The sequence below is a fragment of the Furipterus horrens genome, unplaced genomic scaffold (genome assembly GCF_987537825.1).
Source record: "Furipterus horrens unplaced genomic scaffold, mFurHor1.1.pri manual_scaffold_6, whole genome shotgun sequence".
Taxonomy (NCBI): domain Eukaryota; kingdom Metazoa; phylum Chordata; class Mammalia; order Chiroptera; family Furipteridae; genus Furipterus; species Furipterus horrens.
The window spans coordinates 47,536,542-47,680,720 of NW_028327176.1; positions in this window are offsets into that span (position 1 = coordinate 47,536,542).

Here is a 144,179-nt window from a genome sequence, read left to right on the forward strand (position 1 = left end):
GTCCATCTGTGTTGTCTCAAAAGGTAAGATTTTCTTCCTTTTTATGGCTGAATAATATTCTATTATACAAATGCACTATAGCTTTTTTGTCTATTCATCTACTGATGGGTACTTGGACTGCTTCCAAATCTTGATTATTGTAAATAACACTGCAGTGAACATAAGAGTGTACATATTCTTCAAATTAGTGTTTTTGGTTTCATATTACAGTTTGAAGAGCCATGAGAGTGTGGCTATTTGTAAGGCTTATCTGCAATTGTCTGGATGTGGCTGGTAGAGTATTCTAAAGCAAATTCTGGCAACTAAAGTAGAACCTTCCCTCCCAGTAAATTGGTTGTCAAGAGGAATGCTTTGATTTGAATACTAGAAAAACAACTTTAGCATCACAGGGAAGTGCCTAAAATTAAGGCACTCCACTAAATTGAGAATGTGTGAATTTATATGTGATCAAAGATCAAGGAACTCTTTTCTAAAATTTGACTTTGAAGGCCCAGAATCTAAATTGGTAGGGCTCTTGACTACCAAAAGATGCTAGTGTAATTAATTCTATTTGCATAGTAGTTTTATTGATTTCTATAGCAGGTGACAAAATATCCATTAAGATGGATCAGGCTATTGACAATCATGATAGGAAGTGGTCAAGGTCACTTAGAATACACGTGGTGAAGGGCTGTAGTTGCCATGTCCTGAGAACCAGTGCAGGGCCTCTTACTATCTCCCCACAGATAACCAAACCTCAACTGTGTTGCTCAGAGAATCTGACATTCTAGATAATTCAAATTTCCATTTAAACTCCCAAATCATGTGGTTTTATTGTTTACTGTTGAAACTTTTTTTCTAAATGATCAGTTTCTTATATGTCAGTTTTCTTGTTTGGGATGACAAGTCTACTGATAGTACTGAAACTTTGACGATCAAACTGATGAAACAGCAAGTTGTGCTGTGGATGAGGTACAAAACTGAGTTGAAAAACACACTGAACCCAGTAGCTTAGATTCTAAGATTCCTAAGTTCTTTGCTCCATGAGAGAGAGGACTGGATTTGTCTTGTTCACTCTCCTCTCCTGGGTGACTACCAGATGTAACAAGAAGGAACCTCTCAATGAATGTTGGTTAAGTTAAAAAACAAAACAAAACTAATACTGTATACATGATCTTCAGAGTACATTTCCTTGTTATTGAGGTCTTTCTCAAGAAAGTCAAATAAAAGGTAAAATAAAGGAACAAAGAGAGGAAGGAAGGGAGAGGAGAAAGAAGGCAAGAGGGAGGAAAAGGAGGGCTAAAAAGAGAGGGAAGAAAGGAAAATGAAAAGAAGAAATAAGGAAGGAAGGAAAAACATAAGGAAGAAGAAGAAAGGATGCAGGAAATTAAAAGATATTCTGTAGTTTCAAGTGTTGTTTTGACTCAGAAAATCTAAAATTCATCATCTGTTGAAGTTTAAAATTATATTAATTGCCTTTCTTGTTCCTGATTGTACGTCTGTCTCCTTGGAGAACAGAGTAAGAGATTTCCATTTTGCACCTCTTGGTGAATGAAGCTGCTAGAATCTGCTCCAAGGAGATTCACCAATGTCACAGCTGTGGGCTCCGTGCAGTGATGGCTGTGGACAGACCTCCAGGATGAGTTCTTTCTTTGTATTTTCTTTCCTGACCATCTAAGTGGTTTCTGACTGGTTTGGCATGTTGCTAGTTAAAATTCATTCTTCTAAAGCCCAGTATCCACTTAGCTCCTCTCCTCTGAACTTTCTTCATTCATTATTAACAATGAAAGCCAAAGTGCATGAAACAAGTTCAGCCCTATCTGTTTCTGGCATGAAAGTGATGTCTTGGCATATTAGTGGGACACGGCTCTATCTTACATGAAATGATGCCTGGGCCCACAACAAAGGCACCATCTCTCAGCGCCTAATAGGATCACCTACTTCAAATGTGAAACTTCCTTCTTTGAAATATTTGTTGAGAGTTCATAAACCTATGAAGATTCTCAAACTCAAAACCTTCTAGGCTTCAGTGCAAGCTCCGACTCTAAAGAGCTTTCTATTCTATAAACCTGTTATTGGATCTAAATCCCAAGCCTGGGCAGATGGGGGAAGTGTGGGGACACGGGGGAGAAAGAGCTTGCTTTCCACTTTCTCTTTTTTGATACAAAAATAAAAGTCATCTGGTTTTGACTGCAGAAAATAAATCATATTAAGCATTTTAAAAGCACTATTCTTTTTGTGAGACCTAATTTCAGACCGATTAACACTTTAATATGAAACAGAAGCACATCATTTCATTAGAAGACAAAATAAGTCCTCTCAGCTACCATATGTTGTCTCTCACTTTCTTTTTTTGAAAAAAAAAAAAATCTTTTGAAACCTTAGGTTGTAGATTGAGCTACAAGAGGAAATGCAAATTTGGGACCACCACCCACCCTAGGTGAGCAGACTTTATTTTGAAGAACCGCACAATCATAGATTTATTTTTTATTTTTTATTTTTGGAAATGCTCATATTCACTCTATTCAGTAATAGAGGACCTGGCCATTGCCCTGGAAAACTGACAGGGAAATATTCTTTTGTGAAGATAAAAATCAAAAGGTTCTTTCAGTATGTTTTTAAGAATGTCTATGCTGACACAAAGAGCAAAAAGACACTTTCTACCACTGATTTCACAGATTACTTATTTATTAAATAGATGAAACAAAATTATAGCTGTCCATTTTCAATATTTAAATTTTTTTAATGATAATGCCTTTAAAATGCACAGAACATGAATGCAGGAGCTGGTGTGATAGAAGAGAGCCTTATTGCACATAATTAACAGACACATAATGTCTGGTAACTAGTAATTTCCTTCTAGCTGAGTAAGGAAATAATTTAATCATGTTGATCAAATGAATCCCAGGAGCCCAGTGTAACATTATGCCAAAAAAAAAAAAAAAAAAATCTGCATTAACTGATAAAAGACTACTTGGTTAAAAAAAAATTGCATGGTTTCCAACCTTGTTTAGGTATCCTTAATGGTACTTAAAATGCAAGCCTGATTTTAGTAATTGGCTTAATCTGACATTTCAGGAACAGTATTTTTCAGCATTGGCAAAGGCTGCAAATATTGACATGGTACACTTTCCTAGAACCCACTAAAACCTAACTGTTGCAAGATGTATATTTCCCTCACCAATGAACACAGCTCCCTCACCCTTGCTTAGAGAAGTACGCAGGGGGTATAAGGAGGGGGTGCATGGCAAGGGAGCGGTTAGACTACACATTTATTTTCTTGTTTTAAGAATCTCTTTCCTAGAATAGCATCTTATATTCAACAACCAGATATAAAGCCTCCATTGCTCTTTTGTAAATTTCAGCTTAATATTCAAAACAGGCCAGGAGGAGGCTTTTATTTCAAATAATTGCCCCAAACACATTTCTCCTTGGTAGAATATATCCTAGTCTTGATAGACTGGTGTTTCCTTTTGGAATCTTTTGTGGTCCTTCCCATTGTTCTTCTGAACTACTTAGAAAAGGCAGCAAGCCACTTTCCCGCTATCTGAAGTCAGCTCTCTGTAATGAGGTGATATAATTTAACACTTACCGTAATACATTTTATCCATCTATTGTTTGCTAAATAATTCCTGCAATAACACTTTTATTCTTTCCATAATTCTTCAGGGCAATGCTGGAGGAATAATATTTTTACTACAGTGATTGATGACACGGGTCCTGGTGCTATCTAGCCCCCATGAACGGAGGTTATTGATAATCATCAGGAAGATCGGAGGGAATGGAGGGGGCAGGGAAAGCGTCCAGAAGCCCGTGCTGCGTGGAAAGAGCATCAGGGATCAGAGGGTTAATACCATTTTATGAGGTTGTAAAAATCTACCCCAAGATTCTTGTGTTAGCAATATTCTTTGTGTAAGATGTATGTTATTAAAACAAGTAGCAGCATCTGAATTAAAGTGACAGTATGATGGATGACTACTGAAGGGGAATCGGAGCCGTTTGCAGCATTTTGGGCTAGATGTGGGAATTCTGCCTCAGAGGCAAGGAGCTTGGCAGACACATTGATTCCGGGCTGACGTGTGTTCATAAATATGCCCCCAGAGAGGTGTGGCCTAGCAGAATTTACAAAATTATGTTCATGAATTATTTAACATTTATTTATGGATGCTATATTTAAACAGTATTTGCCAAGGCGAATGGACCATAGCTTACAGAGTGATCTTTAGATAATGCAAATTCTGCACAAGGCAGAGGTGGCGGGTGGCTGGACCAGTGATGCTAAGCCTGTCAAAACTATATTAGAGGAAATTAGTCCACCCATGGCTGAGATGCCCTTCAGAGACTTGAGACATTTCCCTGATGTAGCTGAGGTCCAGAAAATTCTTGAGCAAGATGTCTAGGATTTTTCCTCTTTGGGAATTCAGTTACATCAAAACACAGGTTTGTGTTAGTGCTGATTCAAATTTTAACACAATAATGAGTTTCGCTATTTATAGCAATTTTTTTTTTTAAATTGTAGAATGCAACACTATCTGTTTGAGGTTGAGAAGAAGAAAGGACAAGATTTAGAAATTGCTAAGACACAGAGACTCACTAAATGTGTTGAGGGCCAAATTCAAACATCTGAAGAAGTTAAAGTTACGATTGATACATTTATAATTTTAGTGTCACAATTTGGCATGGGTGATACGGCAGAGATCTGAGTGCTCACCAGCCATTCCTTCTGCTTTCCCCATTTTCCATTCTCCTTGCTGTTCAGTGAGGCCTGTGGCTAGTTCTTGCCAATGAAATGGAAATGGAAGTGCCATGTGTCACTTCTGTAGCCAAGTTCTTACAGGGTTTTGCTGTTGTTGATGTCTTCTTCTGTCATGGTAAGTGCAGAGACCATGTATTTCAGAAAGTTCAACTACGGCCAGGAGAGTCACTAAACAGCCCGGTCCCTACTTGTCTTTTTGGAGCTAAGCCCCTTCAACTGGCTTAGGATGAGTAGACGATTGAAAATTATGGTTGGGTTGGGTTAAGCCATTGAGCTATGAGGGTTGTTTGTTGCTGCAGTGTAGATTCAGTGTTGACTCATGCACTAGCTCAGTGCCACTCAAGCCACCATATGATAAAACAAACAAAAACAAAAAACAGAGTTGTCTTTTCCATTTCTGTTCCTCTTATAGCATTATTTTCTTCCTCTAGCAAAATCACTCAATATGTAATAATAGCCTGACCTATGGTATTATCAGAGCCTCCCAGGCTATACAAAGCCAGGAAGCTAGCAATACCAAAAAATAAAATAAAGCAAAGAATTTGATTTTATCAGTTCCAGAAAAGACCCAGTGACAATCAAGAGAGGCAAGGCAAGGAAATTGAGTTCTGTTTTCCAAAAAGGAAAAATAGAAAGAAGTATAAAAAGTAACTGGTTTCTGCTTTTGCCACCATTAAGTAGATATAAAAGCTAAGATTGATCAACAAATTACATGACCTATATGTAGATTCTAAATGTGATGTCTTATTTTTAGTCTTTATCTAATTGTAAATTCTTCAGGGTTGGAATATGAACAAGTATGAACACACACACATACAAACACACCTCTATCTCAATACTTAGGGTAGTTCTAGTGCATGTTAAGAATTTAGCAAATCATTGGTGCATGAGTAAATAAATCTGTGAATCTGTTTGTATTACCCAGAAGGCAACTACTAGAAGCACTAATAAAACTAATAACAGAGGGTTACTTTATGGTCCTCAAGAATGGTACTAGCATCTTTAGATGTAACTCTATGTCTTTAACCAGATCTTTGAACAAATGGTGCATGAAAACCCTAGAGAACTCTGTGGCTTGGTCTAAAGTGTTGAATTTTAATAAACTCTCTTTATAAAACTTTTTAAGATTTTCAGGGTGTGTGTGTGTGGTAAGGAATGCTAGAGAATGGGGGACAGGCAGGAGTATAGACATGTAGAAAAACACATTGTTCTTACCTTAACCTTAGTTCTCTAAAAGCAGAGCCTGTGGCGAGGATTCAGCTGCACCTCCAAATAGCCATGGAAAGAAGAAAAGAAAGGGAACTTACCTCACTCACTCCCTTCCACCTCTATGCCCCCGTGCCCCCCCCCCCCCCCCCGTTGGTTAGTTTACTCCATGGAGAGCTAACTCCCTACATTTCAGCTTCTCGGCAGCTTCACAGGCAGCCAAAACCCAAGCCTTTCAATGTGGTGTTTCATCCAAGTTTAGAAGTGGGGAGGTTTCTCATCACTGACAGGGCTTGGCACGAGGGGTGAAAGGCCATGCTGTCCTGGGACTAGAGCCAGCTCTAGAAGCCCAGAAAAGTCCTCAAGAGCACAGTGGGCCAAGAGACAAGAGCATCTTTGTAAAGAAACAGGCAGTTGAGTCTGAGAAAGCACATAAGATTGTGTTCAGCAGGGTTCTCCAGGGCTTTAAATATATTTTATAGATATAGATTCCAAGGGGCAAATGTTTGCTGGTGATATTTTCCACAGTGACCTCCAGCTCTTCTCCAAGCCTTTTCCCTTCATCCTGCCCTCCCCAAGCCCAGTTCAATGCTACTCCTCTCATATTTATCATTACATCCTGCCCTCTGTGGGCACTAAATGCTCAAAGTTGAGCATGCTCTGTAGCCAGTGATCATTGAATACTCTTTCCCTCTACTCAGGTGTTTAGAAAAAATGTCATCTTTTTCCTAAATCCACCCTCCATTCTCTCCAATCAGATACCTCTGACTTTCCTGTGCTCATATACACTTTATGTCTTTGTTCTGATGTTTGTGACCATCCCATATGTACATAATTATTTATTTACTCCACTTAATTGTTAGCTAATTGAGGACCCAAACTATGAAAGACAACAAAATATAGCAGAATAAGTTTATATTTCAGTGCTCCACAAACCAGAGTTCTCCAGACTTCATTTGCTTCACACTCTTATGATTCATCCTATGATTCATCTTGCTGAGATTTATCTCCTCTTATGTAAAATTGCTTTAGTTGCACCATATTTGGTTCTAGTAAAAACTCAGAAGCAATATAAATGCTGATGTACAATGAGGTACCTGGGACATAGTAAGTGCAAGATAAAGGTCAATACAGTATTCCCTCACTTATCGTGGGTATTACGTTCTAGACCCGCCCCCGCGATAGGTGAAAATCTGCAAAGTAGGAACCTTACATTTATTTTAGTATTTATATATATTTTAAGATTTTATAAACCCTTCCCACACACTTATAAACCATTCGCAGTCTCTTATTAACCTTTCCCACTCCCTTATTAACTTTTTCCACACTTTGACAAACACAACTTATGTTCTTAAACATATTCTACACTCTTAAACCTACATAACTTTATCAACATACATATATAGTACAGCAAAATCCTGCAATATGAAAAATCTGTGATAAATAATTAAATATAATATTTTTTAAAATCCTGTGATGCAATGAGGCCGCGATAAATGAACCATGATATAGAGAGGGACTACTGTATTGTGTCCTTCCTAATTTTTGGTGTCCCTTTCTCTCCCAACAACAATGCAGTGTGTGGTTTGTGCAAGATGTGTTTTCTAGTTTGTGTAATATTAGTGAATGCATATGGTAGTTGCTATATGCCAGACTCTATTCTTAGTATTTTATAAGAGTGTGTTTACCCAATTGTATTCAGTAGGTATGATTTTTATTTAAAAAACACATAGCACTTGTTATGCCAGACACGGCTCTAAGTGTTTAACATATATTACTTATTTTAATTTACATAACAAAGCCATGAGGTTAGTACTGTTGTTAATACTCCCTGTTTTCAGATGAGAAAACTGAGACACAAGGAAGTTAAATATCTTGCCCTCTTTATCTAGTAACATATCTAGTAACATCTGAGATTTAAATACTACCACTCTGGTTCCAACCTGATCTTATATAGCGTGGTGTAGTTTATGATAAAATGTGTTGTAAGTAAATAAATTTCTTATACTTTTAAGAGTTTTCATTACTTTTAGATAAATAATACTTATCTAGAAATTATTCACTAGTGAACTGAGACTTCTTATTGAATAATTGGCTCAATAATGTTAACCTATTGAAACCTAGCAACCTGGTAGATAGGTAGATTCATTTAGAAAAACTAGTACTAATCACTACCAAGAGTGATATGATGTCTGCACAGAGACCAAGGGAAAAGTGAGTTAACACATGTATTCAAAACTATTTTCATTACTGTATCATGTTGTTGTTTACATCTCTATACTTCTTTCTGAAGATTTTTGCTTTCACATACAGTTATTTGTCTCACAAACCCTACCAGAGTGGTCTCTCTGTGTGTGCATGTGTGAATACAGGGAGAGGGAGATAAATAAATATAGCCATGAGAACAATAAAAGTAAGAGAACATTTTTACAATAAAATGCAGTGCTAGCCTTGCAAATAAATTGAGATGGGACCAGTCCCAGGTCACCATGATTTCATTAACCACCAAAGAATGCTCCTACAATGCTGAGCACATTCCAATATCCAGAGAACAAAAGGGAGCACATATTAAAAATCTAAAGAATCAAATTTTTAGTGAAGGACTCAGTGGAATCAGATAAATGTCTCATACCATCTCCCTCTTCCCTTTCTTCCCCTCAGGCAGGCGTGTGAGACCCTGACATAAGCCTAACCTTGTCATCATCTGAAAGGATATACTGTCCTTCCACTTATGCTGTACTTCATACGTTTTTTAGCTGTAAGCAAAAATGGTTCACATTCCAAAGAAATGTTATTTTGGCATTATCAGTGTCCATCAGATACGTGGTTTAGCTCAGGTAGGACCCAAGAATGAGGAGAGCCCTTCCTGACATTAACATTATTCCTTTTGGGTTAGGGCAGATATTAATCATGTCTGACCTCTTACAAATGAAAAGGAAATAATCCCTTATGGCATGGTATGCATTTTTCTACCCTGGGGTAATTTCCCTTAGTTTTGGAATTTATGTATTTAAAAGAGATGCTAGCATGGTTGATGTTAGTTTTAGGAGGTCACATTTCTCCCTTAAACCAAATTCTAGTAAGAAAAAAATAAATAAAAACACAGTTGTCTGATAAGGATACTGCCTTTCATTCCTCTCACCCAGGTCTAATTATCCTTGAATGACATGTTTCAGGTACATTCCCTCATGATGAACTCTCTCTCATTCTTTTTATCTTTTTTTCCTGTTGTGAGTTTCAGCCTTTTTTTCCCAGTAAGTTGTGCCTTTGGCAAAAGTGATGGGCAGACAGGAAGCATGGAGCCAGACCAACCTGTTCCAGAATCTGACTTCAGCCAGTGAAGCAAAAGGCTCATTCTGCAATCGAGGTGCTCTGTGTGGACTCTTAGGCCTCACCCATTATCAGCCATCACCAACTTGGTCTTCCTCTTCCCATTTTTGTGCTTATACGAAGTTCATTACCTTAATGAGACCATCAAGTTATTTGCTTATATGCTTCATTCTGTCCATTCTTTTTTTGTAAGACTAAATTTTGCTTAATAGAGCTGGCATGAAAGGTAGGAATGGAGATAAAAGAGAAACAAGACTCTCAGAACTACCATTCTGTTTTTGAAAAATGCATTTGGGAGGCTTGCAAGAAAGCTGGAAGGCTTGGGCTCACTTGAGACCAGCAATAGTATGTGAGTAAGGAAAGTAACTTGAAGAAGAAAGATGGAGTTAGTCCCATCTTGGTTATCTTCTTTTTGACTCTAAGCAATAAGTTGTAGAAAATCATGATTAGTTTTAAAAAGCACTTAAACTAAAATTTTGAACATAAATGTTTCTTCATTCATTTTAGGGTTATCATCTATAAATTTATCAAATAGAAAATCTTGATAAAACTACATATACACCAACAAATTCAAGTAATATAGATAAACACATAAGCGTGTTTCTGTTTTTATATTTAAATTCATTAGGTATATTACAGATTCTGTCTAAAGGAGGTTGGAAGGTTGGAACACAGAGAAAGCAAGGGCTCAAGTTTGCAAAGGAAAGAGAGGAGTTCTGTACTAGTAGATTTGCAAGTCAGTTGGCTGTGTGCAATGTTTCCCAAGTGTAGGTTGTCAGGGAAAAGGGGAAGGCTGGATAGAAGGCTTAAACTGCGAAGGAACCAGCAACAGGTCTATGCCTCAAATTTGCAGAGCCTGGGGCAAGAGTACAAATTGAGGACCATATATTTTATGACTAAATATTTAAAGGGTCTAAATCAAGTTAATAGACTGTTAAATAAGCCATATTTCCTTCTCAAACCTCTCAAACCTTGACTTATGTTCATTTACAATAATGAAATAGAAAGATATAAAGTTAACATTTTTAAGTCATTGAGCGTTGGCAAAATATAAAAGACTAGTGTACTCAATTATTGCATTATCTGAGTATTCTACTGATGGTCCAATGATGTTGGATGAGTAATAATACTAAGACATGGATAACTTATAGATTATTACATATTTTCCATAAAATATATTTCATATTTTCATTTCAGCAAAATCAATTATGTTGCTTGCTGTAATTAATATTTTGCATAATTTATGTACTACTGACAACAATGCCAAATTTGACAACCTTTCTTACTCATGGCAGTTATTAGAGAGTGTTTTTATTAATTTTAGTTTGGGAAATTTTACTCTGCTGTGGCAGGAGCATCTTGGATTACCAATAAAATTCATAAATCAACACTTAGAAACTAAATAAAAATGTTTTATAGCATGTTTGAATATTTAAACAATTGTTTATGATAAATTATTATAATAAAAAATTATAGCCCTGGCTGTGTGGCTCAGTTGTTTGGAGCTTCATCTCATGTACCAAAAGTTTGCAGGCTTGATCCCCCACCAGGGCACATATCTAGGTTATGGGTTCCATCTCTAGTTGGGGTTCATGTGGAAGAAACTGATCAATATTTCTCTCACATTGATCTTTCTCTCCCTCTTTAAAGTCAATAAACATATCCTTGGGTAAGGAATTAAAAATTACTGTAAATTATTTTAGCCTCTTCTTGTAGATTATTAACACTGATATTGCAATTATCATCATCTCTTAAAACAAATCTAGATTTATACACTAATAGAAGAACTTAGTATTATATTTCTTGCATATTACATGTAGGTGTGCATACGTTCACACACACACACACATTTTTAAAAATTGTGAGTTCTTTAATGCTGAAAAATATTTCCTCTTCCAAAACTATAAGTTGGAGGAATTATAAACTGGAAAACAAATATAAGCATGAAAACGAATATTTGGAAATAATACTTTGTTATGCAAGGATCTATTGCATTCATGTTCTCCGGGAGGAAGGATTTGACAAGTTAATTTGTCAATTTGTCTTCTCACTCACTAAATGCTTTAGTTGCTTAAATAATGCCTGAATTTGATGCCCTGTCTCTGAAGTCAGCAAGGGCAGTACCCACAGACCTTCTAAACATTCAGATGTAGCTGCCTTTGTTTGGAAGACCTCAGGAATGGAAATGGAAAAGCATGTCATTACAACAGTGGATGACTAGGATCATGCTGGGCCAGTCGTGGGCATCAGATCCTGTGTAACAGAATGAAGGCTCCTGGGTTCCTGAACATACTTTATATATGTGTATTTGTGATATGCGAGCCTGTCTTCAGTGTGGAGCTCAGGGTTAGGCCTTTTCCCAAGACCCAGGCACACTGGCTAGGAAGGTTTGGCCCTCCTCACACCCCATTATTCAGCTGTCTCAGTTGCCTTATCTTTCATTCTCTAAATCTTTCTTATTGCTTTTAGTTCTCCACTCACAATATGCTTTCTTTCTTCTCTTCATCCATGTTTCTTTTGTTCTTTTTTCCTCCCTCCCTCTTTCCTCTCTTCCCTTATTTCATTGCAGTTTCTCTTTCTAAAATAAATGTTATCAAGAAACATAAAATGTTGTATGTTTGTGTGGAGGGGTGTTACATAAAAATTCAAAAAGGGAATACAAAAAAGTGAAGGTATTGCCTCCCTTTACACTCCTTCAATATACATCTTTCCTATAGGAAATCACTATTCAGGACTTAGTTATTATATTTTTGTGCCTTTTAGTATACATTTTAAAAGTGTGTAATATTTTAACAAATGTCAGATATATAGTGTTTTACAACTTGTTTTCCACTCAACAATAAATAATGGCTCTCTTTCCATGTCAGTATATAAATGTTTAATTTGTACCTAGTATTTTATATCATGAATTTACCATTTATTTAACCATTTCTAATAGTTGCACACATAGGTTTTCTCTAATTTGATGTATTATTAAAGACACTGCCATAAATATACTTGCACATTAATCTTTATGAACTTGTGTATATAAAGATTATGACTAGATTTGGAGCATGTGATTAAAGAATATTTTAAAATTTGATAGAGCTATGAAATATCCTTCCAGAACTCTTTTATACTCTTACCCCCATGTATGAAACTTTTTCTTTGCACTTCTCCTAACACTAATTATTATCAAATCTCACCTAAATTTTATTTTCATCATGTTTACACATTAAAACTAAGAGAGTCTGTTGTCACGATGTGTATTTTTCTGATTCTCTAGTTAAACTTAGCATTTTTCCTGTTTATCATTTATTTATAAATAACTTCTGAATTATTACAGATTAAACTTGGCTATATATGTAACAAATAGCTGTATTCTTGTGCTTCATCTATTTATATACCATTTATGTTATATATCTATGTTACAGATAATTCTTTCAGTCTATTTTTTATCTTTGTTTATACTGTCTACTTATAGAGATTTTTATTTGCACATGGTCAAATTTGTCAATTTTATGTTTTATGGTTTATGATCATTATATTTTTTGAGAGAAATAAAATTTACCACAATATGAAATTTCCTTATTTTATTCTAGAAATCTTATTATTTTGTACTATATTTATTAGAAATATATCCATAGAATGTATTATAGAGATTGAACATTATTATGTTCTAAAGATATATATGTAATTGAGTCAAAACTTGATTAAATCCTATGCCTCCTGATTTAAAAATGACTACTCTATAATGTATTAAACTTCCCAATTTATAAGAGTCTCTTTCTGGGTCCCCTATTTTGTCCCATTAACCTGTTAGGTTAATCAACAGTATTTTAATTTTTAGTAAGTAGCATTTGATATCACTTATTTTACACTGAGATGTATGAATTTTCAGGTTAGGTTTTATGCATTTCAAGAAAGTGTTATAATATTCTTTATATTACTCTCACCAACTGTCAAATGTATCCCCATGTATATGATAGCCTTTGTTACTATTATAAATTGAATCTCATAGACTTTGTTGTTATTACAACTTGTCTTATAGCTCTATTGCTATTATAAATTGAGTCTTAATGTTCCATTATATTTTCTATTTAGTTTTTCTGGAATATAGGAAAGCTATATTGCTTGGTATATTTATGTTTTGTCTAGTCACCTTTTGAGCTACCTTTTCAGATCCAATCATTTTAGTTGAGTCTCTTCAAACCTTAAAAATATTTTTTTTCAAGATTTTATTGTAACATTTTTGAGCAGATAACGAAGTTAAATTTAACAATTAACATCTATGTATTCACCATCTAATTCTACCATTAACATTGTTTTATACTTCCTTTATCACCTATTTTTTATCTATACATTCCTTTTACCCCTAGCAATATATTATAGATTTTGAAGTATTTCTGTGTAAATTGCAGGCATCCATACATTTTTGCCTATAAACTTCAGAACCATAAAATTAGCTACAGTTCTATATTAATTTACATTTTTCTTTTGAAATTAAATGTACATATAATGAAATGCACAAATCTTCAGTAAATTTTGACAAATGCACAAACCTGGAGACTCAAACTCATCACCGATGAAGTTTCCTCATTTATCTTTCTAGGCAATAAGTGCTATCATTTTCTCAGATGCCACCACTGTTCTGTTAGTGACAGATGGAATGATTATTGTAAAATAAGTGGTGTAGAGTATAGCATGAGATGAGGAAGGAGAGTTAGACATCAGCCAGATCCAGCAAAACTCTGTAGGCCGCAATGTATTATTTAGATTTTACTCTGAGTGTGATCAGAGGCACAATAGAATTTTAAGTAGGGGAGTAACATTGTGTGTGTTACATTAAAATAGGTTATTTTGGATTCTATATGCAGAGTAAGGTTTAAAAAAACATTTAATAGGCTATTAGAAGATTAGAAAAGATATTATGATGGTTTGCATTAGGATCATGGTGAACTGAATTATTGAGTTGGATATGGTAGGAATTAAATACGATTCCTAAGGCTTTGGTTTGAGCCACTGAGTGAATGGTACACTCTTCACAGAGATGGGAAAGACTGAGGACAGAAACACATTTGGGGAAGTAGTTTGTGAGTGTGTATATGAAAGAGCGAGTATGAGTGAAGAAATCAAGATGTCAAGAAGGCAGTTCAATACATGAGAATCGAGGAAGTGATCAGGGCTGTAGACTAAAGTTGAGAGTCAATCATGCATAGGTAAAGTCATAGAGTTGGATCATTTTACATAGAAACTTAAGGTGGAAAAGAAGAGATCAGGGCCAGGATTGATCCTGGGACAGTGAACACCCAGAAGAAAGTAGAAGAGGAGGAGGAGCCAGAAAAGAAGCTTGAAATAAAGCAAACTAATAAATTGAATGGAAACAAGGAGAAAGCAGAGTCAGACCAGACAAAGGAACACATGTTTCCAGAAAGAAGAAATGAACAAATGTGTTGAATGCCTCTCAGCTCTAGACTAGGATGAAAATGGAAAAAGTACCACTATCTTTGGCCACATAAATGAAGTTGATAACCTTGATGGGGGAAATTCAAACCAATGTTGGGTATTGAAAATAAACTTAAAGAATTTGTCCATTGAAGAGGAAGTAAAAATTAGAAATAGCAAGTGCTTTGGGTTTATTTCAATGAAATACACAGAAACAGTTAGACTATTTTTCATGGTAACAAAAGGAAAATTTATTTCTTTCAATAAATTCAGGTTAGGAGACTGAGACAACCTAATCCATTTTCTTTAGTTAACTCTTCAAATCCTGCATCATTTTCTTCTTACAACATTCCCATGTTGATAGAGTAGATTAAATATTAAAGCAAACAAAAAATACAAACCTTGACAACTTTGAGTCACTATGAAAAATATTCCCATGTTTTTCTGGGTCTATCAAAATTACATTGCTTCTATTGTGAAATATTTCACTGTTCATTATTACCCCATTTGGGAAATAGCTCATTGATGCTGAAACTTTCCCACCAGAAATTTTGGATATGATACAGGCCTTCACTCTGGTTCCATTAAGGGTTTATTCTAACACATCTAAACTTCTATCTGAATAAGATGATTTTTACTTCCCCTTATTCTACTTTCTTCTTTAGTATATTGCCAAAAATGAGATTTCTCACACACAATCTCATTAGTAGTAGCAATTGTACCCTATCAAGTGGCTTTTCTGGCAGACAGCAGTAATATTTAAAAATATAATGAAAAAGCTTTTTAAAAAATTTAGAATTAGAATGTCATGAAAGGCTTGATCTAAGTTTTCTGTCTCTTTTTACCAATGATTTCTTGAAAATGTAATAGAAACACTAGATTACTCTATAGTCCTCTCCTTTCTTCATGAAATAAAGACATGTTGAAAATGGTGTCTTCTTACACACTATCTCAATAATCCCAATGTGTGGCTGATATTCACGGAGGAATCTTGAATCTAATCCTTTAGGCATGTTAATTCATGTGTCAGCCCAAAGTCTTGATTCTGTTGAATAGGACTCTAAAGGGTAGCGGAAGAATGTATTCATGTTTTTATTAACTAGAGTTCCTCTGGGAATCTATTAGGAAAGGAAGCTGTTACAAACTATACAAAGTGGACAAACTCATGCTTTTGAAGGAAGTTTTGATAATCTTTGTTAATAAGGACACCAGACACCTAACCACGTCATAATTTTGTGGAGGGCAGTTATCATTATGGTCTTACCTGGATTATCTATAAACTGGGTTTGCCCAAGAGGAACACAGAGATATGTCTGGAGAGACATGCAGTAGAATTATAGAGAAGAGCAGTTGTAGTAGGGAATATTTTTAAGAGCTATAGAGCAGGAAAATGCTATTTGTCCAAATTACCCATGTGATAGCACTGTCATGGCCTAAGTTAAAATAAGCATGAATTTTTCCTTGATTTCAGTAGCTATTATATCTGCAAAAGAATAGGTGCTCTGAACAGTTACTGATATTCTTGGTAATTAGAGCAAAATTTTAAGAATTCTAAGTGCAAAACTGACTTGAACCTTGAAGTGCTTGTAAAAACTAGAACTCTACCAGTATTACATTGGGAAGGATCTTGCTAGATTGAATGTCAGTGGAAATAGATCAGGATTTGTGTGCCCTGCTACCTGATTGAAGATAAAAGTGGTTACTTGTATATAAGTGAGTTAGCAAATGCACTTGAATGAATCAAAAGAATACCTTCTAAAATGTAATCCTGGAGGAACTTCCGGCCAAGGTGGAGGCTTAGACGGACGTGCTAGGTCTCCCTCTACAACTAGAGAGGAATACAACTACTTCAAAACAAAGGATAACTAGAAATTCCAGAAAATAAAACTACACGGAAGCCCAACATATGAAGTTATAAACCAGCGGCGCCCTTTGGGCAGGTAAGGGGAGCGAAAGGGGGCGGTGCTGTTTGCGGTCGCACCTGGGACAGCGGCGGGGAGAACAATCCCGGCTGCAGTCGAACCCCCGGCAGCTCGCGACCCCAACGCTGGGGAAAGCAGCCACCACATCGCCTTGAACAGTGTGGCCCAGGGGGGCGGGAGGACGGATCCCGGTCTCCTAGCTGAACAACTGTGTGAATCTATCTTGGACCCCCGCCCCCAAAGAAAGAAAGCACCACAGGGCTGCGAAATAGGTCGCGGACAGGCACCGGTCGCTGGATTGTGACGACAAAGCACCACGGCACAACAAGAAAGGCTGCCGAACGGGTGGCCGGTCGCTGGGTCATTACGAGTACACAGGCACTGCCCCCTACAGCCGGCCCAAGAAAACAAAACGCATCTGTCAAAATGAGGCAGACAACTATAGAAATCCCGGTGGCACAGCTCACCAGGCAACAGATGAGGAATCTGACAGATGAACAGATAAAAAACCTGTCAGATGCTCAGTTCTGGGCCATTGTTATCAGGTGGCTTACAGAATTCACAAAAGATCTGGAAAAAGATGAGAAAGAAGCAAAAAACACTCATAACGAAAGGAACAAAACCACATACGAGACAGATGGTGAGGAAAAAAAATTCAGAGTTCATTTCAACAAACTGGAATATGGAGAAGGAACAAGCAGTCAACCAATGCAGGGAGAGGAAATGGGAAGCAACGATGAGAGGATCAGAAACCTCTGGGACAGCTATAAAAGGCCCAACATAAGAATCATTGATTTGCCAGAGAGCGAGGAAGATGAACTAGAACTTGAAAAATTGAGTGAAAACATAATAAAGGAGAACTTCCCAGACTTAGGGAAGGAAATAGACTTACAGGTCCAGGAAGCACAGAGAGTTCCAAAAAAACTGGACCCAGGGAGAACCACTCCAAGACACATTATAATCAAAATGTCAAAAATTAAAGATAAAGAGAGAATCTTAAAAGCAGCAAGAGAGAAGAAAAGAATTATGTACAAAGGGGTCCCAATTAGACTATCAGCTGACTACTCAAGGGAGACCCTGCAGGCAAGAAGGGACTGGCAAGAAATATTCAAAGTAATGAAAATCCAAAACCTACAACCACGAATACTCTATCCAGCGAAATTGTCATTCAGAATAGAAGGACAGAGAAAGTGTTTCCAGGACAAAATAAAACTGAAAGAGTTCATTAGATCCAAACCACTGTTATATGAGATGTTAAAGGGACTGGTTTAGAAAAAGGAGGATCAAGACAATGAAATCTAAAATGAAAACTGCATCACAAGAAACAACAGAAGCTAGGGAGTTGAAACAAAGGCAAACTAAACAGGCAACAAGAGTGGAAAAAGAACTATAGGTACGGGGAACATATTGGGGGGAGGTCAACAGGGAGGGGGAATGGGGAGAGGGAGGGAGATGATATAGGAATTAAGGATCATGGTAGGAGGGAATGGAATAGACAGAGAGAGGTTGAGAAGAACTGTATGCACAACTAATGGACATGATCTAAAAGGGGGGACAACTGGAGGGAGGGGGGCCACTGGGTGGAGGGGAGCAGAGGGAAGGGAAATTGGCACAAATGTAATATTATAATCAATAAAACACATTAAAAAAAAATAAAATGTAATCCTGGAATGTGAAACTTGAAGAACCATTGTACCATAAGCTAGGCTGTCAAGTTAGTATATGGTAAAGAAAACCACAAAAAATTGTGTCTGAAATCTTCTTGACATGACTATAGTGGTCAGAAATGTAACTCAGTGAAAATATTTCTTTCTAACTTGGGGTCAACCCTAATATGTTACCAGACTTGATGCCACCTTTTCTCTGGGAGATAATAAGAGGTGGTTGTATTTTCATTTCAGAGCAAGTCCAAAGGGAACTTTGAGTTGCTTATAATGATTGGCCTCAATGAATTAACAGCCTCCTCAGGAAACGGTGTTCAGTCTATGCCAAAAAAATAGAGAACTTTAAGCTTGTAGTTGGAGTATGTCTCATGAATTAAAAAGATGTCAGCAGATACTCAGATCTGCTGGAGGAGAATTGCATAGTCTATGCTTATCTGGGGGCTGATTACCTAAGCTCTTTGTTTAGCTTTTAGTTATTTTTTTTTTTTTCATGTAATAGGGTAACATTTTATTAAGGTTGTACTCTATTCTAGGCTTTGTGCTGATGGTTACTGTGTATTTAATTCACTGAGATAGTTACTATTGATATTCTATTTTATATATAAGAAAATTGGGACTAAAAGGAATTAAAAAATCTTTCCAAATTTACCCAGCTAGCAAGTAGCAGAGTGGGAGTTTGAAGCTTGACAATGTGACTGTAAGTAATATATTCTTAACTATTAAGTTATGCCATCAACTCTAACCTCAGGACTGGCCTGTGACACCAGAAAAAACAAAACAAAACAAAACAAAAATCTTAAATCAATGAAGAGAATGAAGAAATGATCTCAGTTGAAGACTGGCTTAGCGTGTTCATTGAGGCACATTTTTTCCTGCCCTCCATTATCAAAATTAAGAAAATTAGATATGTTCTGATTCTATTTTTTTAGAAAAAACTTGGAAAATATCTGGCTGTTAAGGCAGCCTACTGTAAACTATGCTACAATTGCTCCTTGTGTCTAGAAATCGCAATAGAATTCATGAAAACTTGGATCAATCAGTGCTCAATAGTTATTAGCCCTTTTACTGTAAATTTGACAATTAGAAAAAGCACTAGAGATGAAGGCTTCTCACATAATCTTTATGCATGAATAATTCCCAGAACAGACTCCAAGAAAGATAAAGGAGGATAATAGAATAGAAGGATATGAATAATGTGAAAACCCCAGTATGTAAAAACTGATGAGAGAGTGAAATGTCAGAACATTTTATTCACACTTAAGCTTCTGGAGAAAAATAATCAGTGGGGATCAACTTGTTCAAGGTTATCCAATTGTGTTCCTGGCTGAGCAATTTGGTATTTGAGATTTTATTGTATTTATCAAAACCCTAATACTGTACTTAGAATAGTCTCAATCAGCTTTGCTTCATTCTTTGGGGGTGAGTGTAATTCTACATTGTCGGATAAGTTACTAATAAATATTTTTTTCTTTTTATCAACTAGTCATTTATGAGGAATTTGGTTTTGATTAAACAGAGGGAATTAAACATTTTTCCACTAAGAACTGTTATGGCTGACACTAAAACTCTGTTGAATGACACACAAATCCTTAACTCATTTATTTTTTCACTCTAGTGTTTGAAAAGCTGATAATACCCTGCTCAATTTTTTGGTTTGCTATAAAAAATACGTTCTTCTGCCCAAAGATAGGAATAACTGTCATTCTACAAAAAGGTCATGATGTATTCTCTTTCCCTTTTTTGTATGGGATTATAAACTTAAGAATTAACATTGGGCCATTTGCCTGACAGAATCAGAGAAAGCATTACAATGCATGATGAGTTTTGTAATGCCTTCAAAGTCTATAAGGAGGTATCATTGTCACCAAGAAACTCAAGTGACAGAATATCTCAAATTCCAAGTCACCTAGACACTTACCTTAGACCATTTTAAATTTATTTTTTATATTTAACATAATAATAAACATTATTTCTTTTATATAACTTGCCCTAGGAAAATAATGACCTTCAATTTATCATCCAAACTAGATGGTAGTTTGATGTAATTAATAATTACATCACAGGTGTCAAACACCACTATCCAGATAAATGCTGTCACTAAATGTCAGAGCAATTGCCCTAACCATGAAGCAATTAATTCATAAGTATAAAAATTGAGAAGTGTTAAAATTCAACATGTTTTGAAAAGATTGCTTCTTTTCCTTGAGGACTTCGAGAATACATTAAATAACTGTGGGAATTTATTTCAGGTGTTTTATCTAGATGGCCAAGTTTCAAATTCCGAGCTTGCAAAGACAATTGTATTATTTAGTTCAGTTTATTATAACATGTTGGTTCTTACAAATCCCATGTTTCTTTATAACACTTATCCTACCTCCTCAATTTAAGACCCCATCATTTCCTTCCTGGATTACTGCCTCTTCATCAGAATGGCGAGGCCTACAAAACAACAACTACAAATCACAACAATCTTGTAAGCAAGATTACTAGCTGGTTACCTTCCTGAGAACTACTACAAATTTCCTCTGGGTTTCTTAACACCTCCAAGAAAACTATGAGCAAGGATGCTTCTGGTATTTTGCCTTTCCTTTCATTCTTGAGTCTTTAAACGCTATTTTTCACCTGAAGCATTTTCTGACCACCTCGCTCATCCATTGACACACTATCATATCCTTTTCTGAGCTCTTATATTACTTAATTTCTTTGATGTTCATTAAAAGCACCATTTATTATTGCATTGTATTTGAGCAGTATTTTCTTGTATGCATATCATAACATCTGAGACTGTAAGCTCCTTGATGATAATAACCAAATACTATGTATTTTTTTTTCTCTTCTGACTAACACAAAATACCACCCACATGCTCCATCTTTTCCAGAATAAATGTTACCCTGCCCGTAGCAATGAGGGTATAGGCCACACTCATAGGTGATACAGGAGATTACTCAAGGCTGATTTTCATCACAATGAGCCCGACCCACCCTGGAACAATTATATTCTAATTTCTAGGAGTCTAGACCCAGGAGGATGGTTGGTTCTTATTGAATGTTTGTAATGAATCAATGTGAAAAGAGAGATGGGATGGCCATTTTAGGCTGTGTGGATGGAGAAGTCAGCACAGAGTAAGAGCAAGAAGAATATAACAAGTTTTCTGAAAGAAACATAAGTGAGGGTCTACATTCTCGAAAGATGGATTAAATAACCCAATCTCCTGCTCTTCTGGCCAAAGCAGCTTCCCAGTTACTCTCTTCCATGTGTCCAATTGTATCATCTTCACATGCATTGGAAATTATCTTTTTAACTTATTTGGTCATGTGCATACTTTCTATGTCCTTCTAGAACGTGTGCTCTGTGACAACAGGACTTCAGTGTGCTCGATGCTATTTTTCTGGCACCTGGAATATTGTGTCTACTCTAGCCACACTCAATAATACTTTTGACTGAAGGAATTCATGAATAAGTTCTTAAATTAATTTCTGTTTCTTGGCAGCTAAAAGGGCTGGGATACAGAATGTGTGATGAGGAAAATCTGAACATGGAGCATGACTCTGAGCCAGGGAGTCTTTGTGAGGAGTCCGTCACAAGGCTGAGATCACCCAAGGGTTTCAGAAAGAAGAGGGAAACAGTGACAGGGAGAAGGAGGCCCCAAAGGATATACTGAGGAAATCAGAGGATATGCTCTCCATTTGGCAGTTTTGATGTTTGCTGCTCTTGTGCGTAAACCCAGCCAGAGAAAGCACCCCCAGCAGCCAGCTGCCAGGAGAGCCTGAGAAAACGGGGGCAGAGATAACAGAAGACTCGAGGCCCTTTCCAGCAAGTGCAAACTTTCACACCTGTCAGCAATCAATCAAGAGGTTTATGGGGCTATGATATTTGCACTCCAATTAAAAAATCATAAAGCAGGCACCCTTTCAGGTTGCAGAAAACAAAACTCCAGAGTGTCCACAGCAGCAGCTGTTAATCAGTTACTCCTAACAAGCTGCTGCCCAGAACTAAGATGGGGTGTTTACTCGGCCACAAATGGCAAACAAGACAGCAGGAGAAAGTGGGACTGGCACCAGAGAACAGCCTTCCCAGGTGGCCGTGACTTGGATTCAGTTTATGGTACAGGCTCCATTTGGGGCTTAGGAAAATATTTTTGACAAACCTAATTAGCAATTTAGATTTGTTTTCCCCCATTCCCATGTGAAACTGAAGGCTATTCATCATCATGTAGATACGGAGATGGGATTAGTCACCAAAGTGGAGGGAAAATTACCCGTGAAAACATCAGGCCCACCATGGGCACTCAGAGTTGCACACCTGAGAACTGGACAAAGTTGAAGTTCACCACAATCCTGGTGTCTGCTAACCTTCTGGTGGTTTCCCTCTCTGCCCAGTAGCCAGACCCACCTGTAGCTGCACAGAGTAGCCCAGACTGGTCCTCTTTACTCCCACCTACCACTGTATCTGCACCTTCTTCTCATGCTCCTTCACCTCGTTCCAACTTCAAGGGTCTGCTTTCGTTCCTGGAAAGAACAGAGCCTCTCCTCATCTGGGTCTCCACTCAAGTCCTTTCTCCCCACCTTCACCTGGAAGGTCCCTTTTCATTTGTTAGGTCACCCCCTTAGAGTGGCCTGCTCTAAACTGAAGAAGCCACCTCTGTATTTTATTCTTAAAACACCCTGTCATCATAACTGATAGAGACATAAGCCTTTGTTTACTTATTTAATGTCTGTCTCTTCCATCATGCCATTAGCCCCATAGGGTAAGAAGCACCTCTTTTATTCACCCTGAATACAAAGTACTTAGTGCAGAGTCTGGCATATAGACATTTAATTTACTCTTTTTTAATAAATGAGTGAGTGAATGAACGAATGAATGAATCCCAATAAATCATGCTTTCCAATGTGGTTTTCCAGGATGACAAGCAGGATGAAATATTCAGAAAGAATTTGTCCCTAGGTTCTTTCTCTGTCACTACATAACCTGGGTTATACAATACATAGTTTGTTTTCTTCCCTGTCTAACTGCAAAGGGATGCCAATGATGGGAATTTCAACAGCTGTAGGTAAGAGGATGAAAGCCACATTTTGGCAGGTATTTATTTACCCCACCTGGAAAATACTGCTGGGTCTGGTGGCGAAAGTCCTGGCTGGCCCTGCTTTCGTTGGACCTGAGTTTGAATATTGCCTCTGATACGCATTAGAGTAAGTCATTTTACCTTTATGAGCTTCCATTTCCTTGCTGATTCAATAAGCATGAAATGAGCTACTGTGTGTGTGGAAGTCCTCTACAAATGACAAGAAGGCATGATTATTTCAACTTGCATTCCACTGACTGCAAAGCTGCCCTGCATGGGAAGGTGATGTGGGGTGCTCTGTCCCCGATCTGGGTCCCTAGGTTCACACCTCTCCCACCCTTTTTCACCACCTGGCTGGGTTCTTCTCTACTTGTGTTCTCTGTGGCAGTTCCTCTGTCCTTATATCCAGAATCCCACTTTGTCTTTGGCCCTGGCCCTTTGATTATTTGCACAAGGATGTTCCAGAGACCTCTGGGGATATCACCAGAAGTGCTCACCTTGCTGCCCTCTACCTATATTTATTTTTGTATGTTCTTGTTTCTTGGGCTATATTAGTTTTATCATAAAAATAACACAGGCCCAATGAAATGTGATAGACTTCTACCTCCAAAGAGAATTAGAACCCCATTCATTTGCCAATTCAATACAAATGTGATGGCAAAACAAACAAACAAACAAACACCAGCTTTTATCTGCACATGGTCCCAGCTCAGATCCTGCTGGGGTTGTGCTGCTTTAGCACTTGTGAGAAAAATAAATCCTGGGGAGTCACTGGGTTGCAATAGGCTTCCTGTTAAACACAGGAAAGAAACAGCTGATGTCTGAATTTGCTAATTTTCGCTGATTCAATTAGAGGGTGATGTGCACAGCTAACGAGGGAAACATTCAGGTAGGTGAATTAGGGCTTGGAAACAAAGTGTAAGCTGTAATCAGCACATCCTAAATTAGGTTGGAATCGTTATTTAGTGAGTGTTTCCCAAAGAAATTAGAAAAGAATCCCCATCCTACCCGAGCTTCTGTATTCTTCCTTCTCCTTGAAGCAGTAGAACAACAATACCCATCCCTTTGTCCTCTTTCAATCCTGGAATTTATAAGCAGTGCTCAAGCAACCTTATTCTCTTGAGTGGTAGAAATAAAACCAATATTGTTATCTCCTCTATATTAATGTGGAACTTTGCATAACAGAGAGGCTGTGTGATTTATCAAAGATCACACAGTGAGTCACTGGTTTAGTCACAAGGCAAATGTTCACATTCTTATCTCCTTGGCAGCAAATGTTTGGTTTCCTACAGGGACTATCATCCTCTAACCTCTTATCATATGCCCCTGCCTCCCCTTGCTGGTCTGTTTCCAAGGAAGATAAGGACATGTGGGCGAAATACCCACAGCCACATGCACAATCACCCTCCCATACACACAGGCACATAACCCCTTACATCTTATTCCTAAGAGTTCTATACCCTACCCATGAGTCTTGTTTACCCCTATCCATCTACCTACTCATTCCCTCAACCATAACCCATCCAAGATTTCCAGATTTAACAAATAAAAATATAGCACACTCTGAGATTCAAATTTCAGATAATCACAAATCATTTTTTAGTATTAAGGAATCCCAGGCCACATTTATGATATAGTTTTACTAAGACATAACTTGTTGTTTATCTGATATAGAAATTCACTGGGTGTCCTATATTTTTATCTAGCAAAGCTAATCATATCACAAAAATCTATATATTTTTTGTTTATCCCCTAATTCCATGATTCTTTGATTCTACCTTAACCCTGGTCATTTCAGATTTCTGCTAAACATATCACAACCCATTTCCCCAGGGTTTTCAGACCTGTCTAGAGCCAGAGATGACTGTAGAGACTTCTCTAAAACACTGAATTATGATTTGTAATCTCTCTAAATGTCATTTTCTTCCTATGTAAAATGAGAGTTTCATCAGTTCCTGTCTCATATCCCTGTTGTAAGGACTGAACGACAGGCGCACAAGTCCCAGCACATAGTATGAGCTCATTTTGTGTTACTAAGTGTCAGTGAGTGTTGTTGGGTTTGCTGCATTTCTGTTTATTGTCATCTAATAGATAAGAGCACAAAGGCACAGAGAGTTGAAGTGAATTGCTCACATTTACTTAGTGACAGCACTGCTAAGTTTTAAAGAGAGAGTTTCTGAGAATCTCCTTTAAATATTAAACTCAATGTTTAAATTCAATACTTTCGACCTAAGTTCTTTGAAGGAAGACCAAAGTGGTAGGCACCGTTGGTCACTTACCCAACTGTCATTCCCACTGCCTCATTTCTTCCTTTCTGGAAGACCCCGGTTTTAGGGGTGCCTCTGCCCAGCTACATATGCGTGCAGAAAAATGGTCTCCTCCCTAGACCTGGCATAAGAAAATTCAAAGTGAGGATTGCCTTATTGTGGTCATCTTCTGACTCTGGATGGCATCATTTGTCTGTAGGTTAGAAGTGTTTTCTTGCTTCTTGGCTACACCTTCCAATTTGGCTCAGACCAGTTGCTACTATGCCAAATCAGATTTTATAATGAGCTTCACTGAGGTGCCAAGGGGCCTCCAGGACAGCCGTTCTGCTGACTTACCCTTCTCCAACAAGGGGATGATCAAATTTGGCATAAGAAGAGTGAATACATCTCAGTAAGATCATCTTGTTGGTCTTTTTTTGTGTGTTTCTTCTAGGAAGAGAGTCTCCTCAGTCAAACCTTTTCCAAAAGGATTTTCTGCAAGAGGCCCATTGGTTGGTGAGTTTGAATAGCTGCTATTATTTCTATCACCACTCTCAAAAACCTCAAGGTTTCTTTGATTGGATTCATTCAGACTACCATCTTTTATGGCATTCTCTTTGGCCACTCTATAGAAAATTCTAGGCTTTATGAGTATTGGGCAATTTTTCTCATTGAGTAACTCTTTAGAGTTAAAGACCTTAGAAATGGATCTTTGCCAGGCAGGAGGAATGGTAAACTTCACAGGTTTGGTAGCAAGGGTTGGAATACTCTTAATGAGGTCTTCAGAGCCTTAGCCTTGGCAGGATTTCTTGGGTTTGCTGAGAGACTCTGGGTCTCCTAGTGGAGGCCAGATGCCAGGATTGCCCTCAAACATGCTTTTCTCAGCAGCAGCACTCATGGAAGCTGGAGACCTATTGCTGGTCTTCAGGATTTCTCCAGGCCTGGGAATGGCATCTGGGAGGCAGCTGCTCTTCAGAATTCCTCTACCCTTAAGGACAGATCTCTGACATTGAGGTTTCTGGCTGGTGTTCAGGATTTCTCATGGCCTCAGAAAAGTGTCTTGAGGGCAGCTGCTCCTTGGAACTGCTCTACTTCTTATGAGCACCCTCTGAACCCAAGAAAATGTCTTGCTAGTCTGCAGGCCTCCCCAAGGACTGGAAGGGCAGCTTATAGATAGCAGCTTCTGTGATATCTCTTTATCAGCAGTGTTCTCCAAGCCCGAGAAAACTTGGTGCTTGACTTTAGGCCTCAACAATGATCTGGAAGGATGATGAGGCAGAATCAGCATAAATGCACCTCTCAAGATCAGAGCTTTCTGAACTTCATAAACCTCATGAAAGACTGAAAAGGACCCATGGAGGCAGTGTTTCCATAAATATACACCCTGTGACAGCAGCACTGCCTGGAGCTGAGGTGATTTCCTGGACTTTATTTTACACCAAGGATGAAGCAGGACATCTGAGAGGCAGTTGTGCCCTAGAAATGCACCCCATGATGGCAGCGCTCCCTTTAGAGATCTTAAATCTTCAAAGACTTTCAGAGGCTGGTCGCTCCACTTTAGGCCTCACAAAGGCTGGAAAGAGGATCTGGAAGGCAGAAGCTTCACATCGATGGCTCCCAAAATAGCAGCACCCATGAACCTGAGCAGATTTGTAGGACTGTAGGTTTTGTCAATGACTGGAAAGGTTACTTGGGGCACATGGGCTCTACCGCAATGACCCTCTCGGTAGCAATGTCCATTAAACCTGACATTAGACCTCACCAAGGGCTGGGAATGAAGTCTGGGAGACAACAGATCCATAGAAGTGCCCCATCCAAACAGCACTCTCTGGGCCTGAGCAGACTTGCTGCTCCCCTGCCCATCTCACCAGGGGCTGAGGCTACTCTCTCTGGAAGGCAATCCTCTTTTTAAGCACAGCACTTGCAGTGGCATTCCAGCTTTGCTTTATGTCACACTGTTGGACACTTACAGTTCAGTCAAGGACATAAAAGAGGCTGAGAAGCCGGTGTTTGTCCAGCCATGAAATAGGCCAGTTAAGTGGAGGCCTCGAGAGAGAGGCACTCTCTCTTCCTGGTGAAACACCCAGAGGACAGAATGCATAGGTTATAGTCCTGCTGTTGCAGCTGCTGCTTCCTTCATTCATTTCTACCGTAAGCCCCAGTGCAGGGTACGGACTTGGAATTCTGCTCAGTAGCCCCAGCACTATCCATGATAGGCCTGTTGCAGGTGGAGCAGCATTTTGCTCCTCAAAGCAGCATCCTGACATTAATGTATGTACAGGATATAAACTTAAAGCACAAGTCATTTATATTTGTTAACAACTGATATATATGCATATATATCATGTGGATATGTGTATATCTATATGTATAAAATAATTTACTTACTTATAGACTATGTGTATATATAGCTCTATCTATCTATCTATGGTAGATAGATAGATAGATAGATAGATAGATAGATAGATAGATAGATAGATAAAACAGTTAATTGATTTACCTATAGGTAGTCTGTGTAATGTGTTATAAAAGTAAGCCTACAATAGAAAACTTACTATGGTACCAGTATTCTTTTAAGCACTTTTACCTGAAGGATTGTACCTAATTCTCAAAATAACCCTGTGGCAGACTGTTTTAGCCTTAGCACTACTGATGTTTTAAGCCTGATGATTATTTGTAGTGGGACTGTCCTGTGCACTGTAGGACTTTTAGCAACATTGCTGGTCTCTACCCACTAAATACCACTCACATACCCCACCCCAGTTGTGACTACCAGATAAGTTTCCAGACAGGTCTCCAGACATTGCCAAATGTCCCTTGGAGAACAAAACTGCCTCAGTTGAGAACCACAGTCCTAGGAGAAAGGCACACCTGCCAGTCCCTTTTAATCGATGAGGAAACTGAATATTAAAGGGATTAAGTATTTGCCCAAGTTTAGGCAGCTATCAAGAACAAAACTTGGGATTTAAGTCCTGTCTATAGAGTCTGAACTCTCAACCACCACTCTCTGTGTCACTAAGTGATTATTTCTATTAACATCTGTAGTCCTATCATGTCTCTTAAGATACTTCCAGCATCCTCTTAGTCTCTTGCTGCTCATGGGCATGTAGAAGATTTTGCATTTTCAGGGCCAAGATCACTGGAAGACTTAAAAATCAGTCATGCATGTATATCCCTCATTTTGAGAGGCTAAAAACTAAAATCTCTTTAATGTTGTTTCTACCCAGAATCGGGGAAGGGAGGGGGGTGAGCCTAACTTCATCACACACACAGAACACCTTTCAATAACCTAAGTGAGACCCCCCCTTAAGATAATTTTCCTGTCACTCTGTGCTTAACGAGGTCACTGAACTAAATTTGCCAGCCCTGATTAATGCTTGATGACTCACTCCCTAAGGCATTAAATGCTTTTTATGCTACAGGTGTTGTAAGGATCCAGGAGTTGGTACTTGTCAAGTGCCTGAAGATCTTGAACACATTATTCTTCTACAGGTTTTTCACTCACTTGCTGACCAGAAGGAACATAAAACTAGTAGCTAAAACTCAATCAAAACCAGCATGTACCTGGCTGCTGTGGCTCAGTGGATTGAGCGTCGGCCTGTGAGCCAAGTGTCACTGGTTCGATTCCCAGTCAGGGCACATGACTAGGTTGCATGTCAGGTCCCCAGTTGGGGGCGCAAGTGAGAGGCAACCACACAGTGATGTATCTCTCCCTCTCTTTCTCCTTTCCCCCTCTCTCTAAAAATAAATAAATAATTAATTAAAAAAAAAAAAACCAGCATGTAAAAAGCAAGGTGTTTAGGCTTTAGAAGGTGCTTTCAAATACCACCCTTACTTCTCAACTGTGTGGTGCTCTAGGTACAAGGGGAAAAGTACACACAGGTATTGAATCCAAAATGACAGCAGTCACCTGTTCTTAGTTTAGAACTTTTTGAATTTTATTAGATGGATTTCTGGCTCTTTGGAATTCTGTGCCTCTCGTAACAGACTTTAATTTAGCTTCATTTTAGGGGGGTAATTGCATCAGTGGTATTGTATTTATGCTCCAGAAACATATTCTCTCTAATTCTCATAATCCCAGCTCAGTACACGGGTTGTACTTGTCTCAAATCCATTTTCCCATCAGTTTAGCATTGCCAATGCTTTGTTCGTTTTAGGTTTATTAATTAAATGTGCGCCTTACCTCATCAAACTAGACTTTACCATAAGCTAGCAAGATATGCCACTGCCATTGATAAGCTGGCAAGTAGAGACTTACAAAAACCCTCCAGATCACAGATCTATGCCCTGCATTTGCTTTTAAAATCCTTCTTATCCCACATATAAAGTGACAGCCTCAATAGCAAGGCTAAATGATTTTATTGAATTCCTTCCAGTGAACTAACACTGACCAGTGACTTCTGTTTGAAACATAGTTTGGGTTATTTAATAAGTGTTAACTATTTAGGTTTGAGAATTGGTTTAAATTTTCTGGATATATTTTTAATCAGTTTCATGAATGTGTGGATGATTAATGGTGAGGAATGTGGGGAAAGAAACATAGAAAACAGAGACTAAGCTTGTTTTGGCCTTGACAACCATATTTGTTAACCATCCAGACATTCATCTCTTGACTCCATGAAGTCATCTGGGGCCTGCATGCTACTTACCTTCAGTCCACAGGTGCCTGGTTTTCACAAGAGCCAGGAAAAAGCACATGATAGGCTCAGTGAGTGAAGTGCTCTACTCTGATGACCAGCAGCCTGATGGCACATGTAGGATCCAGCTTCCCACAGTTGGAGTGGGATCTTTATTCTAACTTGATCCAACCAGAACTGCTCCTCTCATTAGTGATTTACAAACCATGGGAAAACTCCAGTGCTTGCTCATTCTATGGATGCTTCAAGGACAGGTCTCAAGAGTTATATATTGCTTTTTATGAAAAAACATGGATGGAATATCAGCAAAGGCCCTCAGTGGAAAGGATTTATAATGAGCTCACAGGAAAATGCAAAGGAATGGTAGTTTGACTCTTGTCTCTGTATATTCTTCTTTGTTCCCATTTTCAGTAGGTAGTTAGACCTTTCTACTTGGCCCACTTGAAGGGATTTGTGTTGCTAGCAGAGAATAGACACTGTTTCAAGAAAACTCCCTTCCCATCTTTGGTTTTCTCTCACACCAGAACTACTTGCAACTATTATGCAGGGGCTAGGGGGAGCTAAAGATCAGAAGAACAAGATGAAGATGATCCTGTCCCTATCTAGGCCAATGTTGTAAGAAGTGGGACTTCTGCTTCATTCTCCAGCAGTGTCACCTATAGGTAGTAAGCCTATAGACTTTCTTCCTTGAGAGAAACTGAAGTGATGAAGGAAATGAAATGCTCTAATGCATACCACAAACCCTGAAACCTGTATGTCTTTGTTAAAATACCAACTCACCTCTTAAAAGCACTGGACCTTCTTCTACTTAGTTCTCTGTGACTTGGTTTACTTATCTGTAAACTAGCAATAGTAATAAAATAGTCTCATAGAATTCATGTGAGGGTTGAATGAGTCAATTCATGGAAACTAGGTAGAACAATGCCTGGTGCATAGTGAGCCCTTCATAAATATTAACTATTATTCATTTCAAAGTCAATGATAGCCCCCATGGACAAGTTTGGCACAAAATTGGCAAAAGCTTTTGCCTTCAGGGGCCCTCATGTGCTTGGACAACAAAAATACTATGACTACCATGTTGGGATGAAAAGAAAACAGCTTTTTCCCCATTTTTCTGGGCCCCATATTAGCTTCCAGGATTCAGGAGAAGCAGCCCCCACCTTACATAATCCTGAGTTAGTATGAATTTGCTAGCAATCTTTCAAATGAGAGTAAATCAGACATTTACTAATTTAAAGGAAAGAAAAATATGTGATGTCTTGAACATTTGAGTATCTTTGTTCTGTTATTCTTTTTTTAAAAAGGAAAAGAAATAGTTTATTTTTTAATTTTTATTCAATTTATTGGGGTGACATTGGTTGATAAAATTATACCAGTTTCAAGTGTACAACTCTATAATATAACATCTGTATATTACATTGTGCATTCATCACCCAAAGTCAAGCCTCCTTCCATCACCATTTATCTACCACTTACCATCTTCTATGTCCCTCCACCCCCCATTCTCTCTCAATTACCGTACTATTGTCTGTGTCTGGTTTTTATTTTTATTTTTGTTTGTATTTTTTGTTGTTGTTTAATCCCTTTACCTTTTTCACCCAGCCCCAGCCCCCCTCTTCCCTGACAGCTGTCAGTCTGTTCTCTGTATCTGTGAATTTGTTTCTATTTTGTTTGTTAGTTCATTTTGAATTTTATTGAAAACTTATTACTAATCCATTAGTAATAGGCCACCTGCTTATTCTCTTTTCATACAAAACAATTCAAAGTGTCACTGATGACATTTATTTGCATTGTCTACCTAATTACAGAGAAAACTGATAATCTGGAGAAATGCAGTTCAGGAGACAATCTTCGGTGCATGACAAAAATAAGGTTTTTGTTTGTTTGATTGATTTTAGTAAAAAGAAGGCCAAGTGGTATGAGGAAATAAGGGTTATTCACAGTGACATTAACATAAGAGTACAACATCTTTTACAAATGGTGTCAGGAAAACTAGATATCCACATGCAAAAGTTGAATCCTTATCTTACACCATCTAAAATATCAACTTAAAAATAATTAAAGACCTAAACATAATACTCAAAACTATAAAACTCCTAGAATAAACCATAGGAGAAAAGCTTTATAGCATTGGATATGGCAATGACTTCAAAAGCACAAACAAAAAAAGCAAAGTTAGATCAATGAAACCACATCAAATTCAAAAAATTCTGGTACCAAAGGACAACATCAACAGAGTAAAAATACAACCTATAGAATGAGAGAACAGAGTTGCAAATTTGATATCTGACTATATGATAAGGAGTTAATATGTAGAATATATAAAGAATTTCTACCACTCAACAAAATAATAATAACTAGATTAAAAGGATTTGAGTAACATTTCTACAAAGAAAATATACAACTAGCCAACAAGCATATGAAAAGAAGCTCAACATCACTAATGATTACAAAAATGTAAATCAAAATTATAAGGTACCAGCTTACACCAATTAGAATGCCTGGGCTATCAAAAAAAAAAAAAATAGTAGTTGATGAGAATGTGGAGAAATTAGAACCTTTGTGCACTGTTGGTGGGATTGTAAAATGATGCAACTCCTTTGAAAAACAGTATGGCTGTTTCCCAAAAAATTAAAAATAGAATTTCCATATAATCCAGCAACTCCACTTCTGGGCATGTATACAAAATAATGAAGTCAGTTTCTGGGAGAGATATTTGCATAGTAGTTTTCATGTCAGCATTACTCACAAAATGTCCATTGATAGATAGATAAACAAATATATGGTATATACATAATATAACCTGGCTGGTTTGGCTCAGTGGATTGAGCGTAGGCCTGCGAGCTAAGTGTCGCTGGTTCGATCTTCCAGTCAGGGCACATCAGAGAAGGAAAACTCTGACTCCAAAAAACCTCCGCTGCCTTGCGGCATACCTCTTCAGGGGAAAGGCTAAGGGAGTAAAAACCCTGACAGAAAATCCGGAGCCGGAGTCCCTAAGGCGGTTTGACGTTGTAGTCAACACCGGCAACTCCTGTGGCGCACCTGAAGCCAAGCTGTATTGACTCCGTCTTTCCCTTGGACCCTTCAGCTGCGAAGAGAGGGGGGTCTGCTGCATGGGCAACAGCAGACCCTCCATATCACCCTGCCCAGGCTCTGTAGCTTCAGCTTCACTGGAGAGGACACTCCAGCGTCATCGCAAGATGTCGATTCAACACGGGAGGAGACAGATACCGTGTCACTCCCGAGTCGGACTGCACAGCCATTCTCGGCGGTGCAGATAGACTCTTAAGAAGCTACACCATCGTCTCTCTAGACGGATGGCTGCCGACGACAACGACAACATAATATAAAACATTATTCAGCCTTATTAGGAAAGAAATTTTGTCACATGTTACAACATGGATGACTGTTGAGGACTTTATTCTAAGTAAAGAAAGCAATCACAAAAAGACAAATATTATATGATTCTACTTACATGATGTACTTAGTCAAATTCATAGAGATGGAAAATGGAATGATGGTTACCAGGAACTGGAAGAAGGAGGGAACAAGGCATTGTTTAATGGTTATAGTTTCAGATTTGCAAGATATGAAATTCTGGAGATCTGTTGAACAATAATGTAAATATAATTAACACTACTAAACTGTACATTTAAAAATTGCATGAGAAGGGGTGGGTTGGGTGGGGGGGAGCAATGGGGGGGAAATGGGACAACTGTAATTCAAAAACCAAAAAATAAAAGGAAGAAAAAAAAAAGAAAATTACAAATTCAAAAATATAAATAAATAAATAAATAAAAATGGTTAAGATGGTTTAAAAAATAGGAGAGACCAATTTCAGGAGTCAAGCTGCCTAAGATTCTATAAGAGAGCAAGATGTCTAGCTGCAGTGATAAAGTCAGTAGAACAGAAGCTACTGACTTTTGCTCTGGCTCATGATGTCTATGAGCTGTGCAGTCTTGTGTACAGAGCTGCATTCAGGAGGCTTTGCAGGTCTGTTCCCTGAAAGCAAACTCTGTGATGATGAAAACTGTACAGGAAGTTTAGTAAGGGTCAAGACGAACTTGGGATCCATAGCCTGCCTTTATATTGCACTCCTTGCCCCCCACCCCCCAGCTATTGAATGAGGGTCCCGCTAGGAAGAGATATGCCTTCACTGGATGGCTCTGATCTTTAGCAAAGACAGTTCCAGAAGATGATTGCCAGTGGAGAACCTGTCAATGGACAACATTCCCAACAGCTGGGAAAGTAACTCCTTCAGTGGAGCACCATCCAGAAATCATGGCAGAATCAATAATCACTTCCTAGACCAAATGTTTGTTGATTACAGCTGAGGTAAAGTAAAGGGAATTGTAGGTATCAGTGGTTCTCTTATAGCAGAGGAGAGGTACTGCAGGACTATATATAAAGACCAGCGGAAGTTGGTCTTCCTCCCCTTCCTTCCTTCCTTCCTTCCTTCCTCCTTTGCTTACTTCCTTTATCCTTTCCTTCCTGCCTTGTCTCTCTCCTTTAATCTTCTCTTTCACAATCTTTGTCTAAACTAAATGACATTCATCCTCAAACTGGTCTTCCTTCCTATACACTATAATAATGGACACAGACTTGTGCCTGGAGTTAAATGCCATATCAAATGAGGTCTAAACATGTGGCATCCCTGACATGGATGGTCAGTCTTGCTGGCACAACATAAATGCTTGATAATTGTTTGTTAACTACTCAATAGAGTCACATGAACCATGGGACAAAATTGAGAAATCACTACTTGTTCTTTCTCTCTAAATTTAGGTAAATACCTTCCAACTAACTGGGGAGTGGATAATTAATAACTCATAATTTACTTAGAATGGGGAAAGTGGTTCTGTATGTATTAGCTGAGCCCTTCCTCCTCTTTCCCCTGAGATAACCCCATTTCTTGACGATATGAATTCAAACAAGCCCATGTTTGCTTTTACTTCACAAAAAGTAAGTTTTGCTCAAGAACTTAAAGGGCGATCTGAAAGGTTTATTCAACCTCTGTGTCTAAAGCCATAAAACAAAAACAATATAAGCTTATGGGCTGCTGGTTAAATAATTGAAAGGAACAGATATCATTATTGCTCATTTATTAACTAACATAACAAATCAAATGTAGAAGCTAGCAAATATCCGAGTAAACCGTAATTTTCATCTCTGTAATAGCACTTCATGCACCGAGGCATACTGTGGACTTGACATTTGGGGCATGGGTACTAATACTTTTCTTTTATTTTAGGGACATAAAAGGAAGATATTTCTAGAACTGGCAATAGGTGACTCTCTATTTTTCATTTTTAAGGATAATCCAGAGCAAAATCCTCTACTGAATTTCTCAGTAAAAAATTGTCAAAATCACCTCTACTACCTCCAAATAGCCTTCTTGATATTCTCCAATTTAGGGAATCTTATTATTAAGTTTAGGTGAGTGGTCAGGCTCTTCTAGTTGATTTTAAATATTTCATTTATGATTAGTTGTAAAACGTAACAGAGTTGGATGTGAATCTTGACTCCACCACTATAAGCTATATGATCTTGGGCAGGTTACCTAATAACCTGTTTATGCATCTGTAAACTTATAATATTGTTCAATTCATAAAGGTGTAATGAGAGTGTAAGTTGCTTAGTACAATGCCTAGCACAGAGTAGGTATAGATTAACATTAATTATTAGTAGTAGCAGTAGCATTCTGGTTATTGTTAAATAAAAGAGTGGGAGTAGGTACTCCTGTAGGTCCCTTTCAGTTTTAAAATGCTATAAATTTATGTTCCCGTTCAAACTGATTTACAATTTTAAAAAATTTAAATAAGATCATCTGTTGGAGGGATTAGCCAACTCCATGCATATTTAACTTACAAAAATCATCTATCATTGACTTTTGGAGATGCATAAAGCAAACTTTCAAGCCATTGTTAACACCAACTTCAAAGATTACCATTAACTGCCACATTACAAGCATGTATCTAGTTAAATAAAATATAGCCCACTTATTAAAAATTGTCTTTAGGCAAATGGCCATGCCTTAAAAAAATTAATCCTATTTCTAAAGTCATGCTTTTCCCTTTGGGGTTTCAACTTGGCTTAATAACAATAGCATAATCTAGTATACTCTTTACTAATGTCCCTAAAACCATGGGCTTTCTTCTAGTACCCTTAAGAACCCAATTGGGAAAATCAACTTGGAACATTCTAGTGAAAGGAAAACTATGAAAGGAAAAGCATACACACACTCACAGACATACACATATTTTAGATGCGTGTATGTCTGTGTGTACCCATGTGTGCATACACACACACACGGTGTTTGGAAGCTACAGTCATAAACAAAGAAGGCCCTTAATTTTCTTCGAACCACAATCAGAGAAAACTTCCAGGTTTCACAAAGTCCACGTGCAATGCTGCTGAGCTTCTGACCACTTGTTTTTGGACTCTAACAAAAGTCTTGGCAACTTGCTGTTGGAGTTTCTCAAAGCCACAGCAGTTCTTTCTTGCTTTTAATGAAATTCCTTTCTATTTCTCCAGGTATGACTCCCCTTGGACCAGCAGGGCATATTTTCTCCTTGAGTTAGGACAGCTTATGACAAATAATGATGAGGAATCAATAGACAGGAGGGAAATATTGGGTGAGAGGCTGAATGAATCTCTGAGATAAATTATTGACCATCGGCATGGCCAGTTCTCCTCTCACTTATATGTTCGTATTCCATCTCACTAACAACCTGAAAGAAAATCAAATATTTTGTTTGGGGGCTTCACTAATATCAGCAACTTTTACTATCTTAATGGCATTTTTATTGATCTCAGCTTTAATGGGAGCTGTATATATTTGATGTTGGTCATTTAAAGTAGAGGTGAGTAATAGACTTCCCCACTGAGGATCATAAAGCAGCTCCTTGTCTGGCAAGCATGGGAAGCAAATAGAAGACAGCATTTAATCTACTGTTCTACTGCAGTTATCAGGGACTGAGATGAAAAAAAAATTAAAATGTAGAGATTGGAACTTCCCCACCCTTTTACTCCCCTCCCCCTCTCCCTCTCCCATTTCCTATCCACCTTCACCCCTCCCCACGCTGACTCCTGGGCACACTGGTCATCAGCCGACTAACAACAAAAGGCCATTGGCGCAATGACCTTGGCTGTGGCATCACGCACTGAAGGAAAGAAATGAAGCCATTAGACTGAGGCAAGAGAACAGGTTATAAATCAAGCCATTTCCAATAAGCTGCCGTAATGGCCATCCATCATTGCCAGCCCAGCACACAGCAGACCATGGAGACACTGGAGCTGCTAAAGCTGAGACATAAACAATAATAATCCGGGCTTGATGTTTCAGCCCTTCAGGAAATTTAGGGACATTTGCTTTTCTTTTGTTTGTCAGAGGTGATATTTAAAGCATACAATGTAATAAATAGAGGATAGGTGACACATTGGTACAGTCTGCAGTCATTGCATTCTGGGTGTGATTAAAGGGAGAATAAAAAGTTGAATTCCAAAAATAGCCACTGCTTCTGGAATAAAAGAGCAGACCCCCCCCCCCCAAAGCAAATAAACAAAGCGTCCCAATTGTCACAAAATGACAGCTGGATGTTTTTGGAATAGGTTGATAGGGCTTATTGCTTTGAATCTTATAGCAGTTTATGTTGAAGTAAAACACAATCCTGGATGGTGATTTTGCTTGTGTAAGAAAGAAAATCGGACCAGTGATTTACATTTGTATTGTAACCAGGTTAGAAGTGGTTAATTAGAATTAGACATGTAAAAGTTGTGCTTCTTAATAATATTATGCTGTTCACTTCCAATGGACAATTCACTGCAGCATATGACCTTATGGCAGATACTTCAAAACAGTGTTGTCAACATTGTAAGTGCACTCAGGATTGTTTACTGTGGCTTTGAGGGGGAAAAAAAAAGCCAGGCAAATAAATAGCTGTTCTAGTATGTCTGAGTTTTTCTGAAGTCTTTAAAATTTCCTCAGGTTATCAGGATTTTACTTTAAAGTTGTGCCCATCAGATATCGCCATCCAGCATGTCTTTCCAGATTTCTTATTTCTGTTCCACAATGCTTGCCCATCTGTATCTTGATTTGATTACATAAAATATACAGTCCATATTCTATGTTACATTATATTCTATACTGCAAATAATAATGCCAGTTCTCAAAAATATATTTCAGATCATGAAAAACAGTTAAAGGAGTTGGATGGTCTTAAAATTCACAAGATGACCCTATGGATTGCGATGCTCTTTTAAATCACTTAGTAATGTATTAAAGTGAACTTGTCTTATACAAAAGCCAAGAGCAATTAAAGTAAGCATAATTGAAAGACATTGTGACAACACAATGTTCCAAAAAGCAATTTTTGGAAATATATGGAGGAACTACAACTTTCCTATCAAATCAGTCATTGCACTTTTAAAGCTCCAAATGTATGCAAGTCTTATGGGTTGTTCATGCAATAGTTACAATGCAAATACATGAAGAAAGTTAAATAAAGTCCAATCAAATAGTGTAGTAATTGAGGGGAAAATAAGTGATGTATGAAAACTGCAATACACTTCAACAAAAATAAATCAGTTAGAGCCATTTAAGGCAACTCAGTCTCATTTACTTTTTTTCCACACTAAACTTAATAGCAATAAAAAAGGAAAATGTACACCTAGATTCTTATACTTTGGTGAATCATCAGCATCAAAATAGAATGTTTTAATTATATTTTCGGAACTGAGTAGGGTAAGGTGATGTACTCTATAACAGATCAATGTAGGCACTAACCATTTTTCTTGTTGATATATAGGACTGCCGATTGCATGTTTGAGAACTGATTAAAATAGCTGAAGAAGCTGAAGATGTTTAATCAGATTCATTTAAACACATATTTTGATTCCACATACACCTGGGACATTTGTTCAGAAGAGTCCATCTTCTTCAATAATTTTTAAGAGAAGTTTTTTCCTAAAAGAAAAGATGCCTTTTGGCTTTCTTGGCATTAAGGCAGACTCTGTCCAGCTGCTAGAAGGGGGAACTGGAGATAGATTTCTTTCCCCCTTGTTTTTGTTTTTCCTATCAAATTTGCCTCTTAAGCTAAATAAGGAAGCCTAACTGGGTTTTCCCAGACTTTTCATGAAGGTTGGCATTGAATTTTTTAATGGTTTGTCTACATATTCTTATAATTAAGCATTGAAGATGTTTTAATGCAAGCATAATAAATTTGTTTTATCATGAGCTGCTATTTAAATAGTCATTTATAATAAATATTTCTAAGTGTTTATAAATAAAATATTAATTGCCTGAAATGATGTTTTAATGTGGTACTAACCATCAGTGAAATGCTGCATAACATGAAGATGCCTCATAAAGTGTTTTGGAAGTTCAAATGCTGTATCAGTACCACCAAGATGGCCTAAGAGTTGTGGGGTTGTTGCTGGGACTGTGGGGATGTTTCTAGTGCTACTTTTGGGCAGAAGCAAAGCCCTTCTAGATGGTAAGATTGTTAGAAAGACCAAGCCATGAACAGCTCAAATGGTCTCCCTTTTTTCCTTTCTACACCAAAACTTTCCCAGAAATGGGAGCATCTAGGATATTACTAATGATTCACATGATGGAAGATTCCATCATCCCCTCTTAGGCACTTGTTCCAAGGCCTCCAGTTTCTCTTGTCTCTGGCCCTGTGGGTGTGAGGACTTTTAGAAGGAAAAGGACAAAGGCTTGACTGATATCCAGGCTGCAAAAAGCTTGTGCAACTAGTTGTCTTATGCCAAGGCCAGATTGGATTACGAAATGGTAGATAAGAAAAGACTGTAAACAGCCTCAGCTAAATTTTGTTCTGGATAAGAAAGACAAAAAATAATGATAGCCTGGTGAAACTTCTTTTTAGACTGACTATCTGTCTATTATTCACCTGCCCAGGAGCAAATGAAACCTCAATGGGCCTCGGAATCTCTGTCTGTGAGCTATGAAAATAAATGTATGCTATTTACATATTTTTTAGGGATGCTAATGAGAGCAACAGTTTAATTTTATTTATTCATTAATTGATTCAATTCATAAACTTCCACCATCTGCTACAAAGATTCAGTTAACTAATCGTTATATCCCAGTATGCAATTTATATTTTAGAAGTACTAAAATGGTGGAGGCAGCAGGGTACATAAGCAGGGTTGTATTTTTGTTGTTGTTTGGGGTTTTTTGTTTTTTTTTAAGAGTATATCACACTTTTGCTTTGCACTTATGTTCAAGCTAATTTGGATTTTCTGATTCTTCTGTGCTATGTAAAAGGAAGTGTACCCGGTAGGCAATGACAGACTTTGGTTACTGCGTTAGTTCTAGCAGGTACCATCTGGTGCCTTGAATAAATTTTCTAGTAGCTTTGAGCCTCAGTTTCCACATTTAGACATAATATGAAGTTGGATTAGATGCAGATCCTGGTAAGAATTTTAATAACACCTTACATTTATTTATTTTTTTATTATTCAAAAATTTCTTTCCATTACAATATTTAACTTGATGGTTTAAAAAGGTTTAGAGAAGGAAAACTCTGACTCCAAAAAACCTCCGCTGCCTTGCGGCATACCTCTTCAGGGGAAAGGCTAAGGGAGTAAACCCCGACAGAAAATCCGGAGCCGGAGTCCCTAAGGCGGTTTGACGTTGTAGTCAACACCGGCAACTCCTGCGGCGCACCTGAACCCAAGCTGTATCGACTCCGTCTTTCCCTTGGACCCTTCAGCTGCGAAGAGAGGGGGGGTCTGCTGCATGGGCAACAGCAGACCCTCCATATTACCCTGCCCAGGCTCTGTAGCTTCAGCGTCATCACAAGATGTCGATTCAACACGGGAGGAGACAGATACCATGTCACTCCCGAGTCGGACTGCACAGCCATTCTCGGCGGTGCAGATAGACTCTTAAGAAGCTACACCATCGTCTCTCGAGACGGACGGCTGCCGCCGCGCCGCCGCTGGTTTTAAAAGGAAATCTAAAAGGTAGGGGTTGAGGATAGGTCTTGTAAATCCAAACTGGACAAATAAGGATAATGAAGCTCAGAAGGGTCAAGATATTTATGTGTATTTGTACTACTAGTGGTGTGTTTTTTAACTTTCAGGAAGCATTGTTTTTCTAATTAAAAAGCATGATCCAAACACATGCTCTTTAAGTAGGTGGTTTCCAAAAACTCCTTCAGCTAAAAACATCCATATTTCTAATTGATCCTTTTGTCCTTTGACCATCTCTGTGGCAGAGTGCTCTGAAAGACTTTCCTGTTCCTGTCATCATTGAAAGACTTTTGTTTTTCACTCTAAACATAGCAGCAGTTATTGTCAAGAATGCAATTCAGCTGATAATATAGGTCCCAGAGAAAGACAACGAAGGAAAGGTAGAAATGTGCTGTGTTTATTTGACATCAATAATATTATAGTTGAGAATGCTGGCATTATGAGTATTTGAAAATCTTTTTGGCTGGTGCTAAACCTCATTATTTACAATTCATTTCTTGTAAGTTGAGTCCCAGTATTCAACGTGCAATCTGCCAATTGCATTGCATCAAGTTTCATAAAAGAAGGCAGTAAACATACATATACCTGTTGCACAGTCCCCTAGAAACCAATCCTCTGTGTAGTGCTCTATGAAATTCTGTTTTGATTAGGTTGTTACATCTGGGACAGAACTGCAAATAGTGTTTGGCAGAGAAAAAATGTGGGCTTGTATAATGCTGAGATTAAAGTCTGTCCAATAATACAAGGATGTCAGCCGGGACGGGTCCTATATTTATAGCGAAAAGGCCACTGAGTGAGGATTCATCACACAGGTTCAAGGGAGGGAGTGTCAATTACTTTGGGACCTTTTGTGATAATACTGGATGGACCACTGAGAAAGCGCCATATTTAATCTATTTCCTGCTTAAGTGGACACAGAACTAGTAAATACAAGTGGAAATAATCGCATTTGGGCAGGAGGCAGAAAAGAAGAAGGTGGGCAAAAAAATGACCTCATGCTACAGATCCTCTGCACTTCTAATTTTTGTGATCCTATGATGTGAGAGTCTAATTAATAGGCTAACTTCTCAGAGTATTTCATGCTCTGTGTCTAACAGAACTCTTTCAGATGGCAAATTACATGGCTTAAAGTGCCATGCAGAAGCAGAAGGTATGAAGTGAGGGAGTGAAAGTAATGGGCTCTTGAATTAATGGGTTTGAGCCAGGGCACATCCTTGGTGGTGGATTGAGCTCTGATGTCTTATGTATGTGTTATTCTACAGCAGGATGATTTCCCAATTAATTAGTTTCTTGATCAAGCACTGTGCAGTTTTGTGTGTATGAGAGAAAGAGAATGAAAAATCATCACTTACTAAGAGGAGATTCACTAAATGTGGTATCCATACACCATGCGTGAGGCTGTTTGTAACAGGTCAGATTATCCCTCAGATTTACAGATCTAATAAGCATAATTGACAGATCCTGCATATGACCACAGGTGGGAACAGCTGGTGGGTACTTGCCCAGAGCAACACATTTAACCAGCTGCCAGTGGAGCTTGCCAAAAAGGGGTCACCATGGAGCAGCTGGTCTTGTGGCTATGAAGCTAAAAATCTGTCGCTAGCATTTTCTGATTGTCACCTGCTAACTAACGTTACAGTAGGTCCTAACTTAACATGAACGAGAGGGGTAAGAAAGTTTACACATCCCTCCTGAGCATTACTATGTCCAGAAATGTCTTTGGCCACTAAGAGGGCTGTTACTTTGACTGTGGAGACACATCTGCATAGTGATCGCCATCAGAATCAATTTGATTTTCTTAGGTACAGTCTCTCTTACAAGGATGTACCATCTAATTTCTAGAGAAACTTTATAGGTGATGCTTTTGTCAAATGAGAAATTTGGGGATCTTCAAAGTGATGTAGCCTTATAGACTGTAATTGTGGTCCTTTAAAAGGAGTTGGATTTTCTAGGTTTAAATAATTAACTTAAATTCTGATGTACAATAATATGGCATAAGTATAAGATCTGTGTTTGCTCCAGGAACACTGAAAGTTATTTTACATACAACACCCATTATATATTTCACATCTCATTCTCCTTACCACCTCTCCTCCTCCTGAGTTTGGCTTTCTCTCCTACAACTTCATAATGCAGTTAGTTATTCCAGCCCAATTTGACCCAACTGATGATTGAAGCAAAACACAGTATTTGTGTACTATAATTAATAAAGTATCTTGCAATCTGTTAATGAGCAATACACATCATGAAACATATCACATAAAGCATTCCGTGTTCCTTTTTGAGTGAGATGGAGCTTCCCTTTATTTCACAGGTATTTACACAAACCATTCTATCTGACCTCTTTTGTGACCACTTACTCTGGTAGAATATAATAAAAGAGCAGAGAGCTGGCAATCTCTCTGTGCCAGTTGTGTTTAAAACATAATCCTGGTTTGGTCTTCAGTGTGAAGATTTCTTAGATGCCACGAAGTTATTGCAGCTGAAGTTTATACAATACTGATCTAATACCAATAGGATGACAGGGCGCCCAAAACTGCGGTTCAAAGACATCTGCAAAAAGGATATGACACAATGCTCCATCAATCTCAACACATGGGAAGTTCAAGCAGACGACCGCCTAGCCTGGAGGCTCGCGGTCAGGCAAGGTACGTCACGCGCAGAGGCTGCGCGCAACGAGGAGGCGGCCCAGAAAAGATCGAGGCGGAAGCAGCGTCAACAGCAGCAACAACAGCCATCTGCCTTCACCTGTACCAAGTGCGGCAGGGATTGTCACTCCGGAATCGGACTGCACAGCCATTCTCGGCGGTGCAGATAGACTCTCAAGAAGCTACGCCATCGTCTCTCGAGACGGACGGCTGCCGATGACGATGATGACCAATAGGTTGTTGTATCTATTTTTAGGTTGTAAATCTATCTTTTCTGCATATGTTTCATGCAGATTACAAACTATGTTTTCCTTACCGTGACATTCTGGGAAACTTCATTTCCTGCTACTACTCCATCTAGTAGTCAAGACTTATACAGGATTATTCAAACAGTGCAGCTGATGCTAGTAATTATTTCTTATTAGACACATTTTCCTCCCTCCTTCCTTAATAAAATCCCTTAAATTTTAGGAGGTTGTGTGGGCATGTGGGCCCTGTTAGAAACTACATCTCCCAGGCTTCCTTGACACTTGATGTTAAATGTAGCAAATGGGATGTGATTTGCACAATTTCTAGTTTAGGTCATGTGAAGAGGAAATTCCTGTGTTCCATATCTCCTTCTCCTTTCCCATGGGCTGGAACAAAGCACTAGTGCTGGCAATTGCTGGCAAATAGCAAACAAAAAAAAGAAGAAATCTGAAACCCTGCTGACCTCATGGAGCAGAGCTGTCTACTGGATCTGGACAGTCCACCTACATCTGGACAGAGAAATAAATACACTGCTATCTTGTTTGAGTCACACTATTATTTCAGTCTCTTTATTACAACAGCCTAGCTTTATACCCTAACTAATATATACCTTCCTCTTTCTGGCCTCCATATCTTTGTTTCTGCCATTCTGTTCCTGGAAGGTCCTTAACTATTTAGTGACCATCTACTTACACATGATTCTCCCTCTGTCTCTTCTATGTGAGTGCAGAATTTTTCACAGCTTCATCTGTTTTCTTATTAAGTTCCTATCACAACTGGTTGTGGAGAGTTTTATGTCATGTCTTTCCAATAAGATAAGATTGTTCAGATTCTCAAGATGAAGGGCGATGTCCTTTTAAACCAGAACCTGGGGCATCAATAAATATTTACTTAAATAATAACAATAATAAAAATATGCTATAGTCATTTTAAATTGTCACTTCCATGGATTTTTATATACTACTTTTAAATAACTTTAATAGTCATTGTGCTTTCCACTTCAGGGTATATGTATAAAAAAAAATAAAATTAGTATCTAAAAAGGATATCTGTATTTCTATGTCTATTATAGCATGATTTACTATAACCAAGATATGAAAACAACCTACGAATACATCAACAGATGAAGAGATAAATAAAACACATACACATTGCAATATTATTCACCCTTAAAAAATAAAGATATGCTGTCATTTGTAATAACATAGATGAGCCTAGAGGACCTTATGCTAAGTAAAATAAGCCAAACACAGAAAGACAAATACTGCATATGGAATCTAAAAATCTGAACTCATAGAAGCAGAGAGTAAATGGTGGTTATCAGGACTTTGGGGGTGTGGGAAATAGAAAGGTGATGCAAAGGGTACAAAATTGTAGTTGTACAGGATGAACAAGTTCTGGAGATGTAATGGACAGCATTGTAACTATAGTTAATATTACCATATTGAAATTTACTGAGAGTAGATCTTCACTGTTCTCACTCAAAATAATGATGACTGTGAGGTGATGAGTTGTTAATTGGCTCAACTGTAGTAATTATTTCACAATGTATATCAGGCACATTGTATATCTTAAACATAAACAACTTTTATTTGTCCCTTATCTCATGAATGAGATTGTGACTGAGGAAGGGAACATGTTCACATAGTGGTGATGGTGTTACTGAAGTGATAAGCAGTGGTGTTCATGGATTCTGGGCTAACTCGTGTTCTGGAAGCAGATGTTGAAGGTGAGGGGTGACATATGAGACACACAAAGATCTGGAAGAACACACTGAAATCTGAATGGACTGAAGTGAACAGTTGGAGTGAGTTACAATGCAGTACAGGTCTCTCTTGCTGGGACATAGAGTCTACTTTGGTACAATGAGTATCTTCCCCTCAGTGTTCTGGAACTTAGACACTGCTGAAAACAGACACCTGTCTGCTGCTCATTCAAGTTCATCTTGGTTAGCTCCAGCTGTTACGTGTCAATGTTCAAATTTTTGAAAAAGAAGATTTCTCAAGTTGGAGCAGAGTTTGCCAGCCTGTTCAGTGTTTCTTCCCTCTGGTTCTGCTGCTGTCTAAAGTATAGACAGATAATGTAGAAGTAGAGATAGTGGAAGTGATAGCCTTTCAAGTGCATGTTCTTCTCATCTGTTGTGCTCTTGACTTCTAATTTTCACTCAGCTACTCCTGGCTGTAGAATGAAGCTTATCTTCTTGGGTGAGTTGGGTTCTGTGAAGCATTGACCCCGAACCTTAACTGTCATCAATTCAAACTTCATTGACTATTTGTAAATGACAAATAATGTCATTAATTTCTGATAGAACCTGGCTCTTGGGGAAGTAGGTACAGAGTTGAGTTGTCCCTGTCAGAATCTCTGTCTAGTGAAATAATGACCCATAGTAGTGTTAGGGATCTTGAGGATATAAGACTGAGTTGGAAGAGGTTTGGAGTAGGCCTGGACCTCAAGGAATAGGATGGTCCAGCCATAGCTTTGAATTTAACATAACTATAAGAAGATCAGTAATTTGTGCTGTGAAACAATAGGTCTTGAGGACTCCAAGTATCCCTGGATAGCTTTAATTATACTGAGGGATAGCTTTAATTATACTGAGGGATTTCCCTTCCAGGTGTCTGGATTCCTTGCCTGTACCTGGAGACTGTGTCTATACAAATCCTCAAATTTCCCCCTCCCGGGTTTCAAACTCAACTCTTTGTTTGACCCATTCAATCTAGGACCTCCTGAACAATGGATGAAGGTGAACACTGAACTGCCAAATAAATTAGGTCACAAAATAGGATAGATGCTTCAGATTAGAGGCCCTCTTTGATTTTATTAGCCAAATGAAGGCAGTAGGAAATTTCATGGCACAAACAATTCTTCATTGCCCAAGACATATTTAGAAGACAGGCTTCCATTTGTCTTTATTTTTAACCAGAATTTGCTTGTATTTAGGCTGACCATTAAGCTTCATGGAAAAAGGAGGCTCTGTGAAGTTGGTCCAGGAGCCTGGGATTCATCGATGGTGAGAAGTCATCCTGAATACTGAGCACACTGGGACCAAGGGACAGCTTCCTGCTCTTCTTCTTCTACAGGGAGAGTTCAGGGATCTTCATAAGAGAGCTGAAGAGCCTGAAAGAACTCTTGGAAAATGATTCCTCAAGCCAAAATGCCTTGGCTTCAGACTCAGACAGCTACTTTCCTGCTTGGCAGGAAAAGGAGAACCCCCAGAAATCAGGCCTGTGGTTATCTGGAAATTAATTGCTAACTTTTTCCATCTACTAAGAAGTATTCTGTGTGTTTTGTATTTATTATTTCATAAAATTCTCACCCATTTTAGTACATGGGTATTATTATTATTGTTAATTGTCATCAATAAAATCTAATTTTGTAGATAAGAAGACTAAAGCACAGCAGATTTAAAAACCTGTCTAGGAGTACATAGTGAGGAGTAGGGAGAGGATTTAAGTGCAGGAAGTTTGACCCTGGAGCATGATCTTGTAACCTCTGCATTGCAGCTGCCTGGGCTCCTTTTCCTTCTCTGGCCTCATAACTGGGTCTGTTGGTATAATGAGGAGATATGCTAGGAGGTAAGCCAGGTCCCAAGGTGTATTTCAAAGATGATGTCCAACTTTATAATTTCCCAGGACCTTGCTGGTCTGGTCCTGGGATTGGTGAAGGAAGGTCATGAAGGCACGTATGGACTGTCGTGTTCTCTGTGAATCATTTGCGGTAACAACTGTTCTCTTTGTTTATTTTCTTATTTTCTTTTAAATATTCTTCTGTCTCATTTCTCTCATTTCAGTCTCATTTCAGGTGAGTCAAATCAACAGGAGCATCACATTCTTAACTAGACCCCGCTCACTCTTCCCTCCCCACCAATCCATTCCTCTCAGTGCTGCCGAGTGACCTCTGTCATCACTATCTAATTAGATCATCCTATTCCTGAAGACACTTTCATGGATTTCATGTCTTTATAATATAGTTCAAATTCCTTCACGTGGCGCACCATACCTTCCATGACTAGAACCTACTTACTTCTCTAGATTCATGTCTCATGGTACCTCCTTCCCTTCTCACCCCATATCCACCTCCATCCCTATATTCTCAGCAAACAAAAGCACTGTCAGCATAGCACAGTGTTTCACATCTCTATGAAGCAGCACATGGCACTCTCTCTGTTTGCAACTTACATGCACATCCTTCTTCCATTCCCACTCCCATCTTTATGAAGCTTTTATTTGTATTTTAATGTCAAATCAAATATTATCTCTTCTCTTGCTTTGAAGCCTTCATGACTTCTCCTCCCTCATGCTCCCATAGCACCCTGTGAAGAGGACAGACATGCTCTGGGATTAGACCACGAGGTTTCACACACAAATTAGGAAATATATATGCATTAATGAACTTGAGCCAAAAAAGTTAGATTCTCTAAGCACCAGCTTATTTGTCTGTAGGATGGAGCTACATACTAAAAAAGATTTTCCACATTGAGTTATTGGGAGGGTATATGTTGTGGAACGTGAAAGGCACTTAGCTCAAATGCCAAGCACGGAGTAAATACCAGGTGAGTGATAGCTGTTATCAGTGTTATAGTCATCATCCTATTCATTTCACTGCTGGGTAATTGTCGACCCACATGCATGTCTTCTTCTCTAGATGTATACTTTTTGAGGATACTGTCTGTGTAATTGGATTTTATATCCTTAGCACCTGGCACAGTGCCTGCCATGTAACAGGTGCTCAATAAACACTTATTGAATGAATTATAACTCAATTATCTGCCATCTGGTTTGTCCAAAGCCACATATTAACAGGATCTAGCCTACTGCTCTCCCATTCCATCATCCCATCTGCCTTTGGGTTTAGGGAAAGGAGAGTTTATCAAGTATCCTCTTGTGGAGTCAGTTCACATAGGACCTGCTACTCTGTTCTCACTGCCTCTTGATGGTCCTTGCCAGGTTGCCTTGGGTTTCAAAGAATTAGATGCTCGGCATCCCCCAGAAAAGCAGGAGTGCTGCGTTCCCTCAAAGTGGTCCTGCCGGCAACTTGCTAGCTTCAAAGCAGGTATGTTACGTAGAAGCCACAATTCCCTTTGCTGTCCCATCTCAACAGTGAGCACTTCACACCCATTATCTCCCCACACTGTCACTAATACAGGCCATTGTAAGAAACAAATTTTCAATAAGAGGTAGGAGATGACAAAGGGAATTTATTTTGTGGCACTAGAGACGACAGCACACATCACTATTTCTGAAGTTAATAAACCGTTTTCCCACAGCTGGCATTCTCTTAGGAACTGCTGCAAAGTTGAGGCTGCTCACATGTCTGATTCACCTCTCCACACTTCCTAAAGACAAGAAGTCCCCACTCCATTTTTCTAGTGCTCTTCAGAGGGAATTTTCCAATTCTTAGTCATTTGTTGTGCATAGTCCATCGTAACTAAAAGGACTATTAATATGCTTTCCTAAATAAAAGAGCAGTCTCTGCTCAAAACCCCACCTTTAGTAACACAAAGAATCAGGAGCATCCTTGAAATTACATTTTTTTCTTTAGGGACCTTCAATATCTTGGAACAAATTTTGAACAATCTCTCTAATGGAAGGGGAAGTAGAAAATGCAATTTATCTATGTGCAAAAAAAATCCTCCAGGGTCAATATTTTCTTTTCCTTTCCTTTCTTTCCCTTCCCTTCCCCTTCTTCTTTTTCTTTTTCTTTTATTTGACATGTCTTCTAAGCTATAGAGTCTACCAGAAGCAGGGTAGAGGTGAAGGAATGAAAATGGTCCCTTGTCTTCAACTGCCCCCCTCCTGCTCCTCACAATACGTAGGTGGCTTCTCTGGCCTTAGGTTGCCCAGGAAACCTCTTGTAGCCAATATTGCTGAAATCAGGATAGAACAACTCTCTTTCCTTTGGACCTCCTCCTCTTCCAGCCATCCTATGCTTCTTTGGTTACCTTACTTAGAGTATTCTTTTTTTCTTTCCTCTTCATTTTATTTTCCAATATCTGTTCTCCTAAGCTGCAGTTATTCCATTTCATTTGGATGGTAGGGGGATACTCTCCAGATCCAGCAACTGGAGTATTCACGAGACAATTCAACACTTTAAACTGACAAATAATTTTATGCTAAAAGAGTGTCTACATAATTTATATAGCTCTCTAAGGACTGATCAAATTCCCTAAGTTTGGTATATTCCATGCCCTGGAAATGGGGCAACACATGGCAGGATAAATCAAATCCTGGATTTTCATCAGGAAAACCAGAGCACTTCTTCCCCTACACCCTTTCATCACCCCCTTGCTAGACCTGGGCCATGCCAAGTGTCTGAGCTGTGCTCCAGGCATATTATCTAACGGAATACAAAGGCTTTGAGAAGAGACTTGAAGGCAAACTTTAATTATTCTTGCTGTTATCATTCCTAGGGCTTCTGTTGAAAGAAGGTGACAACGTGGGAAGAATTTTATTTTGGGCTATTGTATAACTCAACATCTTACAAAAAATAACTCATTGCCTTTTCTCATCTAAAATGTGATTTAAAATATTTAAGATTTTTCAAGTGCTGAAGATGAGATATAGTTAGCTGGGGAGGAGAGTATGACTGAACTGAATTTTGAGAGGGCGCCTCGTGCTGAAGCAAATGCTCTGGAAGATAGCTCTCTCTATGGTAGATTAAGTAAGGTGCAAACTCAGTAATCTGAACATTCTTTATTTGAACTGTCCCTTTATTCAAATGACTCCCTAAAGCCAATTTCCTTTACCTTTTATGTCCATACATGCTAAAATTGAAAATTTTTCTCATTGTTCCTTTTTTTTTTTAAATCTTCAAACTGTATTAGTCAAATTCACCACATGCCTGAACACTTTTGAACTCTGATTTGTTCAGATAATTGATCTTCCAGTATAGTGTTGAGTCTAACTCTCAATGGTAGCCCTGCTCAGGTTTCCCTCAGATGGAAAATAGATGGGAAATGGGATAAGCCCAGCAAGCAGGACTGCATTAGGAGAGGGAGTTTCCACCCCTGCAGTCTCATGGATGATTAGAGTCAATCAGTAAGTCCTCCGTTTATTGCACTTACTCACGTAAGAAACTGCAGTGAAGAGATATAGTTAGTGTTTCTGTGAGGTTAAATCCTAGTGGTACCCCTACTAACTGTATGACCTTAAGCAAGTTCTTTAATCTCCTCAAACTTCAAATTCCTCATTTGTATGTAAAAAATAATAATAACGTCATGCACATCATTAGAAATAAAATGCATGTACTGAGCACAGGGCTGGGAATCTAGTAATTGCTTAAAAAGCATTTGCTATTTTTACTGAATTCAAAGAAGAATTCAAGTAAGTATAAGATCTTCGTACTGCCATCAAGAGACTTGCAAGCTATTTGAAAAGTCACCGTGTAACACATCAAAACAACAAAATACGCACAGACACATTTATACACACATGCATAAAACAGAACACAGGTGTATGATCAATGTATAATAAAGCCAAATAGCCCATGTTCAAATCTTGGCCCAGGCACTTTTAAGTTGTATACACTTGAAAAAGTTACTTAATGTATCAATATCTCATTGCCCTAAGGTATAAAATGGAAGTAATATTATCTGTGTCATAGAGTTTGGGGGCGGGTTAAATAAATTAATATATATGGCATGTAATGAGTGTCTGCATTAATATACTGAGGATCTTAGTGGTCCATAGAGGACATATGTATGGGTACAAGAAAAATAAGAGGTGTTGTATGATCAGAAGTAGGACGTAGTTTTCAGGGTTGATCACATTTGGATGGGAAGCAAAAAGAACATTCTAAAATTGGAGTTGTATAAGATATTTCTCTGTAGGATGTTTAATAACCTCTTATCTTTGCTCCATCACTGAGCAGGACTCCCCCTGCCCCCACTCCACCCCCCCCAAAAAAGCCAGTGCTGTGGCAATGCTATTTCCAATATGAACTCTTTAATAAGTGGTGTTCTCAACCCATTTATAAGTAAATTGAGAAGTCCAGCAACATCTTCACATATGTAAATTAAGCAATTATAGACTAATTCCCTCTTTATCTAACTGCTCTCCGTTTTGAGCCCTGAGGACCTACTCTGTCCTGGTTCTCCTGCCTTACTTTTGACTGTCCCTGCTCAGTCTCCTTCCCTGGCTCCTCAGATTTAATCCATCCTTGAATGTTGTTGGGTCCCAGGGGTCTGTCTTTCTTTCTCCTTTGGCTTTACATGTATGTTTTCCATGCATTCATCTCCATGACTATACATATATATGATCTGAATGACCATAGCACAGCACATAAAGAGACAAATGACCTTGTTTGTTGTGTAAAAAGCACAGGTTGTGAAGTATCCAAAGTATAATACACTTTTTCTGAATTGACTCCTCATTATGTTGGTGTCTACCCTTGCCCTTACCCCTGGCTGGTTTGGCTCAGTGGATTGAGCGTCGGCCTGTGAGCTAAGTGTCGCTGGTTTGATCTTCCAGTCAGGGCACATCAGAGAAGGAAAACTCTGACTCCAAAAAACCTCCGCTGCCTTGCAGCATACCTCTTCAGGGGAAAGGCTAAGGGAGTAAACCCCGACAGAAAATCCGGAGCCGGAGTCCCTAAGGCGGTTTGACGTTGTAGTCAACACCGGCAACTCCTGCGGCGCACCTGAAGCCAAGCTGTACTGACTCCGTCTTTCCCTTGGGCCCTTCAGCTGCGAAGAGAGGGGGGGTCTGCTGCATGGGCAACAGCAGACCCTCCATATCATCCTGCCCAGGCTCTGTAGCTTCAGCTTCACTGGAGAGGACACACCAGCGTCATCGCAAGATGTCGATTCAACACGGGAGGAGACAGATACCGTGTCACTCCCGAGTCGGACTGCACAGCCATTCTCGGCGGTGCAGATAGACTCTTAAGAAGCTACACCATCGTCTCTCGAGACGGACGGCTGCCGCCGACGAACCCTTGCCCTTATATTAGTGGGATTTGCTAGTCCAAAGGTGGAGTATCCTCTATGCAGAACTGTGTTGAGAGGTTCAGTGGAAATCTTAGAACTTTGTCTTCATCTCTGGGCTTTGCTCCATCTGTTTCATTTCAGCCTCAGATGTGTTTTCTCCATGTAGCACCTAGATGGCCACTGGCAGCCTTGATCATGATTCCATGAATACAGAGATTCTTTCTGATTGGCTACTCCTGAGTCACAATCTACCATATTGAAGTTCTAGGCCATGCCTATTCAAATCAAACTGATTCAGCAGTTTTTTTGGTTTTTTTTTTTTGGGGGGGGGGGTTATGCCCAGGTGGGAGGTTGGGGAAAAGAATGGTTTCCCAGTGGATCAGGCAATCTATATATACCCATTGTGCCTCTCAACACACCTATGTCTTTTCATCCATCATAATTAAATATCAGCATGACAAGCTTCCAGTATTTGAGCACCAAAAAAAAAAAAAAAAAAGGGCGGGGGGGCTCATATGAATGGAAAATATTAAACACAAATGTTCCTGATTCAGTGAAGAGAGGTGGCAGAAATTTTTTCCAAGGTGAAATTCTGATAGGAACCTCAACAAAAGGACTGACTACAACTTTGATTCTGAATTTGATTCTGTTCTTTTCTAATTTCAATGTATCTAAATTTTTAGGACCCATAGTCCCAGAACTTCCCATGGATTTAGCAATAACGTGCCCAGATATCTTCAGGCAGTTACGGCTATAAATATTCTGAACTTGTAAGTTCATTAGCATAACATAGAAAACAACTGGGGTTCAGAAAATAAGAGGCCTAGAGATATAGATTTTCTTCTTTGGTTTATATTTAGCTCACTCCAATCTTTAGGGGCTCCAGAAACTCCAGAAACACCAGCCTGTCCCCTACGCTGGAGGCAGAGAGCAGGGATGGTGCTGAGATTATTTGCTATGCAATTGGGAGGGGGGTGGATCTCCCACAGACAAATAGTGAGACCAAGTGATGTTTAACTGAGAGGTAACAAGGGAGGACAAATGATCACTTGTAAAGAGAAAAGGGCTGACTGGTCCCTTTGCCTGGCAAACATAAATACCTGGGAGAATAGAAAAGTGTGGGTGGATGTAGGGCTTGCTTAATGCGAATCCTACATTGGGTATTTGTAAGTGATATGAAACTCTGATGTGCTGTAAAATTTATATCGCTCCCCAAAATGATCTACTGGTAGAACATATAAATTTTGCAGAAACTGTTAAAGCTGTCATAAAACCTCATTGCTATAGATACAGTAGGTGTTTCAGAAATACACACCAAAGCAGAGATTTGTAATCATTTCAGTGTGGTTCATAAAATAGAAGCACATTGTGTTTCAACTTCTGAGAAAGGACAAAGGGTTCCCTTCTTCCAAAGGCCTATTTTATCTTCATTTGCATACTTAAAGAAGAAATGAGCAGAGACAAATAAACAATCTAAATATTTAAAAGCAAGCATTTCCTTACATGCCCAGGTTGTTAGCAAGGTGGGAGCAGATGATTATTTCTTCACCAAGTTCACATAGAGTTGTTGGCTCCGTTTAATAATAGTTGATCCTGTTCAGGCTGAACAAACTGGTCCCTGTGGGGTGAAAGGCAGCAATAAATCAATACCCTAGATGTAATCTTGGTGTCTAGAATGCAGAGAGAGATTTTGGTGCATAATGGTGCTGGTTTGTCTATTGTCATTCAGACATGGGCTTCATCAGAAAAGGGCTTGTGAGAACCCGATAAGAGGTGGTCAAAAGTGGGCCATAAATCACAGGGAGGCCGTATTCTGCTGATTTCATACACAAGCACTTTCTGGGGTGAAAAAAAAAGTGATAGATCTGTAATTTACTGCTTATCACCTCTGCTAGAAGTTTCTTAATATAAAAGCCTGACCTTCAGTGCATAAACACCCTGGCTGACTACCTGCTTCTGTGGAGGAAACACAGCACTCCAGGCTCTAGAGCTAAGAAGCCCTCTGATGGCCCATTTAACAAACCCCTCTTTGATTGTGAGCCAGGCCATGGTGAGTTTTACTCACGAGCATCTCCTCAAACAAGGAGCGGATGGTGCTTGTTGAAAGACACTGGATATTTAACTCTAGGGGAACTAATGGGCTGAAGGGATCATATGGATTCCACACTTGTTCAGCACTTGTTAACTTTCTGCAGATCACTGGACCGCAACATCTTCTCAAATACTAGGGAAAGGGGGAGGAAGAGATAAGGGGAATTGAAGGGGTGAGGAACCATGGAGGCTGCTGCAGCCTAGAGAAGGGAACCCAGCCTTCCCAGGAAAGGACAGAACCACCTGGGGAAGAAGAACAAAAAATTTCCATCCACCATGCTTTAACCCAAGAGTTGGAATATTTCTGTACCATGTTTCTTCCATGGAAAAGTTTGAAAATATTGAACATTTTTGAGCACTTTAAAATTAATTTTTATGTAATCGTAGATTCAATAGAGGATTTTTTTTTTGCAGTTCAAAGTGCATAAGAAAATGCATCTTTATAATTTAATATCTGTAAAGTGAGTCAGTACTCCAAAAGTCTCTGAATTTTCTCCTTGTTCCCTAATTGAGAGAATCTACATTTTCCTTAATATACTCTCCCCTGAGTTAAATGTTTTGAGTGAATCCAAGTTTTAAAAGATGTCAGTTTGTGTTCAAATATTGTTTATTAGCTAAAAGAAGACACCAGAGAATGTCTTTTCAAGCATGAATTTGTCATTTCACACTGAGTTTGTAAAACCACCTCAATTGTTTATGCTTGTACAAGTGAAAAATTCATTTACCCATTCTTTTAACAATTATTGATTGTCAGGTACTCTTGTAGGTGTTGGCAATGAGCAGTGAACTAGAAAATGGAGCCATCTCTGACCTGCGGAGACAACAGTTTAGTGGGGGTGGGTATAGACCATAAGAACAAAATAATGAAAATGCATGTTCAAGATAATAAACTCTATGAAGAAATAAGCAGGGAATAGTTTGGAGTATGCTGGAATGAGTGTGGGAGATGGGAGGGGTGTATATATTATTTAAGTTTTTTTTTTTTTTTTCAGATTTAATGTGTTTTATTGATTAAAATATTACATTTGTGCCACTTTCCCTTCCCTCTGCTCCCCTCCACCCGGTGGCCCCCTCCCTCCAGTTGTCCCCCCCTTTTAGATTATGTCCATTAGTTGTGCTTACAGTTCCTCCCAACCTCTCTCTGTCTATTCCATTCCCTCCTACCATGATCCCCAATTCCTATATCATCTCCCTCCCTCTCCCCACTCCCCCTCCCTGTTGACCTCCCCCCACTATGCTTCCCTTACCCACAGTTCCTTTTCCACTCTCGTTGCCTGTTTCGTTTGCCTTTGTTTCATCTCCCTAGCTTCTGTTTTTTAAACCAGTCCCTTTAACTTCTCATATAACAGTGGTTTGGATCTAATGAACTCTTTCAGTTTTATTTTGTCCTGGAAACACTTTCTCTGTCCTTCTATTCTGAATGACAATTTCGCTGGATAGAGTATTCGTGGTTGTAGGTTTTGGATTTTCATTACTTTGAATATTTCTTGCCAGTCCCTTCTTGCCTGTAGGGTTTCCCTTGAGAAGTCAGCTGATAGTCTAATTGGGACCCCTTTGTACATAATTCTTTTCTTCTCTCTTGCTGCTTTTAAGATTCTCTCTTTATCTTTAATTTTTGACATTTTGATTATAATGTGTCTTGGAGTGGTTCTCCCTGGGTCCAGTCTCTTGGGAACTCTCCTTGCTTCCTGGACCTGCAAGTCTATTCCCTTCCCCAAGTCTGGGAAGTTCTCCTTTATTATATTTTCACTCAATTTTTCAAGTTCTAGTTCATCTTCCTCATTCTCTGGCAAACCAATGATTCTTATGTTGGGCCTTTTATAGCTGTCCCAGAGGTTTCTGATCCTCTCATTGTTGCTTCCCATTTCCTCTCTCTGCATTGTTTGACTGCTTGTTCCTTCTCCATATTCCAGTTTGTTGAAATGAACTCTGGATTTTTTTTCCTCACCATCTGTCTCGTATGTGGTTTTGTTCCTTTCGTTATGAAAGTTTTTCGCTTCTTTCATATCTTTTTCCTGCTCTTTTGTGAATTCTGTAAGCCACCTGATAACAATGGCCCAGAACTGAGCCTCTGACAGGTTTCTTATCTGTTCATCTGTCAGGTTCTCTATCTGCTGTCTGGTGAGCTGCACCACCGGGATCTCTATATTTGTCTGCCACATTTTGACAGATGCGTTTTGTTTTCCTGGGCCGGCTGTCGGGGGCAGGGGGCAGTGCCTGCGTACGCGTCACAAATCAGCGACCGCCGGCGCCTGCCTGTCCGCGACCTATTTCGCAGCCCTGTGGTGCTTTCTGTGGGGGCGGGGGTCCAAGATGGATTCACACAGTTATTCAGCTAGGAGACCGGGATCCGTCCTCCCGCCCCCCTGGGCCTCACTGTTCAAGGCGATGCTGCGGCTGCTCCCCAGCGCCGGAGTCGGGCACGCCAGGGGCTTGATTGGAGTCTCGCACGCCAGGGGCTTGATTGCCTCCGGGATTTTTCGCCGCCCCGCCCCGCCGCTCCGCAAACAGCTTTGCCTTCTTTAACTCTTACCTGCCCAAATGGCACCGCTGGTTTATAACTTCATATGTTGGGCTTCCATGTAGCTTTATTTTCTGGAATTTATAGTTATCCTTTGTTTTGAAGTAGTTGTATTCCTCTATAGTTGTAGAGGGAGACCTAGCGTGTACGTCTAAGCCTCCATCTTGGCCGGAAGTCTATTATTTAAGTTTTAAGTACTTCCCAGTAGCCAATAGTTTTAAATTTCTCCCTCATAATGCAGTAATAACCAGCACTGGATGTAATCCATTTCAATCTCATTCTTTGCTGTGCCCATTTCAACCTGTGCATGGATGGAGCTGCAGAGCAGCTAGCAGGCCGGGTAAAAAGACTATGCTGTTGCATAACCAGCTGAGCCTTTTTCAATACCCATCACAGCACCTCTTAAAGATAAAATTAATAACTGCATGGAAATGAAAATATTATTACTACCATGTACATATCAGTTACTAAGATCTCAAATAATTTAGGACATTCCTACTCTCGTTTCTGTACAAGAGTATCATTATGTTTTGTTTTATTTTTTTCTCTGAACTTCAGGGCAAAAGTAGCAAGATTCAGGTTCTAGTCTGGTCATACAAGGATATGTAAGTGCCTTGACCAAGGATCAAAACCAAAATCAACAACACTCCAACCAACTGAGCCACCCAGCCAGGGCTAGGTTCTGGTCTTGATTCAGTCATTCTGGGCTTGGCTACTGTCGTCCTCTATTTGGGGAAGCATTGGAGAGTGCCTCCTGGTGAAGAGTATTTTGAAAGATTAGGAGTGACTACTTGGCAGGCTCTTCATGACCACATATATTTTTTATTCAGCTCTCTGGGAAAAGATTTTAACAGGTGGTAGCAAGTGTGATGCTTTGGATGAAGTAATAAAAACCAGCTCCTAGTGTCTGAATCATAAAGATTCTCAAGGACTCAGAGAACTGGGACTCCAAAAAAGAGTTGAGAATCAAGTGACATGCCTACCATCATCTCTTTCATTCTCTCAGCTCTGCCTTGCGACCTGTGCTGCTGGTTTTGTCTTGAGGTCTCAAAATGACAGTGGGCACCCAGAGCTAAGAAGGGAGAAAGCAGAGGAGGGGGAAGGATAGGAAGACAGACAGATAGAAAACAGACCAAGAGCATGAGAGAGAGGGAGGGCAGAAGACATGGAGTGAGTGAGAGAGAAAGACTTGGGATTTCTTTTCATAACTCAGAATTTTCTTCCTCAGAAGCTTGTTGAAAACTGATTAATTTGTTTTCCTGGCCAATATTGCCTAATTCAACACATCTCTTTCAATTGCAAGCAAAAACTTTAGATAATTGGCATAGTCCCAACAGAGCCCATCTCTTGATGTCAGAAACTTGTCTTAATCATGTTTTGTAGGTGCCTCAGGCTCAAACACTATGATTTTCCCATGTGAGTACCCAATTATTTATTTGATTCATTTACTTATGATGTATAACAAATGCCTATGCATTTTCAGTTCTCAGCACCAAGGATTTATCAGCGAAAAAAATTTATCAGTGGAAAAATAATATGTTTCTATTCTCATGGAGCTTACCTCCCATAGGGGGAGATGATATACAATAAACAAGTAAATCAAGTGCTAATAAGTGCTTTGTCAAATCTAGTGATCTGAAAACTGTAACTCAATTCACAAGAACTAGCGGTGAGTGGCAGATTCTCAAGTTTCCTCCTAAACCAGAGGCGGATGGAACACCTCTCTTGTACTAAGGCCACAGCTGATATATAAGACACAGACACAAGAGACACAGAATGAACTACAGGATCATGTTCAAATCAAGACACTTCTGCTTTCTTAATCCTGCTTACTTAGACCTGGGTGGCTCTCAACTACACTTACAGGCATAGAGTTTTTATCTCTTGCCTCTTATGAGTCTTCTTAGATAATATGCTGCTCTTTAAACCTTTCTTTGCTTGTGAGGATCCCTCACTCACTGCTGGCTCAACTGGCTGATGATTATGAAGCACTTTCTTATTCTCCCAGTGGTGTTACTATCATATGAGGTGTTCTACTCCTTAATCTGACATACGGTGTTGGATTGTGGGTAGCATTTTAATTGTTTTACAGAAGGGAAAACTGAGCTCCCTGTTATAAGTGACTTGTTCAGTGTTATACAGCTAGAAAGTACCAGGGACATGATTCAAATCCAGGTTCTTCTGAGCAAATCTAATGTGAAATTCTGCCTCTGTTTGTAAATGTTTCTTATCATGTTAAATGTATCTCTTTTAAAACTGTGGAAAGCATGTCACATATCTCTTCTCTCTTCCTCATATTTCTGGTAACTAACATGGTCATGAGAGTGAAGTAAAATCTGTTAATTGATTAAAAAGTATTTTAATTGGTAAATGATTGCTTGCCAAGGACCTCTTTCTCCTGTGAAAACAATAAAATGGCAAGCTTGGACTAATATTTTTTAAAAATAAAAGTTAACAGTTCTAAGTAGATGACAGCAAAAATATTCAAATAATAAATGAATGTACTCTGATGGTTATGCAGATAGATATTAACGTGGCACTGAAGCATTTCCATCAGTTATGTTGGCATGTGTTGGCTCTAACAGTGACATCGTAAAAGCATCAAGGCCTTTAAAAATAGTGATTAGGGAATAACATGGATCGTCATTTTAAAATAACTCTTCTTCATGGCTTAAAGTACAACTGTTACCAACAATCATAACAACTCAAGTTTATGGTCATAGAGTGAGTACACTGAGCAGTTGCTGGACTGGCTGACACTCACGTGGGATACAGACACCATCAATCTGCCTCTGCCATCAGATAACACACACCCACTGCAAATGCCTCTCAGAATTTATACCAGCCATGAACAGTCATTAATTTGGATAGCCAGCACCTTGCTCAACTAAAATTAAAAAACAAAATATTTAATGTATTTCACTATGATTTAGTACATATAAATGTGATGATCATAAATCAAGAAAATTTTGCCAACAGGAAAGGCATAAATTTTCCAAATCCATTTTAGAAATCTAAACAATTCATGCTATGGCCACAAACTGTCATGGGATCATGGAATTGTGGTATTATGGGAAAAGTATATGCACCCATTCCTCTCCTGTTTGGCAAGGCCTCCTCTCAACAAGTCCAGACCCAGGAAATAAATGTTAGAAACCCTCAGAAAAGAGGCTTTTAACAGTCTGTTTGTTTTTTTTAATTATAAAATGCAATTACATATTACATATTACACTCATATATTATCCCATGAAATTGTCTTCCGTGACTAGTAGAGAAGCAGCTGCTAAAATAAACAAAACCTGAAATGTAGAATGGCTAAAATGCACTAGAAGATTCCTTCATGCTCACATAACAGATAAGGCAGGTGTTCTTTGTTCTTGGTGGTGATTTTCCTCCATCTAAGGAACTATGTGGTGATTCAATAACCCAGGCTGACCAAACCATTGTCATTTTTAAGACAAGTTCTCTAAAGTCATCCAGAAGAGCCTGGAAAAGCATGTGTGGAATATTTTCACACCTATGCCTGGAAGTATTTTCTGTCACTTCCACTCACATGGCATTGCCTCAAATTCTGTCCACGGTGAACCTAGCTGCAAGAGAGGCTGGTGCATATGGCTGTGGCTGTGTGTTCAGAAAGAAGAATGTGTATTTTGTTGAATGGTGGCCATCCTAGTTTCAGTGAAACATGTTCTTTGCTTTATAGAAAACTTTTCTGGGGTTATCCTAGACCTTGCTTCTCAGTGCCTCCCAGTGTTCTCCTAATGCTTATCTGTGTATTCATTTTGGCACAAAGTTAAGATTCAGGTGAAGAGAGGAAAGAGCAGAGGAGAAAATGACTGACATACTTCTCTCTCTACTGATGCCTAGAACTGTGCTTCAATCGTTACTGATCCTTAAAACAGATGACTACATTACTTGCATTGAAACAGAAAAGCAACTTCTTCCTGATGAAAGTCCATCATTTCAAAAATGTTATTAAATTGGCCTTCAGGTTTTTCATATCCTCACTGCATGTTAGTTTGACCCAATATTTCCCCACCCCAGCCTAAAACAAATACACTCTCCTTCAGCAAAAATCACCATCATAATAGAGAATATCCACAATATTTTTAGAAATTTACTCATAGTTTGTTAAACTGACACTAAATTTGCTTATAGAAGTCCTCAAAAATTCTCTGCTTTGCTTTGTCTTTTGTCAGTATGGCAGAGGTTAAATTAGGTTCCATGTCTGAGAATAAGGGAGAAGGTATGATAGAGCTCCAAAATAAAGCAATTTATCTGGGTTCCTTCATTTATTCTGTAGAGACCACAGACCCAACCAGAAACTGAGGTGCTCCCTAAGGGGACCTCCTGAGGTTCAGCCAAATTTTCCAAGCTGACAGAGTTGTTATCAGGGCACCATAAAACTATTGATTCCAATTACCCCAGAGGCCATCTAGAGTGCAGCACATTTGACTCACTGGAGATCATCCAGATTTTAAATAATTTTGTGCTATTGTTACTCACATTAGGGAAGAAATTTTCTTCATCTCAGACTTTAAAATTTATTGAAGAAATATGAATAGTATTCCAGGCATTCTGAGGACTTCATTTCATGTCACTATTTCAGAGCACATTAGAAAACATTTTCTGTAAGTTTTCCTACCCTATTCCTAGAACACCTTCCTTCTCTTTCTCTCGACCTGCTGCATGTTTTTCTTCTCAACTCTTTTAATGTATGGAGGCTAGAACTGGTACAGTGAGAAAAAGGGAGGAGAAACCCTGAAGTGTTTCATTCCCATCCCCCACCTCACCTGCTGTCTAAGGCTGCCCAATACCCCTCCCCCATCTTTCCTTTCCTCTTCAGAGAGAAGTGACTTGATGGATCCCACTAGGTAGATTTGATCCCATAATACTAACATCAGCAAGATTTTCACCTATCAGTAAATACGTTAACAAAGGGTTGCTTAGAATTTCTGGAAATTTATTTTAAATAGCACAGGTATTCCTCTGCATTATAGAACAGTTGCCTTTCAAGTTCCTAACATTAAAGAATTCATGAATTAAAACAGGTACTCATGCTGAGAACAGCATGTCCTAAGCTTATAAAATTTATGAATCCCTTTCATCATTATAATTTGATCACCTCATTCTTAAACTGCTAAATATTCTTAAACAGCAGGGTGTAATAGTAGAAGTGAGTGGAATTTGGCATCAGAGAATCTCAAGTTTAAATCTGTACTCTGTCACTTAATACTAGTATAACCTCAAACCTCAGTTTACACATTTATAAGGCAGGGGAATAATTCTTATATTTTAAGAAGTACTGATTACATAACAGATTGTACAAAGTGTGCTAAATATTTTAGAGACACATTTTTTTCCTGGCACTATGAGTATCTTTAAGGCAGATACCTTATATCTGATCTCTGTATCAATGCGTAAATGAATGAATGGATGAGTGAATGAATAAATCCATCGAGTTAGTATTCAAAACTTTTCTAAACTCAAAAAACACCAAGTGATGTGCTAACAGCCCCAAATGAAAAAAAAGAAAGAAAGAAAGAAAACCCACTATCAGCTAAATGAAGCAAATTTTGATTTAAGGCCAGAACAAAATGTACAAACAACCATTGCCCTATAAAAGCCACAGAGTCATTTGCTAAATAACACCTGTTTCTGCTAAGACTGAACAGAACTCCCCAGTGAAACAATAAAAGCAAACTTTGGATATTGCATTTTACACTGTCCTCTTTGTTCCCCTAGTATAAGGATACAGATACAGCTACCTGGATAGATTAACATAAAACTCTTAAGGAAAAAAGTGCACTCCACCTCACCCTCCTGCACCCCCCTCATCAAATTACCTAGAATATAAGTTAGAAATTTTAAAGTAATTGAAACTGGTTAAAACGGAAAACAGACCAACAGCTGTCAGAGGGAAGGAATTAGGGGGCTGGATCAAAAGGTAAAGGGATTAAGCAAAGAAAAAAAAATGTATAGACACAGATAATAGTTGGTGATTACCAGAGGGGAAGCGGGTGAGGGAGGTAGAAGGGGATATAGGAAGATAAATGGTGATGGAAGGAGACTTGATTTGGATGGTGAACACATACAATATACAGATGCTGTATTATAGAAGTGTACACCTGAAACCTATATAACTTTATTAACCAACGTTACCCCCAATAAATTCAATAAAATGTTTAAAAAGTACCCTTAGCCAAATGTTCTGATCAATAGGAATTACTCTCTTAACATTAGTTTAAATGTATAAATCAGGTAGAAACTGATGAGAGTGTTCCCAGAATTTCCTAGCCTCATATTTTTACTTCTTACATTATTATCTGAGTGAAGAATAATTTTACTAGTATCTTTAATAATATTTTCCCAACAGGTACAATTTCTTTCTTTAAGTAAGTGTTTTGAGGACATTTCCCACATTCTGGCCTGTGATTTCATGCTATTCAGGGCCAGCCAGTTTTCCTGTAGACTGAATCTCTGACATTTATAATGGAATTGAACAGTGTAATAGGATTCACTTAAAAAAAATGTTTCTATGACATGAACTTTATGGGACCTTCCACTGAACAAGGGAAGTCCATTTTAACATGGTCTTGATTCTATTTCATAACAGAAATGGAAGCCACAGAAACACAATAGCTGAGTCTCAGTATAAATGAATTCACACCATTTTTCTACAGAGGATACACAGTCAGAAAATGAAGGCAAAATTAAAACATTTCACCTTTTACTCTTTGGTAAAATTCTCCCTGTGCTCATGGAACAGAACAGTTTAATACTCTGCCAAACATGTAAGCAGTTCAGTTGCATCCTCGTTAAATCCTCTCAAAGTCTTTCAGCGTTCTGGAGGTCTCTGGAGCTGTGCTACTGCTTCCAAGTAGCTAATGTACTGTTATTTTACAACACTCTGCCAGTCTTGCTTTTCCTCAAACAAGAATCTTACTAACTTTACTGTTTGGCAGCCAGTAGCATGTTACAAAAACAAAAATGCATAAACCAGATGGTGGAAATACAGAGTAATGTGTTTGGGAAACCCAGGTTAAAAATATGTGCATGTTGGGAAAGGGGCAAAAAGTTGAGATAAAGCAGCTGAGGCAGCTTTCAGACTGTGCTCTGATAGTGACCATTTTTAGACTGGCACACTGACCGATGTCAGTGTCTGTATGTTTATCGTCTGTTGTATTTCCCTCCAATGCTCAAGAAGAACCCAAAGACATTAACTCATTTTCCCACACTAGAAATCAAATTCAATTCTGACTTGGGAGGCTTAGTCAAGACTTTATATGCATGCAAGTACACTCTTTCATTGGGGTGGAGAGGGTGGGAGTGAGGTGTTAAGACTGGGGCACATAACATTGTGACCCAAGCTCCTTCCTCGTTGTTCCTTTTCCAATATGTGTAAGAATTTCTCCTTACCCTAACATAAACTGTCAAGTGTATTAAGGTTAAAGTAAAAGTCTAAGTTAACTTTGGAAAATGAGAGATGATTTACAATCACAGCTTGTGCGTATGTCTGGCAGGAATGAGTGGGCAGGTGGGGAATGCAGTTAAAGGAGGAAGAACTAACCTGTGTGTGTGTGTGTGAGAGAGAGAGAGAGAGAGACAGAGAGAGAGAGAGAGAGAGAGAGAGAGAGACGGAGAGAGACAGAGAAAGACACACACAGAGAGAAAAAATGACTTGTATTAACTAGACCCATTGCATTCATATGTGCAGCAAGACCTTCTTGTGCTTCAGTTGTTGAATCACAACTTCCTCTCTTCTCTTTCTGTTGCCTTCAAAAGTCACAGCCTAACAACCATTGATTCACTCAGACCATCAAAGGGTTATCTTCACTTATCTTTCTGCTGTGTCTAGGTGATGCACTTATTAGGCACCATCTAATGCATAGTTAAACCAATATAGCCTGCCTTGTCGAGACTTGTGCTCCAAAACTAGCACCAACATTGTACTCAGATATACAAAGACCCACGAACAATTACAGACCTCAGATCTCTGCTCTCACCACCTTAAGGAACAAAACTGAAAACTACATAGCATGATAGCAGTAGTTGTGGGCATATAGCCCACTAGGTAAATAGTGAGAATCTCAGCTAAATTAGTTCTTCTCTTTGGTTCCAAGGGTTCCTTGGATCTCTCCTGGATGTTTCTGAGAACCTCTCTGGTGACCCCTTAGGTGCTGCCACTCATTCCTCCTTTCTCTGCCACTGCCTGCCACTGGTGGCTGGGGGTATGTTCTTGTCTTTCTCTCAAAACCTCAGCAACACTGGGATAGTCCCATTGGATTTGCTCCTTCAGCTGCTGCATGGAGGCAAAGAGAAAATCCTCTTCCCACTGGTGTTTCAGCCTTTATTATTGGAGTACAAACAAGATTGCTGTGCATTGTCAGGCCTTCCAGTATTTCTAGAGGCAAGAAACTTGCATAATTTACATCTTTCAGATTTTTGTGTCCTTCCCCTTCTTCATGGGACTAATTACAAATGCCAAAGGGTGGGGTTGAAACAAAATTCAAGGGACATGGCTAGGACTATAGCCATGGCCAATATCACCCTCCCATTGAACCTCCCACCACAGCCTAATGGCCTCCACCTTCCCAACGGAAGGGAGTCCAGACAGTTATTAGCCTTCTGGGATCTTGTCTGGGGATGAGCCATGAGCTCCAAAAGCCTGCCCAGATAATCCTCCACACTCTAACATATCCAATTTTCAAATGATTTTATAGCTGTTACTCTCGCATACTTTCTACCTGAATACTACCTACAAGATTCCATGTTATTGGAATTCACCATGATTAAGAGATATTCAGTCCTGCATATCTTACAGCACAACTTAATCATTTATATCAGTAAATAATAAGTGTTTGTTCACATTCACCAGAGAAATGAGGTATTGTAATTTTAAAGTGTTTATAAAAAATGCACAAAGACAAACAAAAAACCCTCAACCAGCAATCTTCAGTCCTCATGAGAGTCTCTAGAATCCTTTTAACAAATTAAACAAGTACTCAGGACCCATAGTCACTTTGCTCTGGATTATTATCCCTCATGAATTATTTTAGCAAGATGAGTCAAGTTATGGATTGAATTGTGCCCCCCCACCGACTTCATATGTTAAAGCCCTAACCCGCAATTTGGAAATGAGATCATAAGGGTAGGGTCCTGATCTGATAGGATTAGTGCCATTGTAAGAAGATATCCTAGAAAGCTAATTCTCTCTCTCTCTCTCTCCTCCTCCTCCTCCTCCTCCCCCTTTCTTTCCCTCTCCTTTCTCTGTGTGCCACAGAGAAATAGTCATGTGAGGACATACCTGGAAGGCAGCTCTCTGCAGGCCAAGAAGAGAGTTCTCACCAGAAACCAACTCTGTTGGACCTTGATCATGAACTTCAACCTCCATAAGCATGAGAAATAAATTCCTGATGTTCATGCCACCCCATCTATGGTATTTTATTATGGTAGCCCAAGCAAAAAGATATAGGCCCCAACAAAAATGGATCCAGTGTTGGGTTCAACCAGACTTGTTTCCTCCATCAGAGGAACAAAGCCAGAAAATCATCTTCCAATCTGTTTTTATGAAGAGTGAAGGTACAACCTAAGGGTTTGAGAGAGAAAGGTAGCATAGGTGAGGTGATATATAAAAACATTTAATATAATAGTCTAGTCAGAAGCAACATAGAAGAGCAGAGAAAACCAGAAAACCAGATATTCTGGAGTGGAAATAAAAAATAAAAAAAAAGAATAAGAAGAGTGTGATTTATCCAATGCCATGAATTTTAATTTTTGAGCCAAATGCAAGGGTTTTTCTTTTTTTTCCCCTGAGAACTGTTTCTTGTTTACATAATGCAAGTCTGGCCCTATCTTTAAGTTCATTTATAGCTATGGATTTAGAATCTGCAGGACTATCAAGCCAGAGCTTTTCTACTTTTCTTGCAAATACTTCCATCCTGGTTTGAAAGAAGACAGAAGCTTTTTAAGCATTTATCTGTGTAAGAACAGAAGCATCTCTTTGATAAGAAATTAGGTTCTTTATTTTTGGCATTACATCTCCTTTCCTGGCCCCTTTACCATCAAGTTTCATGCCTGGATTCTTCAGACTTTCTCTGTAGTCTCTTTGGTTTTAGCTATAAGGATTTTTTTGGGGTAGAGAGCCTTGTATGCTGTTGGTCATATAACTTTATCTTTCTATATGTAGATAAGTCACAAATTGATATTTTCATCTTTATCTCTCCCATAGGTTCAAGATCCATAAATCCAGTTCTGTCTAGATATTTCTTTTTCTTTTTTTTTTTTTTTACACAATGTAATCTCATTATTTATTTAGAAAGATGTTTATATGTAGATTGTTTCATAGATGTTCTAGCAATTAAAGAATACTACAAACATATTTATTTTCCTTCTAATTTTTAGTGTGCCACTTATTTGTCCTAATTATTCTTTTTTTTTTTTAAAGTATATTTTATTGATTATGTTGTTACAGTAGTTCCAATTTTTTCCCCTTTACTCCCCTCCACCCAGTATCTCCCTCCCCCAGCATCCCCCCCCAAGTCCATACCCATGGTTCGTAAAAAATAACTATCCCTCCCTCTCAGATATTAAGACCCTTTGTAATCTTGTAAAGGACAATGGGCGAAGGTCTCAAGCTCCTCTAGCTGCTTCAAGCTGGACATGGTCGTCGTCCTACCTACCCTTGGGTCCAGAAATCCCTAATAACAGTGGGGGTGTGGAGGGGAGGGTGGCCTTCCCACATGGGGAAGGATTGTGCAGACTCCAGGTCAGTTGGCTGTCTCCGGACAACGGCGTGCTTGGTTTAGCAGGCTGGCATCCTTGTTGTGTTCTGGGGGCAACAGATTTGGCAAAAAGGGTTAAAAAGCATCATTCAATCCATAACTACTAGGTGGCAAAAGGCAGGGATTAATTTTTCAATGTTCCACATTAGGAGAAAAAAAAAAAAAAAAAAAAAAAAAAAGGGCTTCTTTGGAGGAAGGTGTGCTAGGCACATCTCTCCTGTCCAAAACCCTTTTGCCCATTTTATTTAGTTTGGGCTGAGGGAAATAGTTTATGTTTCCCCCCTCTCAGACATCTGGGCCCTTTCTGTCCAAGCCATTAGGATAGAAAAGAGAATTCAGTTTTAAAGTGAAGCCCACAGACCACCCCATTCTTCACCAACTCAGCCATTTAGTTCAGCCAAACTGTTGAGTCTCTGGAGGCAGCGCTGCAGAGAGGATTAAGTGAGGCTTATGCGTACAGACAATCACTCAGGTAATGCGGTCATAGGCTTATGCCCTTTGAAAACAGAAAACACATGTTAATTTATGTAACATAACCAACAAAAAAGTCTCTAAATCTGTAAGACTGTCTTATTGGGAAGACATACAGTTGCAAGGCACTTGACATTCTACTTGCCTGCAAATTGAATCTCTTTGGTGATATCACAGATATGGTTTAATTTTCAAGTGAAACCATTTTTTAAATGAGAAGAAACTTTTAAGACGGTTAGCTGCCCTACTTTACAGTCTGCCACTGATCATTGTGATTTTCCTTGAATACTGATTTTTCTCCCTAAGATTACTCTCCTTGTCTTTAAAGGGACTACATTAAGTCCATTTTTAATTTATCCTGTTCATTTGCATAAGCATAACAAGAGCAGCAAATGATCACTTATGATCTTTAGTTCTGTTTTGCTGGAACTTACCCAAGGAACATTTAGGGTGGCCCTCAGTCTGCTCTTCAGTGCACAGAAGCTGGGCCACATACCTGGCATTCATCCTTGCCTGTACACACCTGTCCTTTCCAAGTCTTTCTGGTTTTTCATTGTGCCTTAAGGTCCCTTCTAGCCATCTTTCAGGAAAACAACCTTCGTTCCTTCCCTGGAGAGATTGCTGTGGACCGCACAACCAACCATGGCAGCAGGCCTTTTATTTCGCGGGCTTTTATTACCTTTGAAAGTCATTCCCAGTTCCTTAGGGCTTTTTGGTAACAACATGAGCCCAAGCATGTCTCCTTTAGGCTTGACATTCCAGTCAAAGGCTTGTTCAGAAAAAGGAACCTCTATTAACAACTGGTCTTATTAGGTCTATGCAAAGAAACTTAAGTCATTACTTACTTGTTTAGAATGCCAAACTCTGGAGAGATCAAATAGGGAGAAAAATATACAACGTGAAGGAAAATCTTTGTCCTAATATTCACTGAACTGGCATTTCCATTCTTCATATTTTCATTTTCCCCCATTAAAAAAAATTTTTTTGTTTGTTTTTCCATTACAGTTGTCTCACTTTTTTTTTTTTCCCCTCTTGCTTCCCTGTATCCTGCCCCTCCCTTCCCCCACATTCAGTCCCCACTCAGTTGCCCATGTCTGTGGGTCATTTATACATGTTCTTTGATTTTACACTTCCCCTTCTTACCCCCTTTTCTCCCTCCCCCCTCCCCCCTTGTTACTGTTAGTCTACTCCTTGTTTACATACCTCTGGTTCAATTTTGCTCATTTGTTTGTGTTGTTCATTAGTTTCCTGTAATAGGTGACAGCATAACGTATTTTTCTTTCGTTGCCTGGCTTATTTCGCTAAGCATAATTCTCTCTAGTTCCATCCATGTTGTTGCAAATGGTAGAAGTTCCTTCTTTCTTTCTGCTACATAGAACTCCATTGTGTAAATGTACCACAGTTTTTTGATCCACTCATCTACAGATGGGCATTTAGGTTGTTTCCAGCACTTGGCTATTGTAAATAGTGCTGCTATGAACATTGCAGTGCATAGGTTCTTTTGGATTGGTGTTTCAGGATTTTTCGGATATAATCCCAGTAATGGAATTGCTGGTTCAAAAGGCAGTTCCATTTTTAGTTTTTTGAGGAAATTCCAAACTGTTTTCCATAGTGGCTGCACCAGTCTGCATTCCCACCAGCAATGCACCAGGGTTCCCGTTTCTCCGCATCCTCTCCAGCACAAGTTGTTTGTTGATTTGTTGATTATGGCCATTCTGACTGGTGTGAGGTGGTATCTCATTGTGGTTTTTATTTGCATCTCTCTGATGGCTAGTGATGTTGAGCATATTTTCATATGTCTATGGGCCCTCTGTATGTCTTCTTTGGAGAAGTGTTTGTTCAGGTCCTTTGCCCATTTTTTAATTGGGTTGTCTGTCTTCTTGGTGTTGAGTCGTATGAGTTCTTTATATATTTTGGAGATCAATCCCTTGTCTGAGATGTCATTGGCGAATATATTTTCCCATATGGTTGGTTTCCTTTTCATCTTGCTGATGTTTTCTTTAGCTGAGCAGAAACTTTTTAGTTTGATGTAGTCCCATTTGTTTATTCTTTCCTTTATTTCCCTTGCCTTAGGAGATATATCAGTGAAAATGTTGCTACGTGGGATATCTGAAATTTTCCTGCCTATTTTTTCCTCTAGGACTTTTATGGTATCACGGCTTATATTTAAGTCTTTGATCCATTTTGAGTTTATTCTGGTGTATGGTGTAAGTTGGTGGTCTAGTTTCATTTTTTTGCATGTCCCTGTCCAGTTCTCCCAACACCATTTGTTGAAGAGGCTCTTTTCACTCCATTTGATGTTCTTTCCCCCTTTGTCAAATATTAGTTGACCATATGAACCTGGGTTTATTTCTGGGCTCTCTATTCTGTTCCATTGATCTATATGTCTGTTTTTATGCCAGTACCAGACTGTTTTGATTACCGTGGCCTTGTAGTATAGTTTGATATCAGGTATTGTGATTCCTCCTACTGTGTTCTTCTTCCTCATAATTGCTGTGGCTATTCGGGCTCTTTTTTGGTTCCATATAAATTTTTGAAGTATTTGTTCTAGGTCTGTGAAATATGTTGCTGGTATTTTAATAGGGATTGCATTGAATCTATAAATTGCTTTGGGTAGTATGGACATTTTAATGATGTTGATTCTTCCCATCCATGAGCATGGTATATGCTTCCATTTATTTGTATCTTCTTTAATTTCTTTCTTCAATGTTATGTAGTTTTCTGAGTACAGGTCTTTTACCTCCTTGGTTAAGTTTATTCCTAGGTATTTTATTTTTCTTGTTGCTATGGTAAATTGAATTTTTCTTTCAGTTTCTATCTCTGAGTTTTTATTGTTGGTGTATAAAAATGCCTTTGATTTCTTAATATTGACTTTGTATCCTGCTATTTTGCCGAATTCACTTATTAGGTTGAGTAGTTTTTTTGTGGAGTCTATAGGGTTTTCTATGTACACTATCATGTCATCTGCAAATAATGACAGTTTTACTTCCTCTTTTCCAATTTGGATGCCTTTTATTTCTCTTTCTTGTCTGATTGCGGTGGCTAGAACTTCCAAGACTATGTTGAATAGGAGTGGGGAGAGTGGATATCCTTGTCTTGTTCCTGATCTCAGGGGGAATGCTCTCAGTTTTTGCCCATTGAGTATGATGTTGACTTCAGGTTTCTCATATATGGCCTTTATTATGTTGAGGTATGCTCCTTCTATTCCCATTTTGCTGAGAGTTTTTATCATAAATGGGTGTTGTACTTTATCAAATGCTTTTTCTGCATCTATTGATATTATCATGTGGTTTTTGTCTTTCATTTTGTTTATGTGGTGTATTACGTTTATTGATTTACGAATGTTAAACCATCCTTGCATCCCTGGGATGAATCCTACTTGATCGTGGTGTATGATCTTTCTAATGTGTTGCTGGATCCGGTTTGCCAATATTTTGTTGAGGATTTTAGCATCTATGTTCATCAGCGATATTGGCCTGTAGTTTTCTTTCTTTGTTGTGTCTTGACCTGGTTTTGGAATTAGGGTTATACTGGCTTCATAGAACGAGTTTGGCAGTCTTCCCTCTTCTTGTATCTTTTGGAATAGTCTGAGAAGGATAGGAGTTAGTTCTTTCCTAAATGTTTTGTAGAATTCACTTGTGAAGCCATCCGGTCCAGGGCTTTTGTGTGCTGGGAGTTTTTTGATTACTGCTTCAATTTCACTAGCTGTTATTGGTCTATTCAGACTTTCTGCTTCTTCTTGATTCAGTTTGGGAAGACTATAGGTTTCCAGGAATCTGTCCATTTCCTCTAGGTTGTCAAATTTCTTGCCATACAGTTGTTCATAATAATTTCTTATAATCCTTTGTATTTCTGTGGTATCAGTTGTGATTTCTCCTCTTTCATTTCTGATTTTATTTATTTGGGTCCTCTCTCTTTTTTTCTTGATGAGCCTGCTTAAAGGCTTGTCAATTTTGTTTATTTTTTCAAAGAACCAGCTCCTACTTTTGTTGATCTTTTGAATTGTTAGTTTAGACTCTATGTCATTTAATTCTGCTCTGATCTTGATGATTTCCTTCCTTCTACTTGATCTGGGCTTTGCTTGTTGTTCTTCCTCTAGATCTTGTAGCTGTAGGGTTAAATTTTTTATTAGATATTCCTCTAGCTTTTTTAGGTAGGCCTGTATTGCTATGAACTTTCCTCTTAGGACTGCTTTCGCTGTATCCCATAGGTTTTGGGTTGTTGTGTGTTCATTATCATTAGTTTCCAGAAACTTTTTGATTTCTTCCTTGATGTCATTGTTAACCCATTCATTATTTAATAGCATGTTATTCATTCTCCATGAGTTTGAATGTTTTTGAGTTTTTTCCTTGAGGTTGATTTCCAATTTTAAGCCATTGTGATCTGAGAAGATGCTTGATATAATTTCAATTTTCTTGAATTTGTTAAGGCTTGTTTTGTGTCCTACCATGTGGTCTATCTTTGAAAATGTTCCATGTGCACTTGAGAAGTATGTATATTTTGCTTCTTTGGGGTGAAAACTTCTATATATATCGACTAAGTCCATTTGATCTAGAGTGTTGTTCAGTGCCTCCATATCTTTGGTGTTTCTTTGCTTCGAAGATCTGTCCATTATTGACAATGGGGTGTTAAAGTCCCCTACTATGAGTGTGTTGTTGTCTATATCTTTCTTGGAGTCTTTCAAAAGTTTCCTTACATATTTGGGTGCTCCTAAGTTGGGTGCATATATATTTATAAGGGTTATATCTTCTTGATGGATTTTTCCCTTAAGTATTATGAAATGCCCTTCTTTGTCTCTTTTTATGGACTTTGCTGTGAAATCTGTTTTGTCTGATATAAGTATTGCTACCCCAGCTTTTTTTTCATGTCCATTTGCTTGGAATACATTTTTCCATCCCTTTACTTTCAGTCTGTGTAGATCTTTTGTTCTAAGGTGGGTCTCTTGTAGACAGCATATATGTGGGTCATTCTTTCTAATCCATTCAGCTACCCTATGTCTTTTAATTGGAGCGTTTAATCCATTTACATTTAAGGTTATTACCGATAAGTACTTATTCATTGTCATTTTTCCCCTTTGTACTCGTGTTCTTCTCTGTCTCTCTCTGTTTCTTTATCTTCTTAGAGCAGACCTTTTAGCATCTCTTGCATTGCTGGTTTGGTGGAGATGTATTCTTTTAGCCTTCTTTTGTCTTGGAAGCTCCTTATTTCACCCTCCATTTTGAATGAGAGCTTTGCTGGGTATAGTATTCTAGGTTGTAGGCCTTTGTTTTTCATTGCTTGGAATACTTTTTGCCATTCCCTTCTGGCTTGTAGTGTTTCTGCTGAGAAATCTGATGATAGCCTTATTGGAGTACCCTTGTATGTTATTAGTTGTTTTTCTCTTGCTGCTTTTAGGATCCTCTCTTTGTCTTTGAATGTTGCCATTTTAATTATGATGTGTCTTGAGGTGGGCCTGTTGGGGTTCATCTTCATTGGGACCCTCTGTGCTTCCTGGACTTGCGTGACTCTTTCTCTCGTCATGTTAGGAAAGTTTTCTGTCATTAGTTTTTCAAAGAGGTTTTCTATCCCTTGCTCTTCTTCTTCTCCTTCTGGAATTCCTATGATACGGATATTATTACGTTTCATGTTGTCCTGCAGCTGTCTTAGAACCTCTTCAGTCTTATTCAGTCTTTTTTCATTTTGTTGCATTGTCTGGGAGTTTTTGTGTAGGTTGTCCTCCAGCTCGCTGATCCGATCTTCTGCTTCCTCTAGCCTGCTTTTAATTCCTTCTACTGTGTTCTTCAATTCAGAGATCGTATTTTTCATTTCCTCCTGGCTCTTATTGATAGCTTCTATGTCCTTTTTCATGCTCACGTAATTTTCTGTGAGTTCCTTGTAGTTTTTCTGGAGTTCTTTGAAGTTTCCGCTGAGCTCATTCAGCTTCTCCATAATCCATGTTTTGAATTCCATATCTGATAGTTCGCTCCCCTCTATTTCATTTAGCACTCTTTCTGGGGATTCTACCTTTCCTTTTGATGGGAGGTTGTTTCTCTGTCTCCCCATTTTTTTGACTCCTATTGTTTGTTGGTGCTTCTTGGAATGATCTGCACTTCCTGGATCTGCCTCTGGTGGCGTCAGATCATGTACCAGTCTGGCCCTAGGCAGCCTGTTGGAGACTTCCAGGGATCTACTGCTGTTGTCTGTCTTCTTTGATTGTTAATCTATTCAATCTGTGATTAGCTGTCAGGCTTAAGGACTGTGGGTGTGGCAGCTTAATTCCTGTAGGCAGGGCTTTTGCTTCCCCTCAGGCTGACGCCACTTGGAGGGGAATGGTCTACCCGCAGTACTGGGGATGAGTCAGCACTGGGACCCAGTCAGCTGCTCCTCCAGTTCTCCCCTCAAAGCCACCGTGCCAAATTCTCCCCAAGTGTCTCCAGTCCTCTCTGCCTTCCCTCTGCTTGAGCCCAGGGTAAGTGGCGGCCAAAATATTTTCGTATGTGATCCACTTAAGAGCTCTTTTTCTCCTGCTGTTTCTCTCCGGCTAGCAAGAAAGCCTGTGGCTTTTCGCTTTTCACAGCTGATACTATTTTACTTTCCACTCTGTCGCTGTAGGCTGGGAAGCCCAGCTGGGGGTTTAGACCCTGCCCTTCTCAGGGGGAATCCCCGGCTGCTGAGCTGTTTCTCAGTCCCTTCAGCAGCCACCCGTGTGAGCCCAGCCAGCCCTTCCGCGTCTCCGCACTCCCTACCGGTCACGTTGTGATGTAGCGGCCTTTTCTGTCTCTCCGTGGTTATAAGACTTCTTTCCAGCTAGTGTTCCGTTGGTTATTCCAGATGATTTCTCCAAAATTAAGTTGTAAATCCAGACTGGTCCTGGGAGGAGGTTAGTGTAGCTTCCACTTACTCCTCCGCCATCTTGGATCTCCTCTAGATATTTCTAATAGAACACACACATCAGCCATCTCACATACCTCCAGGTCACAAATGGAATTTATATATTTCCCCCAAAACTGTCCCATGGCACATATTCAAGACTCTGTTTCATGCCTCATCTATCCCACAACCTCCCAAACTAGACAGAAGCCTCAAAGACACCCTTATTTGTCTCTTTCTTGGGCTCCCTCCAGCCTCATGACTACAATCTAGTCACTTATCAAGTCCTTTTGTTCCTTCCTGAGACATGAACCTCAAAACTCAACAATCCATGCTCTCTTACTATCACTGTCACTGCCTTAGTGCAGGCTTTCTTTGTGCACATTGGTTCACCTCTCAGCCTCAATGCAACTGGAGCTAGTGCTTCCTTCATTCAGACTTTCATTTTGAGTTACCAAGGGTTTTTATAGCAAGTCTCATTCTGAAATTATTTTTACCCAAGTTTCTAATTCAAATCTGATGGATTCTTTTCAGTCATCATCATCACAGCCTTTCCTTGTCACGTGATGTTGTGACTCCTCTTTTCATAGAAGTCTCTCCTCCAGGGTCTTGGACGCATTTTCCCTGATTATTTTCCTATATTCTTATTATGTTTGCCCATCTTCTTTGCTGACTCTTCTTCCTCTGCTCATCCTTTAAACTTGGGTGTGTACAGAGGTCTGCTGTGGCCTTCTGCTCTTTTCATTGATATTTCCCCCGATGATCTCATGGTTTCTTTTGCCACTGTGATGTTTCCTGATCTGAGTAGGCCTTTCCCCTGAGCTGCATACAATATTTTCAACATGCGAATATCTGTAGCTTGATGATGTTTTGCATAAACCTGAAATCACAATGCTCCAAACTAAATTCCTTATCTATTTCCCTCAGTCCTTCTTCCTTAATTATTTCTCAGCAAGTATTTCTGTTACCTACCTAGTTATACAAAGCAGACCTTCACTTACCAAACTTTTAAAAAGATACCATTGTCAGTAACAAGAAAGTTCAAGCGCTTTACTATGAGCAAACTTAGCTTGTGCTGACAACATCCCTTCCCAGAATGTGCCACTCGCCATTGTGCCCCAGTCTTCTTTGAAACTACACACTTGGCCAAGGCAGAGCACAGCCTGATAGTGGGGGTTGGGGGTGGAGCAGAAGTTATGCTCCTAGAGGAAAACCTCGACTAATGGGAGATGGAAGCCAGGGGATAAGTGACCCAGCCTCTTGTCCCTCTAATTTTGGACAATTCTGGAGGCATCCTCTAATCTTCTCAGAGTTCCAGGGCCAAATCACATTTCTGTAGCCTATAGTTGTGACACTGTTAAGCCAACATTCTCTGTCTCATGTTCCTCACTCCCCCATATGAAGTCCTTGTCTCCCATTCTGCTTTTGGAAAAACCCTAAATAAAGAGAGTTGGTTCAGAAGCAGTGGTATAAAGAGTAGGCCCTCAGGTTGGATTTCTGGGACTCAGTGTGCAGATAGAGTCAAGATCCCCATTGCTAATAGCAAGCTCCTGGGTACCGCATCCCAATCTGAAGACTCTCACTGTAGAGGCTTAGGTTGGAACAGGGACAGGGGAAGTATTAGTGTTACAGAACCCCTGGGCTGCTCCAGTTGAAAACAAACCCACGGGCTCTTTAGTTAGGGGCCCGATTGCCCGCTGCCAAAATTATAACTCTCAATACCAGAGTTTGGTGAAAAGAAAAAGAATTGTTTATTTAACAGTTATATAGATTTAGTTATTTGCGGATTTCTGTTGTTAAGTCTTACGCTCTTTAAAATACCCACAAACACATATCCTTGCCTCCCCCCCTTCCAAACCAGGCTAGTTTTAGGAAAGTCAGAGAAACCGTTTCCCTACTTTCCAAACACAGTTCAGCTTTACCAGCAGCTGCCAATCATTCAATCTGATTGGGGAGGTCCTTTCTGTGCTGTGGTGCCCTCCAGCTCTCAATGCAGAACCACCTGGATTCTCAGCCTCCTTGCAAACTGCCTTCTTCCTGCAAACCGCGTGGATCTTCTCTCCTTCTCAAAACTGCATGGCGAGAGCCTCTTAAAGCAGCCTGGAGACCCCTTCTCCAAGCCACATGGAGAAGGCCCCTTCACCAAGCCATGTGGAGGGAGCACACGAGAGAGCGAGAGAGCGAGAGCGAGAGTGAGCGCGCGGGCGCGCCCGAGAGAGAGTCAGAGCGCCAGAGCCAGAGCGCGAGTGAGAACCCGAGTCCGAGAGTGAAAGAGTCAGAGCGCCAGAGCCAGAGCGCGAGCCAGAGAGCGAGAGTCTCAGAGTGAGAGCACGAGCGAGAGCCAGAGAGAGTCTGAGTCTAAAATGTCTGCAGCTGCTTATATATCCCTGACTGCGTCATCTGACGCAGTGGGCGTTGCAAACAGTTCTGACCATTCACAGACCCTTACCTAGGCTCTGTGTGCTTTCCATACCGTCCCCTGGTTCAAGACTCCTCCCATCTGCCTGAGGCTTTGGATGCATTAAAGCCATTTGCATAAGAAAGACAGTAGCCACCAGCCTCAGGCATGTGGAAGCATTTGAAAAGCTGCTTACTTCTCCCCATCCCCCAGCAGCAAACTCTGGGGATTTTTGGACTCCCCTGTTTCTGTAACATTAGGGCAGATAGGATTTCTAGCACTTGGACACTATGGAAAAATTGGTAACTGTAAGAATTATGTTCAAAACTAGGCTTTGTGAACTTCCCTTGAAGTCTTGAAACAAAAGGAAGACAGGAATATGGTTAAGTAAATGATGGTAAACCTGCTACATGGAATATTATGTATCTTTGAAAATAATTTTTGCTAATTTTTAAAAGCAATACCAACAAAAACTTTTGATATACTATTTAGTCTTCAAAAATCAGAATAAAAAAGTAAAATCTTGGGGGAAATGTCTATGCCTAGGAAAACAATGTTAAAGGGAAAATACCTAAATGCTAGCTGTGGCTATCTCAGGATGATAGAATCAAGAATGGCATTTTATTTCTTATCTATTTATTAAATGTTCTTTGGTTGCTATATTATTATGCAAGTAGACAGTTCTAAAAACAATTATTTAAATTTAAAGTAGTTTAGACTTTTAAAACTGGTCTTTGGGACTTCTGGCCAAGATGCAGGCATAGACAGACACGCTGCATCTACCTCCACAACTAAGAAGGAATACAACTACCTCAAAACTAGAATCAACCAGAAGTTCCAGAAAACAAAACTGCATGGAAGTCTAACAAACAAAGATATAAAGAAGAAATTTTCATCCAGACAGATAGGAGGGGCAGAGCCAGGGTGGAGGAGACACGGTGTGGTGGTGGCAGGAGTGGCGGCAGCAGCAGGCCGGCTGAAAGCACAGTTACACATTTTAAAAAGTCAGGAGGGACACCTGAGGAGTGTTCCCAGCTCCTCACCAGACCACACAGCTCATAGCCCCAGCACCAGGGAAAATCAAGCCTCATTGCTTCTGACTGTGCAAACCAGGGGGGTTGGGGTGGAGGCACAAACTGCCAGTCTCTCAGCCAAGTCCACTTATTTAAAGGGCCCACACAGTCCTAAAACATCTGCAGACCCATCCACTCTGGGAACAATGGCCAGGGCAATAGCTAGAGAGGCACCAGTCCCATAAGGAAGTGGGAAAAGTTCCTGGAAAAGGGGTGAGTGCTGAGCAGGTAGCATTGTTCTCTCTCAGACCTCTCCCCCACATATAGCACCACAAAGTGGTGAAACAGGTCACCCTGTACTGACAAATCCCCAAGGCTCTGCCCCTTGCAATGTAACAGGAGTGACAGCTCTACCTAAAACACAGAGGCAAACAAACACAGGGGCCTGTCAAGATGAGGAGACAGAGAAGTATGGTCCAAAAGAAGGAACGAATCAAGGTTCCAGTGGGAGAACTAAGTGACGAGGAAATAGCCAACCTAACAGATGAGGAGATAGCCAACCTAACAGACACAGAATTCCAAAACACTGGTGATAAAGATGCTCACAGGCTTGACATTTATGCTTGAGTACGGCTAATGCATAAGAGAAGAAGTGAAGGCTATGCTAAGTGAAACGAAGGAAAATTCACACAAAACCAATGGTGAAGGGAAGGAAACCGGGTTCAAATTAATGATTTGGAACATAAGGAAGAAAAAACAGTCAACCAGTACAGAATGAAGAAACAATGAGGAAGCAAGAATTGAAAAAAATGAGGAGAGGCTTGGGAACCTGCTGGGACAACTTTAAATATGCTAACATCTGAATCATAGGGGTGCCAGGAAGAGAAGAGGAAGAGCAAGAAATTGAAAACTTATGTGAGAAAATAATGGAGGAAAACTTCCCAAATTTTGCGAAAGAAATAGACATACAACTTCAGGAAACATGGAGAGTCCCAGGTGAGCTGGACCCAGAGGGGATCACACCAAAACATATCATGATTAAAATGCCAAAGGTGAAAGATAAGAGAGAATCCTAAAAGCAGCAAGAGAGAAGTGGAGAGTTGTCTACAAAGGGGTGCCTATAAGACTACCAGCTGGTTTCTGAAAAGAAACTTTGCAGGAAAGAAGGAACTGGCAAGCAGAATTCAATGTGATAAAAAGCAAGGACCTACAACCAAGATTACTCTATCCAGCAAAGCTATCATTTAGAATGGAAGGACAGATGAAGTGCTTCCCAGACAAGGTAAAGCTAAAAGAGTTCATAATCACTAAGCCATTATTATATGAAATATCAAAGGGACTTACTTAAGAAAAAGAGGGTCAAAACTATGAACATTGAAATGACAACAAACTCACAACTAACAACTGAATCTAAAAAATAAAAACAAAATCCAACTAAGCAAACCAAAATAGGAACAGAATCATAGGTATGGGGATCATTTGAAGGGTTATCAGCTGGGAGGGGGAAGGGCGAGAAATGAGGAAATGGTGCAGGGATTAAGAAGCATAATCAGTTGGTACAAAATAGACAGGGGAAGTTAAGAATAATATAGGAAAGCATGAAGCCAAAGAACTTATATGAATGACCCATGGACATGAACTAAGGGAGATGGGATTGCTGGAGGGAAGTGGGGTACTGGGCAGAGGAGCAAAGGGACAAAAAGTTGGAACTACTGTAACAACATAATCAATAAAATATACTTTTTAAAAAGAACTGGTCTTTGATATATAAGTAACATTTCTGGATTTTTTTCTCCATTTTCATAAAAATAATACTTTTTGTAAGTGCTTTGCAAAAATTACCATTTCTGTATTCATATCTGCCAGTGGATAAAGTTGTTGCAGAATTCCTTGGCCCATGAATGAACAAGCTGTCATTCCATGGATGGTCCTTTTGATGTGAGATAAACTAGGTCTGAAAGTTGCTGAGCTGACTCGTCATGTCCACTAATGTAGATTTTTAAAAAACTGTCTCATTTCATAACTGGTTTAGAATGTATTGCATAAGTATCTGATGTTTGTTGTTAACAAAATTAGAAAATTCAAGTAAGGAAAATGGAAAAATCTTTAAAGTCACCTCAAATGTTTTTCTTAATTAAAAAGTTATGAAATAAACCATAAGGTGTCAGGGCAGTGTAAGGCACATTTGCCCAGCTTTGTAGAGTTTGGCCTGCGTTCGCAGAGCCCCATATGCTCCTTCTGACCGCATCAAACTTCCTATACTCAAGAAGCAATCTGCTAAATTTTGTGTTTACATTCATTAACTTCTCTTTATATTTTATCATATACCCACATGTCCCTACGTGATACATTGTTTCATTTTGTCCATTTTAGCTTTCTTTGGATATAGACATTCTGTGCACTCTTTTTTGACTTACCTTTTTTCTGCTGTATGTTAAAACTTTCAGTACCACCACGTATACCACACATTGTGTAGCTAGGCGTTTTTCACTTTTACAGCTGCATGGTGTGTCTTTTTATATGAGCATAACTGCATTTGGCTCTTTTACTGTTGTTGTATATTTCGATCACTTTTCATTTGCGTTATTATGAACAATGCTACTGTAACCTATTAGTTTACACGCCTCTTGATACACGTGTGCAATAATTTATCAGGAGTAAAAATGGACATGCTTAGACCAACAGGGTTTGAGGGTGCCTACAATTTCACATTTTCATGTTAACAGAATATTTTATTTGAATTTTATTTTCCCTGATTAATAAAGCACATTTTTATTTGTTCCCTAATTACCTAATTACTGGGTATCCTTTATTTATTGGTTTTAGGTTTGAGGGGTTTTTTGTGTGTGTGTGTGTGCGAAATATCTGCTCATGACTTTAGACCATTAACTTTTTCCTTGTTATTTCCTACTCCTCTTCCTTCACCTCTTCCTCCTCCTCCCTTTCTTCCTCTTTTTCCTTTCCCTTAGCTCATTTCCTCCCTTCTTGCCTCCCTCCTTGCCTCTCTTTCCCTTCCATACTCCCTCTCCTCCTCCTCCCCTTCTCCTTTGACAAATGTACATATGTATAGTAAATATTTTCTTCCAATTTGTGTTAGCCTTTTACTCCGTAACAAGCAAAAGTCTTACTTTTAATATAGTCAATTTTTTTTATTTTACTGTTTTGCTTTTTTTTTTTTTTTTTGTCTTGTTGAGAAAACCTTCCTCACACTAAGATCTTAAGGACATTTTCCTATACATTTTCTCTAATAGTTTACATTTTAGCTTTTACATTTATGTCTTTAATCCACATAGATTGTTTCTTCATATTGTGTGAATTATTGACCAGTTCTTGCACTCTCCACTCCTCTGCTGTCTCAGCTCTGCCGTGTGTCAAGTTGCTTTATAAAAATGAAGCTGTTTCTTACCTTTCCGTTCTTCTAAAGAAGTCTTGACATTTGGTAACTGAAGCTCTCCTCTCCCTGACCCCGCAGCTTGTTTCACTTCATCCAGTAGTTTCTAAACCACTATTCTTTACACTTAGCTCTAGAATTACCTTGTCATATTACACACACATACTATAGATAACTATTTAGATTTTGGTAAAAATGACATCAAATCTCTACAAGACTTTGCAGAGTTGATATCTTTACAATATTGAATATTTCTGTCCATAAATACAGTATTTTACATCAATTTAATTTTTCTTTGTCATCTTTAATTAAACATTTATAAATTTTATTCACAAAGATCTTGCACTTTTTTTAAAATCATTTTTAAGTTCTTTATTGTTTGTAATTACATATGGTATACATTCTTTAAATTAATTTTTCTAAAAGTGTATGGTTACTATATTGAAATACAATTAAATTATGTATCTTAATTTTAAACTTGGCAACTTTAATATAATCAGTAGTTAATTCTAATAATTTTCCTATAGCTTTTTTTGGATTTTGTATGACAACCTTATTACTTATAAACGATGATTGTTTTCTTTCTTTGCAATCACTATAATTTTGTCTTTTTCTTGTCTTATTGTACTGGCTAAGATTATAACTATACTGATGAACAAAAGTGGTAATAGTAGACATTTTTGCCATGTTTCTGATTTTAAAAGAAATGTTTTTAATTTCTCACCCCTAAAATGATGCTTGTTCTGGGATTTTTTGTATAACAACACTTAATTAGGATGGTATAAGTCCCATCTATTCATAGTTTATCAAAAGTTTTATTTTTTAATCAAGAATCAGTGTTGGAGTTTATCAATCAGTGTTACTGCTTCATATTGAGTTGACTTTATGGTTTTTCTCCTTTAATTTGTTAATGTAATAAATTACAGTATTGATATTTTTAACTTTAAATTCACATTGCATAACTGGGACAAACTAATTAGGTTATTTTTACACATTCTCAGATAATCTTTGCTAATATCTTTATTTAGGATCATATTATCAAACTATAATATGTAATATTATATTAGGATTTTTGCAACTATGCTTATGAGTGAGATAGACCTGTAATTTTGTAATTTGTGTCTTGTTAAAATAGCCTCTTAAAAACAGTTGGGGAGCATTTCCTCATTTTCTGTTTTCTGAAAGAATTTATGTGACATTCACAGTGATCCATTCCTAAAAATAAAATCTAAATCAACCATTTTCATCAGGGGATGGTTTTTAGCTAATGAATCAATTCCTTTAAAGATTAAAAGATCATATAAGTTAATTTTTCCCACTTGAAATAAGTTTAAGATTGATTTTTTTTTTTGGAAATTTGCTAATTTTGACTAAATTTAAAAATTTACTGACATAAAGTTGTTCTTAACATTTCTTTACTATCTTTTGTTATGTTACATATTTTTTCTAATCATTCTTTCCTACAAGTAGTTCAATTTATTATTTTTTAAACATTTAATTTTTTAACCTTTGCTATCTTTGTTTTCTAGTTTACTCATTTCTGCCTGTGTTTTTGGTCATTTTTGTATTTCCTTTGAGTATATTCTGTTTGGTTCTAACTGTTAAAGTTGAATGCTTAGCTCTTATACCCCCAGACTTTCTTCTTTTCTCTTGTATGCATTTAAGGTTACACATTTTCCTCTAAATATTGTTTTAGCTGCATTCTATTGGTTTTATTAAGTAGTATTTTCTTATTAATCAGTTGTGAGTACTCTTGGTTTCCACTGTAATGTTTTCTTTATTCATAAGTTATGTAAGAATATTTTTTCTTAATTTATAACTATATAGATATTCTAATGCGATATTTTTATTGATACATAAATAAATTATATTTTCTGCAGGGAATGTGTTTTCTATGACAACTTGCCCTTTAAAAATTATTTATACTTGCTATAAAGCCAAGAGAGTGATTAATTTTCATAAATGTCACAATGTGCTTAGAATTTATATACTTGTCTAGTCAGGAGCAGTTGTGGGAGAGGTTCTATTTATATCTAATAAGTGTTATATATATTCTGAAAAAGTCTGTATATTTAATGTTTTGTCTCCTTTTTTATCAATTATCAAAATTCATCTGTTATAAACCTTTTACCAGGTTTTGAAGTTTTGTTGTCAAGTTCATTCAAATTGAGAACTGTTTAAGCTTCCTGGGGACGTGGACATGATCTAGATGTAATGACTGTCTCTTTTTTTCTTTAATCTCTAGTGATGCTTTTCCCTTAAAGACTAATTTGCCTGATGTTAATATAACTATATATAATTTATTTTGGTTAGTAGGTCTCTGGCATAACTTTCTTTCATTTTACTTTTATTCTGTGTTGTGATATAGTTGATCTCAGTCTTGTGTGTGTATGTGTATTCACATACATGCTTTGAACAAAGTAGTGGCATACATTACATGTTGTTCATTGCCTATCTTCTCACTCCAAAAATGTCATGAATATTTTATTATAGAAATGTCTTTCCAGAATTATTATTGACAGCTATATAGTATTCCGTAACATAAGTATCTTGCTTTGAGAATATTTTGTTTTCCTCAACTTTTTACTATTATAAATAATCTTGTGATGATCTTTATTATACATCTCTGTAAATTTCTTTGATTGTTTCCTTATATAATTCTTAGAACAGAAATTTATGGATCAAAAGATGCATTCTGCAACTCCCCTTCCTCAGTTAAATCTTGAAATGACCACATGCACAGTCAACCACTAGACTGTAACCTCATGAGAGTGCCTGAACCGGAACCACCCAGCTAAACAGCTCCCATTCCTGACCCACAGAAACTGTGAGAGAATACATGTTTTAAGATTTTATATTTGGGCTAATTTGTCACACAGCAATGTATAAATAATACCAATGGATAACTAATGGATTCTTTGTCACTGAAGTGGCTGAGGGTCTCAGCTGGGTGGTGATCAGAATAATAGATAGACAGAGTTGGAATGAATCTAGAAATATGAGTTTGGGTGACAGTAAAAGAACTGAGAGCTACCCAAGAATAGATTTGGAAGAAGCGAGTAGGGAGAGAGAAGCAGAGCTGGCATGACGGATAAAATAGGTAAAGAGGAATTTAGCATGTTTTGCTGTTGCCATGCCACATAATGGTCCCTTTGCACACTTCTGTGAAACTAAAGGAAAGATTTTAATTGTTTTTCAATGTTTTTGAATACCACCCTTGTGTTCTGCTCAAAGTGGCACTGCTGAGACCTGCCTTGTGGCGGTTCAGCTGTATTTGGATATCAGTGATACCAACAGTAACAGTTGGAAATGTAATAGAGTAATGGGGAGGGGTGAATAGTTCATTTATAATACTAAGTATAAATTATAAAATGTCTAGGAATACAGCAAATGTGCAGGATTTATATGACATGCGTGATAATTTGTTACTATGGGACAATCAAGCAGACCTGAATAAAGGACAGTCATTTATTCATTCACTCCATCGACAAACACTTGTTTGAAAATATCAGTCTTACAGAAAATAAAGGGAAAGTGATTTAAAGGCTATATATGGTTTAAATAATAATATATATTTTAAAATACAATGAACAAAAATTGTAGAAGATATCTCCTTCCAAAAAATTTTTGAAACACACAATGATTTGAGAATATCCCCTCAAGAAAAGAGTTAAGCTAACTCTTTCATCAGAAGTTGAGGAGGGTGACTTTTCCCCCCATACCCTCAGTGACATTAGGAGTTAATAGTCTTTTACCCTTGCTGTTGTGACAAGCAAAAACATACAAAAACAAAAAGTTTCTCATTATTTTGTCTCATATTTTCTGACTTATCTAATCATATCCTTTACTCATTTTCAAAAAATGATTTTTTATATGTAAGAAATCTATGCAATAAAAATGTTAACTCTATACATGTATAATATTTCTTTCTAATTTGTTGTTTGTTTTTGTTAATAGTGTTTTTATAATCAATGTCCATTTTTATATTTCTCAGTAGTAAAATATAATAAGCTTTTTATTTGTAGTTTATCTCTGTGCTATGTTTAGACTAATCTCCCTTCTCCAAAATTATATAAATGTTCAGTTAAATTTTTTCTAGCTCCTTTATAATTTTTTTATAGATTTTTTAGATCTCACTTGTGATATTTAAGTCATCACTATACCTGATATTTCATTTGGTAAATTCCTTCCTTGAATACAATTTATTTTTCAAATAAGTAACTAAGTATTGTTGAAACTTTAAAAAACTGATATATTATTTTCTCACTAGTTTGTAGTTCTGCTTTTACTGTATATTGAATATACAAATATTCTGCACTTGTTTCTGAACTGTTTCACCCAGTTCTTTTTAAACTGTTTCATTGATTGCCTATTTATTCCATGGTCAGTGTCACACTTTTTAAAATATCATTGCTCTATAATTTGCTTTATTATCTCACAGATCAAGTATATATCATTTTTATTTTACAATATTTATTGGATATTTTTGACCTATTATTTCTTCAGATAAACTTTAAAATACTTTTGTGATGAATTTTTCCCTAAATACCCTTGTGGGAACTGGATTAGCTTTATGTCAGTTTTATCAATTAACTCAGGTATTAAACCTCTCAAATATAATGTGACTTTAATTCTTAGTGAAAAAGTACACACAAGCTGTAGCTGATACTGACGGTATGGGGTGTACGTAAATAGCATGAATGTTTTGTAAAACATGCTTTCCTTGTTTTTGTCCTGAACCTCGAAGAAAGGAGGCATGAACAGGGGGGGTTGTTTCAGTGACTTCCCTGCCTTTTCCTCATGTAAAATATTTCACAGCTTGCCTCATTACAGGATTTGTAAAAACGCAGTCTGAAAGCAGTGGTGCATAAATGAATTATTTAACTTTGCGGCAAATCGTCCTGATCTTGCTTGCTGCTTCTTAATGCACTTTAAGTGAGCCCAGGGAGGCGAATCATAGAAGGCACGGGGTGGAATGTAAACCAAGTTTTATTAGCCACAGAAAGCCACACTATAACATTTATTAAGTACCAGAGACAGTGTGTTTAAATAAGTTTGATTTGCTGAATAATCACCGATGTTGCAGCCATCTTCCCTGGATAGGAGCACTCCCTTGTCAAAAACATTTATTTTCTTGTCACTTCTGTTAATATAATGGGCTCTTGGGGTTTTGTGAGAGTTTCTTAGCAAATCGTGATTTTCAACAAATTACTATGTGTCTACCACTGACTACGGCTTTAATAGCTGGGGGGAGGAGAGGAAAACCACACACATCATTGACTGAAAGTATATCATCTTATTATCAGGGCCACATTAGGGGCTTCTGCCCTAGGAAAATGAGGAAGCAGGCATTCTCTCTCAGGTCCTCCCCAGTCCTTCCTCCGTGAGCAGTGTCAATACACTTGATGTTCCCTTAGTCCAACTGGCCTGAGGCTAATTCCTTTTCTCTTTAGGGGTGAATCAGCCCTTAAAACCAAATAATTTATACCACAGTTAACCAACTCTTCCTCTCCTAGCTTTTTCTTTTCCCTGATGCAAAACAAGACAGGTGCTGACTATGCTCCTGCACTTAGGGGCACCTTTCTGCTTTTACATCAATAGGGTGAGTTGAGGACAGGTACTTCTAGGATGCTGTGCTGTACACATCTGCATTATAAATGCTTTTTCTCTTTGGCTAAGGCCACTATTTTAATTCCAGGCAGAAAATAACACCCCAAAAATTAAGTATACCTAAGTACTCCATAGACAGACATTGGCTGGTAAATATGTAATGTAAGTGAGATTCACCTCAGATGCTTGTGAAACTCTGCCTGTATACTTGTCCTACTCCTCTGTGAACATAGGCTGCAAATGGTAATTTGTGAGTGTGTGTGTTTCAACTGTAATTGCATGAAGAAAGGGGGAAAAGATGGAAGGAAGAAAGGGTGGAAGAAGGGAAGAAAGAAGGCAGGCAGGAAGGGACTGAGGGAGGGAGGGAGGGAAGGAGGTGGGAAGGAAGGAGGGAAGAAAGGAAAGAAGGAAGGAAAGGGAAGGGAAGGAGGGAGGGAGGGAGGAAGGAGGAAGAGAAGAAGGAAAGGAAGGAGACAGGGAGGGAGGGAAGAACATAGGGAAGGAGGGAGAAAGGGAGGAAGGAAGGGGACAAAAATGCTCATTCATCCTTTCTCTTCCTTATTGGAAATAGTCCTTCTTACAGGGAGATGTACTGATTATCTTCTCTTTATTGCACACAGACTTGTGCTGTCACATTTCTGGAGATGTGGAGGGAACATCCTAGTACAGGGCTTAGGAGTCATTGAATTGTACTGTTCACACACCTGTCTGGCATCAGTAAATGGAAATTTTCCTCATTAAGGTGCCTATCAAGATTATGGTTGCCAGTGAAAAGGAGATTGTTATTCCTCTAAGTTTCCAACTGCCTGTGACCTTCAGATCCTTTGGTTGGGACATGAGCCTGCTTGGGGATACTGATTTCAACTTGAGGATATGGGGCACTGAGATTTATTCATTCACTCACTCAATTATTCATTCAACAAATAGCAACAAATACTTCCTGAGTGCCTACTATATGCTAAGAGTTCTATTGGGTTTGTGGTTATTCTCTGTTTTCAAGTTGCTCATTATTTATTGAGTGATTCATAGTAAGGAAGAGGAAATTTGTAATACAGGTAATAGTTTATATGACATAGGTAAACAGGGAATTACAGCAGCATATAGATAGTATATTGACCCACTGACCTAGTGTTGACAGAAGTGTGGGGATGCAGTGGGTCTGGCAAAGCTTTTGGAAGACACAAAATCCAAGCTGAGTCCTGAATGTTGAGTAACCTTTAAATAGATGTAGCTGCATTTGCAAAGAGTTAGAGGCAGAAGAGGGTGTTCAGGGTATCAAAAGGGACATAAAGTAGCTCAATGTGGCTGTAACTCAGAAGGATAAAATGTGAGGCTGGACATGAAAGCAGGGGCTGTTCATGGACAGCCTTGGAGCTTCCAGAATTTCACTTACTCTTAAGACAATGGGTTGAGTGAGAGATTTTAAGTAGAGAGTTACATGATCAGATTTTAAATGTAGAAAACTTATCAATTTATTTACTTACTTTATTCATTTATGATAGGCATGAATTCAGAACAAAAGATGACTATAGTATTCTCTATACTGCAAGCAGGACATGACTGGAATTTGAGAGAGAAATTAAATGATCAATTAAAATGAAAGCTAATGATCTGACTATGAACACTGGATCTCATTAGAAAGACACAGAGGTGTGTGTATAAGCATGTACAACTTTTCTAATAAGACTAATGATTTACTAGATTTATCAAAAAAGAGAGGAGAAAAAGTACTCATGGACATAGAAAACAGTATGAAGATTTGGGGAAGGGGATATGAGAAGGGTAAATGGTAATGGAAAAAATACAATATAAAAGGCAATGATTAAAATTTTTTAAAAAAGAGAGAGAGAGGAAAGAGTGATAAGTTAGACCAGAAATTTCCGGCCTGAGTTATAAGATAGGTGTCCGTTCTGAGGGGATTATGACAGAAGGTGCTGGTTTCTGAGGAGGACCTGTGGAGCAACAACCCATAGGGGCCAACCAGGTAAAAATGACTTACAGATAGTGGACATACTGGTCTGGAGATCAGGAAAGAGATTCTAGTTCTCCCTTTCACTGACTTAACTGCTGCATAGTAGAAATTATTAATAATATCATCTATCTTCAAGAGACCATTTGAAACATCTGCATTTTTAAAATGGGGTCAAATGAAATAAAAAGTGTCAGACAATTGTTTTTATGGTTTTTTTTTCTATATCATATCCAATATTGAGATATTAGGAAATCCCTAGGCTTAGTACTCTTTTTAAAAAGTTTTTTCTCTAATGTTTGGCAATATAAATAGGGAATAAATTCTCATTGGGTCTCAGTGGAAATAAACATTACATAATACTGAGAAAAATTCTTCATTTATAGTAATATGAGACACCCTTGCATTATTTACTTAAACAACAGGTTTTTAGCCTTGGACACTAGAGTACCACTAAAAAGGAAGTCATCTTTGTATTTTCCAAAGAATTACAAATGAATTCTTCAGTAGTGTGATTTTAATTGGTGTCTAAGCCTCCTTCATAATATTCAGCATCACCTTCGACCACCAGTGTTCGTAAGTACATGGAGTGACGGTCTGCTCCTCAGACCTCACTCTGAGAGTTTTGGCCCTTTTAGCACCTTTCAGGCAGTGTTGAGTGAGTAAATGATTGTCCTTCATGAAATTTATCATTCACGTCAAACTCTCTGCCTTGGAAAGTCTTAGTTCTGTGTCAGTAGATTTAGCAATTTCTACTGATGTTAATTGTCTTAACTGGGGTATGTCTATTTCTGTTTTGTTAATATAAATCACCTTTCCTTTCAATATTGGATTATAGTTTAATATTTTTAATATATTTAAAGCAATAATTAAATGTTCCCAATACAAAATATCTCAACTGAGGCAACAATGGTATGAACAGGTTACTTCCATGACAATCATGTCACCCTGACTCACTGTTCTGTCTTGAGACTGGCAGGCTTTTGAAAAATTATATTTATGGATAGGTAAAACATGTATGTGTTCAAATAGTGAAAAGTAAGTTTTCTGGTTCCACTTCCTAGTGGCAAGCACTCTTACCAGTTTCTTATGTCTCTTTCATATATATTCTGTCAACCTACATTACATATACATTTTTATACAACATTATGCATCAGTTACACAAATGATAAATATGTTCAATTTTTGTAGCTTGTTTTTTTTTCACTTATTGCTCTATCTAAAATGTCCTTCCATTTCAGTGCATACAGTTGACTCATTTCTTCTTATACTTGAATAGTTTTATATCATTTGAAATTGCTGTAAATTATTTAAATGATAATTTTCTATTATTAAAGATTATGGTTTTTGTATTTTTGTTAATAACAGTGTACCACCAATCATTCTTATACATACAGCATTGTGCATTTTGTGAGTATATCTGCGGCATAAATTCCTAGAAATCAAATTACACGGTAGAAACAAATACTTTAAATTTTGATAGATATTGATAGATTGTCTTCTGTCAATGTTGTTTTAACATATACTTCCACCAACATTGTATTAGAACATCACTTTTACCAAACCAATATAGTGTATAATGATTTTTGTCAACCTTGTCAATGAAAAAAAATGGCATCCTGTGGTTTCAATTTTATGTTTCTTTATTATGAGTGAAGTTTACTGCATATATTTTAAAAGGCATTTGTTTCTCCTTTGTTCAGAACTATCTTTTTATGCACCTTGCCTAGTTTTCTATTGGCTTATTTGTTTCTTATTAAATCATGGGAGCTCTTTATATTGATAAGAATTTATCACATTGTCTATGATACATATTTTAGATACTTTTACCATATTTTTAAATCTTTGATATTTTATATGTGTTACCTTTCTATTTATTTTTATAATAAAATATTTGACCCACTTGGCATGTATATTGGGATATGTTATAACTTAGGATCCAACATTTTCAAATTATTAAATAAATTTATTTAATAATTTTTGACATAAATTATTAAATAAATCCATCTTTTACAATTGTTAATTTAAATTTTTTTCTCCTTCTAGATTACATGAGTAGAGATTCTATTTATTTTGTTTTTTTTCTTGTATGTTTTATTGTTACCATTTTGCTATTGTAATTGCAATCTTTTCTTCCATAATATCTTGTAATTTGTTGCTGTTTCAATATAAGAAGGTCCTGGATTTAGGGTATTTTATACTCATTCACATTTCTGTATTACATTTTTGCTTAGAATATATCATTCAACTGAGTCATAACTTGAAAAATGGTAATTTTACCTTTTATTTTCCAATTTAAATAATTGTTCCTCCCTCATTACAATGACTGTTACTACCAGAACAATGGTAAATAATAGTGGTGATATTTGACATCTTGGTGATGTTCTGGATTTTACTGGTAATGAATATATTAAGTGTTTTTTCATTTGGCAGGACATTGACCTTAGAGTTGCAATACATAGGCATCAATCGTCGGCAGCCGTCCGTCTCGAAAGACGATGGTGTAGCTTCTTAAGAGTCTATCTGCACCACCGAGAATGGTTGTGCAGTCCGACTCGGGAGTGACACGGTATCTGTCTCCTCCCGTGTTGAATCGACATCTTGCGATGACGCTGGAGTGTCCTCTCCAGTGGAGCTGAAGCTACAGAGCCTGGGCAGGGTGATATGGAGGGTCTGCTGTTGCCCATGCAGCAGACCCCCCCTCTCTTCGCAGCTGAAGGGTCCAAGGGAAAGACGGAGTCAATACAGCTTGGCTTCAGGTGCGCCGCAGGAGTTGCCGGTGTTGACTACAACGTCAAACCGCCTTAGGGACTCCGGCTCCGGATTTTCTGTCGGGGTTTACTCCCTTAGCCTTTCCCCTGAAGAGGTATGCCGCAAGGCAGCGGAGGTTTTTTGGAATCAGAGTTTTCCTTCTCTGATGTGCCCTGACTGGAAGATCGAACCAGCGACACTTAGCTCGCAGGCCGACGCTCAATCCACTGAGCCAAACCAGCCAGGGTTATAGGCATCAATAAGGCATTAATATTTCCTATTTTATTTAAAATATTGTGTACAGTATTTCCTTACTTATTGTGGGTATTACGTTCTAGACCCCCCATGATAGGTGAAAATCCGTGAAGTAGGAACCTTACATTTATTTTAGTATTTATATATATTTAAGGCTTTATAAACCCTTCCCACACACTTATAAACCATTCCCAGTTTCTTATTAACCTTTTCCACGCTTTTATAAACACTACTTGTGTTCTTAAACATATTCTACACTCTTAAACCTATGTAACTTTAACAACATATGTATACAGTACTGTAAAATTTTATATGGATACTCACCAGTGAAGTATACTACAGCTTGAATAATGATAATGAATTAGCTGTGCAGTACTGATGATGATGAAGGTGATGAATATGAGATGAATGTACTGCACAGCAAAGAAAAGCATTACAGCTCTTCTAAAGGCACCACTTCATCAGGCGTTTCATCGGGTGGTGCAGTAGTATCTTTGGCCTCATTTGTAACTTCTACTTCCACTCAAGGCATAGGCATAACCAACCTCTTCATTTGAATGATCAACGTAGTTATGGGGAGTTGCTGGCACTGCTTCTTCTTCTGATTGAGAATGTTTTTGTAAACTGACATGGCATTGTCGATTGAATTTGCAACTGCAATGAACGAACCATATGGGAGCTGCATTCTTCAGCCATTCATTGAAGTTCTTTGGCCATTCTGACCATGGTTGCAAGACGATCAAGTGTTAGGCCAACCTCCTCCTCTTCTTCAACCTGCTGCTTGTCTTGTTCCTCATCCTTTTCTTCACTTGCTGACTTAGTCAGCTCCTCCAGATCTTTGTCCATCCATGGTTGAGAGTCCACATAGATTAGGGTATTTACATCTTCAGTAATCATGTCACTGAAGCCCTCTCCTCCCAGTATTTTTGCCAGCTTCACAGCCTTATCCACCACAGAGTGATGGATTTCATCAGGAGAGAATCCCTTGTAATCATGGACCACTTCTGGCCACAATTTTTTCCAGCTGGCATTCAAAGTCTCACTCTTCACCTCCTTTATGGCCTTTTGAATATTTTGGAGACACGATGCAATTGTGTACTCATGCCAAGTATGCCTTTAGCGAGAAGTCTTCATCCGAGTCCATAGCTTCAATGAGGTTTTGCAGGGCGTTTAGGGCATAGAGCACTTTAAAAGCACAAATAATGCCTTGATCCATTGGCTGAATGAGCGGTGTGGTGTTCAGTGGCAAGAAGTCTATCTGGACGCCATCATATGTCAGGTCGACAGCATGGCCTCCAGCATTGGCCATTATCAGAAGCACTTTGAAATCAAGGCCTTTCTCTGCCAGATAAACCTTAACCTCCAGGATGGAACATTGATGAAACCAATCAGTCATGAGGAGTTTTGTGATCCAAGCCTTAGAGTTATGCATCCAGTACACAGGCAACACGTTCTTCTTCTTCTTCTTCTTTTTTTTTTAGGACCATTGGGTTCTTGGACTTATAAATAAGCCCTGGCTTTATCATAAAGCCTGCAGCATTCCCACACATGATTAAAGTTACCCTATCTTTTGGGGCCTTGAAACCAGGAGCTTTTGCTTCTTCCTTCATAACGGAAGTGCGAGATGGCATCTGTTTCCAGAATAAGCCCATTTCATCCATGTTGAAAACTTGTTCAGGCTTATAGCCTCCTTCCTCAATGATGTCTTTGAACGTGTTATTCACGTACTCCTCAGATCTGGCTTTATCCCCAAAAGCAGCCTCTCCATGCAGAGAAATTCTCTTGAGTCCAAAGCATTTCTGAAATTTGTCAAACCAGCCCTTGCTGGCTCTGAATAAGGTTGATCTGGTTGGAGAAGCACTTAAAGGTCCTGCTTCAGCGTCATTGTCATCGTCCTGTTCTTCATTCTCATCACCATCGTGATCATCCCTTTTTGCTGCTAAACGATCATACAGTTGCTTGGCTTTCATCTGGATGGTGTTTGTATCCAGCGAGATACTCTTTTGTCTGCGATCATTTATCCACACAGCTAATGTAGACTCCATCTTCAAAATGATCTTATTATGGGAAGTAACCACCCTCTTTGCTGTTTTGTTGAAAGTCACTGATGCCGTTGACCTGATATTCTTCTTGTCCTTCTGTATATAGCAAACCATAGATTCGTTGATCCCATAATGGTGGCCAACAAACGGATAGCTTCTCCCTTCCTTCAACATGTTGAAAAGTTCCATCTTCTCTTTTATGGTAAGCATCTTCCTTTGGCGCTTGGGTTCACTGCCAGAATCCTTAGAAGATGCAGAACATTCGGGTGGCATCATAGAGCTTGTAATAAATTTAGTCTTTAAGGAAAATTTCACAAAACACAACACCGCAGAACAAAACTACGCAGAGTGATTGGATATAGGAGTGAAGTGGACAAGGTGAGATGCTGAACATTATGTGCACAGTGCAGGATAGCAGACAGACTGATGCTACGGTTACTGAGCCAGTCAGCACCCAGGATACACAAGACAATGCTCTGGTTGGTCGCCTTCCATCAATCAGCCAATCATGTGCCGTGTACAATCTCACATAGGCAAACGAGCTTGAGTGTACATGTTGTTTTCAGCATAATGTATGTGCTCATCAGCAAAAAAAAAGATACATACTGTAAACAGTGTGTAGTATTTTATTTCGATTTAATATTCTTTTAATGTTAGAATCACTTATATATTTTATATATTTTTTGAAAAATTTTAGGCAAAAATTATTAAAATCATAAATACTATGCATATAAATATGTATATAGTACTGCAAAATCCCATGATATAGCAAAAAATCCATGATAAATAATTAAATATAATATTTTTAAAAATTCCGCGATACAGTGAGGCTGCGATAAGTGAACCGCGATAAGTGAACAGAGATAGAGACTACTGTATCTCTTTTTTTTATCCTAGGTTCATTTCTTAATCAAGAGGTAATATAAAATTTTTTCAAATGCCTTGTCAGCAACACTAGAGATGCTTTTTTCCCCTTTATTCTGTTAATATGGAGCAATAGTGTTGCGCCCCTGAAATAAACCCCACTTTGTCAGGGGGGGTGTAGTCTTTTCATAAACTTTTAGTGCCTTTCTAATAATATATTATTTAAGATTAACTTTGATATTCATAAGGGAGATCAATCTGCACTATATTTTTTATGTATGTTAAGACTTCGATGTGATGTATTTGTTTCATACGAACAGTTTGGATGCATTAATTTTGATTCTTCTTAAACGGTGTCCCATAGTCACTTTTTCTTGGGTATTGGAGAAAACTAAAATGGTTTTTTATCTTAGGGCAGTGGTTCTCAACATTCCTAATGCTGCGACCCTTTAATACAGTTCCTCATGTTGTGGTGACCCCCCAACCATAAAATTATTGTCATTGCTACTTCATAAGTGTAATTTTGCTATTGTTATGAATCATAATGTAAATATCTGATATGCAGGATGTATTTTCATTGTTACAAACTGACATAATTAAAGCATAGTGATTAATCACAAAAACAATATGTAATTATATATGTGTTTTCCGATGGTCTTAGGCAACTTCTGTGAAAGGGTCGTTCGACCCCCAAAGGGATTGTGACCCACAGCTTGAGAACCACTGTCTTAGGGCATAGAATTGAGTGTATATAAATTTGATCCATCCCAAACTGTCCCACAAGCTTTTCTATCTAACTTATTGTTACTAAGTTCTTGCTTACTATACTGGAGAATATTTTTGTATATACTTATAAAAGATAAAATTTATATATAAATATATTTTCAAATGGTAGCTTACTATGTAAATTCTTCTGTGCCTTGATTTCTCACTTAATAATAAGCCTTAAAAATCTTATCATTTCAATATTTTTTCTTCAAATTTTTCCTGAATTTTTATGACACCTGCATCATATTCCAGTGTATAAGCACGCTTTATTAAATTGCCCCCTTATAATGAGCTGTGAATTTTTCCTCATCTTTATTTCTTAAAAAATAATGCTGCAATAAATAACTTTTTACATACCTCATGTGTGCAAGTAACTTAAATTTCTAAGGTAATGGCAAGGACAACTGTCCTGGACATTTAAAATTTTGATGAATTCTCATTTTATAAATGTTAATAAGTCTAAAAAACATTAGAATTTCTGATTTGTTGCCACTAACTTTGCAAAATAAAGCCACTGTGATAGGTGATGCCTCAAGGGAAGGAACTCAGAATACATTAAATTAATCAGCATAAAAAGGATACTAAGACTTGAAAAAGAACATCAGAAAAAGAAAAAAGAGCAGATATAGAGAACCTGAAGGGAAAGTAAGACAGAGAGAGAACAGTATGAACAAGAAGGAACTAGAGCAGTGGTATTAGCTGAGATAGGAATTTAAATGCTGCGGGGAAAAGAAGGTAATCAGACAATCTGAGGGTGAAGATAGAGTGTGATACACAATATAAATTTCCTACTCCATTTGTCCACTGGATCTTGTTTTTTAGAATGTATATTATTGGTCATTGACCTTGACTTAATAACAAATTGTTTTCTCTTTTGAGGGAATATCACAGTCTGTTAAGCTTACCAGTTGTCCCTAAGTGAGGGGTCGGCCAATATAAAGAGGACTTGGTGCATTTGGGAGGGAAATATGTTTGTGAATGTGTGGAGGACAGTTTATGAGTGTGCATGTGTATACATACATGCACACACTGTATTCATGTGTTCATATATACACACACAGACATAATAATTATTTTAGATTCTCATATTAAAATTCTCCCTTAAAGTGAATAGTTTTTTTTTACTTAACAGAATCACCACCTTTTGGTCATTTGGTTATAAAGAATATTGGAGACAGCTGCACAACAATATGACTGTACTTAATATCATAAATCTCACACTTAAAAAAGGTTAAAGTAGTAAATTTTGTGTTACGTGCATTTTATCACAATTAAAATATTGGAAAAAATATATCAAAGTGGCTAGTCTGGAAAGTAAAGGAGAATAACAAAAAAATAAATTATTCTATGACAAAATACAAACCATGAGTATTTGGCAGCCGGAGATGGAAAAGGCAGTTAGGGCAAATGGTAAGAAGCCAGAGAAATGTGTAGAGGTGAGAAAAGAAGAGGAACGCAGAAGAAAGGCAGAGGCCACTATCCAAGAAAAGAGTCCACAAGACATTTATTCCAAGTTGAAGATACTGTTGAGAGACATTTAAGAATTTGGAAGCCCAATAATATGTAATTTTGATTTGTTTTGTTGCTGATTGGATATGCTGAACATCTCCCTGAACACATACACCCCTAATGTGTACTGTTAGTAAAAATTTATTTTGAGCTTGAGGTAGGTTATTTTGGGGGGATGTGGAGTAAAAGACTGAGCTTGGAGCAGGGTCTACCAAGATGCAACCTGACAATACAAGGACAGGACACACAGGAGGTGAGGAGAGGCCAGGCAGTAGGCAACATTGCAGTGGAAGCAGGAAAGCTAAGCCAGAGAAGATGAGAAGACATAAGACCCTCCATCTAGAATCTTCAGAGATAGTTCTATTTTTAATTTTTAATTTTTTGTGGAAACTTGAAGCTATTTTCCATACTGACTGTACCAATTTTCAACCCCGCCAACAGTGCCTGAAGTTTCCCTTTTCTTCACATCCTCACCAACACTTGTTGTTTGTTGATTTATGGATGATGGCCATTCTGATAGATGTGGGGTGATATTTCATTGACATTATATAAATGTCTAACCACAAAGATGTACACCTGAAAGTAATATAACATTGAATGTCAACTATACTTTCAAATAAAATAAAAATAAGTAAAAAGTAAAACAATCCTCAGAGATATTAGCAGACCAATGTTAGTCTTACATAAAGTCTAGATGAAGACACAAGAAAATTGTAGCAAAAATGATTTGGACAACTTGATCTACAAAGTCCTTTTTTCTCTTGGTTTTAAACATGTACAATTCTCTGATTTTCTGATATTTTGTTGTCTTTTTCTTCCTGTGTGCAATGCTTTGGTTTACCTTAGTCTTTTTCATTCAATGAGCAGTCAATATTAATCACTAATAATGATGAAGATGGTGGTGTTGGTGGCAGTTGGGTTAGAAATGAGGCTAAAACATCCAATTAAGGAAAAGCATTGCTCTCATTAGAGATAAGGAACACTTACACAGCAAGGATTCCTACTTGGCATATGAAAGCATCCTCTCAGAAGATAAACAAACAAAGAAATAGAAATCATCATCTGCATCTCTTATCTCCAACCAGCCCATCAGGTCTGAAGAAAGAATATTACCTTAATTTACAAGTCATACTTATTTAAGATAGCAGCTTCCTAGTATTCAAGTTCAGATGAAAAGCCAAATGTTTCTATTTCACCCATAAAGAAACTTTACATTCTAATATGTGCATCACTAATGTTCAAATGGGACCTTCTGTGGAAGCATCATATTTGATTTGTGGTTTACACTTTACTTGCATTATAATTATTTTGTTTTTTCACTGTGAATAATAAATATTTCCTTCTTTTAAGGAGATCTATATGTAGCTGAAAAGAGAGGTGGGGAAAAGGAAAGCTGGGAAATTTTTAAATGCCCCAGCACTGCACAGGTTCTTAATCCAGTATTTGTGGGCTCTGGCTAAGAACTCTAAGTTATAATATTATGAAACTAGGCATATGATACTGCATTATTAGTGTTGTGCGTCAAAACCTGTAATTGTTACTATTAACATTCATAGATTTACCTTTAACATATAAAGTCAAAGAGAAACAAAGTCCATAACTAATTCTCTCACATATTTGGCTTAGAATTTCAACATTTCAGAGCATAAAAAGGAAGCTATTGCCAAGTTGTGGCACGGAGAAGGGCATGTGGCTGTGTGTCAACTGGTGTTTTATAGGATCATGTGGTCAAACTGAAAGCCCTTTTCTTAAATCTTAGTGCTGTTGTGTTATGTGGGAGCCAAGTCTTAGGTAGCCAGCCAGTCAGATGGTATTAAAAACACAGACTACATCTAATTTGCCCTATTTCAAGAGTGAACCTGTTTTGAGCAAGTCTGATTTTATTTTTAATTTTTTTGTGCCTGCAAACCTTTTACTGTAATTAGAAAGGAAAGTTCTAGCATAAAAGACATGAGGAGAGGTTGCATTTGGCTGGCATCTGGTGTCTTATACAAAGCTAGCTGAGGGTCCATTACAAAATATGGTCTGTCATCTCAGTTGCTGGCTGGTTCTACCCTTTTTAAGCCAAGGGAGAGTAGAGAGTAGGGCATGGATTTGCTTACTGCTGAGACTCTCAAAAAAATTTTTTTTTTTTTTGTTTGGCTGAGCTCTTTTATAAAAAAATCATACCAAAAGTAATTTCAACTATTATAAAAAAAAAAAAAAAAAGAACAGGCAAATTTTATGGGTATGAATTTTTACTCACAACATTTGTGTCAGAGTTGGGGAAGTTCTGCAAAGACTAGGAGGGTAAGGAAAGTTTTAAGAAAATGTGAAATGTGAGTAGTTTATAATGATAGCTACCAGACTCACTGGTACATTATGTGATTATAATTACTAAGCTGGTTGCCAAATCTTCAGAGAAAGTCAAAGATCAGGCCAGGAGGTCCAAACTTGGTTTGAAAGTTGTAAGATATCAGAGGTGGAAAACTAAATGTACTGGTTAAGAACTTGAACTCTAGAGTCAGATAAATTTGGGTCTATTGCCCAAATATAACACTTACTGGTTCTATAACAACGAGAAAGAACCTGGATTAACCTTTCCAAACCTCAGTTTGCTTCAGTTTCTTTAGCTGTAAAATTGAAATAATAGTATTGATCCCTTTTATTAATTGACATTATATTGAAAAGTGGATCTACTTTTTAATCTATATCAATGTATACTCATGGATTTCTATTTTATACTGATGGTTATGACCCATTACTAAAAATATTTATTTTAATGCTTAAATTACTCCAGATTTGGCCAATGAGAGTGATACTGATAGACAGCCTGTCCAAATCGCTGGAAGCAGGCTGAGGGTGGGGAACAGGAGGGGACTGCTGGTGGAGATAGAGCTAGGCCTTGGGAAGGGGACCTGGCAGCCGCTTGTGCACTGAGTCACACTCCTCACGGGTGGAGGTCAAAGGTTCAAATACTCAAGTGTGCAGCCAATCAATCAGTGCCTTCACAAACCACCCAGGGCCATGGCAAGGACATTGGGTTTTTCTGCCCAGTGACAGGCTGCTCTTTCATGCAACTGTGAGACCCCATTGCCTGAGTAACCCAGCATATACCTTGCCACCCTGGCACCAATGCCCTGCCTCCTGGCTGCCAATGCCCTACCCCTCCTGCAGTGGCTGCCCGCTGCGCTGCCTGGGACACTGTGTAGGCTTTCCAGAGTTCCTTTCTTAGCCAGCGGGCCCCAAGTGCAGGCAATTCACTGAATGCAGGGACGAAGGCATGGCAGGCGCAGAGTCTCTCTCAATGGCCAGGAGGGCGATAAGGAGAGGTTCTTACACTGAGCTTGTGAAAGACTAGCAAGATAATTGGATAAGGAGAAACGCTTTTGCCACCAGCCTTCTGGTACCAGATTGGGGGTGACCAGGGGGAGGCAGGCGTATGCACCATAGAAGTCAAGATGGCAGCAGGCAGGGGTTGCTGGACCTGAGAGGCTTGTTAATCGAGCTTGGGGGAAGAAGGGATTGGTTGGGAGGTGGCCCACCCAAAGTGTGTGAAAGTTTGTGAAGTTGATTGGTCATTTTAAGTAAGCACCTGGTTCATCCCACACCTACAATGGATATAGACCCAGGGAAACAAAGAAATTCTCTCTTGTTCATTGCTCGTTGCTTGGCAACTGCACTAAGACGCTGCACTGGCCTGTCCTCTCCAGGTTTTAGTGGCCACGTGGGCATGACCTCCAGAAGGCCCCACCCCACACCCCCAACCTAGTGAAGCATTCACTGATATGCTCCAGTAACTTTACAGCCTTAGCAGCCACGTAGCCTACACACAGTCTCTGGGAGGGAGCCTGAAACCATACAGCAGCCTGGAACAAGCTAAGCTCCCTGGGTGACTGTTTAGTAGCCACCTACAGACTCCAAAGGATGGTATTTTAAAATTGACCAGAAGCTCCAGGCACTGCCTTTTGTTTTGGTCTTGCTGAGGATGGCTGGGCTTTGTCTGGCTTGCAGAGGAGATGGGGAGTCCCCGCATTCTCCCAGATTATGCAGCATCCGAATAAAACCTTTTTTCCTTTTGCATCAGCACCCGCCTCATGAGTTTGGCTTTCGTGGTGGCAGGCAAACTCCCCTTTTTTGTTCAATAACAAGAGCTACTTGAAGCAAATATCTGAATTCTTTTGACATGATCCTATCATTTTAAGCACTTGCTTACTTTCTGGCACCAAGGGGTATTTCAGATCATCTTATTTTTCCCTACCTAAGTCCTGGAAATAGCCCTTTTTCCAAGGAGCCCTAGTTCCTCTAATGAAGCATGGTAAATAAAAACAGATAACTGGGTAATAAACATGCTTATTGTTATTGGCATTTCACTACTCTTAGTCTGTTTTAGTGAACAGTGCTAAGAAATTATAGATATTATTTAGAGCGCTTATATTCACATCCTCATTTCTAATCTAAAACGACAAGGTTTATCTGAGCTTTCGCCCTTTCCATATTTGTATTTCTTACTTCTGATAGTGAGAACCTTGACTTCTCAACATAATCATTTCTATGGGCAAGTGTCTGTATGTAGCAAACTTTTATTCTACTGAATGCCTTCTTGTTTGAATGCCTTCCTCATGTGGTTCCTGGCTGCCATTTTGCTGCCTTCCCATCTCTGTTGGGCCCACCTAATAGTTTTTTATTAAGAAGGAAGGAAGAAATGAAGGAAGGAAGGAAGGAAGGAAGGAAGGAAGGAAGGAAAAAATAAAAGAAAGAATAGTAAGAGAAAAAAATGTTTTTAATTAGGATTTAGTATGCCTTCACAAATATCCAACCTGGGAAAAGGAGGGTATAGTAACAATTTAGTTCTCACTAGTATAAAATGGCCAAAACTTTACCTTTTAATCAATAATAAAAATGATAAAGACTATAAAAGGTGGAGAGAGAGAAAAACAAAACAGAGAGAGAGAGAGAGAGAGAGAGAGAGAGACAGAAATAAAACAGAAGAAGCTACCCAGGGTCAACATTTTTAGCCTCAGTCTTATTAGAAGTGTATGTGTTGAAAACACAAATAACTAAAGGAAAACCAGAACAAAACCTTTAAAATGCAGAGCCAATAGAGAATGGTTTAGCTAGTCATCTGGAAAAGAACATATTTACATTAAGAGATTATCATACTCTTACAAATAACTATCTTTCATTATTCAATCTATTTCTTTTATTCTCCATTAAAGAAACATAGTTAGAGATCATATTCCTCTCTGTTAAAACTTGAGCATTATATTTCTTATTCTTATATTCTGATTTCAACTAACAATTGAATTCTTGAGATTCAGGTATGCTCTGAAATTTGAGAGGGTCTATGAATCCAGTTTACATAACGTTAAAGAATTTACAAAGGGTGCTGTGAATCATAGATTGTATGCTGTCCACTATATGCCAGTGTTAAGTTAAAATGTAATGAGGTAGATTCACTTAAAAACTTTTAAGAATGACTATTCTTCTTACAATGTCAGACAAAATTGTGAAGCCAATACAATAACTCAGTACATTTTACTTTAACATCATACTGCATCAAAATCGACTATTTCAGAAGTGGTTATTGAATCAAAGAAATATATATGCAACTTTGTAAAAATGAAGCCAAAACAGACCTCATGTTTTAGGGTAAGAATCAAAATAGATGGGGAAAATACAAGTTTTTGTGTTAGACCCATTGGAGCTGTAATTCTGGCTCTGCTACTTAGAAGCTATGTTACCATGACTAAGCACTTAGCCTATCTGAACCTCAGTTTTTTTTATTACAAAATTAATATCACAAAATATTTCACAGGATACTATTATGAAGTTTAAATAAAATCATTTACGTAAGTACTCATCAGAATGAGCCTTGGCGCATATATATATATGAAGTGTAGTTTATCAAAAAATTGTGCATAAACTTTATTCTTGGATTTCTATACTGAGAAAGGCAGGGTAGCAAATTTATGCTAGACCTCATGTAGAATGCAACTGAAATTGGTTGAAAATTTTTCCAGTCCAAAAGGAAATAATAAAACAATGCTCTTAAACACATCAAAGATCTAATAAGATATTGAGGAATTACCAGGTTGAGGTTGTGGAGATAATGAGAACCTAGAGAGATGAGTCTAGAACTTAATGATTTTTTCAAGACTAAAGAGACACAGGAGGCAGAACTGTACTCTTAATGTAATTAAGTCTATCAAAACAGAAGTCACAGGAATGGCCCTGTTAAGCAACATGGTAAGTTTTCCCCTACTTTGGGTTGATATATGGAAAAGATGAACTGTAAATAGAGCAGTATTTGTATAGACTACTATCCTGTTTTTAATCATCTAGATAGTTAAATCCTGAATTTGGATTAAAGTGATTCTGGATTTCTAGGACTCTCAAGTACACGGAAAGAGCCTTTGAAAATCATCATGAGAAGAAAATAACATCATGCTAGTCTTCAGGTTATTTCTAAATATATTTTTACTACAATGCCCAACACAAATTCAAAAATTATAAGATATATATTTATATATACACACATATAATATGACATATAATATATATTTTATATATTTAATGACAACAGACTGAAGTTTTAAAGCTAAAAAAGGCTGTTTAGAAATTATTTTATAAATAATTAGCAGAATCATATAGGTGAAAGAAAATATCAAAAAGGAAATTCAGAGACACAGATAAGTAAAAAATAGGAAATATTAGACAGTATAGAATAAACAGTTAAAAATCAAATATTCATATGATTAAGGTCCCATAAACAGAAAACTATTGAAAATAATATGTTGGAGAATTTTTCAGAACTGATAAAAAAATTAATTCATAAATTTTTTTTCTTTTTTTTTTATTTTATTTTTTGGTTATTCAATTACAGTTGTCCCATTTTTCCCCCATAATTCATAAATTTATGAATCCTAATGGATCTCAAGCAGGACAAATAAAAATATATTTAAAGAACAACAAATCATAATAAAATTGCAAAACACCAGTGACAGAGGGAAAATATTAAACAAAACAGGGGAGAAAATATATCTGCAAATGCTCACCAATCAAATAGACAGCTGATTAATTAATAACAGCAATGGAAGTCACACAACAACAGAATAGTACCTTCAGTGCCTTAAGGCAAAAAATAAACAAACTTGTAGTAGTCTTTGAAAATGAAGGTCAAATACAGACAAATACATATACACACAAACAAGTAATTAAATGTGTTAACTATTGTTGACCTGCAATTTAAAAAAAATCGAACTGATGCTCTTTAAGTTAAAGGAAAATTGTGCTGGGAAAAATAGAGGAAATTTCATAAAGGCAGGAAATATTGAAGAGAAAATTTAAAAAATAAATGTATTTGTGACCTAAATATATTTTGACTTTACCAAACGCTATTTTTTGAAGTACATAGAAATAAATATAAATACATAGCTAGCTACCAAAAAAAGAGAAATTGAGACAGAGAAACAGATAATTAAAATGTATAATCAAATTATCAACTATGTCAAATTAAATTATCCCAAGTTTCTTATCTGGTCTGGCAAAAAAGAAACAGTAAAAGAAGACATAAAATGAAAATAAATAGGAGTAAAGAGAAGATAAAAATTAACCCAAAAGAAAAAATAAAGGAGAAAAATAAATATTGACAACTGGAAAAATATAAAATACAATATGAGATGAATATATGTGTGATTGTGTAATTACATTAAATGTAAAAAAAATACTGAAGTTAAAATATGAAAAATATTAGATTGTACTAAATAGTTCTTTGCTCGTAAAAGAAATGACTTCTAAATCATAAGAAAAACACAAACATTAGAATGCTAGTGTAGCTATATTAATAAAAGGCGAACTAGATTTTAAGATAATAGCATTATTATAAAGAAGTGCACTATTTATGACAAACATTTCAATTCATCAGGAAAGAGGTGATTCTAAATATTCACACACTTAATATCAGCTGGAACTTTTATAATGCACGACCTTACAGAATAGGAAGAAGATACAGAAAAACCTATAATCAGAGTAGGAAATCTTAAAACCCTCTTTCTGGAATGGGCAGAATATGACAAAATATCAGTGAGACCATAGTAGGGATGAATTACACAATGACCACACTAGACTGAATGGGTGCTTAGGACAATGCTATTCAACAAGTGGTCTGTGTATCAGGTGGATGTAGGCCTATAAGCTATTTTTTTCCACAACAAGATGAGTACAAAAGTTGAAGGGAAGCTTTTAGAAACCTTAATAGACATTAATGAGAGAAATTTTATGTTTTTTAAATCTAATAATAAAAATCTGAGTTTGTATTTTATATCCTTTTCCATTTCATTTATCTAATAATTCATTTTTATTGTATTTCACAGAGTTATTGGCTCATAATAGATTGGAAATTTTAAAATCTGGTCCTTTACTGCAGATTGCTTAAGAAGTATTGATATATTTTTAAAATGCTCCTTATAACAACTAAGGAATAAACCATTCTTTTCACACAGACATGAAACATTTACTAAAGTAGACCACAAATTGGATCATAAAGAACCCACAAGAACATCAAAATTACAACTAAACTACAGAACAACCATCATTCATAAATCTAGCTGAATAGAAGTCCTAAAACTAAGGATATAAAAAGAAGCCACATTGAGACTGGTAGTAGAAGCAGAGATATAGAACAAGCTAATTCCACACCCATGTGTGGCAGTTAAAGATTGGGGGGTATATCTGAGCTTTGGGGGTCTCCTCTAAGGAGCAATGTGTCCCAGCCCCATATCAGAACTCTCAGCCCAGGATTCTGGTGTTATGAAAAGAAGTCTCATAACTCTGGGTTTAAAAATCAGCAGTGATTGTAGCTGAATGATACCAGAGGGTCACTGGAGTCCCAGACTTTCCTCTTAAAGGACTCACACCTGGACTTACTTGGGCTCAGTGGCTCTGAGCTCCAGCTCTGGGGCAGCAGCTCAAAAGGTCACAGAGACACAAGGGGATGAACTGAATTTTATGGGTTCAGGGCAAAGGCTAGAGGGGCAGCTTTATCCCAGACAGAAGTGCCTGCAGAGGTCATTGTACCTTTTCTAAGCCCTCCCCCCACAGAGCAGGCAAGTAGACACCATGTTTGAGTCTGCATTGACCTGGTTAACAATGTTCTCCCCACCCTGGTGATTCCCTGAGACTATCTATGCCCCACCCAACTTACAGGCCCACATAGGCCCTTTTCAGTGACTTTTTCATACAAACCACCTCTCTTGGTCCATACTTTGGACTTCCTTACAATCTCCAAACAAGCAACATCTGGCCTTGGCACACCTAATACCTCTTACTAAGTTTGCAGCTTGGTCTCTCCTGGGCAACTCCAAGCCCAGCACAAGTAGTAGCCATCTGCAGATTGCTCTGTAGCTCATGCCAAGTGAGCTACAGCTGGTCCCAGTCAGGGCACAGGTGGTGGCAGAGCTTGCACTTTCTGGGAGGCCCTAGAGCCAGTGCACCAGGTAGGCAGCTTCAGGCCATGCTGATTACAACCTTTTCAGCTTCATGATCAACACACCTTAGCAGCAGACTCAGGGGACACCAAAGCCTGCTCTGTAGAATAGGCTCATGCACAGCAACTCCTCCACTGTAGTTGTAAACAGTCCTTACAGATAATCAACCTGGGGATCAAACCCTCCCAGTAATGTGCCAACAGCAATCAAGGCACAACTACAACAGGACAGTGCACATAGCCCACACAGGGGGCACACCTGAAGACAGCAGCTCAAGGGACTGGGCTGTCTGCTCCACTGGGTTCAAACACAAGGAAGCAGCCAAAATGAGGAGACAAAGGAACAGGTCTCAAATGAAGGAACAGGAGAAATCTTCATAAAAATAACTAAGTGAAATGGAGGCAAGCAAACTACCAGATACAGAGCTCAAACCAATGGTGATAAGGATGCTCAAAACATTTAGTGAGTACTTCAACAACATAAAAAAGGACATGGAAACTACGTCAAAAACTAAGGATACACTAACTGGAATAAAGGATAAATTACAGGTAATCAACAGGATAGTAGATGAGGTAGAGAATCAGATCAGCAATTTGGAATATCAGGAAGTGGAAAACAACCAGAACAACAAAAAGAAAAAAATATTTCCAAAAAATGAGGATAGTGTAAGGCGCCTCTGGGACAACTTCAAGTGTACCAACATTTGCATCATGGGGTAATGGAAGGCAAAGAGAGAAAACAAGAAATTGAAAACCTATTTGAAACAATAATGATGGGAAACGTTCCTTATCTGGTGAAGGAAATAAATATACAAGTCCAAGAAGTGCAAAGAGTCCCAAACAAGATGAACCCAAAGAGGCCCACACATTAACACATTATAATTAAAATGGCAAAGGTTAAAGACAGAAAGAGAATCTTAAAAGCAGCAAGAGAAAAGCAGTTAGTTACCTACAAGGGAGCTTTCATTGACTGTCAGCTGATTTCACAACAGAAACTTTACAGGCTAGAAGGGATTGGCACAAAATATTCAATGTGATGAAAACTAAGGACCTAGAACCAAGATTACTCTACTCTAGAATTGAAGGACAGATAAAGAGCTTACCAGACAAGAAAATGCTAAAGGAATTTATCACCAGAAAACCAGTATTACAAGAAATGTTAGAGTCTTTTTAAGAAGAAGATCAAAAATATAAATAATAAATGTCCGTAAAAAAGAATAAAATCTTACCAGTTGCAATAGCATGGCTGGACCTAGAGAGTATTATGCTAAGTGAAATAACTCAGTTAGAGAAAGACAAATGCCACTTATATATGAAATCTAAAGATCAATATAAATGAACAAACAAAACAGAAATAGACTCATAGGTACAGAGAGCTGACTGATGGTTGGCAGAGGGGAAGGGAGTTGGGGGACTGGGTAAGAAAAGGTGAAGGGATTGAGAAGTACAGATTGATAGTTGCAGAATAGTCATAAGGATGTACGTACAGCATAGGAAATATAATCAACAATATTGCAATAACTATGTATGGTTCCAATTGGGTACTGGAAATATCAAGAGGAGCACTTTGTAAAGTATATGATTGTTTAAACATTTTGCTGTACACCTGAAACTAATACAAGATAATATTGAATGTAAACTATAATTTTTAAAAAACTAAAAATAATAAAATAAAACTATAAAAAAGATACACTAGAAGTCTCTCTCACTAATAAACTACATTTTAGCAAGTTGATTCCACTAATACCTAAAAAGAACAGCATCATGTTTACATGGATTTTATCCCTATAAATGCAAGCTTTTAACATTAAGAAATGCAAAGTAATTTAATGTAACTAATTAAAACCAAAAACTATGTATTCATAGACACTGACACAGCAATTTATAAAATACAATAGGTACCAAAAATAAAAACCCTTAACCAAGTAGAAAAAAAAGAAATCCTAATCTGATAATGATTATCCTTAAAACTACAACAGTTTAAAGGTAAATGTTGGAAGCTGTCCCTTTGATATTGGGAATAAGAAAAGGATAAATTTTATTAGTATTATATGCAGAACTGCACTGGAGGTTCTAACCAATGCTGTAAGACAATCCATACATAGATACTTTTATGCATATATACATAATACACTAAGGATTAAAACAACAAAGAAAACTCATGAAAGCAATAATTTGTACATAAGAAATTCAAAAGAATTTTAAAATAAAAGATAAGATTTGTAAGAAACTTACATATGTTTTCTGGGTATAATATCAATATACAAAAATCAATTTTACTTTTACGTACTATCAATAATTAGGTGACTTCAAATAAGAAAATCCTAATTATAATAACGTCAACAATATAGAGGCCAACATAAATTGTACAAATGTCTACAGAGAAAACTACAAAACTTTATTGAAATTTATAAAAGAAGTCAAGGCAATTGAGATATATACCAGATGTATGAACTAGAAGATTTAATTATATAATGATATCAAGTCTCCTTAAATTGCTTCTATGTAGTTATCAGAATGAAAAATTTTTAAATCTCTAATAACACCAAGGCAAAACTAGTTTTATTGTATAAGTATTTTTACATATGTGTGAAATCTTAATAGTCAGCATACTGGATAACTCAAGGAGAGAAGGAATTGTGGTATATTGGGGACTTCTGGGAGGTCCCCAATGCCATATTTCTTGAACTGAGTGTTTTCAATGGTGTTTGCTTTGCAATAATTTAAGATGAATATCTATGTCCTAAAAACATTTCTTCCTCTCCATTATATTCCACAATAAATTTTTTTAAAAGAATTGCACTCAAACTAAATTATTTGGAAAAAAACTGTCATTATTTTAACTTTGTCAAAATAGGAAAAGCCAGACTGTAAACATCATAAGGGTTATTTCATTATGCACCTGGCATCTTGCCTTCATCACTTTTGGACAAAATTCTAGTAACTATTGGCTGATAAATTTTAGACACATAAACAGTAGTTAAACCTGAGCATATTCAGTATATGCTTCTAAAACTAAATGGTTACATTACTTTTACTATTCATCTTTGGACTATATCACAGTGTTAAGATTCATGGCTTTGTAGATGGTTTCAGAGGACTGGGATTAGCATTAAGTAAATATTAGTGGTGAGAGAATCCTTCTCCATCTAGCATTGTTTTTGCTTAATTTTTCCATAGCAATTACCCCTACATGATATTATACTATATTTATGTATTTTTTCCTTGTTAAATCATAAACTCCAGGGGGGCAATGAATAAATTAATCCATTTTATTTGAAATATTTCTAAATGATTTGGTTATGATTTTGAGAAATGCTCCTCTTTATTTACTGAAAGAGGTCTTGTTTCTTTGTTTTTCCTCTTCAGAGAAATTCTATCTTTGGCCTTAGGAGAACTATTTCCGCTGGTTTATACTCTAGATGTACATTAGCACCATTACCAAAAAATACAGATAGATTTTAAAGTAAATTAGAGAAATCTGGTTATTTGATATCCAAAGATCCCTTGGCAGTAACATCTAACCAATATCCTCATGTTCTTGGATGTCTTTGATTTTCATAAGATATTTGTGGATAACAAAAGACTAATACTAGCACAAGGCAAGCCTGTTAATCTTTGAAGGCAGCTGATAAGGACTCTGGCCCTAACCTGTGACTACAATATGTACTCAGAAATACAAAAGTTTTGAAATTAAAGATACCCATAAGACATTGTACAAATTTTTAAGTTATGTTCATTTTAATTCCAAATAGTGATTAAGCATTGATCATGGTGGTTCCGGGGAACATCCTATTGCTTTACTGGTAACCTTAAAAATCTTTCTATCTGATGTTCCTCTTTTAAAAAAATGATTCCATGAGACATCTTAGTATCCACTTTGTCTTTATTTAGTTATAGATAATCCTTTTAAAGTTGACCTCTATTTTTTCAGAAGAATTATCTGTTCCTTTTGGTAGTTGGAAGAATGATGAGTACACATTGGAATGTCTGTCTACTAGGAGTTCTCTCTCTGTAACTCGGACTTTATTGAGGGTAAAAAAAGAATTTGATCATAACTTTTTTTAGTGTTATTTGATTTGCTTCCCATCCTTTGGTCTGAATTGGGAGAACTGATTATATTAAATTATTTAAGTAGCTTATTGATTTTTTCTATCTATTCAAAGCTGAGAATATAGCTCCCAAATTTTCCATTGGGAAAAACTATTTTCAATAAGAGACATTATTAGAAAATGCATGATATGCAAATAAGCATTTAGTCAACATAAAGCACACTTCTCAGAACCCTGTCTGCATAATAATTCTGCTCAGACTTCAACAAATATTGAGATCCAAGCTACTCCACATACACTGAAAAACTAAGTAAATAATACTATTCCAAGGAGGAATGATTAACATTTAAATAAAGTACTTTTGATAATATAAATCCTTTCCATATTGTTGAATTATTTCAGTTTGTATTTTAATCTTACAAGTTCTCAATGCTGACAATGTATTTTTTTCTCTATCCCCTGTGCTCTCACTTAAAGGCTTTCTCTATATTTTGTTGTGATTGAATACTTTTATATACAGTTTCCTTCTATATATTCTTTAATATTGACATGTCTTCCTATAGCTATTTGAAAGAGTGTGGTAATCAGAATAAGGATTTATTTATTTATTTATTTATTATTAGATTTTAAATATCATTATAAGGAGTTGGCACTGTATATTAATGGGTATGAAAATAAGTTTTGTTATTAGTCACTCAAGAATACACACCTCTCATATATACAAATGGCAATAAACACATAAAAAGATTCCCAACATCATTAGTCATCAAGAATGAGCAAATCAAAATCACAAGGAGTTAACCCTTTACCTTTATTACGGTTACATAAAAATCACCATTCATAAAGAGCCAATTGATCAACTGAAATTCATCAAATTTTAAAATGAGTACTTTTCAAAACACTGCTAGGAGTATGAAGACACAAGCCAAATACTTCAGTACAAGTTTGAACAGCAGTGGTGATAGTGGTAATCCTTAACTTGTTTCCAATTTTAGAGCAAAAGCATTGTCTTTCATCATTACACATGATATTTCCTACAGGTTTTTCTGCAATGTCTTTTTATCAGGTTAAGATTCCCTTTTATATTGTGGAGAGTTTTTATCGAGTGGATACAGGTTTTTTAAAAAAACCTTTTTTATCTATTAAGGTAATTATGTTTTCATTATCCTTTTTTAGTTCAACATGGTGAATTGCATAACTAATGTGTGTGTGTTTTTTCAGGTTTTTAAAATTGTGGTAAAATACACATAACAAAACTTATCATCTTAAACACAATATCAAGTATAGTTCAGTGCCATTAAATACATGCTTAACATTATGTACCTATCACAACTACCTAACCCCATAGCTCTTTTATCTTGTAAAACTGAAACTATATCCATTAAACAATAACTCTCATGCCTTCTCTCTCTAACCTTTGGCAACCACTATTCTACCTTCTATCGCCATGATTTTGACTACCCTAAGCCTCTAAGTGAAGTCACATAATATTTGTCTTTTTATATCTTGCTTTAGTCTAGATTAATGTTCTCAAGGCTCATCCATGTTGTAGCCTATATCAGAATTTCCTTCCTTTTTAAGGTTGAATAATATTCCATTTTTTGTGAATACCACTTTTTGCTCAACTAACCATCCATTGTGGGTACTTGGACTGCTTCAGTGCTTGAGCTATTGTGAATAATGTTACTATGAACACAGGTGTACAAATATCTATTTGAGACCATGTTTTTAATTCTTTTGGGTAATACCCAGAAGTTAAATTGCTGGGTTATATGATAATTCTTCTTCTAAATTTTTGAGAAAATATTATACTGTTTTCCATAATGATTATCATTTTACATGTCCACTTAAAGTGCACAGGGTGTCAATTTCTCCACATTCTCACCAAAACTTATTTTCGTTTTATGGTGTGTTTTTTTTATGCTAGCTATCCTAATAGGTATGGAGTGCTATCAAGTTGTGATTTTGACTGCATTTTTTAAATTATCAGTGACATGCATCTATTCATGTGCTTGCTGACTTTTTGTATGTCTTTGAAGAAATTTCTATTCAAGTTTTTTACTCATTTTGGAATCAAGTTGTTTTTTGTTTTTGTTTTTAATTGTTTTTCTATTGCAGTTGTCCCATTTTTTTCCCCTTTGCTCTCCCCTGCTCTGCCCGCCTCCCCCTCTTCCATAGTCAATCCCCATTTAGTTGTTCATGTCCATGGGTCATTTATATTAGTTTCTTAACTAGACCTTTCCCCTCTTTCCCCCCTTTTCCCCTTCCCCCTCCCCTCTGGTCACTGTCAATCTGTTACTTGTTTACATGCCTCTGGTTCTATTTTGCTCATCTGTTTTTTTTTTTTTTTTTCCAGATTTAATGTGTTTTATTGATTAAAATATTACATTTGTGCCACTTTCCCTTCCCTCTGCTCCCCTCCACCCGGTGGCCCCCTCCCTCCAGTTGTCCCCCCCTTTTAGATTATGTCCATTAGTTGTGCTTACAGTTCCTCCCAACCTCTCTCCGTCTATTCCATTCCCTCCTACCATGATCCCCAATTCCTATATCATCTCCCTCCCTCTCCCCACTCCCCCTCCCTGTTGGCCTCCCCCCACTATGTTTCCCTTACCCACAGTTCCTTTTCCACTCTCGTTGCCTGTTTCGTTTGCCTTTGTTTCATCTCCCTAGCTTCTGTTTTTTAAACCAGTCCCTTTAACTTCTCATATAACAGTGGTTTGGATCTAATGAACTCTTTCAGTTTTATTTTGTCCTGGAAACACTTTCTCTGTCCTTCTATTCTGAATGACAATTTCGCTGGATAGAGTATTCGTGGTTGTAGGTTTTGGATTTTCATTACTTTGAATATTTCTTGCCAGTCCCTTCTTGTCTGTAGGGTTTCCCTTGAGAAGTCAGCTGATAGTCTAATTGGGACCCCTTTGTACATAATTCTTTTCTTCTCTCTTGCTGCTTTTAAGATTCTCTCTTTATCTTTAATTTTTGACATTTTGATTATAATGTGTCTTGGAGTGGTTCTCCCTGGGTCCAGTCTCTTGGGAACTCTCCTTGCTTCCTGGACCTGCAAGTCTATTCCCTTCCCCAAGTCTGGGAAGTTCTCCTTTATTATATTTTCACTCAATTTTTCAAGTTCTAGTTCATCTTCCTCATTCTCTGGCAAACCAATGAGTCTTATGTTGGGCCTTTTATAGCTGTCCCAGAGGTTTCTGATCCTCTCATTGTTGCTTGCCATTTCCTCTCGCTGCATTGGTTGACTGCTTGTTCCTTCTCCATATTCCAGTTTGTTGAAATGGACTCTGGATTCCTCACCATCTGTCTCGTATGTGGTTTTGTTCCTTTCGTTATGAAAGTTTTTCGCTTCTTTCATATCTTTTTCCTGCTCTTTTGTGAATTCTGTAAGCCACCTGATAACAATGGCCCAGAACTGAGCCTCTGACAGGTTTCTTATCTGTTCATCTGTCAGGTTCTCTATCTGCTGTCTGGTGAGCTGCACCACCGGGATCTCTATATTTGTCTGCCACATTTTGACAGATGCGTTTTGTTTTCCTGGGCCGGCTGTCGGGGGCAGGGGGCAGTGCCTGCGTACGCGTCACAAATCAGCGACCGCCGGCGCCTGCCTGTCCGCGACCTATTTCGCAGCCCTGTGGTGCTTTCTGTGGGGGCGGGGGTCCAAGATGGATTCACACAGTTATTCAGCTAGGAGACCGGGATCCGTCCTCCCGCCCCCCTGGGCCTCACTGTTCAAGGCGATGCTGCGGCTGCTCCCCAGCGCCGGAGTCGGGCCCGCCAGGGGCTTGATTGGAGTCGCGCACGCCAGGGGCTTGATTGGAGTCGCGCACGCCAGGGGCTTGATTGCCTCCAGGATTTTTCGCCGCCCCGCCCCGCCGCTCCGCAAACAGCTTTGCCTTCTTTAACTCTTACCTGCCCAAATGGCACCGCTGGTTTATAACTTCATATGTTGGGCTTCCGTGTAGCTTTATTTTCTGGAATTTCTAGTTATCCTTTGTTTTGAAGTAGTCGTATTCCACTATAGTTGTAGAGGGAGACCTAGCGTGTCCGTCTAAGCCTCCATCTTGGCCGGAAGTCCTCATCTGTTTGTTTTGTTAATTCGTTTCCTGTAGGTGAGATCATGTGATATTTGTCTTTCACCGCCTGGCTTATTTCACTAAGCATATTACTCTCAAGTTCCATCCATGCTGTAGCAAAAGGTAGGAGGAGTTCCTTCTTTCTTTCTGCTACATAGTATTCCATTGTGTAAATGTACCACATTTTTTTGATCCACTCATCCAATGATAGGCACTTAGGCTGTTTCCAGCACTTGGCTATTGTAAATAGTACTGCTATGAACATAGGGGTACATAGGATCTTTTGAATTGGTGTTTCAGGGTTCTTTGGGTATAATTCTAGCCACGGAATAGCTGGATCAAAAGGCATTTTCATTTTTAGTTTTTTAAAGAAATTCCATACTATTTTTCATAGTGGCTTCACCAGTCTGCATTCCCAACAGTGCACTAGGGTTCCCTTTTCTCCTCATCCTCACCAGCACTTGTTTGTTGATTTATTTATGATGGCCATTCTGACCAGTGTGAGGTGGTACCTAATTTGCATCTCTCTAATGGCAAGTGATGTTGAACATTCTTTCATGTGCCTATGGCCCTCTGTATGTCCTCTTTGGATAAGTGTTTGTTCAGGTCCTTTGCCCATTTTATAATTGGATTATCTGTCTTCTTGGTATGGAGTCGTATAAGTTCTCTATATATTTTAGAGTTCAAACCCTTGCCTCAGGTATCATTGGCAAATATGTTTTCCCACACAATTAGTTCCCTTTTCATCTTGCTGATGTCTTCTTTTACTGAGCAGAAACTCTTTAGTTTGATGTAGTCCCATTTATTTATTCTTTCCTTTATTTCCTTTGTCTTAGGAGATATATTGGTGAAGATATTGCTACATGAGATATCTGAAATTTTCCTGCCTATGTTTTCCTCTAGGACTTTTATGGTGTCACGGCTTACATTTAAGTCTTTTTTCATTCTTGAGTTTATTCTGGTGTAGGGTGTAAGTCAATGATCTAGTTTTATTGTTGTTTGTTTTGTCGTTGTTGAGTTTTAGAAGGTCTCTGTATATTCTGAACATTGCCTTAATAAATACATAATTTGTAAATACCTTCTCTCAGTCTGTGGGTTTCCATTCTACTCTGTTGATATTGTCTTTTGATTCACAAAATTTTAAATTTTTATGGAGTTCCACTTTTTCTTTTGTTTCCTGTGTTTTTAGTGTTGTATCTAAAAAATCTCTGTTAAATCAAATGTCACAGTTTTGCTTTTTTCCCTTAAGAATTTTATTCTTTTAGGCATTACATTTATGTCTTTGATTCACTTTGAGTTAATTTTTGTATATGGTGTTAGATAGGGGTCCAATTTAATTCTCTGGCATGTGGATATCTAGTTTTGTGAAAGGTCTTGGCAACCTTGTCAAAAATTATTTGACCATATTTGGGAGGGTTGGATTCTGGACTCTATTCTATTTCATTGGTCTATATGTCTGTCTTAATGTCAGAACATATATGTACAGAGAGATCTTGGTTCACTATATCAATTTTGAAGCCAGATAAAGTGTGACAAGGAATTCATAATGTTCAGACATTCATTTAAACAAATTCTCTATTCCATAAACATTTCCTCAGTTTTCAAACATAAATAAGAAAAGATGAACTGTTCACATTTCTCCAGATGTTTTGTGTTTTGAGACTGCATATCACAGCTGGGCTGGTGATCTCTGAATCCTGGGAAAGGAAAAACTCTGTAACTCAACTTTAATAAAGAGAAGGTTCTTTGGCTGTGAGGTGGAAGCAGGTGGACTCCATGTTTCACATTGTTTACTGATAGAGCAAAATTTTTCATCAAGCAGTAAGGGAAAACTTTGCCACAGTTATTTCTTAAATGCACAACAAAATTTCAGAACGTTTAGGTTTTTTATATTATCTTTTTTAATGTCCTGGACTAAATACTGATTAAAAATATACACCAAAACCATGAAACTAACCCTTGGTCTCTAAGATCTAGATGTAGTGACAGCTATTAGCAAGTCTTGCTAAAACTAGCCTGTGAGGTTAAAAATCCAAATATTTCAATTACTCATTAAATTAGAATATATGTTAATTTTATGATTAACAGAAGTTTCAACTTCACATAAGGAGCTAAAATATTTTCTTGGAGAAAAAAGTGCTGCTTAAAGTTCTTGGGACAGTAGCTAAGTTTCCAACCAAGGAAACTCTGGTAACCAAAGATGGTCATGAACCCGCCCTTCATAATAAAATGGTAAATAATTTACTTTTGGGTGTGTGGAAGGATATTTAGTATTCTGTTGGATCCAGAAAGACTGAGCACTTGGAGAAAGGGTAAAAGATGGTAGAAAAGTCCGATTGGGTTATTTGGTAAAGGAGGACTGTAAGCATTCTTTTCCTAATTTGACAATGCATCAAAATCTCTGGGGTGCCTAATCAAAATTATTCAATTTTCTTTCAGACCTACTGGATCAAAATCGTTTCTTAATCATCTTTTTTCAACCAACTTCACAGGTGATTACCATACTTAAAAAAACAACAACAACAACCTTTAGAGCCACTGGAGTCAGGAAAACAGAGATGTCATGTGGGAATTTGGTTAAAATAAATGATACACTGGTACAATGTGAATATATCTTCAATAAAGATGACAAATTATGAAATGCCAGATGGGAAAAAGTTTCTTGTGAAAAAAATCAGGGAAATAACTGAAGTCTGCTAACTAACTTTTATGGTATAAAAAACAGTCAGCCCATGTGGTTGAAAGATAATTGTCATAAAAATTACTGTAAAAAAATATTTTTAACCATGTATTGTTTAAGAAAACTTTTCTCTAATATGAGTCTATTACTTTGTGAGGAAGAACAATCAAGTGAAGATAATCTAATTTTTCTGTACTGATTGAAGATCTTCACTTTTTCAAGGCTGTAATTGTGATCATTATTTTACATTTGCCAGTGATAATAACAGAAGGTATAAATACAACAGGAAATTGGGCTAAATGTATATTGATGTCAATGTTATTCTCAGGGAGAAAATGACTTCAGGAAGGTAAGAGTAGGTACTGAAAGTGTTGAGTGAATTAGAGTCTGTATTTCCACAACCACAAAAGGTGTGAGTGAGGCTGCAACAAGCTTTTTTCAAGATGCCCGAGCCCCAAATCTGTCAAGTCATAAACTAGGTTGTGGAAGAGAATATGAGAACAAAGCCCACTATCGCCGGTAGGCAAATGAACCCAGTTTTGCACGAGTTTGCAATATAAATAGATTTTTCTTCACCTTGTTTGTTGTTTCTAGCAAATATCGAATACTTCTATGCACTATACCAACTAGCAACTATTTGAAAATGACTTAAAAACATGAATTCAACCTTAAGTGTGAGTGCATGCAGTAAGTACAGTACGTGTGTATTGGTCAAATTCTTGATATTTCTTAGAAAATGAACATTTTGGCTAATTGAATGTGCCAATCAATTAATTGGGCTTTGGACTATGCATTTTTCTTCTTTGTTCACATTTTTCTGGCTATTTTTAGAATACCTACTGTAGGACGAAGGATGAGTTCTTTTACTACAGTAAAAAGAAGACTCAAGGATAAATAAAGTATAATAGCAGAAGGTGTTATCATCACTGAACGAAAAGAATGCAAATTTTCAGCAAATCAAATTATTTTTTTATTTTTTAAAATGAAGTATTATTTTTCTTATTACAAAAGCTATTCTTTTTTCAAATTCTCAAAATATTTACTCTTTAAAATTAATAATTTAATAAGCCTTTTAAGCATATCTTGAAAATAAGTATTGTAAACTTTGACAAATACATTTTCAAAGTCTATATGCACACAAGCACTAATATTTAACAGTTGTTTTAGTTTTATTCTTTACACAAATGGGATCATACTTTAGTTTGGTAATAAATAACTGATATTCAACCACTTTTGACTAATAATAAAAGTTTAATATGGTCAATCTACATATTATATTTTTCAATCTGTTTATTTTCCCCTTAAAAATATATTATGATTATTCTGGCTGGGTGGCTTAGTTGGTTGGAGCATCATCCCATGCACCAAAAGGCTGTAGGTTCAATCCCCAGTCAGGTCACATACCTAGGTTGCAGGTTCCATCTCAGGTCAGGGTTTATATTGGAGGTAACCAATGGATGTTTCTCTCTCACAGTGATGTTTTTGTCTCTCACTCTCTCTCTCTTCCTTTCTCTCTCTCTAAAATCAATAAACATATCCTTGGGTAAGGATTAAAAAATTAAATATATATCATGATTATCTTTCCACAATTATAATAATTTCTGCACATTTTCATTACATGGAACTTTATTGACTAATCCTTTGCTATTGGAAATTTAGATTTTAATTATTTTCCTATTAATAATATTTCTACCTCACCCTAACAAGGGATGCATTCTCATAACTAGAATTCCTGGATGAAAAGACATGCACTACAAATACATTCTTTAAGCTTACTGCTTTTCTACAAATGTTCTGTGATGTTGTATTCTTTCTATGGCTGCAACTGCACACAAAAATGAGTCTTGTTATTCACTATTTTTACTAGCTACTAACACAGTAAGTGTAATAATACGATTTTTTAAATATAAACTTTAAAAATTGCTTTTTTTGGCCCTGAATATGTTAATATCATTTTCTTTTTAATCTCTTGGTTCAAAATTATTAACTATGTGATATTTAGAAACTATAAACAAGATCTGTGCTAACCAGATGACACCTTCTCTAATTCTTAAAGTGAATGCCTCAGGTGAAACAGGGATTGAATAAGAAGGATTTAAATAAAATTTCTGGCTTATTTTCCACACTGGGCCTGTAGAAACCTTGTCTATAACTGCCTTCACATTTTTCTAGCATCCATGTTTCAATTACCTATCATAAACATCAACTAAATCTTCAGGACTCTTTCCTCACCTGTCCTTGACTGTTCAGTCAGAAAGCAAAGATAATAAAACTTGCAACATCAATTTTCGTCACAACCAGGAGCCAGACTTTATGTTGAAGGACTATGAAATTATAAAGTATTGTTACCAGCTGTGTTGAAAATAATAATTGAGTAACTGTAGCCATAGATCCTTTAATTGTTCAAGAAAGCTGGGGCAGCAATTATATGACTGATTAAGACTTAAGGTAAATATCAAAGAACACAGTGTCTTCCCAGAAGCTTTGCAAGGTTAGATTGGAACTTATATTACACTCCTGGTAGTGAGTCAGAACTAGGAATGCCTAAGACATCTACTCTAGCAACTCTTTGATCTGCTCTGTAACTTGCTTTGCCATTTCTTCAGGGTTAATGACTTGGTCTCTGATGCCCTAAAGCTTTATACCTATCATGGAATCACTTTCTGTGTGTCTTACCCTGTACACCACAGGAAACACGAGGGTGAGGAGCACAGTGGGTTTATACCTTTCCACGTAGACCAGGGACTGAAACTATAGAGGCCCCAATGAATGTTTGAATAAAGCAAAACTAATTTTTAAAAAATTAAAATTCTTTTTCAATTTTAATCAAAGATTGGGTCAACAACACTAGTCCCTGTGTTCCCAAATTGGGAACCAAAACTTAGGAGTGCTGGAGACTCCAACAGAAAATAAGCCTATAATTTTCTTAATTCAGTCATTTTATATTTAATCATTTAATATTTAAAATAAGCATGGAGGGCAGCACTGAATGGGTGAGAAGGTACCACATTGTGACAAAAGACAAATTATTAGAAGGCAGGGAATTGGGGGAAGGAATGGGGTGGGACAGAATAGAAAGGATTGGAAGAAAAAATATTACCAGGAAGCCAGCTCCCTTTCTTCCCACCATATATTATTGGTCATTTGCCTCTTACTTTTGACTCATAGATTGTATCTTGGAGAAGCTCAGTTTTGACTTTAGCTTTCTTGATAATCAGTTCCTGTGTGAAATTCTGGGAAATAATCAGGAAAGTCCAATTTCCAAGTACCTGGCTCAGCTGGACCATGGCTACTCTGAGAATCAGAGTTAGAAGTCAAAGGGTCCAGGTGGTTCCTTCAAAACACAGGAGTTGCCCACCAAAAGTCTAGAGAGTAATGAAAATGCGAAGATTGTCATCCAGAAGTTTATGCTCATGGTGTAAAAGCACACTGGCTTTTATGTAGTGTTCTCTAATACTCCAATTTCCTGACTCCAGGCCTTCGAACTTACGGTTGCCTCTGGCCACAATGTCTATATGTCCTCATGCACCTAGCTCTTTATTATCATCAGCACAAATGTCACTTTCTCAGAGTGGTCTTCCCCAATCATTTTATCTAATATTCAACTGCTACTCTCCTGAACCTATTTTTCAATGCCCATAGTCTGTTTTATTTTATTTATGGTACTTACCAGTGTATGTTATTTGTATGTGTGTTTAGTACCTGTGACTCCCCAGTAAAATATACGTTATAGGGGAATTGGGACTTTGTCTTGGTCATCATTGATCAAAGGGGATGCTTAATAGATATCTAACACCTAGTTGTTGAATGAATAAATGAAAGAATGTATATAGGATCTCAGGTTAGGTTCTTTTTTTTTTTTTTTTTTTGGTCAAGAAGATCACCCATTACATCAGGCTTGTTTACTCTAAGTATTTTATCACTTAAGTGAATTTTGTTTAAACAAGGTGAGACAGGCTATTTGGAGAAAGCAAACTCTTCTCTTTGGAAATTCAAGAAACAGGAAGTTGCAAAATGGTGACACATTTTGGCCCTGGACACATTTCTTGGATTGGGGTAAAGTTGTTATAGAAGCAAGAGCAAGTGTCCTAACTGGGAATGTAGGTAACACCAATTACATTCCAGGTACAAGAAAGAGAAGCAGTTGAAATGCCAAACATTGTGGATGGAGGATCTACAAGAGTTACAGAAGCAGTACAACAGGAGGAAATAATTCCATCTCGGTTTTACAGGCTTGTAAAGAAAATGTCTAGATAAGAGCTGTTTTCATACAAAAACACAAAGAATTTGTGTTTCCAGAGTCTGAGTAATGTTTTGTTAAAATATGAGTAGTTTCGTGTCAAGAGAGAGAAACACAATGAGATTAATAGCTGAAAATGGTGGGTGGAGAGCCCATCAGAATAGAGCAAGAAGCTGAATCATGTTTAAACAAGGTTAACGGGGACAAGAGGCTTTATGAGCATTCCCAAGGTCATGGATTGACATTCCTCTCAAAAGTTTCTTAGGTTTCTCTCATTTCTCAACATTGCAATTATTAAAAAGAGAAAGCCATGTGAGTGTTATTTTGACTGTCACTCAAACAATTAAATATCCTAATTCCAGACTAGTGTATATTCTGAAATTTGTTCACAGAAAACTCTTTCTAACATCATAAGATATTAGTTGCAGAGGACTGATTAATGAAAGGGAAGCCGTGGCATTGGATGAGAGAGAATGGCACAAATGACCTTTCACTCTTCTGGCTGCAGATTATTTACTTTGGCCGCATTGAGAACAACCTGATATATGACAAGATTTATGAAACTTGAACAAAACTTCCAAAACATACACATGAGCATTGCTGACCAGATGGAATCTCTCAGTATAGTCTGCATGGAAACAAAGCCACATATTTCCATGGTGTAACCAAAGAGTCATGTTGAAATTTTATTTTAAGTACAAGCTTTTCTCATATGAACTCCTTTCTGACATCAGTTTTGTTGACACTTTGTAGTAGCTGTTTACCCTGGATGGTATGACTGTATAGACCAAAACAGTGGTTCTGCATACACACACCCATATAAGTATGCATATATGCATATGTACATATATGTGTGTATATATAATTATGAATGTATGCACACATATATACATAATGTATATGTTATGTATTACATATGTATATGCATTATATATTATATATATTATATATATATAAATATATATATAATATATATATAAAATACCAAGTAAAGTTGGCAAGTAGAAAGTTTGGTCACACCAGACCTTGGTAGTATATAAAAAATCAAATTTTGGTTTTTTAAATTACATTGGCTCTCATACTGAATCCAGAGAGTTGATTCTGTCTTTGAAAACAGAACCATTTTGTACAAGATGTCCTTCAGTGTTTAAATTTTAGTTTCTTTCAATCTACTTTTAAATACATCTAAGTTCTTGCATTATTTGTTGTTACTGTGGCAATTCCTCAATTCCTAGAGATGTACAGTCTCTAAGTCTATGTATAAAGGTATTAGTTCTTTGAAAACAGAAACCATGTTTTATTCTAGAGCACATGTTCTTTTTATAGTTTTTAGTGTAAATATCTTTTAGGAACATGTAGGATACTAGTTAAGTATAGTAGTGACACTTTTCATTTTAAGTGCTTCTATATTTTATTTAAGAATGAAGCAATAGATCACTACTGTTTGTTCCTGTTATTCATGACACATAATGTGAATATTCTGTTCTTATTCTAAATGTAAAGTTATCATTCACTACAATGTCTTGTCCTCATTCATATCAATCAATACTCATTGAAAACAAAAGTTAACCTATTTGTGAGTAATGTTATGTTAATTTTTTAAAACTCAAAATTTTAAAACCAAGTTTAAAAACCCTTAGTTGGAAATTTCTAGTCTGAGTAAAAATTCCAAAATCATTTAAATTCCTTGTTCCATAATGTCTTCTCAGACTGAATAGAGACATCCTTTTAAATTCATAAAACACATCAATTATTTGATGAAATTCTCAGCTCAAATTTTAAACATCACTCTTGTCGGCAACCCTAATGTTTACCCTTAGCATAAAAATACACAGCCTCTCAGTATGTAAATCTAGGTTTAATAATTTTCTCCTTTGTCTGTGTTCTCTCTAACATATGGATTCATTTGAAAGTTATCTGAGGGGAGAGAATTAATATTTACCTAACACCCTTCTTGTGTCAGGGGTTGTTTAAGAAGTTATATACTACCCCTCTCGCTTAGTCCCTATAACAGTTCTTATCATCACCTTTCTACATGATAAAATTGAGGCTTAGAAAAGTTAAATAATTTGCCCAAAGTCATGCACCCAGAAAGTGCCATAACCAGAATTCAAATCTCTAATTAAGACAAAAATCAATTAGCCTTAAAATCTTAGATTGCTAACACCCTGTGAGGGGACTTCTGCAGTTTTCTTTATAATATTGAGAATAATAATAAAATGAATAATTTCTGATAAAGACAGTGATTTTTTACATTACCGCTTTATTTATTTACTGACCTTAGCAATTTTATATTTACTATGAGCTATGTTGAAATTAATCAATGGAGTGTTGAATCAGGCAGGACATCCAGGGCAGAGGAGCTGCTATGAGTCTAAGACATAACATGCTTCGACTGAGATGAGAGCCAGTACAGAAACGCTCCTGTAGTGCAACAGAACCATACCAGCCCCGGACTGTTGGAGGAGGAAGAGGTGGCCTGGGGGGGGGGGGGGAACAGATGTGAAGCCTACAGGGCCACTTCTCTTATGAGAGACCAGCCAATGGTCGCCCCAAAGCTTGGGCTCCATTGAACAGGTTCCTTTGTGGTAGGGAAGCAGTTGCAGATAGTGTTTAGGGACTACGTCTCTGAAGCCAGGCTGCTTGGATCAGAATTTCAATAGGTCACTATGATCGGCACAGAATTTGCAAATAATTTTAATGAGCGCCTCAATTTCCTCATTTATGAAATGGAATTAAAGCAGTGAAATAAAGTAATGTGTATGAAATACGAAGAATGAAGCATAGCATATAAGAAAATCCCATAACTGATAACTATTATTGTTATCGAGAAGTATTTCCATCACCTCTAAAGGCAACACATTTGCTCCTTTTCTGATGGTAAGTTTATCTTTGAAGGACAAAAAGCAAAATCCTCAAAAAAACAAAAACAAAAAAAAAACCTCTCTCTCTTTTTCCAGGGACCTATATCTCAAGATATTTTTCTTACTTAGCCAAGCCTACTACATCTTTAAAAAGAAAGAAGGGGTAGGCCAGTTAGTTTTGCATCAAGACCGAGTCTTAGTAATTGCATCAGTGCATTTATTTTCAATTCTAGCCTCAGCAGTTATGTCAAAAAAGGCCATTCATATACACAATCTTGACAAAACAGAACTTAAATCCTTTATCCAAAAAGCTAAGTAAGTTTCTGACAACCAAAGCAAGATATATTACAATAACCATTCTCATGGAAACTAGAATGAAAATAAAGTAACTCTGAAAGCTCAGCAAATGTACAACACACAGAGAGAGATATTAGGAGACTCTATGACACACTTAACCTAAATTTTTAGAAGAGAATTAAAATATTACTGTTGTTGGCATTTGGGTACTATTGGATGTAGTAAGAAAAAATTCGAGAATTTGGTTTGAAAAATACCCAGCTGTTACTGTGCCAGTTCAGTCTATTGGGCACCGTCATCAATGTGACCTTCACAAAGGTAGCCTGAATGAGTTATCACTGTAGAGCTCTTGGACTAAAAAGCACCATGTCAGTACTCATAGTGGTTTGCATTTTTTATGACTCAAATCTTTTTCAAGAAATGAGCAGCTTCTAAAATTATTAGAGAAGTGGTTTGTAAATAGGAAGTAGCTATAGTTGCAATTCATTGGTTTCTGAAAAGTAAATTGCTACATGAATATTTTTGTAGCAGAATTGTTCGTTAAAACATTCACTAAATACAGAGAAGTGGCAGGCCTATAAATAACATTGCTACTTAAGGAATACAGAGGCTTATTTTTAGGAAATGTGAAGGTATGGCTTTTGTTTCCTTCCTATAGGAACACTAACAACAATTTAAAGAACGAGACAAAACAAAAAACACTTTCAGAATATATTATCATGATTTACAGGATGGCTTTTCAGTGTTGGCCAAGCCAGCACTCACCATTGATGACTCGTCTTGGTGTGGGGCACCCCAACATGGCTGCCATTTTGTGTTTCTTCCTACTACTTAAGAAAAGGCCAGCTGTCTACGTACAGCTGTTTTATCAGCTATGAAAAATAATTTTATTGTATTAACTCCATAAGTTTGATAGAGCTGCAAGACTTGCAAAGCATAATGGCTTAATTTTTCATTCTAATAATAACTGCCTGCCAGCTGAAATGAATAGGATCAAAAACAAACATTTCTGTTCTATAACATGATTCATGACAGATGTACTGCTTAGGAGGTCCTGGGTGGGGAACTCCTGCCCTCTTTCCAGTTCACCCCATGGCAGTAAAAGCCTGAACACCAGGGAAAGGGTTTGATGGTACATAGCGGCTCAAGGGAAAGTGGCCCAGCAGTCCTCTGCACTTAATCCATAACTGGCTGTAGGCCTGATTTTTAGGATAAAGCATGTTTTCACAGTTTTACAGAGTGCTGGGTAGTTGTTTCTTAATCACCATCTTCAGCTTTGTACAACTCCCCAGAAAATTCTCATCTATTTCTTCCCCTCTTTTTCTACCCCTCTCTCACTTTCTACCATTATATGCATAAAGACTGAATAATTTGATTATTCACTTGTTTGCATAGATTTTTCGGTTGACAACTTGAAACTGTGTTTCTTTTTAAATACCAGAACAAATCCTGATACATTTTAAGTAAAAATAAAGTTATGCAAGTTTGTGCCAACAAGCTACTCTGGCTTTATGTAGTTATTGATTTGTCTACTTAATGAAATTGAGTATCAGCAAGTTGTTTTTCATGTTTTATAAGGGAGATCACTTTCTGGAAGAAAAATTTAGTGAATTCAAGTGCAAATTTTCTAGTTTTGGAATGCAGTGGATTAATTTTCATCAATAAATCAACATTTTCATCTCTGATCTTTCCTATATATATCTTTTTCTTTTTGGCAAATGAGTTCAACACTTCACCCAAAAATGGCAAGACACTTTTAATTCTCTTCTTCTTCATGAAATCGTTACTCAATAATTTTTATTTTGTATACTCTACTATTTTCCAGGATTTTTAATTCACTGTCTTAACCACTGAGCCATGACTACAGGTATCAAGTTTTTTAAGAGAGTATCTTTTACTTCTAAAATCAGAGGGACATCTACATATATAGCTTTTTAAAATACATTTCAAATTGCTTCATAATGTAATGCTATGCATATGGAAATTTACAAAAGAAAACTTCGCCATTACTGATAAGTAAACTAGTACAATCCCACAAAAGAGCACTAACACAGGAAAAGAATAAAGAATAATGTTTAGGTCAACTGTTTTAAAACATCCATATCACAGAAGAGGCATTTTTTTAAAGTAATTTGAGAACTTTATACCTCTCTTCATCCAGATATTAACCTCTATTTTGCCATCTCTAATAATACCATAGAAAATGTTGCCTGAATGAGGATCACAAATGCAATTTATTTTCTATGCCATTTAAAAATATTTTTAAAATTATTTTTAAACATTATTTTCAAAATAATTACAAGCATAGAAAAATCATAGGAAAAGTATAAAGATCTGCATATTCTTACCCAGATTCACCAAGTTTTAAAATTTTGTCATATTGCTTTATCATTCTCTCTGTAAATATTTCATACTTTTCGAAACTAATGGGAATAGTTGCATATATCGTGTCAGTTAACCCCAATACATTAATGTTTATGTCCTAAAAACAAGTTTTTGAATCCAGAAAATTTAACACCAATATAATGTTGTCCATTTAATGTACAGTCCATATTTCAATTTCTTCAATTGTTCCAAAATGTCCTTTATACAAAGCTTTTCCAGGATAGCATGTAACCCAGAATCTCTTTAGTATCTTTTAATCTGAACAGTCCATTAGATTTCTCTGTGTTTCATGCTTTTAGCATGAAAAAACATTGAAAAAAAATACAAGTCCATTGTTTTATAGAACAACTAATTATTTGCTTTTTTTCTGATGTTTTCTTATTAGGGTCAGGTTATGTAGTTTAGCTGGAATACTGCATAGGCAATGTCTCCATCTAGATTATTATGTCAGGAGAAATATGATATCCATGTGCCCTTTGTTATTATGTTAATTTTGATTCCTTTGTTATAGTATCCTTGCAACAAACATTCCTATTACAAGAGGTCAAGATTTGTCAATATTTTCTTTTTTCTTTCTTTTTTTCTTTATTTCTTTCTTTTTTTAACCAATAGAGGTATGTAGTCAGAGTACTGTATTCAAAAATCACTTGAATTAGTTATATTAGTTATATTATTATTTATAGTCAATAATTAGATCTTACGGACATGTATTAAGCACTACACCCTGATAGCAGGGAATGAACCCTCTTTTCAAGTGAACATAGAATATTCACAAAAATTGATTATATAACAGTCTACTCAGAAAAATTTATAAATTATAGAACATCTAAATATTAAAGGCAATATTTTCGGATTACAGTGGAAAAATACTAAAAATAAAAAATTAATTTAAAGCTTATTGCACTTGAAAATTTAAAAAACACTTTTACTCTTAACTAAAAGGGGAAATTCCAAATTCAAGTCTTACTTAAAAATAATAATGAAATGTTATATACTTAAATCTATGCTATTATTTAGAATAGCAATCAGAAAACTATTCATACTTTTAAACACCTATATCAATATAAATAAAAGAATAAAAATAAATAAGTTCAATTTCTAACTCAAAAATCTAGAGAATGAAAATCAAAGTAAACAAAAAAGCACAAAGAAAGAATAAAGATAAAAACAACAATTAATGAGCTATAACATAGTAAAGTCAGAGATCAATTTAATAAACCGATGTTGTGTTTCTTTGAAAAAAATCAACAAAACACACAGGCACCATTTAATCAAGAAATAAGAGGAGAAGCACAAATATGTAAAATAAAAAATGACAAGGAACAAGTAATTTGATTCAGGGAAATATTAAAGAGTCATAATAAATTACTTTGCACACCTCCATGAAAATAAATTTCAATAATTAGATGAAGTATATGATTTCCGAGGAAAATAGAGTTTATCAAAATTAGCCCAAAAAGAAAAATATTTTTTAAAGGAGGAACTATTTCACAAAGAAGACTATGCCCAAATATCTCATAATTTTTAAAAGATTTTAGTTATTTACTTTTGGAGAGAGGGGAAGGGAGGGAGAAAGAGAGGAAGAAAAACATCAATGTGTGGTTGCAGCTCATGCACCTCCAACTGGGGGCTTGGCGCACAACCCAATCATGTGCCCTGACTGGGAATTGAACTGACAACCCTCTGGTTTGAAGGCTGGTGCTCAATCCGCTGAACTACACCCGCCACGGCTCATAATTTTTTAAGCCCTTGGTGACTAGCTAGTTCCAATGCTATATAAAATGTTTCAGAGCATACAAAAAATGAAGGAAGACATTGAAAATCCTTTTATGAAGTAAATATATTGATCCTTGGATCTGATATTGATAGGGAAAAAAATCAAAACCAATATCACTTAAAATATTGATGCAAAAACTTAAAATATATTAGCAAATAGAAAATTATCCAAAAAAATATTAAATAATGACCAAATGTTATTTATATTAAGAATGCAAGATTTGATAATAGGAAATTTGTAATATAAGTTATTTCTGTTCACTTTCAAGCCTCTTCTCTGTATGTACTTAATAGTTTGGAGGTATTTTTTGCCTTTTCAAATTATTCTATTTAGGTGTTTGTCAGTGTACAGTTAGGTTTTGCCTTCTGAATCATTATGGATGTGTTTTTCTTTCAATGGGCTAATTTGGCTTATTCTATTTCTTTATAAAACTTTTATGTTTTATTTAAATTTTGTCATAATTTCTGTGAATATTATATTTAGTATAAGGATTTTTTTTCTCTGTATGGTATAACTTCTGCTCTGTTTTTCATTTTTATTTCTTTTTTCTTTAAGAAAGGTTTTCATTTTTGTTCTAATAGTTACCTTTGTATTTCGACCTTTTACATTGCCTTTTACCACCTTTAGAAAAACTTCTTAGTAATTTGTCAGTTTTAGATTGTTTCCTTTCAGGCTCACCTATTTTCCGTATAGTGAAATTAATGACCTTATTGTATTTTCCTCTTTCTCTATCCACTTTTTCACATAAAGTTGTATTTTTTTTATTTTTGAGAGTATATAGCATTTACATGCTATTATTTCACCATGTTTCACTTTTATTTTATACTTACATCTAAAATTATAGATATTAAATATTCATCAATTGTCCTTTTACTAAATTTTTACAGTCGTATCTTGGTCAGATAAAGATCTACCTTTAGCAAATTCTTTAGAGAAAGTTTAAGGATAAGTTATTTCCTGAATTCTTACATGTTTAAAATCTTTTTTTTTTTTTTTTAATACTTGATACTCGAAAGACAGCTTGGTAACATATAAAATACTTGACGTAAATTTTTTGAGTGTCTTAGATGTGCTTTATTGTTGCTGTGCTTTGTATGTTACTTTGAAAATCTAGTATCAGCCTAACTTTGCAACTGTTTATTTTTTTCTTTTTCTTAAAGGCCCTGAGGATTATTATTTTTTTTTGTCTTTAAATTATAACAATTTTACTAGGATATCTCTTGGAGTTTATCATGTAAGATAGGTTTTGCTAGATCCATGAGAGACCCTTGTAATATGCACATGTCTGTTTTCTTATTGCTGGAATATTTGGGTATTATAGTTTAAATAGTTGTGTGCCATTGTTTTGTTTTTCTTCCTCTAGGAGTCGGTATACAAATGTCATTTCTTCTTATATCTTCCATTTGAGAGCTTTTTCTCTGACCTTTTTTGCTTCTTTTTTTTAAATTTCATTTTTATACTGTTCGTTTTCCTGCTATTCTTCAATGGCCCTTACAAAATTTTTATTTGACACTATTTTCCCTTGGTCATCTTGTAATTTATTCTTTATCTTTGAGATTCTGAGATAATTTTGTTCTTTAATTTCTTTCCCGAGTTCTTTCGATTCCCATTACACTTATTGCCATTCCATTTTTGTCAAGTTCTGTTCTTAATATTTGAATTTCTGACAATAGATGTGATACATATGTCTATTAAAAGAAGGTGATATTTGAGAATATTTCACTAAGTTAGGAGTGCTGTGTTACAGCTATGCTGTTTCATTATTGTTAGAATGCAAAACTTTCATCATCTAAGATATTCCACTTCTTATTTTCTGTTTGTCTGCTTAAAGTAGGTTTGTATAAAGTTAGTTCTTATTTCTAGGTACTTAGACATGGGTCCTCATTCAAAAGCCCCCTCTTCTGTTAATATAATAAAATGCAACTTATTAGGGGCTGATTTTGTTGATTGAAAAGTAAGGAAAAGGTTATCATTCTTTAGGTTTTCTGTATTTTCTCCAAGGCCTGTAATTTTTCTTTTACCTCACTCTTTCTCTTCATGGCCACAATTCTAAGGGTCGCATTGTTTCTGTATTCACAAGGTATCTCCCAGAAACAACATGTCCTTGAGTCTTCAACCTCTATTTCTGCTCACTTTCAAGCCTCTTCTCTGTATGTACTTAATGCTGTGACCCACCCAGGCCCAGATCTATCTTCAGCATTTTTCCATTTAGTATTGATCTTTCTCTTTATGAGAATAATTTTGTCAGTGCTTCATCTAAGACAATTACTCCTATCTACTTTTTTTTTTCCAATGGAGTAGCCAAAGACCCCCTTTCTCCCATTCTCTTCAACTATAGACTTGCAGAGGCAGGGGAACTCTGTTGAAATTTGGTATGTATTTCTCTACCTGCAGGCAATATAAAGTTCACAATATTCTCAGTTTTCTAGTATTAATACTGATGGTATGGGTTCTGTGTGGTTTTATTTGCACTGCCATTGATCTAATATGCATTTTAGAAGGATATGTAGAGAGATATAGATTCAGGCAGCCACCACTTTTTCTAAATCAAACTCTTTGGACTTGAATTGAATGCTATGTGTAGAATGTACTTTTAAATATGGTATTTGATGTAAAAAAATAGTAAATTTCCATATTCTTTTGTTCAATTGATTTTTCTAATACTATTCTTCTCTGGCACATATTCAGTTTTGAAAAAAGCTTTATGTTAATTTTTGCATAGTAATTCTGCTCTCCATCCAAATTGAAGTTTTCCTTTTGGAATGGAATTGACATTTCCTGACTCAGTTTGCAAAGAAAAAATTTCTATTGGCTTGTGTAAAGAAGACATATTTCTTCCAAAAAGAAGTATTAAGAAAAATCATATTTTCTTTTAAAAATTTCATCTCCATCTCTCCTGAATAAAATCAGAATGATTATTAGATCTACAAAAAAAATGTGAAAAGCTTGTTCTCATATAAAAATAACACGAATGTAATGTTTACAACCCATTACAAATGATCATTTGGGGTAAATAAATCATTTTCTCATTGTTCACACTGCCAAAAACCTAAGCATAATAACATAAAAATAATCAACAACCATTGGAATAGAAAGAACTAATGAGAGATAAACAAAATAACAGTAGAATAAACTAATGTAAGTTTAAAGCTTACCTTTCTTATGCTGAAAGAGTGTTATCTGTTACTGTTTTTAAAAATACATCCACAGAGGGCCAAAGAATTCAGTTTCAATCTCAAGTGAGTAAAATGAATACGTATTACATTCAGAAAACAAAATTGAAATAACATCACAAGTTGAGTTTATACTGACAAACCTCAGAAAATGTAAAGCCCTTTTGAGTTTTATGTTACCTTTCATATGGCGAACATGTCTGAAACTTTAGTATCTTTGAATAGCAGATAATGGTGTGGACTTAAATATTTAGGAGCACACTTGCACTATTTTGAAGACATTGCTTAAATATGTTACATTTTCCAACTATTTATTGTATAAAAGGTGGTGTTTTTATAAATATTCACTGTGTGCAATCGCTTTGTGATTAAATGGTCAGTTAAGCTGAACATATACTCTAAAATAAAATAAAATACTGAGCTGTTAAATAGGAACCTAAATAAAATACACTATAGTAACAGTAAATGTCTAAAGGACTGTTTGTTAATTTATGTTGTGAAGTTTAAAACCTCACCTAAGCTCTAGTAATTCTTATCTTAACAGTGGTGGGCAAAAGTAGGTTTATAGTTGTCATATGGAAAAAGAAATGCAGGTTATGATTATTACAATAGCTTTATTAGCTCACAAGAATGTCACTCGCAACTGTAAACCTACTTTTGCCAACCTTTGTATATTATTGAATAATAGGAATTTTGCATAAAAAGACATCCTAGCATTGAAGAACCCAATCAGGTAAAAGATTACTGAATTGAATAATGAGTGATGTATTTTGATATTACGACAGTATCTACATCTCTGTAAAAAAGAAGATAAGGTATGAGTAGCTTACTTTAATACTAATTCCAGGGTCATCTCTTTCATTTCCTTAGCTACTACACAGTTTGCAATTAGTACACTTTTTCAATCCTATGGAACTTAGCCAAGTAAAATCACAATCAGCCCAAGAAGGACCACTTTGGTCATTAGGAATTTAGGTTGTGTTATTTTTGTTGTTATTTCAGAATAATCACTTTCTGTTTCAATGTTGTTGCTGAAATTCTTTTTGAAAATAAATCAGCTTGATTTCTTAGCTTACTAAGAGAGGGAATATATTGCCAAATAAATTTGTACTAAATAGTAGAGCATGCAATGATGTTATTTTTTATATAAAAAGTCATGATCTTATTATCCAAAACAATTCTTTAAATATAGTTCAATAAATATATTAAAAGAATGAATTATCAGGATTGCTTATCCATATAAATTGAAAGAATAGTGCATTATGATTTTTTTTAGTAAAGTTCTACTTAAATATATTTTAAAGTAATTACTTCTAAATCTTCTCTACCAAAGAGAAAATATTTTTATAACATCCCACTTAGAATTACAGTACCTACCTTCCAATTTCTTAGGATGTCTGTGAAATAAGGGATTCTATTCCAATGAGAATTTTAGTGTTCATTAACAATCTCTAATTTTAAGAATAAATTAGTCTTCTTATTGTGAATCATAACCAAACTCATATACAAATTCTATGAACTAATAATAAACCTGGCATGAGGTGTTTATTAATAAGGTGTATAGTAGGTAAGCCCATGTGTTAGTTAATGGAATCCTGAAGAGAAATAGATTTGTTCCTGTTGAAATGATATAATCCTTGGGATATAAGATGGATGAAAAGGGAATTCCCCTTGCTAATAATGTGTAGCATTCTAAAGCTGCTAGTAGGTCATTCTTTTATACAGCACTTGAATGACTACCTTTGGGAAATCCCAAATGATTTAATTAAAATGTCCATTATGAAAGTCAATAATTATGGAAGTATTTGAGAGGTAATTCTTTTGTAATATGATATAAATGAAGAAAAGATATAATCAAAGCCTTAGGGACTTTGAGAGTGACAAGAAATATGCAACCATATTAATAAATGTACATGGGAAGACATTTTGAATATATCCACTGTGGCTTCATCAAAAGTCCCTCAACTTGATGATCCTGGGACATGTGTGAATTTAAGTGTCTGAAGCTAAACAGTATTGTGGAACAAAAGCAGTGGCATTGGACAAAAGTTGCTGTACATGAAAAAATTAAATAATGATAAGTACATGAAAACAGAAAGTAATGTGGCAGAAATTGCTGAGATGTTCCTGTAAAGAACTCATGCTTCCATTGTCTGATACCTGAAAACAGACAGTCCTGTCATTGACCTCACCATTTTCCTTGCACTAGATTTCAGAACTTCCTTATTATGGGTTCAGTACTTAGTTCCTACTTGCTGTCCAGCTCTACATTTTTAGCTCATAAAATGTTTCTGTTTATTGTTGGTAAGAGATTGGTAGTATCACTAACACTATTACTGCATATGTTGAGCTGACTAAGCATACCAGAATATCTTTTTCTTTACACTTTCTGCATTCCATGGAACATAAGTCTGCCCATTCACAGCTAATTCACTATATTTTTTAATCCTCACCCAAGAATGTTTATTGATTTGAAAGAGAGAGAGAGAAAAATGTCAGTGCTATAGAGAAACATCAATCAGTTGCCTCCTGTACGCGCCCTAACTGGGGATGGAACCTACAACCTAGGTACATGCTCTGACCAGGAATTGAACCTGCAGTCTTTTAGTGTATGTGTCAACGTTCCAACCAACTGAGCAGCCCAGCCAGAACTCACTATGATTTTTTTTTTATCAGATTACAAAGAATTGCTCCTTTTTTGCCAAGAATCTGAATTAAAGCAAACAGGCACAACTCCTAACTCAGGAGAAGTTTGTCATGGCAACTGGCCCATGTCTTTGCTCGCTTTTCTGTAGAACCTACAAAGGTTTTATGAGAATTATTTAAATTTTTTATTCAGTCTTCTCATTCAGGTAATTGCCACTGGAGGGCCCTCGTTTTATTGGATCACCTAGATGAGACCCAGGTTTGTTTAAAACCCAAGCCAAACTGAGAGCTCAAAATATTTATGATTTTATTATTTTTCTGATCATAGATGTAAACCAAAGTCTTTGAAAACCTTTTTGAAGAATAAAAATATGAACACTAAAATCACCCATCAACAATATGAACTCAAAATGCCCATGCTTTTTTACTGTACACTTAATAGTAACGTATGAAATCTACACCAAGACGTGGTCTACAAAGACTTGCTCCTTTTTTGACCACTCTACAAAGACACTGGTCACTTTATTCAAGACGAATGTATGCTTCTGGAGCATGGCAACAAAAACCTCTGGCTCAGTTAGACTGAGTAGCCTCTTACAGACATAGTTTTAGATTAGGTGGGTGATTCAACACTCATGAACTAGATATCCCTTGGATGACTCAAGACTTACAAACTTACTATCTGAGTAGATGCTGATACAATACAGGTAATGCTAGCTTCTTGTGATGTCACTATCCCATCATCTTCAAGAAGTTCTAGAATAGTGTTCTTTTTATTCCTGGGTAGAGAAGATATTATATTCCTATGTAACATCTTGGCCTATTATATTACCTAGCTTCTACCAATTAAGTTAGGGAAGCTGCACCAACCCTTCCCAAAGGCTAGCAGTTTGGAAAATTTGTGTTAGTCCTAAATCAAGTTCCTAGAGCACATTACCATGACATAGAAATCCAGGTATCCTCTACCTAGTTCAGTGTTATAAAAATGGTTAGAGTCCCTGAAATATGAACACTCAGCACTCCACAGCATGCCTGGATTGTGGCCAGGCCTCACTACCTGCTTTTCAGCACTTACATCTTCCTCAGCAACTGTGGTGCTCAGTGACTACTGACTCCTATAACCTGTACTGGCACTTCATTTAACCCTGATTGTGTCACAGCTGCTTAGAAAGAAGGTATCAGGGTCTAACAAGCTCTGTTTTACACAGGATGAGTTCTGCCCAGCAACCGCAGGAGCCACTGATCTCTCTTATTATCCAACATAGGGTTCTACCACAGACCTGGTATGCCTCAAAACAGTAATCAGCAGCGATGGTTTTTATTCTCAGTGAAGTGTAGGGTGTTACTTCACTGTCCACATAAACAGCTTCCTAAAGCAGAGGTCCTTAGAGCACTTTGAATGACAAAGCCCTTTATCTGAGTGATGTGTTATGTGGAAATTCTCTATTTAAAATCAGGATGGAATATCCAGAGCACTTCTTCCTGTTTCTTCTGCTTCCTGCCTCATACCACCCCTTACTATAGCATTCCCAGAGGCAAATATTGTCAAAGACTCTTCTCTCTGTGCTGTCTGTTCACAGATAGTGTAAGTAGATGCTAAAGGCAGGTTGCTGCTGGAGTGGGAATATTTTACCAAGCTATTGACATCAACTTATGGAATATCATCAACAAAACCCCAGAAGGGGTAGTAAAACAATGATTTTTGAACAAAACTATAAATAAAGATGTCAAGATGCTCTGGTTTTATATTGTGTGACAAACCTGGTAGAAATATCTATCAGAAGGAAAATGTACCCTTTTTTGATGAGTGCATAGCAATATAATTTCCAAATCCTTCCAAAATAAAGAGATTTAGGTGTAAAAATGTTCATCACAGAATTATTTATAATCCAAAAAGTGTTATCGAGTCACCAAGTCAATTGTGGTCAAAAAGGTTTTTAATTACATAAAAATATTCATGTTAAAACGTAAAATGAAGAAACCATAATAATATCTCAACCACATAAAAATCCATAAAAGAAAGACTAGAAGGAAATAAGTCAAAATGTTAAAAATCATTTCCTCTGGACAGTGGGAAAAAAGATCAGCTTTTTTTTTTCAACTTTCAACATTGCTATAAAGAACACACATTACTTTAAAAATCTCAAAAAAATAATTAAAAGACATAAAAAGGAGAAAAAATACAGAGTAGTTCTATGAAATTCTTCAGTGGAGGAATGTTCAAAGGAAGAATTTTAAGTGAGTTTCTCTTGGGCCATCCATCTCGATCCATCAAACTGTCATGCATGGCCTTATACATCCTTTCTTTGCTCTGAGTCACGTAAAATCATTTGCTTTCCTGACAAAGCATACACTGTGTGGTGCCATCTTTTTTACATTTACTCATATCCTCATGTGCTGCCCTGGGAGGCTTTGAAAAATTACTCCCCCGAGTATAGAATGCCTTTTCCAGCAGCGAGGAGATAGGAACCAATCACTGGCCTGAATCTTTATTGGGAAAATGATGTTCCTTTGTTTGTAGCTGTGAATAAACTATTGCTCAATTTGACCACTGAAAATTATTCTTGTGTATTCTTCTGTTTTCTTCTTTCTGTCATTGTTAATAGAGAGTTTTTTTCCTTGGCCATATTTGAATTTTATGCATAAGTGCATAGATGCTGAATTTTAGCCTTAGGCCTTCATGAAACTCCATATGTCAGCTTTTTGTTTCAATCCTATATGCAGTTCAGGTAGAATATATGTTGTCAAACTGCATATGGCCTGAAGCATGATCACTGGAATGTTTGGTTTTGCTTTGTTTGGTTTTCTTTTTATGCTAATAAACTTGCACTGTTGACTATTATAGCCACAAAGGAAGAAGATGGTAAAAAAAAAAAAAAAAAAGATAAATGCACTCAAATTATAACTGAGGCTGCAAAGTAGGAAAACACAGTTCATACCTACAAGGCACTTCTAATCTATAGCTGCACTGTCCAGTCTGGTAGCCACAAGCAACATGTGCCTACCAAGCATTTCAAGTGCAGCCACTCCCAATTGAGATGCACTATAAGTATAAAACACACACCAGATTTCAAAGGCAAAAATAAAAAGTATGTGAAATATCTCAATACTTTTGTATGTTAATTACACATTGACTCGAACAAAATAGAACCACTGGCATGGAAACATGGAACAGACTGACAGTGACCAGAGGGGAAGTGGGTGGGGGATAATGATGGAAGGAAGGGGAAGGGACTAAAGAGCATGTATGAATGACCCATGGACGTGCACAACAGTGTGGGGATTGACTGTGGGAGAGGGAGGTGGGATGGGCAGAGGAGGGCAAAGGGGAAATAATTGGGACAACTGTAATAGAGTAACACTTTAAAAATCTTTTAAAAATTATACATTAAAATGACAATATTTTGAGTATATTAAGTGAAATATAGTGTTAAAATTAATTTCTCATTTTTAACTTTTCTTTTTATAATGCGGCTCTAGAAAATTTTAAGTTACATATATTGATTGCATTTGTGACTTACAAAATATTTACACATAAATTTTTACTCACATGAAAATTTAATGACCAGACAAAAATAAATAACAATGTTGAAAAATAAGTCTTAGAAATGTAAAAATGCATAGATAATGCATTTATAAACTAGCACGGGAGACTGTAAATACTGTTTGTTCAGAAGAAAAAGAGATGGCCACAGACAAGGTGAGGACAAGCTTTGAAAAATGTGTGCAGATATTCACATGGTCCTTCAACTTAATGGCCCAATCGACTCTGGTGATTGTTTGATCTGGGTTCCTCCAGTTATGTTTTAGTCTAATTCCTAACTTTTGAAATATTAATTCAATGTCTTGGACTTCTATTTTACACTATGATGCTGTCTGTCTGACTCACTTCTAAATTGAAGTGCATACAAAAAAATTGCATCACTTCAATGATTTTAAATCACTCTTCAATGTGCAAAGCAATTTAAAATTACTGGAGTGATTCCAATTTTTATTAGTCCTTGAATTTGGAAGTGATCTAGGCTTTTCTGGTCATGTGCAATGCACTGTGACTTAAAATTATTGAGCTCTCATTCCCTAACCCCCAAACTCTTTTTTTTAAGACGCTAATTCCATTTTGCAATGGAAACATCAGGAGGGTATGGCATGGGAATGATACAGATAACAAGAAACACAGGGAAAAAAAAGCTTCCATTTAATAATGAGAACTATACTTTGTAATTAGATAGTGTTTTGCCCAGGGATCTCTAAGTGTTTTATAAACATTAGTTCATTCATCATGAAGACATCTTACAGGGGAGGGGGCATCTTTCCAGTGTGGAGGGGCAGTGGTAGGGATGGGTAAAGCCATTTAGATTGCCTTCAAACAACTGGATAATTTGAATTCTGTGAGACCTATGCCTAGGACATTTATTTTTGGTGCTGCTTTTCTCTCTCTCTTTTTTTGTAAGAAGAAGGAGGTAATGTTACACTGCCTGATCCATTCGCAAATGTCATAAAAAATTAACTTGGCAATGCAGAATCTACTAAATGAATTGCTTATCCCAAATAAACTCCAGGAGCAAACATAAAGTGATTGGCTTCCTAATTTAATCACTTTAGTTAAACTTTGGGAGAAAATATATAAACCTTTCCACCATTTTCTTTCAAGTTAATTTCTTCCTATTTGGCAAAAACTAAATCCACTCAACCTAAAATATTTACCTGTAAGATAATTTATCTGAGAATTTTCAAATCATGACCTTTCTTCTGATCTTATACTATAAGACATTTTCATCAATATAGGGGTCTAGTAACAACTTTATTGTAGGAATGGCTGAATTCAGGACCAAGAATAAGAACTTATGGTTTCAAATGTAGACTGAGAATCAGTTGTCCGCTTGTTCCTCACTATGATGCAATATATTATTGAGACTGACTCTGACATGAGCACCATGCTAGGTGTTGGAAATAATAATGAATCTGATGAAATGGATGCTGTAATCATTCAGGTTTATTTGGAAGGGAAGATTTCAAGTGGGCTCACTGTGTGGTAGCACATTGGAGGAGCTTTATAATATCTGAGTAATCATAACTATTGAATAGAAAACATTATGTACTATGATAAAAAAGTTCACTCAGAGGATCTGGTTCACTAATAATACACCTGACACTACAGTAGGATTTATCCAGTAGCACCAATTTGATGAAAGCCATTTGTTCTCTGTTGTAAACAAACAACAATGACAATGAGTAGTAAGAGCAAGAAAAGATGTGCTTAAGGGCCCATTCCTTAAAAAGGCTGGAAGAAATAAAATAGAGGTCACATAAAGTGACCTCCATAGAAATGACAGAAGAATGCCCCACAATGGCTTGCCTTAGATCATTGGAAAAACATACAAAAATCATGTTTATGCCTATAAAGTGTTAGTTTCAACTCAAGCAAAGAATCTCAGTTCATTCTTCCAAATTTAGTGTCAAACTCTTGTGTAAATCTAAGGCCATACTTCTCTCACCCAATTCAGTAATATCTAACAAAGGCAATCTTAAGGCAAAACAACATGAAGTATTAGTGTGTTGTTTTTAGAGTTTTTAATCTCATGATGAATAGTATGACCTCTGGGTGGAAACAGAATTTACAATAATGCTAAGGATTAAAAGGAAAGAGCCTTCTTTGGAAAATTAGCTAATCAATATGCTAAACTAATTTTTTAATGCTTTAATTTTTAAAAATACAGTACATCCTCTCTAGTTTCCTGTATTTGTCTCTGATAATAAAACTTCCAGCATGACTGATGCAATTTAACTAAACAAATTGGAGAACTGCACAGTTTATGCTGAGAAGAACGTTTCCACTAGCCACTGTGATGCTCTCTGCCTGGTCAGTGAGTAATGACTGTGAGCCTGGCCTGGCATGCGAGGCTTCATTTTGTGATGAAGAGAGAGAAACAGTAGGCAAGTGCTGCCATGGTTTCTCCAAATGGAGACTATAACCTCTTTTAGGAATCAAGAAAAGAGGAACAGCTATGAGCATCCTTCCTATTTTCTTGGCTGCAAAGTTCCTCCCAGTTTTCATTAACAGAGCACAAGCTGAATGTCCAGTGGAACCAAGGAAGTAACTGAGGGAGGCCCAGAAGAACTCACTCATGAGGCCTACGAATGGCATCTGTTCTCCCATATCATCCATGCCACTGAGTATATGGGCTGTATTCAATAAGTACTCATTGAGATACCATTCTTTAAAGCAGTGATGTACTCATTCTCTCAGGACCTCTGCAATGATATCTGTCTTCCACAGAGGAAGGAGAACATCCCAGCTAAAAGATGAAAAAGAAATTTAGTGACTATGAGATATAGTGACTAAAAGATACAGATAGATAGAAGCATAATTTCAGGGAAGAACTCATATTGCATATACAATCACAGAGAAGAAATTTTCACTACTCTTTACTTAGACCCAAAAAAATTTAATTCTTTTAAGAGAATTTCGTCTATGTGGGGCCCCTCAAAACTTTAGATTTTACCTATTTGACACAACGTTCTGGTATGAAACATCAGAGTAACTGATATTTTGATTTGGAAAATCTAAGTTCCTTCAATAAGTCTAATGTTTCTCAAACTTAATCTAGCTTTAACAAGTTCATTTATACTGCAGTCATAATTATTTATTTTGCAACTTTTTCCAGCTCCCCTTAATCAGAGTGTGTGCTTGCTTCCCAAGGATCATTTAGCCATGATTCTGTGCTCTTCTCCAAAATGAAGTCAGAAAAGTTTTCTACTCTTCTCCCATACTCACACATTTATACAGAGATCCACAGTTGTTTCCAGTAGCTCTCTGAATGAGAAAAAAAACCGAGACCTTGAATCCATTTACTGAATCACAACAAGTCAATGCTCATCAATCTGTACATTTTGGAAGAGAAAGACTTAGCTCAAAGTAAAGCTTGTAAAGACTTCTGGAGATTGTTCTTACTTTTGAAATTGTGGATATCCTTGCAGCTTGATGGCAGTAGGCATGTTGAGATATAACATGGCCAGCAAAGGGGAGAATTAGCAAGCTTCGGAAAGGGTGTCAGCCTGCCAGCAAATCCAGCTCATCTCATAGCTGACAAATGCCACTTCAAAAGATAGTAAAGATCAGGTGCTTCTACTTCATTTTATAAAGGAAGGAACTTAAATCCAAGGAATTTATCACTTGCTCAAGAACATATATTTAATAAATTTTTAACATTTAACTCTTCTTCATTTTTTGATTTGTATAATCACTGCTTGTTTATTTTTTCCACCTTAATCAAAATTTTAGAGCCCTGGAAGTTGTGGCTCAGTGGGTCGAGTGTCATTCCACAAAGTGAAAGCTTGTCAGTTTGATTCCGGTCAGGGCACATGCATGGGTTGCAGGCCTGGTCCCAGTTGGAGAATGTAGGAGAGGCATACAATTGATGTTCCTTTCTCACATTGATGTTTCTGTCCCTCTCTTTCTCCCTACCTCTCTGTCTATCTAAACAAATAACTAAAATCTTTAAAAAAATAAAAATTTTAGAAACACTCACTATCTTGTTCTTTATAAACATAAAGCAGTTTACCCCAAATATATAAAAGTTAGAAATATAATAAGATTTCTGTAATTTCTTATTAAATAAATGACTAGAAGAGTAAATAATTGAGGAAGAGAAAAATGACTTTTACTATTAACTACAGATTTATTACCAGCTAGGTTTTAAAAATATTTCTTAGCCATTTCCTACTCCTTCATTCTCCCATTTGACCCTCTCTTACATTCCAGCCCATTCCACTAAAATTTAATCCCCCTTAGATCATTACATTCCAATGAAATACTCTGTCCACGTGGTTTAAGTTGCCCTACATTTTATAAAATGGAAATAAGATTTTATTTTTGCTATTGTTCAATATAGCCCACTGAGGCCCTAAATTAATTTAATTATCATGTTATTTGGAGATATCTGGAATACTTTTTGTACTTAATACATTATTATAGTATTCATTTAAAAACTGTAGTGGTAATCACACCTGCTTAAGTTCTTCCTTGTCACCTCTACTAAGAAATGATTTTTTTCCCTCCCTTTGGAATTCTGATGCTGTAAGATGCTGTAATAACCCAGGCTTCAATACGAAGTGAAAAAAAAAAAAAGGTAGAAGAGTTAACACTGCTTAACCTACAAAAGTTGTGACCAAGTGTGGTTAAC